Genomic DNA, 136,709 nt, shown 5'->3' with positions numbered 1-136,709 from the left:
CAGATCCTAGTTTCTTGTGGTTTTGATTTTATTAAGATAAGCCCTTTCTAAATCACCCATTATTTAAAAACACGAACTATCTCACTCCACACAGAAGCAAATATACAGAATTTAAAAGGACAATTAAGCATCTATCAAATTTTAATTCTCACAGAAAGCATCAAAGGTGAAAATTTTTGAAAAATAGCATTCTCACTTGCAAAATATATTCTGAATCTTCTTATTTTGCTTTCTAATAAAAATGTCCATTGTTGATGAATGTGCAATCCTGAAAATTGTACACTAACACGGTGCCAAGTCACATGGCTTAGTGAAGGCAAATTAACTGAGAGTTCTAGGACATTATTTTGCAAGATGCAACAGAAGCCTTAGGGTCTTTCTGAAAAGAGGGCTCTGAGTGATTGCTCAGTTTGTTTTTCAGTTTGCTACAATTATTGTTTCACTTTTGTATTCTACGAAAAGTATGTACTTACAGAAGGTGAGAAGCTCTGACCCTGAAAATTGAAGAGAAAGGAATTTCCTGGCAGAAAACCAGCCCTCGCTCAAAGTGCTTTTGCTCAGTACCACAAACCTCACTGAGAGCACACACTCTTGTCTGTTATGATTCCATTTACTATTAAAATTCTGCCTTGCAAACTTGGAATATGGTCTCTCCTGACTTTATCTGGATTGCATACCTGGACATTGTCACAAACACTCTTCTCTCTGAGATCAGAATGTTCTTTGGCACTCATCCTAGTCTATAGTTGGTCTACTTGGACATGGTACCATGTGCCTAAGACTCTACCTGGATGTCCTGGACATAGAATCACAATACCTTTGCTCCACATCCACTACACCTCACTAGTCAACAACTCACCAACATCCATGGTCATCTCTGTTTCTTTATAGAATCTTGGGGTTTTTTTTCATTTTTGTTTTTGAGAAGTTGCAGGCAAATTTAAATCACAGAAAAAGTGAAATGGCAAGATTACAGAAATAAAATGTTATGGCCATATGTAAATATCTGTTATATAAAGAGTTTATAACAGTCATAAACAATTCTTGGATCTTCAAATGACAAATTCTAAAGAGCTCTTCTGTGTCTAAAATATATCTGGCCATTCCTGCATTGAGAGATATCTTACTCTATCCTGGAACAAACCTCTGTGCTATTAAATCTGAAAACTAAAAGAGTCATTCTTATATGCATATATTTACATCCAAAAATCAGGTGAGAAGTGAGCTCAGCTCTTTCTTTTTTTATAAGTAATTATATTGAGACCATGGTATCTTTGATAATGTTTGGCAGATATGAAAAGAAGAATCAGAAATCTCACAGTTGATAGGTTAAGACCTTGGGTGGCCTCTCTGGTCACCAGTCCCAGATTCCACTGAGACATAGTTTTCCCAAATTCTCTGATCCATTGAGGTTGGCCTGCTGTGCACATCCATGATGATAAGCCCAGCGGCTTAACAAGGGCTCCAAGGGGAAAACAGATGACTCTTACCTTGGGATTTCAACGACTAACAGGGAATATACAAAAACAAATTATTAACACAGGCTTATCACAAATTTTCTGAAATGGTAGGACAGGTGTCATGTAACTATGCTGCAGAAAAGTCTGAAATTAGCAGGCTTTTTTTCTTATTCTCCATACTATGGAAGTTTTCTGTCAGAAATGTAAATATCCAACAACAAGAAAATATTAAGTTTATGAAAGCTTATAACTCCAAATGAGAACAATGTTTGACATTACACAGATCAATAACCAAAAAGGCACAAGCTGCTTTTATTTTTGTTGTGTAAGGTGTTGAAGAGTGTAATACTGAAAACTGATAAGTTCTGATGTTTTCAGTTCAGTTGTAAGAAATAGAAAATTTAACTCATCTTGTTTGAAAGTTTGAGGAAATTGATGCAGATCGCTAATTTGGGGGCAATAAACAATTGGTTTCCTAATGATTCTATTAGGAATATTGATATATATGTATTATGGGAAAGTGTAGTACTAGGTCATTTATTGAAGATCTTTCTGCTTTTTCATAGACCTTCAATATCTATATCATGATGTCTAGAAACACAAATCTTCTATCTCAGACTCCAAGTGGAAACCACGTCTGTAAAAATGCAATCCTCTCTGACTGCCATCATCTTGTCTTTGTTACCTTACCCACTTCTTGGTACACTCCTTTCATTCTCTTAGTTTAAATTTCTGCCCTAGATATGTGACATCACCTGTCCTTCTTCATGCAGACACCTGAAGCTCCCCAGTTGTTTGACTTTTTCCTAAGAATTTCTACTCATGCCTAGAATATACTTGGGGTAACCTAGGTAAAATCTTAACTGTAACCATGCCATGTTAAGCAGGTTGCTTGCTCTGTGGCTTCCATGCATCAATTTGTGACCCTTCTGAATTACAACAGTCACTGGGTCTCTCTTATTTCCTCTGAGAAGTTCCCATAAAATCTGAAGTGTTAACATTGTGTTAAATAATATTCATCTCTTGAAGGACACCTAGGTTGGCTCCATAGTCTAGCTATTGTGACTTGAGCTGCTAATAAACATTGATGTGGCTGTGTCACTATAGTATGCTGATTTTTAAGTCCTTTGGGTATAAACCAAAGAGTGAGATAGCTGGGTCATATGTTGGTTCCATTCCCATTTTTCTGAGGGATCTCCATACTGCTTTCCATAGTGGTTGCACCAATTTGCTGTCCCACCAGCAATGTATGAGTGTACCTTTTTCACCACATCCTCGCTAACATTTATTGTTGCCTGTATTCTTGATAATTACCATTCTGACAGGAATGAGATAAAATCTTACAGTAGTTTTGATTTGCATTTGCCTTTCTCTAATTGATAGAGATGTTGAACACTTTTTCATATACTTGTTGACCAATTGTATTTCTTCTTCTGTGAAGTGTCTGTTCAGTTCCTTAGCCCATTTACTGATTGGGTTAAGAAAATGTGGTATATATACTCAATGGAATATTACTCAGATTTAAAGAAGAGTGAAATTATGGAATTTGCCAGTAAATGATTGGAGCTGGAGAATATCATGCTAAGCGAAATAAGCCAATCCCACAAAACAAAAGGCCAAATGTTTTCTCTAATATGCGGATTCTAATTCACAATAAAGCCGGGGGCACTAGGGAAGAATAGTGTTACCTTAGATTAGGTAGGGGGAGTGATGGGAGGGGAGGTTAGTGGATGTGAGGATAGGAAAGTTAGAAGAATGAAACAGACATCATTACTGTATGTATACATGTGACTACATGACCCATATGATTCTGCAACATGTATACTCAGAAAAATAAGAAATTATATCCCATCTATGTATGATATATCAAGGTGCATAAATGCATTATCATGTCATCTATAACTCATTAAAACAAATTTAAAAATTTAGAAAACAAAATAATAGAGTAAATGGAAGTTGGAAAACTCTTCTCACTCTCTTACATTTCTCCCGTAACAGATCTACTGGTGGGTGAGGCCGTCCTGTTCACCTATTGATCTGTCCTTGTACCAACTATCTGGGAGAAACATGTCTATAATGAGAAAGAACCATTTCATGTCTATTTATATAGACCAATTCACTTAAACCTAAGTCTTCAACCAAAAGACTCATACACATTTGGTTGAATTAAAACTTAAGCTATCACAAGACTTTAAGTTTCCCAAGCAATTCAAAGTCTAGGCAACACTGGGGGAAAAAATGAAACCTAAATAAATCATTGCTCTTTCATTATGACTTCAGTGACTGAGATGGTGTTCTCTCCAACATCTCTTTCACCTAGATTATTTGTGAGTCAGTCATGTTAATTCCATTGGCATTAACATGTGATCACTGTTTCAAAGGGAGCATGACCCAGTCCTACTCAATGCCACATGAGATGGAACCTGCTAGAGGCTTCTCTGCAAGTATCCCTCTGGTTTAAGAAGGCAATTTTAATAAGAGCTGTCTCCTTTTCCTAAATTGGATATTGTGCTGCTGTGCTCAGTGCTCTGCTCCCAGCCTAAAAATGTCAACACAGAGAAGAGGGAAGGTCCAAGAGTAGATGGGAGAACTTCTAGACTCATATGAACAATACCCAGAGCTTATTCTTCCTCTAGCCTTTTTGTTGTGGGAGTAAACCTGTCTAAGAGATATGGTATGTTTGCTGCACTATGAGAAACAAGTCGCCTCTCTGATCTCCTGAGGTGTGTTGTCTAATTTCAGCAACCGTTTTTGAGGTTACACTGCATGCCAAGGCAAGGTGTCTTAGAGATGATAAGCACAGCTTTGCTAACTGGTATCTTCCAAAGTCTGTGACCAGATAAGATGCAGTGACTTGTAGTAGAGTTAATTTGCTTTGAGGAAAGAAGTTGATAGCCCTGTCGACACTACCTAAAGACCAAGACCATTCTGTGTGACGCAGCTTTGGCAATGGCAGGCAAAACCACACTGAAATCATCTGCCATTGTGAATCTCTTTTTTCTTCATTGCATGCTTTCTTTGGTGCTATAGACAACTGACTGTTTACAAACATGTCAACTGTTCATTCTCCAGAATCTAATGGTTTCTTGATATTTCCATGGGAGAAACTGGAGCTTTACTAGTCCAACATTTTCTCACATCACTCTATATTCTAAATTTTCAAGTGATTTATGAGATTCCTTTCTATGAATGCATCCAATTTGACATAAATATTTCCAAACATATTTGTAATTAAGGTTGTTTCAGCTTTTCTTCTAATGCTAATCAAAAATCCAGCTAAGGTATTTGATAAAATACACAAAATGTTTTTTTTTTAATCTGTAGAGTATTATTATCAAAAGAATATTTGGTGGAAGGAAAACAACAGAGTATAGGAAAGGAATTAAAAGAAAGGAGGGAGGGGGAAAAGGCATAGGAAAGTAACTGGGGGATAAAATCTACACTATTATGCTATTTCCAGGTATGCATAAACCACTGTATATGAATAAAATCAAATCATCTAATATATACAAGTTCATATACATCACATTAAGTAAGTTATAATAATAGGAGGAAGATCAGGAGAGTCCAGCAAGAAGATCATGGGTAGGGGGAGGACATGAAGGGAAGTCATTGAGATATGAGATTGATCAAATGTTAGATGTATGAGTGAATTTGGCATCATGAATCTCACTACTATGAATAATTATAATGTGCTAGAAATAAAGAATTTTTATCATAGTTCTCAAGAAGAGAAGTATTCCACTCTGCTCACTTCAGCCTTGGCACATCTGACCCCTCACACTTTTTCCAGGCCGCTTTTCCTCTCACCTCCTTGACAACCATCTGAAAGGTGAACCTTATTCCCTAGTTTTCAGGAGCTCTGGTCCTCAAGCTGCAGGAAGGGAGCCCTTGACCTTGATGCTTATCCTGGCCCTATGTGCTTCATCTTGCAGACCGTGAACCATTATCTGAATGTATTCTGTTTTCTGATTATTCCCTGGGCAAGAGAAACACTGAAAAATAAATACCAATTGCAACTTCCTTAGATCCTGAGAACTCTCATATTCTGCTTCCCCAGAAATGTGTTAACATCAACAAACCCCTGATTACAAGCTAGTAGCCCAATTAGTTTTTGTTCATAATCACTCAAAAAGAAAGTAATCATAAATATAATAGAGTGAATGTAGAATCTTGAGATAAACAACTTTATTTGTTTCAAAAATTGATGAAAATTTTAGTGTCTTCCTTACTGGACTGGTGAAGATTGCTTCAAGAAGAATGTGAGTTGCTAAGACACACAGGTTAACAACAGAAGTGATGTGTCCAATCAGTAGCATCTGAGCTGTCTCCTGCATCAGGACCCACACGGAGGATACCAGTAGAAGTCATGACAAAGGTGTCCACATTAATATTCATCAGCAAATGGATAATTTGGATGATCAGCCCCACTAAAATGAGAATCAAAAATGTATAACACACTCAGTGACACCATTTTTACAGGGGTAAAGAAGTGACATCTACAAACTCCATTATATTTTCTGAGTGGTTGTGAAATCGGCCTTTCCTACTTTCCTGAATATAGCTTTATCAGAAAGGTAACTAAATTATTCAAATTCTATTCCCTTTTCTAGAACAGCACACAAAGAGCTCACTGAGACAAGAATTCACTCATATTCATCTCCCTTAGCTGTATCAAACAAAGATATCCTTCCTTATATATAAATATATAAATGGACACATCATTTATACCATCTTTAGTATAAAAACAGGTTTAGATATTGACCAATACAAAAACTATTTTAGGGTAGAGTATTTTGCTAGCAATTTAACTTCCATTTCACTAGTTCATTAATTATTTGCTCATTGCTGATCACACATGACACAGTGCTACATTCAGACATGGAAAGGATGTTGTTTATAAAGTAGACATGCAAACCCCTGGAGCTCACTATATAATATTTACATCTCTGTACTTTAGTAACAATACAACAGAAAACCATTACTTCTGGAAATAATTAATAGGGAGCAAGAATTGCCAATTGCTTGCTACTGTCTCTTGACATTATGGTCCTCCTTTTCCTTTTTTAAATTTATATTAACAATATGTTAGAAATTATAAAAATATAGCTTCCAGTTTTTAAGGACATATCATAATTGATTATATAATCCCCTCTCAGATATCATCACATCAATTTCTATTATAAATTAACATTCCCTCAGGCAGAAGGGACATATATTCCTTGTTTACCCTCACTTATAACATATGTGCATTGTCACACTCTATAACCATAAAGAATCAAAAAGGAGTAAAAATTTTTTCATGACTATAATTCTCTTTGGATGATTTCTCTGCACACTTTTCCCTTGCTTTTGAATCTCTCTTTTCAAAAACGACTTTATCCTCTGCATTGAGATGTCTCCATTTTCAAACTCAAAACCAAATGTTCTCCCAATGGCCTCCACAGATGCCATTTGTCAGCCACATCAGTGTCTGAGGTCTGATCAAAACTCCATTGAATAAGAGGGAAAGACTTGAAACTAAAACAAACAATGGTCACACGTCAACCAACATTACTTACAACTCAGCAGCAAGGTATCGATAATTTCTGTTCAGGCCATCTAGTTCTTTCATGTCTTCTGCAGTCAACTCGAAATCAAAAACCTATCACACAAGTTAAAAGTATTTAGCATAGGTGGACTGTGTGTTGCAGATCCTGGAAATCCAATGAAATCAGATAACTGCAGAAACATTTAAAATATCTGAGAAGTTTTTTCCAAAACTTATTAAAGACATGAAGCAAAAGGCTCAAATGGTCAATAAGTATCTCATGAAAATTAAAAATAAATCACTTCTAATGCATAATGTAGTGAAACTGTACCAACTACAGACAAAGAGAGATCATTAAACAGAAGCTGTAGCAAATAAGGCTAATGTTATACCAAGATTACGGTGTCATGTACTTAAAAGACTCAGAAAAAGCTAGAGGCAACATTTTGAAATATGTAAGATGATTCAATAATTTCCAAGGATACTCTTTGATTTCTTTCTTTTTGCGGGGGAGATAGGAAGGTACCAGGGTATGAACTCAAGGGTACTGGAATACTGAGTCACATCCCCACCCCTATTTTGTATTTTATTTAAAGATAGGGTCTCACTCAATTGGTTAGCACCTTGCTTTGGCTGAGGCTTCTTTGAACTCTCCATCTTCTTGCCTCAGCCTCCTGAGCTGCTGGGATCATAGGCATGTGCCACTTGCCCAGCTACAGGTCAGTTTCTATATCACATCAGTGGAAACTTCAAACTCCAATAATGATTCTTGTTCAACAATTTTTAAGTCAGAAATTCTTAAAGTACTAATTATATCTTGTTAATTAGGTTAATAAAGTCAAAGGAGGTGGTGGAGAGAGGATCACTTTGTCTAAAACTGAGACATTTTAAGCATGAAAACAGTTTCCACAAATTCCTAACATGCCTAAATAGATACTTAAATCATATGTAATTTCCTCAAAAATGGCAAGAGTAAAATGTTTATAATTTAACAATTGATGAATGAGGTAAATGGAACTAACAGAATTCTTTGAACTTTTCTGTGCATTTGGAAATTCTCAAAATAAAAAGGGATTATCAGAATTATCACTACCATGTGAATAAATCTAACAGCATATATACAAAGGCCTTCATGGAGAAGTTTACTGAAGAGGTTTCAAGTTGGCTGATATAAAGTCAATTTCCTGGCTGCTCAGTGGCATAAAACCAGACAAGCAGTCTCTCAGCAAGGTGGGTGAACAAACGAAATAAGGGGGTGACTTTTCTGAAATTTCATATTGGACGCTCAAAATATATTGTGTACTCATTAAATTAGAGTAATAAAATCAGGAAAAAATCCCCAGCACCAGAGCTACTGCCACAGTTGGAGTTCCAAGCCAGATTGATCTCTCCATGAGCACAGAGGATAAAGGAATTAATGGAATCCATATCATATCATAAACATGGATTGGAATCTTTAATATTTTAAAGTACTTTTCTCTCCAAATTTAGTGAGAGTTCCACTGCAATATCAAGCAAACAGCAACAATCTGGGAAGAGATTGATAAAGTGCTTCTATATTCTTTATAATAGGTCAATCTACAATAGCCAAGATATTTATAAATGAGTGAAGAGATAGCAAATGTTTTGTGATGTAGGACAAAAAGACTGATTTTCCAATATAATTAAGATTATGAAAAAGAGCAAATAAGACAACCAATGACAGAAAAGTAGCTGGAAAAGTAATTCGTGTTATTGGGAAATTTAGCTAGTCATTTAAAAATTATGTGTGCATTTGGATTTTTTGTAAAGAAAAATTTAAAAAAAAACCCTGCAATTGAAATAAATATGGAGTTAAGGACTATAAGACTTTTGTAAAGTAATGTACTAAAGGACTGTTCAGTTCCCAATGTAAGAAAAATATGCCACTCATCAACCACAAAGTAAAGACGTGAAAACAACAAGAGAATTAACATTGTTCATGAAAGTATACCAAAAGGAAAAAAAAAGAAACACAAGGAGAATTTGGAGAACATATTTCAACAAATATATCTGTATCTGAAAAACAATATTCAGAATACATCAATGTGGTTAATTGTTTGCAAAAATGCTTCCCCAATAATTCACATGTCCCAGTATCTAAACTCCTATGTGAATTTGCAGCTTCTTTCACTAAGAGACTCTGTTTACTTCCCTACCCATTGAGTCTTGTATGGTCTATAATTTGCATTGGCAAATAGAACCTGGCAGAAGCAGTGATGTGCCCATTGTGAGCCTACCTAGGCATCAGAAGGCTCTGCAAGGATCCATTCACTGCCTGCGGACAGTGCTATGTGATGAGATAAAGTCTGAGTCATCAACTGGTATATGTGAAGTTCTATAGAGCAGAGCTCAGACACCCCAGACAACAAAGCAAACAGGACTAAAGCAGTGGCACCACATATTCTGCGGATTCATATGAGAATCTCTTACAAATTTTTGAAAATCCAGTGTAACTGGACGACATTCACTGAATTCAATGAATTCAGGCTAATAGTCAAGCCATAGGATTATGAGATAAACAAGTGTTTTTTGCACTAACCTCAATATTATGGGTGGTTTGTTTTGCATCTACTCTAAGTAATGATTCAAAAACGTTCTACTTGAGAATAAAAAGATGAACAAACCATCTAAATGGGTAATACATAAACTGACAGGTGGCAAGTGAAAAAACTCAAATTGAATAAATATATGAATATTAAAATAGCTTGAGTATTTGGGGAAGTGTAAAAAATAATAATTTGAGGAATAAAAGTTGCCCAATCCAAACTCTCATTTTGGAAAATTAAAAAATATACAAAGATGTTACTTGCAAGAATCACACAATACCTGGCTACTGATGCTGAAACCAAATCTCTGTGCTTTGTCCAACCTAATCCTATCCAGTTGCACTGTCTGTCCCATTGTAGAGTAAAAGAACACACTCTGAAAGCACCTGAAATCTTACATGCAGAGGACATGCTGCTGATATTGACTGGTCCCAATATGATCCTTACAAGTTTCAAAGAGGCACACATGTGAAGAACCCACATTCCCACAGACCTCCTCTCTACCTGAATGTTCTCTTTTATTTCATTCTCCTTCAAACTCTGGGCCAGAACCACAATCCCTTGCTGCAGCTGGTAGCGGAGGGCAATCAGGGCTGGGGATCGCTTGTGCTTTTTTGCCAAGGCACCAAGAACAGGATCATCCAAGAGAACTGGGGAGCTCGGGTCAACCCTGGAAGAGAAGAAATTAATGATAAAGTCCTGAGGTCAAGTAGTTAGGAGGATTTCATTTATTTCTGGGTTTTTTTTGTTTGTTTGTTTGTTGGTGTGTGTAGGTAGTGGAGAGGGTGGTGTTTAAGGGCAATTACTGAGGATGAATCAAAAAGCATTTTGCCAGAGAGGCAAATGCTTACCCCTTTTTATTTTTGACAAAGGGTCTTACTAAGTTTCTGAGGCTGGCCTCAAGTTTACAATCTTTCTGCCTCAGCTTCCCCAGACACTGCAATGACAGGCAAGCACCATTACACCCACTCACAAAACATACTGAGGTCTATTTGGACCACTCTAAGTAGGCATCCTCAAATGCAGACCCTGGTCCTGCAGCATCAGTGACTTATGGGACCTTTTCAGAAGTGCAAATTCTCTCCTGTCCCTGAGCCACTTGAGAGTGATCTTCCAAAATCTAAGTCTTATAAGACATCTGAGGTAAACTCCCTGATGTTTCATTACCATTGTTTGTCTCGTTGAGTTCCAAGAGCACCATAGGCAACTAGAACAATGTTTTTTGATTTGCAGAAGTCCAACAATTTCCTCTGGTTGTGATAAACATGACATTCTACCTGCAGTGGACAAGACAGAAAGTATCTCATTCTACAAAATGTTAATATTAATATGAAAACAAAATGCCAAAGAAAAAAAAAGCTGAATTTTTTAAAAAATTGAAACTTGGACTTTAAATTTTGCCATTAACCAAGATTGACCAATGACTCATGAGAATAAGTTTGAAAGACATTTGATAGATATTCTGCAGGTAACATTTGGGTAAAATTGTTCATCAAAACCTATAAGCCCTAGTCCATATCTCAAGGAGCTTAGAATAATTCTCCATAATTATAATATATAAGAACAAATTCTAATTAGAGCCAGTCAGGGTGGGACAAAGTGACCCAGACTTGAAAATCTCCCCTCTGCGGTCAAGAACATGAACAATGGAAACTTGGATATCTGAGGCCACCCTACTGTGAGCCAACAGTCTAGAAGGTGAAGGTGAAGGTTGGCAGGACTACAAAACTCCCAAGAGACTCCCTAGAAAACTGGAAGCCAGGGTGGGCATGCCGTCCCCCTCCTTTCTGAGAGGATTCACTCTCCCTTAAGAGTTTCATCTTTTGCCATTTTCTTATCCTTTGTAGTAAATTCATGCCTGCAAGTCTGAGCCACATGTCTGCAATTTTTCAAGTGTGATGCAAAAACCAGTAACTAAGGACCACTATTCCTGCCCCTTGATTTGTAAAAAGAATTCAAGTCTAACTCCTAACTGACTACAAATGGGACTGGAAAAACAAGTTCACTGATACAATAAGACAGTTTGGAAAACAGATCCTGGTTCAAGCATTATATGAAAAAGCACTGGGTGACTGACCATTCTGCATGAAAAGAGCTTAAGATACATGACAAAGAGCAACATGTGAACCAGAGTGGCATCCTGGAAAGGGGAAGAAGAATACAAGATATTTCAGAAAACCAATGGGAAACGTGAACACAGACTGGATTTAGATGGTATGAGAGACTTACAAATAACTTTAGGTATAGTAATGAAATGTGTTGTGTGAGATATGATCTTCATTCCTAGGAAATGTTCCCTGAGTTCTCTAAGAGTTAGCAGTCTAATCTACAATACACTTTAAAGAAATTTAGCAAAATATTACTGAGGTGTATGCAGATATATCCACAGAAATCTACATCTCACAGTGTTTCCCAAAGTCAACAATTTTAGATACAAGGTAGACTATATGAATGTCCTATATCATGCTCTCAGTTTCTGTATGTTTGAAAAATTTCATGATAAAAAATTAAGATAAATTAATACAAAATTATTTTCAATTATTAGCAATTATATTTTAAATTTATAGTGCACTATCAACATTTATAAAAGTTATGGTCTCTGTTTTCCAACCACAGACAAATAACCATGCCCAGAATAGATGTAATTAAACAGTTGATTTGATATCAGAAAGCATGGAAGAAAGAAAGATAGAAGGACTTAGGCTCAGGGCCAACTGTATATTCTGGTTAAAGTTCCTGAATGTGAATTTGATCCACCATCAGAATCACCATACACAAGTAAGTTCCTCTCAGTCCTGTTACTTTCATGAGCTCTGCTGTTTTTTCTAATTAATGCTTCTGGATCCATAAAACTGAAATAAGCCATAAAAATGATTCAGGCTCCGGACCTCCACACAAAACCTGATAATTGATCTTCTGTTTTCACTCTTTCTTTCTCACTGCCCATTCCTGTGCACTGGACCTCTTTCCTACCCACAATTCCTGCCACTACACATTCACCCATCCAGTCTCTGGTCAACTTCCATTGCTCAAGGCAAGCTCACCATATCCCTGAAGTCAGATAAAGAACAACTCTCCTCATCACCTGTACACCACCAAATTCCTACGAAACTGGGCACCAAGATCGTCCCCTCATTTTCACCAAGGATTCACCCAGCTCAGGTACAATTGAGAACCCTCCACACTCTCCAAGACAGTATTAGACTCTTCTGTTCTACAAAGACAAATGAACTGGGGGACAGAAGAAATGGACACTTGGAGGTGGTGCAGAAACAAGGAAAGAAATGAGATGGCAGTGAGGATCAGGGCTCTCACCTGGTTGCAGACAGGCTTATACTTGAGGCCTGGTTTATTCAGGATCATCTCCAGCTGCCTGCGGTTAAAGTTGGACACCCCAATGGACTTGGCCAATCCTGCGTCCTTGCACTTCTCCATGGCCTTGGGAGGAAGGGGTTGGGAAGAGGCATTTGTACAATGGACTATGTCAGTTTAAAGTCCAGACAGAACTGTTAATAGGAGCACTTTTCAACAAATGACAACAAAGCTGATGAACTGATTATTAACAAGAGAAAGATGGTAAAGATAATTGGGCACAGTACTGAGAGCCAGAAAAGGAATCCCTGTGTCCCTGGGAAATCAGACATCACTGCAGGTGGAGGCAGGTGGTGCACTTCTCACTGTCACCATTTTTCTCTGCTGTTTCCCTCTACTATATTCAAGTAATTCATTCCTCCCCACCACCCTAAGAAAAATCCTCTCTAAATTATAATGATTTCTTGTCCCACAATTTCAGGAGAAAGCATGACCTGACTGTCACCATGTGGTCCTCCTATGTGATCACTCTCTCAGGCACTCACCTCCCACACAGCACAGAGATCCACATGGTCATATATTGTTTTTCCATTTTCATCTTTTGGAAAAAGCTCTTCCCCTGGCTGGAATAGAAGTGATCATCACAGCAATCTTACCAAATTCATATGTCCATGTATAGCAATGATGCTAGGTGTATTTATGGAATGGAACATTCAAACCCATGAACCATTAGGTGCTTATCTTCCTGTATTCTCTTACATCAAATTATATATATATATATATATATATATATATATATATATATATATATATATAATTTTAAAAGATTTTTGCAGTTCTCCTCACGGAGTCTCCTACTTGCCTTATGTTACTTTTCCTGTCCCTATACATTGCCCTGTGTCAATTCCTCTCTTTCACTGGGAGGATACATGCTTGCATGCAATTAATCACAGCAATAGTGAATTTCAGTGATGACACAGGTTAAACAATATTCCTTATCTACCTGGACACATATGTGTCCATGAATATGTATGTGTATTTAAGACAGTCATTCAAGTTTCTATTCAAGATTGATTTGGTGCTGGAAGATGAAGAGACCCTATCAAATATTAATGACTATGAAGCTTGAACTGCCCCAAAGTCATATTTACCACCAATTAAAAAGGTAAAACAAAACCAAGCAAACCTCTGGTAATGCAGATATAATGGATGAATAAACAGAGATGTTTCTGAAGATTACTTCTAATCACAAATCTAAATGGTTTCGACTTTCTATAATTCATATAAATAAGGTTTATATAATTTTACATAGAAGCTTAATTCAACCATCCTTGGTAATGATGGTCCTAGGAATGGCTGGAATTGAATTGGTTTGATGATGCAAATTGCTTACCTTCATTGAAAATGGGTAATGAATCAAATACAGGTCAACATAGTCAAAATGAAATTTTTTCAGTGATCTTTCCAAAGAAGATTGCACCAGCTCTGGTCGATGAAAAGTGCACCATAGCTGCAATGGTTAAAGAAAGGAAATTGGACTGTATTAATACATGACTCATATTTGGGAAATTTTTTAACTTCATATTGAGACATTCATTTGTCTGTTGATTGAAAACTGTTGATCACAGGGAAGATATTCTCTTCAGGTCTTTGGTTTCCATTCATCTCGCCTATTCATGTGAATGGGATAATATTTTTGGTTATTATTAGCCAATCAATCAAACTATGGAAGTAAATACTCAAAAGATATTATTTTTATCAAATACTAACATTATTGAATCTCTTTATTGTGTTTCATAGAGATTGTAAACCTATTATTAGTCCATTTCATCCATTTATTTCACAAGATTTTTTTAAATTTAAAGAACTGAAGGAAAACACGTTTTGAACATTTTAATATATGGTAAAAAAATCAAGACACTTTAGCTACATATTGTTTACTCCCCCTACAAAATTATCTTTGACAAAAACAAATGTTAAAGTTGATATTCAGAATCATAAGAAATTTTGGAAAGTCATCATGGAGAAAATGAAACCATAATCTGGTCATAATTCTATCTGATTCCACAGCTAATAGGAAATCATTCTGCTGATTCCAGAAGGAGAAAAGTATAGAAAATTAAAAGTCATAATGTTTAGACTGTGAGTAGCAATTCACAACCATTCTCTATTTTGAAAATGGATATTATATGTGAATGAACATTGTACAATGTTCACATTCCACCAATAACTCATCAGCTAATTTTCATTTCTTCATATCTATTTCAATAATTTTTGCACTGTATACACAATACCTTTGAAGTACAGAATATGTCTTCTCTCTTCACAGTGCCATCTGCAATCTTGCTTCTAATGGCCAGTCCTACCTCCTCTTCTACTTGGTATGCATAAGCACAATCAATATGGCGGTACCCAGCTTCTATAGCTATTTTGGTGGCCTCTGTTGTTTTACTATTAGGAACCTACAGGAACAAACAAAAAAAAGTATTTGGAAAATCATATGATTAATGATTTCTTACCTATAGTAAGAAAGTGGGCAATTCATTAGACTGAAGGAATTTTAAATTCCAATGTTTTCTTCAGACACCCTAATTATGTGATAAGGGGCTAGTCCACAGAACTTTGAATGTCCATTTTTCTCTTCTGTAAGAATTAAAGAAATTGCCAAAGAGTTATTTTGAAAGTCATGGACAGAAGGAATGACCTCAAAAAACTCAAATTTCCCCATGTCTTGTGTTAGTGCTGTGCTTGTGGTAAAAACCTCAAATTCCCTTTTCTGGGATTTTCCTTGTTAATGGAAAAAAAATCTCTGCCACCCGCACTGTGGATAAAGTGATAATTTGCAAAATATACAAAGAACTCAAAAAGCTTAACACCAAAAACAAACCCCAATCGCTAAATGAGCATAATAACTAAACAGACACTTCTTGAAAGATGAGATACAAACAGACAACAAGTATATGAAAAAATGTTCAACATCTCGAGAAATTAGAGAAAGGCAAATTCAAACTTCATGAAGATTTCTCCTCACTCCAGTCAGAATGGCAACTATCTAGAATAGAGTAACAATAAATATTGCTGAGGATGTAGAGAAAAATCTACACCTATACATTGTTGGTGGAAATCCAAATGGATGTAACCATTCTGGAAAGCAGTATAGAGCCTCATCAAAAATCTAATAATGGAACCACCATTTGACCCTATTATACAGATTCTTCATATATATGAAAAGGAGCTAAAACCACCCTACTACCATGGTTCAGCCACATCCATGTTTATAGTAGCTCAATTCACAATAGCTAAACTATGGAACCAAACTAGGTTCCTTCAACAGACAATAGGATAAAGAAAACTTAGCAAATATAAACAAAGTAATATTACTCAGGCATAAAAAGAATCACTTCATGACATTTGCCACTAAATGGATGGAACTGGAAACACTCATGCTAAGTGAAATAAGCCAGTCCCAATAAACCAAAGATTGAATGTTCTCTTTGATATGTGGGTGCTAACAAATAACAAGGGAGCAAGAGAAAGGAAGAATAGAAGTTCAGAGAAACAATGGGGATAGAAAGGAATAGAGTAGGTAGAGGAATAAGAAAGTCAGTGGAATGAATCTGCCATAAGTTTCCTATGAAGTAAGAAGACACCACAGTGAGTCACCACATCATGTACATACACAAGATTGAGTTTCTAATTAGAAAACGATATACTCCTTGTTTGTAAAATATGTCAAAGTAGATTCTACTGTCATGCATAACTAAAAAGAACAAATAAATCATTCAGGTTAAAACCTGAATGGAACTGAGGGCACTGTGAAAGGATAAGCGTCACTCATCCAGTCAGCACTTACTGGACTGAATGTCCTGAGGAGGAGGAAGCCAATCTGGGCAATGCTTGTGAGGGAGGCAGGTGCTGTGGCTCAGCCTGTCACTGATGGACCCTCCCCTGAGACCATCCTAGATAAGGACTGATACTTTGTATGCACTCTCCAGGTATTTTCTCTGGTCTTCTGGCAACCTAAGCTGCTGCCCTGGAACAACAGATCTATGAACCTGAGGGCACAATGCATATATAAACTCCACTGTTTGTACCCTTTAGGGAAAGCCCACATCCTTGTTGTTATGCAAACATGAAAAATCAAATATTCCAGATCCAGCCAGGGTCCAGACTGATAAAACAGCAGTGAACAAACAGCAGTGTGTTATGTCACCTCCCACCCACAACCACATCTCTATATGACAGACCTAAACACTGGCGGGTACAAACTGTATACTCTGAGGATATAGACTCACAAATAAGGAATTATATTCATCTTGTAAAGGGTTATTCACATAAGCATCAGCCTTTAAAGATAAATCAATCCCCTTTTTTTGCAAAATACAATAAGAGTGACATTTACAATCATTGCATGGTCTACAAAATTTGGATGATGATTTGAAAGTTCATTTGTTAAACAATAAAAAGGCAAATCAAACATGTTCTTTTTAAAAAATTTCAGAAGTTTTTTTTTCCAGGAAATCAAAATGAAAGTGATTCTGGGTACTACTGCCCTCGATTGATTCTATCCCTGAATTTCTTGGGTATAAGGGCACTTGGAGCAGCTCTAAAGCCCTAGTGGTCCCCTTCAATGCCACGTTGCCCTACAACCAAACCAAGTCCTGTCATGGGTCTGCACAATTGTTCTCTGGATGCTTCCTTAGTCTTGCAGAAGGAAAATGTTTAAATTCAAAATTCAGGAAACTAGTCCCTTGTCACACAATAAGTGGTCAGAGGATGATGTTTGAATATGAAATTCTTTCCAGTCTAGTGAACTTGGCTCACTCCAGCTCAGAGGGTCACCTGTCAATACAACACACATGAGGGATGACCAGGAATTCACAAATACCCTTTCCCAGTTTAACTTCTCAGAATTTTATATTCTACATTCAGGAAAATTTCCCACACTTGAGAGCACGTGAAAAATTCTTGCAGCCAAGGTCAACATTTTCTGTGAGATGCCAAAGACTTCTTCACAGTGCAGAGGGAATATTCCCCATCATCAATGCTATGCTTCTTGTTTCCAGGACCTTTTGCTACACAGATGTCTCTGGAACTTGACTTTTTGGAAGGAAAAATGATTTCCTGAAGTATGGAAATAAACAGAAACCAGTACCAGTGCAAATCAAGTACTGACATTCATCTTTTTACTTAGTTGGTAAAGGGACTGACATGTGGGGAGGTGGTGGGCAGGCCCAGAATATTAATAGATGACCACATATCAGACAATGATATATAGAGTCATGTCTGTCCATTATCTTTTCTGTCCACAGAATAGCTCTCGCCTGGAGAAACAGAGAAACTAAGAGTCACATAGGAAGCAGGTCACTTGACAACCCAGATTGGATCCTGTTCATTTTATGTCTACTTTTTTTTTTGAACCCTCAACCCAGCACCCCATTGTTACCTCTGGAGGTTTATAGGTGCCAAAGCCCAGTCCAGGAATGAAGTGACCATCATTGAGCTCCACATACTGATGTCTGGAATTCATTGCCTGTGACTCCTCAGCCTAAGCAGGTTCTGCTTCTTCTTCTGCAGTCACTGGGGAATAAATAACTGGATTTCACAGCCCCAACTGCTTATATAATGGTTAACCAATTCTACTTGCTGTTTAATATTTAGCCAACATTGTATGGGAGGAGTGAGTTTAAAGCAATATTCCAGGTATGAAAAGAGAATTAGAACCTCTTCACCTATTTCATAGAGAAAAATTTCAATTAAATTACTACATGGTGATAAAAATGTTTGTGTTTAGGAAAACTACTCCTCAACAATAGTATTGTGAGTTATCATACAAGATTGGACCATTATTGACCATTTGTTAGGCTGGAAACCTCACATCCCCATTCTTTTGTAGTTTGTTTGGTTTTGGGTTTTTGTTTTTCTTTTGGTCATGATAAAGCCTCTTTTTGCTCAGACATTATTAGGAATACACCATGCACACAAACACAAAGACTGTTTTAAAAAGGATTGTGGAACATTTTTTGAAGTATCAGAAAAATAATCAAATGGTAAAAAGAACAAATGTTAGCCTTTTTAATTTTCTGATTGGTAAAGTATAATTCTCAAGAGGACTCAGTCCTGACAAGTATGCAATAAAACCTGCACTCACTGCAACGTTCTGCTCAGTGGAAGACAAATGATTACAGCCATGGAAAGTCATTTTGCAACAGGGAAAATAACCTTGAGAAAGCTATCAATAAGTAGGATGCAACTTTGAGACATTTTATATTATTTATGCCTTTGTTCAACATTATCCATAAAAGAAAAAAATGGAAAATCTTAAAAAATTATGAATTTTGGCATAGCTATGTAAACATTGATGCACTGATGAAATTGAATGTTTAATGTAATTAAAAGTCAAACATAAATGTTTATTTATTTTTTCTTTTTTTATTGTTGGTTGTTCAAAACATTACATAGTTCTTGAGAAGAGGGGAAGGGAGGGCAGGGGAGGGGGGATAGTGGAAGATAGGAAAGGCATAAATGTTTATTAATAAAATTAATTAAATATACAAATAAGGGCTTCTAATTAAGTTAAAAGAGAAATTAATGTGTCATAACCAACAACATAATATGTTCATAAAAATGCATAATAAAGGAAGGAAAAACTACAAACTCCAAGTACTCATTCTTTCTAAATAGTGAGATTTGGATTGATCTCCTACATACTTTTAAATCACCTAGACTTTCATTTTTCATCTTCATAATTTGAAAACATCTCTGCTCCTTACACAGATCCTATTTTCTTGTGATTTTCGTTTTGTTAAGATGAATCCCCTTCTCAATCATACATTATTAAAACGAACTGTCTTACCCACACACAAATGTATGCACAGAATTTAAAAGGACTGTTGAGAATTTTTCAAACTTTGACCCTCACAAAAACCACCAAAGGTTAAAATTGAAAAAAAAAATAGCCTTTTGACCTTTCTCATTGGCAAAATATTTTCTAAATCTTCTTGTTTTGCTTTGTAATAAAAACATCCATATTTGATGAGTGTGCAATCCTAAGAAGAGTGCACCAAAAAGCTGCTGTGTTATAGTGCTTGGTGAAGGATAAATGACTGATAGCTCTAGGAAATTATTTTCAAAAGTACCTGAAACTTAGGAGTCTATCTGAATAGGGGGGCTCTGAGTGACTGCTAAATCTTCTGTATGTTTTTAAGTTCCCTACAATTAAAGTTTCTCTTTTGTAATCTAAGAAAAATGTTCACTTACAACATGTAAAAAGCTCTATCCCTGAAAATTAAAAATAAAGAATTTCCTGACAGAAAACCAGCCCTCTCCCAACTGCTTTTACTCAGTGCCACAAACATCACTGAAAGCCCTCAGTCTTCTCTGCTATTTCTCCAGTTACTATTAAAATTCTTCCTATCCCCTCCGGTGAAATATGAACTTGGATTATGGTATCTCCTGACTTTACCTGGGTTGCATTTCCTGGACATTGTCACCATATCTCTTCTCTCTAAGATTAGAATGTCTGTCTGCACTGATCCTGGCCTCCAGTGGTCTACCTGGACTCACAGAACTGTGTGTCCATGACTACCTGAATGTTCTGGACACAGGGCCATAACACCTTTGCTCCACATCCACCACACCTCACTAATCAACAACCTCACCAACTTTCCATGGTGAACTCTGCTTCTTTATAGAGTCTTGTTTATTGAGAACTTGAAGGCCAATTTAAATCACAGGAAAAAAATGAAATGGTATGATTGCAGAAATAAAGTATTATGTACACACACACACACACACATGCACACACTTCACTGTTACATAAGGAGTTTATAATAGTCCATAAAAAAATTCTTAGATCTTCAAATGATAAATTCTAAAGAGCTCTTCTATGTCTAAAATACATCTGACCAATCCTCCACTGAGAGATATTTTACCACATCCTGGAACAAATCACTCTGCTATTAAATCTGAAAGCTAAAAGAGTTATTCCAATATTACATACAGATATTTTCATCCATAAATTCAGATAAGATGTAAGTCCAGGACTTTATTTGGTTATAAGCAATTGTATTGAGGCTATTACACAACTTCGATAATGTTTAGCAAATATTAGGAGAAGAATCTACCATCTAAAAGATTACAGCTAAGATCTTGGGTGGTTCCTCTGGTCACCAGTCTCTGTTTCCACTGAGACAATCTCTTCCCAAATTGTCTGAAATGTGGAGGTTGACCTGCCGTGCACATCCATGATGATCAGCCCAGCTGTTTAACAAAGGTACCAAGTGAGAAACAGATGGTTCCTACCTTATGATTTCAGTATGTAATTGAGAATGTAGGAAAACAAAATATTAGCACAGGTTTATCACAATTTTCCTGAAATGGTGAGGACAGAGATCATGTTGTAACTATGCTACAGAAAGGTCTGTTGATCAGTGGACTCTTTTCTTATTCTCCAAACTATGAAAATTTTCTGTCAAAAACTTAAATAAGCTGTTTTTAAAAATAAGGTGCTAAACATTGTAATATTGAAAATTGCTAGATTGTGATGCTTTCAGTTATAAGAAACAGAAAATTCAATTAAACTTGGTTTAAAATTTGAGAAGATTGATTTGAGTTGCTAATTTGGGGGCAACTAACAGTTTCCTAACCATTCTATTAGGAGTTTTGATATATATATGAATAATATATCATCAGGTCATTTATTTGAAATTTTTCTGCTTTTTGAGACCTTGAATAACTATATCACAAGGCCTAGAAACACCAAACTTCCATCTCAGATACCAAGTGGAAGTATCAGATCTAAAACTGTGGTCCTGAAGCCCCAGCCCTCACTCACTCGGCGCAGCGCAGATGGAAGCCACCAGCAGCCATGTGGCACTTGCTCAGCGCAAATGGAAGACGGCTCAGAACAGAGGCTTTGCTTGCAGGTCGCCAGACCGAGCTCTGGACAGGGTACAAGGTTACTCCAGCACCCCCACCTCACCAAACACTCTACACAAGAAACAGAATGCATCTGAGAAAACCTAACTGGCCATCCATCGGGCGTGGTTCTCCCGCTGTTCAGGTACCCGGTTTCCAACTCCCTCACTCTCAGTTTGATAACTCAAAGTTTTTCCACAAGCTTTTGGGGGGTGTAGCTATCAACACAGAAGAGCAACTATCTAGGCACCTGGTTTCCAACTCAGAGACTAAAAGAAGGAGGCTCCAGGTAGAAGCTTAAGCCCTCTCACACTGGCTACCTCCACCACCCTGAACACAGAGACTCAAGCTAGGAATAGACAACGCCACCTACTGGAAGAAATGAAAACTGAGTTCTGAGACTTTTATTTTTCTTTTTCTTTCTTTTTGTTTCTTGCTCTTCTCATCCAATCTCCTCTACCCTTCCCCCTCTGGTCCTCACAATCTGAACATATGTGAATCCAAGAGCTTTGCATGAAATTAGACTTTAAGAACTGAATCACCAGAAGAATATAATATAGAGGAATTGCATAGGCCCCACCTCACCCCCCCTTTTATTTTATTTTTTTCTTCTTATTTTCTTTCTCCGTCTCTTTCTTTCTTTCTTTGTTATTTTTTCTCTTCTTTTTTCTTCCTCCCTCTATCCCACTTTCAACCTCCTATCTTTTACTATTTATACTTAGGGTAAGGTTCTAAATAGAGATAAGGAGTTTGAAGTTATACATTCTTCCATAAATTACCCCTGTCTATTCATTAGAGTTCTCTAAAGTTGCTAAGTTAGAGTAATCCCACACCCTCACTCCTTTCCCCCTTAACATTCTGTCCTACACCTGACCCTCAGTTCTCTATACACCACCAGAAATGGTATGCCTCTTATGAAACTAATGACTATATTCTAAATAACAATTGAAGCCAAAATTTGTAGATATAGAGTCTAACTATAAATGTATTAATAAAGAAAGCTTGCTCATTGATTATGTATTATTGATATTAAGAACTGTTAACATTGTTTTCCTCCACAAATGAGAGATTTTGGAACTATATAAAAGCAATATAAATATATAGAGGGAAAAATATTAACACAACAGTCACACAGAGCTGGAAAGAAATGTAAGCAATATGGAAAGAAAGGACCACAAATAATGCAGGACATGTCCAAGGAATGTCAGATAAAGATTTCAGATATACATGGTTCAGATGATCTGGAGTCTTAAGAAAGACATTAGACAGCAAATGCAGACAATGAAAGTTCACTTTGACAATGAATGACATAAACAAATCAAAGAAGCAAAAGATCAACTCTACAGGGAGATAGAAGTTATACAAAAAAAAAACAAATAGAAATTCTGGAAATTAAGGAAATTATAAACCAAATTAAGAACTCAAATGAGAATATCATCAGTAGAGGAGACCAATTAGAAGTCAGAATATCAGACAACGAAGACAAAATACATCATCTCAAAAAGAGCCTAAACAACTCAGAAAAGCTTATAAGAAACCATGAGCAGAACATCCAAGAAATCTGGGATACCATAAAAACACCAAACTTAAGAATTATTTAGATAGAGGAAGGTATAGAGGTCCAAACCAAAGGAATGAGCAATCTCTTCAATGAAATAATTTTAGAAAACTTTCCAGACATGAAGAATGAATCAGAAATCCAAATCCTAGAAGCTTACAGGATGCCGAATGTACAAAACCACAAGAGACGCATGCCAAGACACATTATAATGAAAATGCAGAGCATACAGAACAAGGAGAGAATTTTAAAAGCTACAAGAGAAAGGAGGCAGATTACTTTTAGGATTAAACCAATTAGGTTAGCGGCTGATTTTTCAACACAGACGCTGAAAACTAGAAGATCCTGGAACAATGTATTTCAAATGCTGAAAGATAAGGGGTTCCAACCAAGAATCTTGTATCCAGCAAAATTAAGCTTCAGGTTTGACAATAAAATAAAACCTTCCATGATAAACAAAAGTTAAAAGAATTCTCAGCTAGAAAATCAGCACAGTGAAGCATCTTGGACAAAACAGTACACGAAGAGGAAATGAAAAACAACAACAAAAATCAACAGTGGGAAGTAGTACAGTAAGAAGAAAAACTAATCAAAGAGGAAAAACAAATCAAGTTAAATAACAAAAATAAACAAACATGGCTAGAAGTACAAACTATATCTCAATAGTAACCCTAAATGTTAGTGGCTTAAACTGACCAATCAAAAGACATAGACTAGAAGACTGAATTAAAAAAAAAAAGATCCAACAATTTGCTGCCTACAGAAGACTCATCTGACAGGAAAGACATACACAGGCTGAAGGTGAAAGTTGGGAAAAATCATACCACTCACATGGTCCTCGGAAGCAAGCAGGGGTATCCATTCTCATATCAAATAAAATAGACTTCAAGCCAAAGTTAATCAAAAGAGATAAAGAAGAAAACTACATACTGCTAAAGGGAATCATTCACCAACAAGACATAACAATCATTAATATATATGCCCCAAACAATTGTGCAACAATGTTCATCAAACAAACTTTTCTCAAGTTCAAGAGACAAATAGACCACAACACAATAATCTTGGGTGACATTAACATACCTCTCTCACCACTGGATAGATCTTCCAAACAAAAGTTGAACAAAGAAACTATAGAACTCAATAACACAATTAATAACCTAGACTTAATTGACATATAAAGAATATATCATCCATCATTAAGCAGATATACTTTTTTCTCAGCAGCACATGGATCCTTCTCAAAAACAGACCATATATTATGCCAAAAGGCAACTCTTAGCAATTATAAAGGAGTTGAGATAATACCATGCATCTTATTTGATCATAATGTAATGAAACTTGAAATCAATGATAAAAGAAGGAAGAAAAAATCCTAATCACGTGGAGAATGAACAATATGTTACTGAATGATCAATAGGTTACACAAGACATCAAGGAGAAATTAAAAATTATTACAGTTAAATGAAAACACAGGCACAACATGTCAAAATCTATGGGACACAATGAAAGCAGTTCTAACAGAAAAATTCATTGCTTGGAGTTCATTCCTCAAAAAAAAGAAAAAACCAACAAATAAATGATCTCATATTTCATCTCAAAGCCCTAGAAAAAGAAGAGCAAAACAACAACAAATGCAGTAGAAGGCAAGAAATCAATGAAGTAGAAGAGCTGAAATCAATGAAATTGAAATAAAAGAAACAATTGGAAAAATTGACAAAACTAAAAGTTGGTTCTTTGAAAAACTAAATAAGATTGACAGACCCTTAGCCATGCTAACAAAGAGAAGAAGAGAGAGAACTCAAATTACTAGCTTACAGGATGAAAAAGGCAATATCACAACAGACACTACAGAAATACAGAAGATAATTGGAAATTATTTTGAAAACTTATATTCCAATAAAATAGAAGATAGTGAAGGCATCAATAAATTTCTTAAGTCATATGATCTGCCCAGATTGAGCCAGGAAGATATACACAACTTAAACAGACCAGTATCAATTGAGGAAATAGAAGAAGCCATCAAAAGACTACCAACCAAGAAAAGCCAAGGACCAGATGGGTATACAGCAGAGTTTTACAAAACCTTTAAAGAAGAACTAATACCAATACTTTTCAAGCTATTTCAGGAAATAGAAAAAGAGGGAGCACTACCAAATTCATTCTACAAGGCCAACATCACTCTGATTCCTAAACCAGACAAAGACACTTCAAAGAAAGAAAACTACAAACCAATATCTCTAATGAACATAGATGCAAAATCCTCAATAAAATTCTGGCAAATCAGATACAAAAACATATCAAAAAGATCGTACTCCATGATCAAGTGGGTTTCATCCCCAGGATGCAAGTCTGGTTCAACATACAGAAATCAATAAATGTAATCCACCACATCAACAGACTTAAAGATAAGAACCATTTGATCATCTCGATAGATGCAGAAAATGCATTCAACAGAATGAAGCATCCCTTTATGTTCACAACACTAGAAAAACTAGGGATAACAGGAACTTACCTCAACATTGTAAAAGCTATCTACACTAAGCCTCAGGCCAGCATCATACTAAACAGAAAAAAATTGAAGGCATTCCCTCTAAAATCTGGAACAAGACAGAGATGCCCTCTCTCACCACTTCTATTCAACATAGTTCTTGAAACACTAGCCAGATCCATTAGACAGACAAAAGGGCCATATTCAAACTAAAAAGTTTTTTCTCAGCAAGAGAAATAATAAGTGAGGTAAATAGGGAGCCTACATCCTGGAAACAAATTTTTACCCCTCACACTTCAGATAGAGCACTAATCTCTAGGATATACAAAGAACTCAAAAAGTTAAACAACAAAAAAAACCAAATAACTCAATTAACAAATGGGCCAAGGACCTGAACAGACACTTCTCAGAAGAGGATATACAATCAATTAACAAATACACGAAAAAATGCTCACCATTGCTAGCAATCAGAGAAATGCAAATTAAAACTACTCTAAGCTACCATCTCACTCCAGTAATAATGGCAGCAATTATGAAGTCAAACAACAACAAGTGCTGGAGAGGATGCGCGGGAAAAAGGTACACTCATACATTGTTGGTGGGGCTGCAAATTGGTGCAGCCAATTTGGAGGGCAGTATGGAGATTCTTTGGAAAACTGGGAATGGAACCACCATTTGACCCAGCTATTCCCCTTCTTGGACTATACCCAAAAGACCTAAAAAGAGCATACTACAGGGACACAGCTACATCAATGTTCATAGCAGCACAATTCACAATAGCTAGACTGTGGAACCAACCTAGATGCCCTTCAATAGATGAATGGATAAAAAAAATGTGGCATTTATACACAATGAAATATTACTCAACACTAAAAAATAACAAGATCATGGTATTTGCAGGGAAATGGATGGCATTAGAGCAGATTAGGCTAAGTGAAGTTAACAAATGCCGAATGTCTTCTCTGATATAAGGGAGGTGACTCAAAACAGAGTAGGGAGGAAGAGCATGAGAAGAAGATTACAACTAAACAGGGAAGAGACTGGGAGGGAATGGGAGGGAGAAGGGGAATTGCACGCAAGATGGAAGGAGACCCTCATCGTTATACAAAATACATATATGATGGTGTGAGGGGAAGAAAAAAATAGAGAGAGAAAGAAATGTGTCACAGTACATTGAGAGAGGTGTTGGGAGGGGAGAGGAGGGGAGGGGAGGGGGGATAGGGAGGGCAGCAGAATACAACAGACACTAGTATTGCTGTATGTATAAACGTGGCTGTATAACCAATGTGATCCTAGAATCTGTACATGTGGAAAAATGAGAATTCATACCACATTTGAATCAAATGTATGATATGTCAAGATCATTGTATTGTCTCAAGCAACTAACAAAAAAATTAAAAATTAAAAATAAATAGATAGATAAATAAATAAATAAATAATAAAACTGTGGGCCTTTAAAGCAGCTATCACCTTGACTGTGCTACTTCACCCACTTCTTGGTACATTCTTCTCATTGTCTTAGTTTAAGTTTCTGCCCAAGATATGGTGACGTCATCTGTCATTCTTCATGCAGTCAACCAAAGCTTTCCAGTTTTCTGGCATTTTCATCTCCTAAGAATTTCTACTCATACCTAGAGTATACTTGAGGTAACTCAGATGAAATCTTGACTTTAACCTCTCCATGCTATAAGGGCCTCTTGCTCTATGGCTTCTACCACATCTCCATGCATCCAATTCCTGATCCGCCAGAGCTGCAGTCATTGGGTCTCTCTTCTTTCCTCTGTGAAGTTCCCATACAAGCTGATGTATTCACATTGCATAGAATAACAGAGTAAGTGAAAGCTGGTCAGACTTCTCTCACTTTACATTTCTCCTATAACTGACCTGCTGCTGAGTGAGGCCTGTCATTTCCCCCTATTGGTCTGTCCTTGTCCCAGCTACCTAGGAGAAACATGTCTATGACAAGTGGCAGTCGGCCATGGTGAAGAAGGAGGCCAGCTGTTAGGACACCCGCGGCGTCTGCTGAGCGCTTACTGTGCCCAGGCACTGCTGGGCACTGTGGTGATAAGCTTCGACCCGCCACGCAGCTGCATGAAACTCACCAATGCTGTGTGCTACCTACAGCCCTGCTGCCTGCTTCTGGGCACCAACAAAGACAAAAGGCCTCTTCATCGCGGTTACAGGCTGTCTGGTTCCACGGGTGGAGATGATCACTCAATGTCTGGCCATCATCATCTGGAAGCCCAGCCACTTAGACCTCGGCTGCCTGTGGCAGGAGTACGGCATCAACACAGAATGCCCACTGTCATGGTGGGGGACCATCTGGACACACATCTTCCTGGGCATCACCTGTGCCTTGAAGACCATCCAGACCCTCACTGGAGTCTCCAAGCTAGAGGATGTGAAGAGTAATCAGGGAAGTGACTGCAAGTCTAAGAAGAATATGGTCCCTGACTTCTATTGTTGACAAATTATCTTTGGATCATGCATGTGAATTCCATTGGCATTAGCATGTGGTCACTGTGGGGAAAGGGCTGTGACCGAGTCCTAGTCAATGCCAGATGTAAAGGATCCTTCTGGGGGCTTCTGTGTAAGTAACCCTCTGTTCTGAGAAGGTTATTTTAGAAAGAGGTGCCTCCTCTTCCTAATCTGAATATTGCTGTTGCTGGGAGGTGGAGTGTGGGGGGTCTGCTTCCAGCCTGAAAATGATGTCAATACACAGAATAAGGAAGCGCCAGGAGCAGATGGGAGAATATCTAGACTCATGTGGACAATATCCAGAGCTTGTTCTTTCTCTGTTTTATTTTATTTTTTTTTGTTGTTGTTTGTTTGTTTTGTTTTGTTTTGTTTTTTGTTTTTTGTGATGAGAGAAACATGACAATGAGGGTTAAGCCAATGTTATTTTTATTAGGTTTTATGCCTTGTTGTAGCCAAATAAAAGCAACCACTGAAAATAACAAATTTCCCCCCTGAAACCCCTTCTCCACCTACATTTGGCCTGCATCCAAGAGCATTCCAAATTTTTGAAAGCTGCTGAATGCCCCTGGAGAGCTTAAGCCTCATTGGTTTCTAAGGGCTGACCACAGTGTGCTCAGAAGCTGCCACAATGTCGCAAAGGGCCTCAATTTTCTCCTCCACTCTTGCACAGTAACGTTCTGTTTTTCATGCACTGGGAAAGGCTACTGGTGGTTATTTTGTTTATTCTCTTTAAAAATATTTAAAAAGTCAGATTTCATCTTTTTTTCTATGGCACACAAAGACTTTGTGACAAACAATTTCTAAGGTACTTACAAATGGCTCCCCTTTTGTTAGGAGCCATTTATATGTACCCTAGAATTTATTTTCTGTTTGTTTCATGTGCCATGAAATCTGGTGTTTGCTGGACTATGAGTAACAACCCACCTCTCTGATCTGCCTAGGGCTGTCATCTAATTTCAGCAATTATCTAGGAGGTTGTGCTGCTTGCCTAGTTGGGGGGAAGAAGCAAGTTGTTTTAGAGATGATAAGTGCAGACTTGTTTCTCTGATATCTTACAAAGTTTGTGACTAGATAAGATGTAGTGAATTTCAGTACAGTTCCTTCGCTTTGAGGAAAGAAATTGATAGGTCTGTTGACACCACCTACGGAACAAGACCACACCGTGCAAAGTAGGTTTTGGCAATGGCAGGCACCCACTCTAAACTTGTCTACCATTCTGAATTTCATTTTTCTTCATTGTGTGCTTTCTTTGTTGCTTTCAACAACTGAGTGTTCATAGAACATGTACAGTGTTAATTCACCAGAGTCTAATAGATTCCTGCTGTTTCCATGGGAGAAACTGGAGCTTTTCTAGTCCAACATTTTCTCACATCACTCTATATTCTAAATTCCCAAGTGATTTATGAAATTCCTTCCTATAAATGTACCCTAACAGACATGAATATTTCCAAACATATTCTAATTAAAATTGTTTCAGCTTTTCTTTTTAATGCTATTCATGACTCCAGGTTTGGTATTGGATAAAGGATGCAAAAAGTTTCTTTTTGTCTGCAGAATATAATTATCAAAAGAACATTTGGTGAAAGAAAACCATCAGAGTAGAGGAAGGGAATCAAGAGGAAAAAGGGAAGGGAAAAGAGAAGACATGGCAAGTCACTGGAGAATGAAACCTACCCTATCATGCTATTTCCATGTATGAATATACCACAGTAGATCAATCAATCAAATCATCCATAAATATACATGTACATTTATATCACATAAAATAAATAATAATAATGGAAGGAAGATGAGGAGAGAGCAAGCAGATCAGGGGGAGGGGGAGGGCCAAAAAGGGAAAGTTACTGAGATATGAGATGGATCAGATGTTATGTGCATGCATATATTTGGAATCATGAATCCTGCTACTATATATAATTATATGCACCAAAAAGGAAAAAAGAAAAACCTTTTGCCCGTTAGTCCCAAACAGAGAAGTGCTCCACTCTTCCTTCTTCAACCTTTGCACAACTGAATCCTCATGCTAATTCCAGGTCTTATCCCCTCTCACGTCCTTGACAACCCTCTGAAAGGAAAACCTCACTCCCAGTTTCAGGAAGCTCTTGTCCTTAAGCTGCAGGAAGGGAGCCTTGGCCTGTTGCTCCTCCTTGCCACGTCTGCTTCATCTTGCAGATTAAGAACCATGACCTAAATGCAGTGTGTTATCTTGTTACTCCATGAGCTAGAGAAACACTGAATACTAAATATCAATTACTAATTTCCCTAGAGCCTGAGACGCCCCCCCCCCATCTATTTCCACCCCAGAAATGTATTAGCATCCCCAAACACCTGCTTACAGGCTGGTAGCCAAATTAGTTTTTGTTCATAATGAGTCAAAAAGAAACTAGTCGTAAATGTAACAAAGAAAGTGAATGTAAGAATCTTAAGGAAAAGAAGTTTATTTTGTTTTCAGAAATTGATAAAAATGTAATTACTGGACTGGTGAACTTTGCTGTAGCAGAATGTGAGTTGCTAAGAAGCATGGATTAACAACAGAAGCAATGTGTCCAATCATCAGCATCTGAGCCACCTCTGGAATCACAATTGAAGTCAGGGATGCCAGTAGAAGTCAGGACAAAGGTGTCCAGATTAATATTCATCAGCAAATGGGAAATTCGGGTGGTCAGACATACTAAAATGAAAAATAAAAATGTGTGACATAGACTCAGTGACTCTATTTCTACAAAGGAAAAGAAGTGACACTAAGGAGCTCCATTATATTTCTTGGGTGGTTGTAGAATCAGCCATATCTACTCTCATGAATATAGCTTTAGGAAATGGTTTTATAGTTATAACTAATTATTCAAATTCTATTTCCTTCCTGAGAACAGAACACAAAAATCTCACAAAGATAAGAATTCACTCATATTCATCTTCTTTAGCTCTATCAGTCAATCTACCAAAGTAATCCTTTCTTATTTCATATTCTCAGTGAAAGCAGAAACAGATTGTACCACGTTTATTTACTTACATTATGAAGGATGACACATCCATTTATGCCATGTTTAGTATAAGGACAAGTTCAGATACTGATCAATATGAAAGCTATTTTAGGTGTACAGTATATTGCTAGCCATCTCACTTCCATTTCACTAATTCATTAATTTTTTTGCTCACTGCCCATCACACATGACATGGTGCTAGATTCAGATATGGAAAGTATGTTGTTTGTAAGACAGACCTGCAAACCCCTGGAGCTCACCATATGATATTTACATCTCTATACTTTAGTAACAATGGAACAGAAAATCATTACTTCTTGAAATACTTAATAGGTAACAACAATTTCCAACTGCTTTTTACTGTCTCTTGATGTTATGTTCCTACTTCATCCTTCATTTTATCTATATTGACAAAAAGATTAGTAATGATAACAATAAACCAACCAATATTTAAGCACATGTAACCATGGATTATCTAATCCCCTTTCAAACACCACCACATTAATTTCTATTATGAATTAACATTCCCACAGGCAGAAGGAACATAATATATTTCTTGTTGACCATCACTTATAATGTATGTCCAATGCCAGATTCTAAAACCCTAATGCATCAAAAGGTGTAAAGATTTTTTCATGACTATTAATCTCTTCAACAAGGATGTTTGCTCTGCACATTCTTCCATTGTTGAATCTCTCTTCTCGAAACTACTTTATCCACTGAGTTTAGATGTCTACATTTTTTAATTCACAGCCAAATATTCTCCTCAATGGAAGCCATTTGATAATCAAATACAGTGTCTAGGTTCTGATCAAATCTGTACTGAAAAGGAGGGAAAGACTTGAAATAACAACCAAAGGACACATGAATACTAAAGTTACTTACAACTTCAAAGATAGATATCGAAAATTTCTGTTCAGGCCATCTAGGTCTTTCATGTCTTCTGCAGTCAACTCGAAATCAAAAACCTATCACACAGTAGAAAGTTTTTAGCCTATGTAGACTGCATATTACAAATCTTGGAAATCCAATGAAATCATGTTGTTGCAGAAACATTTAAAATATCTAAGAAGTTTCCAAAAGTTACTAAAGACATAAAAAGAACACTCAAATGGTCTGTGAATATCAGGTGACAAATAGAGATCACTTTTGACATAAAGATATAGAAACTGTACGACTACAGACAAAAAGAAATTGCAAAAAGAAACTGAGCAAAATAAAGCTAATGTTATTCCAAGATTATAGTGTCATACATTTTTTAAAAACCCAGAAAACTCTAGAGGCCACGTTTTGAACTATGTAAGATAATTCAATGATTTTTCAAGGATACAGTTTGTTTTCTATATTCCATCAATGGACAGATTAAAAACTTCAACAATGACTTTTGTTCAACATTTTTATGTCAATAATTGTTAAGGTAATAATAATATCCTGCTCAAAAAAAAGTGACCTAGCTCCAAGAATCACTTTGTCTAAATTTTAGGCATTTAAAACATGGAAAATTTTCAGGAATTGGTAACATACTGAAACAAATGGATAATTAAATCTTTGGTAATTTCCTTAAAAATGTCAACAGAGTAAAATTTAACAATTGAGGAATTGGATGAGTAGCATTCTCTGCATTCTTCTGTGAACTCTTCTGCACACTTGGAAATTCTTAAAATGAAAATGGATATTTTATTCAAAGATTATCAAAATTATCACTCCTATATGAATAAATGTAATGGAATTTACACAAATGCCTTCATAGGTAAGTTTGGTGCAGTATGTTTAAAGACTAGCTAAATATTGGAAATTCATATCACAATCATAGATTAGAATCTTTAAATTTCAAAAAGTAGTTTCTTTCCAATTAATTAAGAGCTCCAATGAAATATAAAGCAAACAAGGACAATCTGCATCAACAATGATAAAGTGATTCTTTTTAATAGAAAAGTAGTCAGAAATGTAAATCCTCTTGTTGGGGTGTTTAGCTAGGCATTTAAAAATTATGTGTGTATTTGGATTTTTATTTCATAATTTTAAAAAAACTGCAGTTGAATTAAATGTGGAATTTAAGAGTTATAAAAGTTTTGTAAAGAAATGTAATATAATACTGTTGAGTTCCCAATATAAGAAAAAACATGACATTCATCAACCACAAAATGAAGGCATAAACACAAAAATAAGACAAGGAATTCTCTTCATGAAAATATAGCAAAAGGAGCATGGAAGTCAAAGTGGAATTGGGGAGAACATATTTCAACAAATATATCTAAATCTGAAAAATATATCCAGAGAATATAAAAATGGTCAATTGTTTGCAAAAAAAAAATGTTACCCCCAGTAATTCACATCTCCCAGTATCCAAACTCTTTCTTATGTGAAATTGCAGCTTCTTTCACTAAGAGACCATGTATGTTTCCCTATCTCGAGAATATTGCCTGGTCTCTAACTAGGTGACCATTAGAACTTGGTGAAAGCAGCTATGTGCCCATTCTGACGTGAGGCATGAGAAGGCTCTACAATGATCCATTCACTACCTGGGGACAGGGCTATGTGATGAGATGAAGCCTGAGTCATCAACTGGTGGATGTGAACTTCTATGGAGGGGAGTTCAGACACCCCAGAGAAGAGAACCAGGAGGACTGAAGCAGAGGGAGCACATTGTTCTGGAAATGCATAGGAGAGTTCATTACAAAATCCAAGCAGCTAGGGTAGTTGAAAGACATTCACTGAGTTCAGGCTGAGCCAAGGCAAACAGGCAAATCATAGAATTATGAGGTAACAAAAGCTCTTTGTATTGACCTCAATATTGAGGAAGCTTTCTTTGCAACTACTCCAAGTAATGATTTGATAAAATTCTCCTACTTGTAAATGAAAAGAAAAGCAAGCTATTCAATGAGCAACTCATAAACTGACAGTCAACAGTGAAAAATTCAAATTGAATAAATATATGAATATTAAAATATATCAAGTATTTGGAGAAATGTAAGATAAAATTATAATTTATGGAATAAAAATCACCCATTCCAAATTCTCATTTCAGAATATTAAAAAAACAAAAAACAAAGATGTCACTTGCACAGGTTTACATATGCATGGCTAGAAATACTGAAAACCTGTGCTTTATCCAATCCTAATTTATTTTGCTATACTGCCTGTTGCATTGTAGAGTAAGAAAACACACTTCTGAAAGCACCTGAAATCTGACATATGGAGGACATGCTGAGGATATTGACTTGGTACAAAAACATTCTTGGAGTATTCAAAGAAGCACACATGTAAAGGAGTCTGTGTAACAACCCCAGTGCCCACAGCCCTTCTCTATACCTGAATGTTCTCTTTGATCCTCTTCTCATTGAGACTCTTGACCAAAACTACAACCCCACGCTGCAGCTGGTAGCGGAGGGCAATCAGGGCTGGGGATCGCTTGTGCTTTTTTGCCAAGGCACCAAGAACTGGATCATCCAAGAGAACTGGGGAGCTCGGGTCAACCCTGGAAGGAAAGACAGGAGACTATGGCATCTTCCTCCCATAGTCTCCTCAGGTCTGTTGAGCCCACTCTAAACAGGGATCCTCAAATGCTGTCCCTGGACCAGCAGCATCAGTATCTTATGGGATCTTCCCAGAAATGTAAATGTTCCGCTCTTCCAGGGTCAGTTGAGAGTGACCTTTTGAACTCTGAGTCTTGTAGACTATAGATAGCTCATCATTAATGGTATTTGAGGTCTACTCCCTGAGGTTCTCATTACCAATCTTTGTATCGTTGAGTTCCAAGAGCACCATAGGCAACCAGAACAATGTCTTTGGATTGGCAGAAGTCCAGCAGTTTCCTCTGGTTGAGATAAACATGACATTCTACCTGCAGTGGACAAGATAGAAAGTATCTGATTCTAATAAACACTAATGTTAATATGAATCCAAAATGTCAAAGAAAAAGAAGCTGAATTTAAAAAATGGAAACTTGAGCCAAAATCAAGAGATATCCTCAAAGATTTATAAGGATAAGTTTGAAGGACCTTTGGTAGGCATTCTTCAGGTGACATCTGGTTAAATTTGTTCATCAAAAAAATTGTGCTGCAAATGGATAATTATGAAGGTAATGCACTCCATTTATTATTATGTATGTAAGAAATAAATAAATCAATAAGAACTAAAAAAAATAAAACAAGAAATACATTTAACAACAACAAAAACAAAAAACGCCAATAAAACCAGATTCCAGAATTTAGGAAGCTTAGAATTCCACCTAACCATCTGTAAGAACAAGTTCCAAATAGTACAAGTCAGTGTAGGGGAATGTTATAGTCTGAATTTAATCAATACAGGTCATAGGTTATAGGCTATAGATTAGAAATTACAGGTTAATGAAATATTAATTAGTAAAATAATAGGATTATAATATAAGTGTTATAGAATTAGTAATGTTAAGTTACTCCAGTCTGCCATAGTTATAAGATTAAAAAAAAGTAACAATACAACAATATAATCCCACCGAAAGACGTAGGATTTAAGTTGCTAACAATAAGATATAGATAATGAAAGGTGATAAGTATAAGCTCAGAGGTCTGATATAGTTACAGATAGTTACAGATAAATATAGAGATGGAAATAGGTTACTAGAACGGTATTAAGTATAAGAAATAACTATAGACAAGTATAAGTAAGTAGGGACTCCATCTTCTTACTTCCCGTGAGGAACTTGTTACACAGGCCATTCTCAAGGTGTTTTGTTTTTTTTTAATTATTTTGGGGTAGACCCATACACATGAGGATATAGACCCCATAAAGGAGGATATTGTTTTCTGGTTTTGCTCTGCTAACTGCATTTACAGCCCCTTGTATTCTGCTTGCTTGCAACTTGCAAAATTCCATAGGAAAGTTCCTGGGTCATGATTTTCTTCTCTGTTTTCTTCCTTAAATACTTTGGTCACAAACAACTTGTGGCTGATGTTCTTTCAGAGAGCTACTTGGTCTCTGACAAAAGCAGTCCCTGGTCAGGTAAAATTGGCAAAATAAAATTCTTTGATTTGTTTCAAATTCAGACTTCGTGTAGTTTCTGAGTTGTCTACCCATTAAAAGAAAGTGACTCACACTTAAAAATCTCTCTCTGCAGAGCAAGAACATGCACAATGGAGACTTGAAAATCTGAGGCAATGCTATTGTCATCAAAAGCAAGAAGTGAACCTGAGCAAGACTGAAGTCTTCCATGCAACACCCAATAAAACTGGAAGGCAGGATGGGCATACCCTCCCTCTCTCCTCTCAGAGGATTTGCTCTGTCTCTTGAGAGTGTCCTCTTTTCCCCTTTCTTATACTTTCTAATAAACTCATGGCCTGCTACTCTGAGCAACATGTCTGAAATTGTACTAGCATGATGCAAAAACCAGTAACCGAGGACCACTCTGGCTGCCTTGGCTCTTCTGCAGGCCCTTGATCTATAAGAAGACTAACTCCTAACTAATAGAAAATGGGAATGAATGTAAAAACATGTTAACCGATATAATATGACAGTTTGAAAAAGATCCTGGTTCAAAATGTCATGTGGAAAAACACTGGATGAACATTCTGTGTGAAAAGATCTTAAGAAACACGACAGAAAGCAACATGTGAACCACAGTTGCATCCAGAAAAAGAAGAAGAACTATATACTATATTTCAGAAAAGCAATGGGAAATTTGAATAAAGACTGGACATAGATGCTGTGAGAGACTTTAAATTCCTTTAGATAGAGTAATGGAATTGAGCTGATATGAGAGAACATCTTCATTCCTAGGAGGTGTTCCCTGAGGTCTCTAAAAGTGAATATGCTCTAGTCTACAATTTACATTGAAGTGATGTAGAAAGTGTCACACATAAGTATGCAGATGTAGACACATAAATCAATATCTTGCAGTGAAACCAAAAGTCAACAATTTTAGATAAAGCATGGAAAATATGGATGCCCACTATCATCCTCTAACTTTTTCTGTATATTTGAAAATATTCATGATAAAAAATATAGGGGTAAAACTAATACTAATTTTTCTCAATTTTTAACACATATTTGAAATTTATCATGCTCTATCAACATATATGAAATTCATGATTTTTATAAGCTCTGTTTTCCAATCAAAGACAATAATTCCAACAGTGAATGTTGTCAAAAAGTAAGTTAGAGCACAGAACTATGCACAGAATAGATGTGATTGCACAGTTGATTTTATATCTGAAAACATCAAGAAAAGCTAGAAAAAGGGGCTCAAGCACAAGACCAACTGTACAATCAGCTAAAAGTTCCTGAATGTGGGTCTCATTCATCATCAATTATCACCATAAGCAACTAACTTTCTGGAATCCTTTAACTTTCACAAGCCCTACTTTACTCTTTCCTGTTAAATGTTCCTCTGAGTCCAGAAAGCTGAAGTAAGAGATAAAAAGGACGAAAGAACCCAACCTCCACACCAATCTGACCACTGATCTCCTATTTTCAGTCTTTTCCCTTGCTCACTGCCCATTCCTATGTACTGGCCTTCTTTCCTACACAAAATTCCCTCCGCAGAACATTCACCCATGCGGTCTCAGTCATCCTTCATTGCTCAAGGAAAAGCTCACCTTGCCCCTGAAGTCTGATAAACAACCCCTCTCCTTCTTGGTCACCTTTACATCACCTGATTTCCCCATAAACTGAGCACTAAGATCTTCCCCTCATTTTCACTAAGGAGGATTCACCCAGCAGAGACACAATTGAGACTCTTCCATACACTCCAGCACAGTAGCACTAGTCTTAGACTCTTCTGTTCCACAAAGGCAAATGAACTGGGGGACAGGACCAATGGACAGCTTGCAGTGATATAGAAACAAAGAAATGTTCTAAGAGATGGCAGTGAGGCTCAGGGCTCTCACCTGGTTGCAGACAGGCTTATACTTGAGGCCTGGTTTATTCAGGATCATCTCCAGCTGCCTGCGGTTAAAGTTGGACACCCCGATGGACTTGGCCAATCCTGCGTCCTTGCACTTCTCCATGGCCTTGGGAGGAAGGGGTTGGGAAGAGGCATATGGACAGTCAACTATGTCACTATGAAGGCAAGACAGAACTGGTAAGAGGATCACTGTCCAGGAATGACAACAAAGCTGATGAATTGATTGTGGAGAGGGGAAAATGGTAAAGATTATATGGGAAGGTGTTGAGAGCCAGTAAAAGAATTCCTGTGTCCTCTTAGGGCATCAGACATGACTGCATGTGGAGGCAGGAGCTGCACGTCCTCAGTGTCATTAGTTTCCCTCTGTCACATTCCAGTAATACGTTCCTTCCCACCATATAATAAACAAACAAACCAAAAACTCTTTTAAACAATGATTTCTAGACCCAAATTTTCAGGAGAAAGCATGACCTTAATGTCACCTTGTGGGCTTCCTATGAGGTCACTCCTTCAGGAACTCACCTCCCATGTGGCACAGAGATCCACTGAGTCATATATAATTTTTCCATTTTCATCTTGTGGAAAAAGCTCTTCCCCTGGCTGCAATAGAAGTGATCATCACAGCAGTCTTACCGAATTCCACACACAGCAAGGCTACTAGATATATCTAGGGGATGGGTCACTAAACCTTCCTGAAATACATGGAGCAGTACTCTATATTCATCTATTTAAAAGCTATTTAAATGTGGAGGTGTAAGGAATACCTTTATATGCTTAGCTTCCTGAATAATTTTACTTGGAATTTTCTATATGTTCAATTATATATATGTGTATGTGTATATAAATATATGTGTGTGTACATATATATAATTGTGTGTGTGTGTGTGTGTGTGTGTGTAATTTAATAAGATTTTTTTCAGTCATCTTAATGGGGTCTCCTAGTCGGATTATGTTATTTTTCTTGTCCCTACACATGGCCCTGGGGAAAGGCCTGTCTTTCACTGGGAAAGTCCATAGACACATGGGATTGATCTCCAGAAATAATGGATTTCAGAGATGACACAGGTTAAACAGTATTCCTCATCTACCTGGACACATGTGGGTCCAAGAATATGTAGGTGTACCTAAGATGGTTTCAAGTTTCTATTTAAGATTGGATTGATGCTGGAAGAGGAAGAGACTCTATCAAATACTAATGACCATGAAACCTGAACTGCCCCAAAGTCCCATTTACAACCAGTGGAAAAGGCGAGGACAAAACCCAAGCAAACCTCTAGTAACGCAGACATAATGGATGAATAAACAGGGAGGTTTCTGAAGATCCCTTCTAACAATAAATCTGAATCTTTAGGACTTTCTATAATTCGTATAAATTAAGTTTGAATAAATTTATAATAGAAGCTTCATTCAACCATCTATGGTAATAATGGTCATGCTGACGGCTGAAATTAAATAAGTTCCATGATGCAAGTTTCCTACCTTCAACTCCATTGGGGAATGAATAAGATAGAGGTCAACATAGTCAAAATTAAGTTTTTTCAGTGATTTTTCCAAACAAGATTGGACGAGCTCTGGTCGAAGAAAAGTTAACCATAGCTGCAGAGGTTAATAAAAGGAAATTGGACTGGATTAACATGTTGCCCATACTTGAAAGATTGAAACATTGAAACATTTGAAACATTGAAACATTTCACATTGAAACTCTCTTTTTTATTTTGCTTAGATACTGTGGATCACAGGGATGAGGTTCTCCTCAGGACTTGGGTTTCCATTCATCTGACTTATTTATGTAAACTGGATTATATATTTTGTTTTTTATTAGCCGATCAATTGAACTATGGAAGGAATACTCAAGCAATATAATTCCATCACATAACAATAATGAATTTCTGAATTGAGTTTCAAAGAATTTACAAACTGTTACTCTATCTCATCTATCCACTTCAAAAGATAAGAATTAATATTTTTCTATGTATAAAACTGAAAGGAAACACACTTTGACCATTTTAATATATGCAAGACAGGAATCAACACATGTTAGCTACTCCTTGTTTACTACCCATAGACTGACTGACATTGTTCTCTAAAAAATCACAAATGTAAAATGTTGATATTTAGAATGATGAGAAGATTTAGCAAGTTTCCCAGGATATAATGAAACTATAATTCTTTCTAATACTACAACCAATACTAAATCATAGTGCTCATTGGAGAATCAGGAAAGTAAAGGAACTTTAATATCAAAATTAGAGACTATGAGTAGCAATTCATAATCTTTCTCTATTATGATACTGGGTATTGTATGTGAACAAATATTGTATTAATGGTCACTTCCATCAAGAATTGATCACCTAACATAATTTTCAATTCTTCATATCACACTTCAGTAATTTTTACACTACATACACAATACCTTTGAAGTATAGAATATGTCTTCTCTCTTCACAGTGCCATCTGCAATCTTGCTTCTAACGGCCAATCCTACCTCCTCTTCTACTTCGTAAAAATAAGCACAATCAATATGGCGGAACCCAGCTTCTATAGCTATTTTGGTGGCCTCTGTGGTCTTACTCTTGGGAACCTAGAGGAACAAACAACACCAGAAATGACTTTGAGAATCATATTGTGAGTAGTTACTCATAACAAAATGGACAATTCTCTAAACAAGAAGTGTTTATATTGCAATGTTTTCTTCAGACAACTTAATTGTGTGATAAGGGACTTTGAATACCCAATTTTCTCTTCTGTAAGGCTGAATGAAATTGACAAAAAGCAATACTGAATGTCATGGGCAGAAGCAGAAACTTCACAAAACTCAACTTTGCCTGTGTATTGTGTTAGTTCTGTATTTGGAATAATGACCCCCAAATCTACTTTGTCTGGGCATTTCCTAGAAGACAAGAATCTGGCATCCAGCAAGCCTTTTCAGACACAGAAATCTGAGTACACTGGCAGCCAAGGACCCCAGGAGCAACTCAAGCTCAGTGATTTTCTACAAGAAATCATAGGACACAGCACACAGGTATAGTCATGTTATCGTTTATGTGACAAAGTCACTAAGGAATATTAATAAAGGAAAAAAGGATATGGAATGAGTATAGAAGACATACTGTGCAAGGTACTTATAAAACATCTCCCAATGAAGACACCAAAATATACTAAATTTCACCTACAGTGAATTTTGAAATCACATGGAAAATATTTTGTACAAGAAAAGCTGTTGAGATCATTTCCTAAGGTTTTCGGTGGGGCTGTTTAAATGGATATGCTCTGCTAAGACATCTCACAGTTCCAGTCTACCAGAGAATTATATATATATATATATATATATATATATATATATATATATATATATATATAAAATTCTAAATATATTATAATATATATATATATTTCTAAAGAAAAGAGGATAGTAAAACACCATGACCCTGCATGTTCCTTTTCAAAAAAAACATGGTCTAACTATGGAATAATGAGGTTAAGCTTGGTCCTGTACATTCATACACATATTACCTTGAAGGACTCTGATTTTCTCTCATACATGTGGAAATGAGGCAAGCTAATATTACCTGTGGAATGATGCTTTTTGCATGTATGCCTGGACAGTGGCTCTATGGGATGTTGATCAGATAACCAAATTAAGCAAGTTAATGCTGACGATGTCACTGCTTCCTGCAGCCCAACATATAAAACCCCTCTCTTGAGCCCACAGAGTGGGAGAAAATCTTTGCCACTTGCACTGCAGATAACACATTATTTTGCAGAATATACAAGGAGTTTGAATATCTTAACCCCCCCAAAAAAAATCAATAAAGAGATAAAGGAAGTGACAGACACTTCCCAAAAGAAGAGATCAAACAGTCAAAAAATACAAGAAGAAATGCTCAAAATCTTTAGTAATTAGGGAAATGGAAACACAAACCACATTGAGATTTCACCTCACTAAAGTCAGAATGGCAGCTATCAAGAATACAGGAAAAAACAACTGTTGGTGAGAATTTAGGGGGAAAGATACACTCATTCGTTTCTGGTAGAACTGCAAATTGGTATAACCACTCTCGAAAGCAGTATGGAAATTCCTCAAAAAACTAAGAATGGATCAACCATTTGACCCAGTTATACAACTACTCAATATGTATATCCAGAGGAGTTAAAATCAGCATACTACAGCAAAATCAGAATACAACTGCTAAACTATGAAACCAGACTAGATGCCCTTCAACAGATGAATGGACAAAGAAAATGTAGTTTCTATACACAGTGGAATATTACATAGCCATAAAGAAGAATGACTTTATGATATTTGCCAGTAAATGGATGGATCTGGAAAGTATAATGCTAAATGAAATAAGCCCATCTCAAAAAAGCAAAGGTCAAATGTTCTCTGTGATATGTGGATGCTAATACACAATAAGGAGGAAAGGATAGGGAAGAATAAAAGTTCAGAGGATTAGACAACAGGGAAAGCAGAGAAGGGAGGTAGGATAGGAATTCACAATAGCTAAGTTATTAAACCAGCCTAGGTCAACAGACTAGTGGCTAAGAAAATGTGGCATATATACACAATAGAGTTTTATTCAGCCATAAAGAATGAAATTATGTCATTTGAATGTACATGGATGGAACTAAAGAAACTCATGCTAAATGAAATAAGTCAGAATGAGAAAGTCAAGGGTAAAGTGTTTTCTCTCATTTGCAGGAGCTAGGGAAAGGTGGGGTATGGCTGGGGTTGTGGCTCAGTGGCAAAGTGCTTGCCTAGCATGTGTGAGGCACTGGGTTCGATTCTCAGCACCACATAAAAATAAACAAAGGTCCATTGACAACTAAAAATATTTTAAAAAGAAAAAGGTGGGGGAAGGAATAATAAAAAAGGGAATTTCACAAAAATAGAAGGAAGACCAATGGAGTAAAGGAAGGGGATTGAGAAGAATAGAGGAAAGAAGGACATGGGGAAGTATGGGGAATGAAATCTAGCAAATTATGCCATGTCCATGTTCCACAGGGAATCATTATGTATGTATACATATAGAATGCATTATATATATAATTATAATACACTAATTAAAATAATAATTATAATACTAGAAGAGAGATCAGTAGAGTAGAGCAAGTGGATCAGGAAAAAGGAGGTGGGAAGGGTAAGGGAAGTTACCAGGGAATGAAATTAATTAAATTATGTGCATGTAAGAATATGGCAGAATGAATCCCACTATTATGTATAATTGTAATGCACTAATAAAAATAAATAATGAAATAAAAGTAAGAATCCATGAGTTCATATAGATACAAAAATAAACATGATAAGAAAAAAAAAGAAAATGGGATAAAACTGACATAATTTTTCTAAGTTCACATATCAAGATACCGCAATGAATCTCCACATCATGTGCATCACAAGACTGAGATCCTAATTAGATTAATATATACTCCATATTTGTATAAATATGTTGAAATAGACTCTGCTGCATGTATAACTAAAAGGCACAAATAAAACATTCAGGTTGAAACCCCTCTGTCTGTGGTGACTGGGATAGAACTGAAGGCACTATGGAAAGGATAAGTGTTGCTCATCCAGCCAATGAGCACAGGACAAGATGTCCTGAGGAGGAGGAAGCCCTGCTTAGCAAAGCAATGTGAGGGAGGCAGGTGCTGTGGTTCAGCCTGTCACTGCTGGACCCTCCCCATGGGCATTTTTCAATAAGGACTTCTGCCTTGTATGCAGTCTCCAGGTATTTTCTCTGGTCTTTTGGCAAACTATCCTATTGCCCTAGAAAAACAGGACTATGAACATGACTGCAGAATACATAAATAGACTCCACTGTTTGTACCCTTTGAGGAAAACCATCATCCTTGTGTGTTGTGGAAAAAATCCAAGTAACCAGATGCCCTCTAGGGGCCAGATTGATAATATGTTCTTGAACAAAGAGCAATGTGCTGTGTCACCTCTGGCCAACAACCATCTCTCTATATGACAGACAGAACTAAACACTGGCTGGGGGGAAAAATGTATATTCTAAGGATGTAGACTTACAAATATGAAATAATACTCATTCTGTAGGGGTTATTCACACAAGCATCAACCGTTAAAGCTAACTCTCTAACATTTCTAGAAGATATAAAAAGAGTAAAGTTGACAATTATTGCATGGTCTGCAAAATTTGGACAGTGATTTGAAAGTTCATTTATTAGAGAATAGAAAGGTAGATTAAACACATTCTTTTCTGTTTTAAAAATTTCAAAAGTTTTTTTTTTTCCATGCAATCAAAAAAAATGCCATACTGCATCCTACCACCACCCTCTGCTGATACTAGCCCTGAATTTCTTATGTGTAAGGGCACTTGGAGCAGGGCTGAAGCCCTGGTGAAACCATTCATGCCCCTTTTCCCTACAATGTAACCAAGTCCTGCCACAGGTCTTACAATTGCTCTCTGGATGTTTCCTTAAGTCTTACAGAAGGAAAAAGTTTAAATTCAAACTTCAGGGAATTGATCTCTTGTCACACAATTAAGTGGTCAGAGAATGATATTGGAATACAAAACTGTTCCAGTCTAGTGAACTTAGCTTGCTCTACTTCAGAGGGTCATCTACCAAAACAAAACATGTGAACAATGACCAACAATTCACAAATACCCTTGTTAAGTCCCAGTTTGACTTATCCAGGATGTTATACATTCAGGTAAATTTCCCACAGTTGAGAGCACATGAAAAATTCTACTAAGCCAAGGTCCAACATTTTCTGTGTAAAGCCAAAGGCTATCTCACAGTGGAAAGGAAGTATTCCCCATCAATGATTCTATGCTTCTCATCTCAAGTGCCTTTTGCTGCACAAATGTCTCTGGATCTTGTCTGTTTAGAAGATTGAAAAAAAATACCAAAGTATAGAAATAAACAGAAACCAGTACCTGTGAAAACCAAGTGCTGACATTCATGTTTCTACTAAATTGTTTCAATACACTGACATTTGGTTGGTGGGAGGACATGAGTGCCTGGAATACTCAATGGGTGACCCCATCATCAGACAGTGAAGTAGAGCAATGTCTGAGCACTGTCTCTCCTGCACATGGAATAGCTCTCGCCTGGAGAAATAGAGAACCACTTTAGCCCCCTCCCACTGAGTGTTATATACAAACCAAGTAAATTGACAACCCAGATTGGATTCCATTCATCCTGTGTTTACTTTCTTTTGAACCCTCAACCCAACCCCTTACTGTTACCTCTTCAGGTTTATAGGTGCCAAAGCCCAGCCTAGGAATGAAGTGACCATCATTGAGCTCCACATACTGATGTTTGGAATTCATTGCCTGTGACTCCTCAACCTGAGTAGGTTCTGTTCTTTCTTCTGCCTTCTAGTGCACAAAATAATTGGATTTCACAACTCCATCTGTTTATCTAATGGTTGACCAATTTAGTTGCTGTCTAATGATTAGACAATATTTTATAGGAGGAGTGGGGTTAAAGCAATATTTCACATGTGAGAAGACAATTAGAACCAGTTCATAATTTAATATGGAAAATATCTTAAGCAATTTGCTACACAATGATAAAAAAGTGTTTGTTCTTAGTAAATTTTATGATTACCAAATTTTCATGAATAATTTAATTTTAAGAGATTGATAGCTTATTGACCAATTTTTAAGCTAAAAACCTCAGATCCCTCTTCTTTTGTAAGGTTTTGGTATTGGAATTTGTTGTTGTTGTTGTTCATGATGACACCATTCTTGATCGTACACTATTAGAAATGATGAACTACCATACACCATGCTCACAAACACAAAAAGCATTTTTTAAAAAGGATTATTAGTATTTTGGGGGGTATCAGAAAAACAATCAAAAGTTAAAATGAACAAAAGTTACCCTTTTTAATTTTCTCAGAGTTAAAATATTTTCCATAATTAGACAACCATGTCCCAAAAGGATGCAGACCTGACAAATGCACTCACTGTGACATTCTTCTCAGTGGAAGACAAATTATTACAGCCACAGAAAGTTATTTTGCAATAGGCAATCAGAGACTAAAGTTTATTATAACTTTTACCTTTAAGGTAACTTTGAGAAAACTATCAAGAAGTAAGATGCAAAATTAAGACATTTTATATTTTTATGGACTTGTTCAACATTATTGATAAAAGTAAAAAATGGATCTGTATATGTGGTAAAAATGGGAGTTCATAACCCACTTGAATCAAATGTATGAAATATGATATGTCAAGAGCTTTGTAATGTTTTGAACAACCAATAAAAACAATTTTTTTAAAAAGTAAAAAAATGGAAAAATCTTAAATTATTGCAAATTTTAGAATAGTGTAGACATTGATGCACTGATGAAATGGAATATTTGAAGCAATTAAAAGTCAAACATGAATGTTTATTATTAAAAAATATTAAATAAAAGTATAAGGGCTTTTAATTAAGTTACAAGACACGGGAATATATTATAATCCACAACATATTATGTTCCTAAAAGATTCATGAGATAAAAGAAAAGACTATGAACTGTATTGATTCTTTCTGAATAATGAGACTAGGATTGAACTCTACATAGTTTTTAATCACCTAGATTTTTTATTCATTTTATAATTTGAAAAAAGTGTTTATTATATACATTGAAAATCTCTGCACACTACACAGATATTATTTTCTTGTGGTTTTGATTTTGTTAAGATGAAGCCCTCTCTCAATCACACAGTATTTGAAGCAATGAACTCTCTTACCCAACACACACACACACAAACACACACACACACACACACACACACACACGGAATTTTAAAGGACTGCTGAGTTTAAATTTTGACACCCTCTCACAAAAATAATCAAATTAAAATTGAAAAAAAAATTAGACTTTTTATCTTTCTCATTGACAAAATATTTTATTTTGCCTTCAATGAAAATGTGCATTGCTGATAAATGTGTAATCATAAGAAGTGTGTGCCAAAAAAGGTCGTAAGTCACACTGCTTGGTGAAGGAAAAATGAATGACAGCTTTAAAAAATTATTTCACAATATGCTACTGAACCCTTAGGGTGCTTCTGAAATGTGGGACTCTGAGTGATTGCTAAATCTTCTGTATGTATTTTAGTTCCCTACAATAAATATTTCATTTTTGTAGTCTAAGAAAAGTGTTTGCTTAGACAAGGTGACAAGTTCTGACTATGAAAATTAAACAGAAAGGAATTCCTGCCAGATATCCAGACCTGTAAACTCTCTCTCAAACTTCTTTTACTCAGTGCCGCAAACATCACTGAGAGCCCTAAGTCTTCTCTGCTGTTTCTCCATTTACTATTAAAATTCTGCCTACTCTTCCTGTGAATACAAACTTGGGTTATGGTGTCTCCACACTTTACCTTGGTTGCATTTCCTGGACATTGTCTCCATCTCTTATCTCTCTGAGATAAGAATGTCTGCACTGATCCTGGCTCCAGATAGTCTACTTGCACATGGTAACATGATCTCTCCCTGCATGTCCTGGACACAAGGCCAGCACACCTTTGCTCCACAACCAGAATCCTCACTAGCCAACAACCTTACCAAAATTCCATGGAGAACTCTGCTTCTTTATAGAGTCTTGGGGTTCATTAAAAAATCGAAGACTAATTTAAAACACAGAAAAAGTGAAATGATCAGATGACAACAGGAATAAAAATAGTATGGCCATATATAAACATTCATATCACATCCCACAGATTCTCAGATGATAAATTCTAATGAGAACTTCAGTGTCTAAAATGTATCCAAACAATCCTCCATTGAGAGAAATTTTTCCATATCCTGTAACAAATGATGGTGCTATTAAATCTGAGAGCTAAGAGAGTTAGTTATTCCCACATTATATACAAAAATTTGCATCCATACATTCAGGTAAGATGTAAGCCCAGCTCTTTATTTTGTTATAAGCAATTATATTGAGATTATTGCAACTTTGATAACATTGGGCAAATATTAGAAGAATCTACCATCTTAAAGATTAGAGCTAAGACCAGTCCCTGTTTGTTTCCACTGAGACACACTCTTCCCAAATTGTGTGATCCCTTGTGGTTGGCATGCTGTTTTCATTGATGATGATCAGCCCAGCTGTTTAACAAGGGCTCCAAGTGGAAAAGAGATGGCTCCTACCATAGGATTTCAATATCTAATGGGGAATATAGAAAAGCAAAATATCAAAAGAGGCTTATCACAATTTGCCTGAAATGGTAAGGACTATTTCTACTTCTCCAGATTATGGAAATTTTGTGTTAGAAATTTAAATATCCAGGTGAAGGAATCAACATGGCCGCGGGCGGGGATGCAGCACTTCCATTATCTCCTCAGCCATGGGGACAGAGAGACACATCAGAACATTTCAATTCTGCCTGCTGAGAAGCTCCCAGCAGTGAGACCTAGGCAGGGAGTTTGGGATTTTTGGAGGTGACAGTTTGTCCTGGTAAGGGTAAATCTTGGCCACCCTACACGTGGAGGTGTGGGTCACCGCTGTCTGGTGACCTGCCGCAGATGGAGGCGTTTCAGCATGGCCGGAGACTGTGAGTGGCATAGAGAAATGAAGAGTTGGATCCCTTGAAGTGCTTGCTAACCAAGCCCCCATGAAACAGCAGACCGAGAACTGAAACTGAGACAGGGACAGACCAGAGACAGGCCAGACCCACCCCTGCCATCCCACAACCGGGCAAGGAGTTTGGATCCCATTATACTAGAGAGCTGACGTCACCAGAGTTCGGTGGACAGGATCCCTTCCCAGCGGAATCGGCTTTAGCAGGTGTGTGACTCCAATCCCCACCAGATGCATACAGCTGGGAAACCTCAAAAATCTCGCCCCAGAGCTCCGTGGGCATGACTGTAGGGGCCAAAGGAAGCAGAGGGGAATTCTGACCTCCAACTCCCCCTACCACCAGCCAAGGCCCTCTTCGCCAGCTCCTAGGGGCGTGGCCACCGAAGGAAACCAGGTAAAATAAGCTGATGGTTCCCAGATCACCGGCTCCACAACTTTGGGGTCTGGGTGAATGGCAAACAGAGAGAGTGCTCAGTCGTCCAGGAGAACAGGGCACTCAGGGGGCTGCAAGTGTAACTAGATCTGAGGAGAATGCCTCCGGTGAGCGGGGCCTGGCTGGCCGGCAGGAGGAAGGGGGAGAAGGGGCCAGAGAAGAGAAATGGCCCTGGGCTAGCAGGATTGGAGAGCCACCCAGTAGGGGAAAAGGAGCCACCTTATAGAGATTGCTTCCGGCATATAGAGGGCAGAAGCTTGGCTCGGAGGACACAGCTCCACCTACTGGAAGAGAAGAAAATAGAACTCTAAGACTGCATTTATCATTTTTTTTCTTTTTTCCCTTTTCAATTTTTATTGATCTTTCCATTCTCCTGTATTCTACCTATTTCTCTCTCCCTCTGTCTCTTTAAGGACTTCTTCCTTCCTCTTCCCCCTAAATTTCATCCCAAGCATTATGACTTTCATTACGTGTAATTTTCTAAATGCAAATAGGTGAATGTTCCAAGGCTGTCTATAGTGCTCCTACTTTCCTAGCTATTACCAAATACCCTAATCCATTCGCCTGTTAATATTCCACTTCAGTAGAGCAATCTTCCAAAGTAGCCAAGACATACTAACCTTCGTACCATCATAGCACCCAACCTAAACATGAAGTCCTAAGACCAAACAACAGATCCCTAAATGCCAACAGAATCCGTAAGCCCTTTAGGAAATGAATGAATCTGCTTTAAAATACCACAAAGCCCAACATCTCTAGACATAGTCTCTCACCACAAAGGAGAGACCACAGAGATACACAAAACCAAAACAAATTTATAGGAGAAAACAGAAACACAGCAATCAAACAGAGTTGGAAAGTAACATGAACTCCATGAAAAAAACAAGGGAGAAAAGGATTACAAACAATGCAGGACAACATAAATTTACAAGAGAACCTAGAGGCATCAGAAAAATGGACAGATAAAAAACTCAAGGCATACTTGACTCAGAAGGAATGGAATCTTAAAGAAGTCATTAGAAAGCAAGTCCAAACAATGAAAGAATACTTTGAAAATGAATTACATAAATAGATTCAAGAAGTAAAAAATCAACTCTACCAGGAGATAGAGATTAAAAAAAAATCAAACAGTAATCCTACAAGTGCAGGAAACCATAAACCAAATCAAAAACTCAAATGAGAATATTACAAATAGACTAGATCAAGTAGAAGTCAGAACATCGGATAATGAGGACAAAGTATATCAACTCAAAAAGAGCATATCAACTCAAAAAGAGCATAGTCAATGCAGAAAGCCTGGTAAGAAACCATGAGCAAAACATCCAAGAGATATAGGATGTCATAAAAAAAACAAACGTAAAAGTCATTGGGATTGAGGAAGGTATAGAGGTCCAAACCAAAGGAATGAGCAATCTGTTCAATGAAATAATTTTAGAAAACTTTCCAGACATGAAAGATGGAATGGATTGCCAAATCCTGGAAGCCTACAGGACCCCAAACATACAAAACCATAAAACACCAACTCCAAGACACATTATTATGAAGATATCTAACATAGAGAACAAGGAGAGAATATTAAAAGCTACAAGAGAAAGGAGGCAGATTACATTTAGGGGTAAACCAATTAGGTTAACAGCTAATTTTTCATCACATACGTTGAAAGCGAGAAGATCCTGGAACAATGTATTTCAAACGCTGAAAAATAATGGATTCCAACCAAGAATATTGTATCCAGCAAAATTAACCTTCAGGTTTGACAAAGAACTTAAATATTTCATGATAAACAAAAGTTAAAAGAATTTGCAGCCAGAAAACCAGCACTGCAAAGCATTTTGAGAAGAACACTACAAGAAGAGGAAATGAAAAACAGCACCCAAAACCAACAGTGGGAGGTAACTCAGTAAAAGGGGGGGGAGGGAAATAATCAAAGAGGGAAATGAGCCAAATTAAAATAAATAAATAAACAAACAAACAAACAAACATAACTGGAAGTACAAACCATATATCAATAGTACCCCTAAATGTTAATGGCTTAAACTCACCAACTAAGAGACATAAGCTAGTAACTTGGATTAAAAAAACAAATCCAACAATATGCTGCCTTCAGGAGACTCATATGATAGGAAAAGACATACACAGACTGAGGGTGAAAGGTTGGAAAAAATCATACCACTCACATGGTCCTCGGAAGCAAGCAGGAGTGGCCATACTCATATCAAATAAAATCAACTTCAAACCTAAGTTAATCAAAAGGGATAAAGAAGGACACTATATACTGTTGAAAGGAACCATTCACCAACAAGACATAACAATTATCAATATGTATGCACCAAATAATGGTGCTGCAACATACATAAAACAAACTCTCCTCAAGTTCAAGAATCAAATAGACCACAACACAATAATTATGGGTGACTTCAACACACCTCTCTCAACATTGGACAGATTCTCCAAACAAAAGTTGAATAAAGAAACTATAGAACTCAATAACAGAATCAACAACCTAGACTTAACCAACATATACAGGATATATCAACCATAATCGAGTGGATATATGTTTTTCTCAGTAGCACATGGATCCTTCTCAAAGATAGACCATATATTATGCCATAGGGCAACCCTTAGTAAATATAAAGGTGTGGAGATAATACCATGCATCTCATCTGATCATAATGGAATGAAACTGGAAATCAATGATAAAAGAAGGAAGGAAAAATTCTGTATCACCTGGAAAATGAACAATATGTTACTGAATGATCAATGGGTTACAGAAGACATCAAGGAGGAAATCAAAAATTCTTAGAGATAAATGAAAATACAACATATTGGAATCTATGGGACACAATGAAAGCAGTTTTAAGAGGGAAATTCATTGCCTCGAGTTAATTTCTCAAAAAAAGAAAAAAACAACAAATAAATGAGCTCACACTTCATCTTAAACCCTAGAAAAGGAAGAGCAAAACAACACAAATGTAGCAGAAGGCAAGAAATAATTAAAATCAGACTGGAAATCAACGAAATTGAAACAAAAGAAACTATTGAAAAAATTGAAAAAACTAAAAGTTGGTTCTTCAAAAAACTAAACAAGATTGACAGGCTCTTAGCCATGCTAAAGAAGAGAAGAAGAGAGAGAACTCAAATTACTAACATACAGGATGAAAAAGGCAATGTCACAACAGACACTACAGAAATACAGAAGATAATTAGAAATTATTTTGAAACCCTATATTCCAATAAAATAGAAGAGAGTGAAGACAACAATAAATTTCTTAAGTCATATGATTTGCCCAGATTGAGTCAGGAGGATACACATAATTTAAACACAATAACAATGGAGGAAATAGAAGAAGCCATTAAAAGACTACCAACTAAGAAAAGCCCAGGACCAGATGGGTATACAGCGGAGATTTACAAAACCTTTAAGAAATAATTAATACCAATACTTGAATCTAATGTATGAAATATGATATGTCAAGAGCTTTGTAATGTTTTGAACAACTAATAAAAAAAAGAAATTTAAATATCCAACAAAAACAAAATATTAAATTTATGAAGGCTGATTACCATAAGTGAGAGCCATAATGTGAAATTATGCAGATCAATATCAAATAAGGCAAAAGTTTCTTTTAATGTTGTATTAAATGCTGAAAATTGTAATATTGGAGAAAATGCTAGGTTAGGATGCTTTCAGTTGTAAGGAACAAAATTCAACTAAACTAGTTTTAAAATTTGAGGTAATTGTTGTAGGTTGCTAATTTGTTGCAACTTATACTTGGTTTCCTAATTATTATATTTTGAATATTGAAATATTATACATGTATTATAGGAAAATACAGCACTAGGATATTTTTTCAGATCTTTCTACTTTTTGATACAGACCCTTAATATCTATATGATGAGGCCTAGAAACTCCAAACTTCCAACTCAGATAACAAGTGAAAAGCATGCCTCAAAAAATGTGGTCTTTTAAGACTGCTATCTTCTTGACACTGTTATGTTACCCACTTCTTGGTACACTCCTTTCTTTCTCTTAGTTTAAATTTCTACCCAACATATGTTGATTTTCCCAATCATTTTTTTATTTGTTCTAATTAGTTATATGTGACAGTAGAATGTATTCTACACATCACACACACATGGAGTATTACTTCTCATTCTTCTGGTGGTACATAATGAAAAATCACACTGGTTGTGTAAACATATATGCACATAGGGTAATAATGTCCAATTCATTCTACTATCTTTCCAACTCCTATGCCCCCACCCTGCCTTCATTCCTCCATCTGCCTAATACACAGTACTTCTATTCTTCCCTAGCCATCCCCCCTTACTAAGAATTAGCTTCCCCATATCAGAGAAAACATTCAGCCTTTGTGTTTGGGGGATTGGCTTATTTTGCTTTGCATGATATTCTCTAGCTACAAAGGGGAATGAAGGGAAGGGAGACGGGGTCAGAATAGGAAAGACAGTGGCATAAATCTGATTAACTTTCCTATGTTCATATATGGATACACCACAGTGCATCTCCACATCATGAACAACCACAAGACTGGGCTCCTAATTAGAATAAGATATACTCCATGTTTGTATTAATGTGTCAAAATACACTCTACTGTTATGTACAACTAAAAAGAATAAATAAAAACAATGCAAGTTACAACCCCTCTCTCCCTGGTGAGGGCACTGTGGAAAGGATAAGTGTCACTCATCTCACCAGCGATCACAGGACAAAACATCATAGAGAAGAGGAAGCTCTGCTTGGCAAAGCAATGTGAGGGAGGGAGGTGCTGTCTGTTCAGGTCTGTCATTGATGAACCCTCCCCATAAGCATTTCTCAATAAAGACTTACGCCTTGTGTGCGTTCTCCAGGTATTTTCTCTGGTCTTTTGGCAACCTATCCCACTGCATTGCAACAACTGGACTATGAAAATAGCTGCAGAATACATAAATGAACTCCACAGGTCATACCTTTTAGGGACATCAACCAACATTGTGTGTTATAAAAAAGTGAAAAATCAATCTTCTCAGATACCAACCAGGGGCCATAATGATAATATGCTCTTGAACAAAAAGCAATGTGCTATGTCAACTCTGGCTCGAATCTGTATCTATATATGATAGAACTAAACACTGGCTGGGAAAAAAAGTGTATACTCAAAGGATGTAATCTTACAAATAAGAAATTATGCTCATCATGTATTATTCACATAAACATCAGCCCTTAAAGTTAGGTCTCTTTCTTTTGTGGAAGATATAACAAGAGTGAAATTTATAAGTATTGTGAAAGCAGTCTTGAAAATCAGGATTGGTTCCCCATTCCAATGGTGTTGAAGATTGAACATCCAAGAAACACTGAGGCAAGAGCAAAAAGTTTTATTTCAAGGATTGAACAGAAAGAGACAAGACTACTCTGAGGAGGAGGAGATCCAATGCTTATGCTCTGGGAGGGGGGTGCCTTGCCCCTTTCTTCTCATGCCCCATTCTCCCATCCTTCCCAAAAGGTGAAATGGCCAAGGACAGGAAAGTAGCGACCCAGGGTGTACTCATTAAAAACTCCTTGCTGGAAGGAACATTTCTCTGCAGGCAAGTAACCTTAGCAACAGGTTGGAGGAGGGGAAAGTGCTCTGCAGGTATTAGCATTTTCTTTGGGATCAGCCCCCATCTTCCTGACTCAATCATTCATTATCTACACTGAAGGTTCTGCTGCCCCAGTCTAAATACTCTCTATGATTTGGCAAACCCTTAATGCTATGAGGGCAAATGAACAATGACTGCTCTGGCTGCTTGGGGCTGAGAGGGTTTGATGTGAGGCAAGAAGTTTTGGTTTCCCTTTTAGGAATGTTTTGGTTCAGTTGAGGGGTCCCTAGTAAAAGTCTGGTTTGGAAAGAACAGGTTGTAAAGTGGTCTGTGATATCAATGTTTCTATGAGATAAATGAGAAAACGTGAGTACTGGAATGAGATAAATACAAAATAAATGTTGCAGCATCTGGAACATGTCAATGAACATCGTGATGATAGAAACCAGTCATTTTCACTAGGAGGTACAAGAACCAAGAAGTTGTTTCCATGACAAGAACATGGAAATAGGCATCGCCTATATTGGGGAATGTAAATCTTTAGGGATATTAGTAACATTGCCAGAGTCACCAGTAATGTAAACACAACACTTAGTTTTTATAAGTCACAGATGCCCCCACAAGATGAAGTTAAGATATCTAATGTCATCTGATTTTTGTAAAATACCTTTTTATTGGCATAATCTCCATATTTAGTAGAGATCCTTTTATTTCTATCACTTAGGGCTAGATAATAATACTAGCAAACTGGTCAAGATTGTCTACATAGGAGGCTAGGAAGATTTGTAAGCTTTAAATTGACAAAAAAAAATTGCTTCTGATTCTGACAATCTCTTTTGATAGATATCAAGCACTTCAGTCTAAGAATCCCTCTTTTGTGCACTCTATTCTTACTTACTCTTGGTGGGGTTAGCACAAGTACATCGTGATGATAGAAACCAGTCATTTTCACCAGGAGGTACAAGCGCTAAGAAGTGGTTTCCATGACAAGACCATGGAAATAGGGCATGGCCTATATTGGGGAATGTAAATTTTTATGGATATTAGTAACATTGCCAGAGTCACAGTAATGTAAACACAACACTTAGTTGTACATCTTAAGTGTACATCTTAAGTTACATTAAAAGAACTATTGTCTTTTTTAAATGCTCAGGTATGGCTGTACTTGTTTATAATTTGTTTTGCTAGGTATTTAAGGACAAGCTGGTCAAATTGACCTTGCTCCTATCTATTGTTAAGAACCAGCTGAATTCCCTCAGGGGTCACTCTTGGGAAATTGTGACCTCTTTGCTCCTCTAGTACCATCTCCTAAGATAGGTCATGGTCTTCTTGACCACATGGCTTCCCTTGGAAGCATCAGGGATTATTTTCAATGACCCTTCTTCTCTTTGCAGCATGTGCACTCATCAGTTTTCTGTTCTCCAGAGTCTCATTGATCCCCCTCATCAGGAGGTCATGTGGCCCAGAGTTGCAAAGCCCTTAAAGAAGTCCCATTATTCCCTGGGTTCAAGCCAACCCAGGGGGTAAAAGCCAAATATTGGCTATTTTTTTCTTGACCCTTTTACCTCTTAATTTTAGTCATCAAGTTTTGGTCTGAAACATCCATCAAGCCAGTTTCATCAGCCTTAAAGAGTACTCAGTTTTACCTTTAATGTCTACAACTTTAGGTTATTTACCTCTTCCATTTAATTGGGGTCAGTATTAGTACCGGAAGTGAGCCATAAATCCTCTCTGTCCTATAGATGATGACCATTTTCTCAAATTAACTCAGTCTGTTATATTCAAAGTTGTAAGGCACCAACAGACAATAATTATTAAGTTTACAAGAAAAATACTAGAGTAAAAACATACTGAGTTTGTATGATAGTTATGAACTAAAAACCATAATTTTTATAATCTCAAATCTTCAAGCTTTAGTTTGAAGAACAGCAGCCTGGTAAAATGCTCTTCTAAATTGTTTTGAAGTCTTCTATACTTGGAAGATGTGAATACATCTAGTATACAAAGAAGCCAGTAACAGCACCACAATTACATTGACGTTCTTATATTAACCAAGTTTAGCTTTTAAAGAGAAATTCAGAATCTGTAGTGTAGGGTCATACTCTAAAAAAGTCATTGTTTAGTCAACTTTTAAGCCAAAAGTTTAATCCTCCATGTGTTAAAGTAATAAGAATTTCTTAAAATATTAATGTGCTCTTTTCTACCAAGATAATTTCTTGGGTCTGTTACATTTTATTATTTAGAGAAACTAGTCTTGAAGGAATTAGGGTTTGTACAGCTCTGATTAAACAATAACTATTACTTTAGAATATTGTGTTACATTTCAGATTCCAATTTTTTTAAACTAAACTTGATCAATAGAAGAACTTAAATGTAATTGTGGTGTTGTTACTGACTTCTTTGTATACTAGATATATTCATATCTTCCAAGTATACAAGTCTTTAAATATAAGATTTAAAAGAAGGTGTTCCTCAAACTAAAGTTTGAAGTAAAGATTTGAGATTATAAAAATCATATTTCTTGGTTCATAGCTATCATATAAATTAAATATGTTTTTGCTCTTTTTAATTTAACTTTGTATTTTCCTTATAAACTTTATAACTGTTATCTATTAATGCCTTACAAAAGTACAACTTTCAATATAACAATCTAATTTAATTTGAGATATTAGAGCATCACTAATAGGACATGTCATTATCTCATTGCTCAGCTTATTAATAATGACAAGAATTGAGTAATACAATTAATGGGATCCGAGCCTTTTTTCACTGTGCTACCCTTTTCAGTTCAACAACAACATTGGCTTGACAATCCTCACATGCTCGGCAGGTTGGTTTTGCTAATTTTCCCCACCAAATAGAAAAACATTATCCTTATAATAAGCTTATTCAGTTAACTACTATAACCTCATTTATTTTCCTAAAATTCATATGTGCTCAGCTGATACCTGAGGCAGTCACAGTACTTACTGATGGCTCCAGTACAAATAAGGCTAGTCACTATAGTCTTGCTCATAAAAAAGTGGTGAAGACTCCTTACACTTCTCCACAATGAGCAGAGCTTCAAGCTCCCATTTATGCCTTATTTCATCTTGCTAATGAGCCAGTTAATATCTACAGTGATTGTATCTATACAGTGGGAGTTGTGATGTACATTGAAATAGCCACCATTGAACATACACAGTCAGAAGAGTTATTTCATTTATTCCATAGGCTACAAAATAACAATTCAAGTGTGTAAGTATCCTTGTTTTATTGGACACATCAGAGATTACTCATAACTTCCAGGCACTTTAACAACAGGCAATGCTACAGCTGATCGCCTTGTTGCAGCCTGTCAACAGTTGTCTCCTTGTGACTGTGCTCAAGCCTCTCATACTTTACATCACCAGAATGTTCTCAGCTTACACAAGAATTTTCACATTGCCTGAGAACCAGCTTAGCAAACTGTTCATCAATGTCCTCACTGTGTAGTCCACACTTCAGTTTTACCTTCTGAGGCTAATCACCAAGTTTTTTGACCAAACCAATTGTGACAGATGGATGTAACTCACATCCCTAAATTTGGCAAACGGTGCTATGTCCATGTTACTAATGACACTTGTTCTTGCTTCATTTTTGACACTGCTATAACAGGAGAAAATACTCACCAAATAATTTCCACTGTTTGGCTGCTTTGGCAGTACTGGGCTCCCCTCTACAAATTAAAAAGCATAAAACCCCAGCTTCTATCAGTTCTTCTTTTTGACAGTTTTGTAATCAATATCATATTGATCACCAAACTAGTATTCCTTACAATCCCCAAGGCCAGGCCATTGTAGAGTGGGCTCACTTTTCCCTTAAGTTACAATTACAAAAACAAAAAGGGGGAGATAGAACCCCACAAAATTGTTTCAGTCATGCTCTCTTTGTTTCAAATTTTTTGAATTGTGATGCTGAGCATCACACTGCTGCTGAGTGACACATGGCTCTCACTGCAGTGGACCCATCAGGCCAAGTCTGGGGGAGAGACTTACCAACAGGATAATGGAATGGACCAGATTTGGTGATGATTTGGAGTAGAGACCATGCTGATGTCTTCCCAGAAGGTGCAGCTCATCATGTCTATATACCTGAGCATGCTGTTTACCATTATCATGGAGAATCTCAAGCTGAAGTTCAAACAACTAAAGAGCCTGACACATACGGCTGAGCAGATAGACCACTAGCAGGGAGGTACTAAATGTCCAGCCTCCATGTTTGTGAAAGACAGCATATGGGGAAGCCAGGGAGCCACCATTAATGGCCCCTGGGATTTAAAAATATATGTCAGTTACAAAAATGAAACTTCCAATGACATAACAATATTTCCCACAGAGGATCCACCAATACTTTACTGCTCTAATTATACTACAACAATATTGGGTGCCTATTCTAAATGGGTTGACAGTGCCAATATTTTGCCAGAGTGACAAAATGTCTCTGGCAGTGGTGGATATATTCTGGATTGGTCTCGAAGAGTTGATAAGAGACATCCACATCAGAAATTGATCACCCTTTGGGGACTTGTTAGTAATATTTTGACCTTCAGCAGTGGTAGCATGCAAAGAGATCTGTGGAGTTTGGTAGCTTCCTGAGATTTCATCAATTATACCAGCAGCTCCCTAACTAATCTTGTATACAAGAGCTGTAAAGTGCTCCCTTCTATGGCCTGGGGCCTGTGAACAGACTCCTTGTGTTTTAATTTCTAGGAATATAAAAATAAATAGGACAGGAGAAGAGTACTTGTCAAAAAAGTACTTGTCAATAAGAAAATCACCAAAGTTGCAATCTGACTAATTGCATTACTAAGTATAATAGAAGACAGGGAGTGTTTAGGATCAGCCAACCTTCATTTGTTTTAATCCCAGCTAACATTTCAGAGCCCTGTTATTCTGATGCTGGGACCTCAAGTCCTACAACAAATTCACATCCAGTTGAATAGACGCCAGTGTTGTCTTCATCTCATCACATTTGAAATAGTTACTTTGATACATGTTTAGGTCTCTGCTGTGACATCACCATAGCCTTATCCAAAAGAATTCAAAATGCAAATTTTCTTAAATAGTTGGCTTGAAATACTCCCAAAGCCTTACAAAATCAGGTAGATATGGATAACAATATAGAAACTAAATTAAATGCCCTGGAAGCTATGGTAAATAAATATAGAAATTGAGCTTGCTGCTCTTAAATTCAGACAGTGGCTTCACTGCCATGCTAGCTATAAATTTGTTTATGTTACAACATCAAGATATAATGTTTCTCAATGGGATTGGAAAAAGTAAAAAATCAATTAGTGGACATTTGGCAGAGAAATAATGACAGTCTAGACCTTATAGAGTTACATCATCACATCCAGGATATTCAGAAGAGCAGGAATGATCTTGTGGATCCTGCATGGCTTGCTAAACAAATGCTTGATGACTTAAATGGTTTAAATCCCTGAAATATGTTAAAACATACAATGCTGTACCATTTTGCTATATCTGCTGCCAAAGCAAGGACCAATGTGGAATTATGTGTTTGCTATTAATACTATTTTGTGTTATAACAATAGGATAAGATCCCACATCTTCCAAGAAGAAATCCAACAGTTCCAAATAATAGTTCATCACTTGAACTTTAAAAATAAAAAATGGGGAGATGTCAGAATTGGTGATTTGAATCAAACTTTCTGTCCTATAGCAGGAGTAGTATCTGCACTTGGAACTTCCTGTGCAAAGGTGCAGGTCAAGACTATCCAGGTGCTTTGATAACACCCTGCTTAAGGGAAGTTCTGTGCTAGGCACAGGACTATCAGTCTTGACCCTGAGTCCAGACAAAGCTGCCAAGGATAGAGAATTATGAATGCAAGCTGATAATTATAATTGGTTACTCATTAGTCTTTGACATTCAATCCTGCATGCTTTGAAGAAAATTTTCACAGAAAAATTTTTTGATGATAAAACACATATAATAATTGAGCTGAGCTAGCTCTGGGACCTTATTTCTCCATCAGAGAATAATGTTTCACCTGATCCCATCTTTCTCTCTATGTATATCTCCCTTTTTTAATCCCCTACTGCATGCTGCCCCACTTTTCCTGGATTATTGGCTGTGCAAGTCATGGCACATCCCAATTCAATTATTATTTTTTTAAAAAACATCAGTTTATATAAAATTTATACTTTTGGAATGCATAATTCTTAGCTATAGTTTTGATATCCAAAAAACTATCAAAGGTCAAAATCTTTTATCTGAGACAATGCCTTCTCACCTGTAGGCATTTTCTGATTTGTTTTTCATCCTAGGTTAGTACATCTGCTCTAATACTTCATTAAACAGAGAACCTTGAAACCTCTATCCTGTTCCCCATAAAGACCGTAGTAACATACATTCCCATTCTCAGTGTGCAAGAAGCACCCCTTGTCCACATCCTTGCCAGTGTTTATCATGGCTTGTTTGAAATTTTAAATAATAATCTTTCTAAGTGGGGTTCAAGATTGACTTCCGTATATGTCTTTGATTTGAATTTCCCTGATGGCTGAGCATTTTTAAATATACTTGCTGGCCACTTGTTTAATCTTCTTTGTAGTTCCTGATAAATTCTAGATATTACTCCTTTGTCATAGGTATAGTTGGGAGTATTTGTCTCCCTGTCTGAAGGTTGTCTCTTGGCTTTGCTGATTATTTCCTATACTATTTAGAAGTGTCTTAGTTTGATATAACAGCATTTGAATGTTTTTGCTTTTAAAATTATGTTTTTGCCATGTGATCAAGCTGTCCAACAACTGAATACAATTCTAGAGTAGATGGAGTATCATAAAACACTGAAAAGGAATAATTAATCCCAAACTCCTTAATTATTCCATGAAATAGAAAAGGAGGGAAACCCTTTCAAAATCATTCTATGAAGCTAGTATCACACTAATACCCATACCAGGCAGAGACACACCAAGAAAAAAAATTTAGACTCATATTCCTGATGAGCATTGATGAAAACATTCTTAATAAAATTCTGGCAAATCACATACAAAAACATATTTAAAAAATAGTGCACCATGATCAAGTGGGATGCAAGTTTGTTTCAACATACAGAAATCAAAAGATATAATTCATCACATCAATAGACTTAAGAATCATGATTATATCAATTGATGCAGAGAAAGCATTTGATAAAATACAGCACACCTTCATGTTCAAAACCCAACAAAACCTAAAGATAGTAGGATCATACCTCAACATTGTAGAAGCTTCTATGCTAAACCCATGGCCAATATCTTTCTAAATGGAGGAAAAATTGGAAGCATTCCCTCTAAAAACTGGAACCATACAGGGATGCCATCTTTCACCATTTCTATTCTACATAGTCCTTGAAACTCTAGGAAGAGAAATTATACAACAGAAAGAAATTAAAGGGATATGAAAAGAAGAACTCAAACTATCATTATGTGCTGACAACATAATTCTATATTTAAAGGGTCCAAAAAATTCCACCAGAAAACTTCCAGAACAATAATAAATGAATTCAGCAAATTAGAAGGATATAAAATTAATACCCATAAATTAAATGCATTTCTATACATCAGTGATGAATCTTCTGAAAGAGAAATTATGAAAACTACCCCATTCACAAGAGCCTCAAAAAATAAAATAAAATACTTGGGAATCAATTTAACAAGAGCTGAAAGACCTCTACAATGAAAACTATAGAACACTAAAGAAAGAAATTGAAGAAAACCTTAGAAGGTGGAAAAATCTCACATGCTCTTAGACAGACAAAATTAGTACTATCAAAATGGATCTACTACCCAAAGTGCTATACTAATTCAATGTGATTCCAATTAAAATCCCAATGTCATTTCTTATAGAAATAGAAAAAGCAATCATGAAATTCATTTGGAATTATAAGGACCCCGAATAATCAAAGCAATCCTTAGAAAGAAAAGTGAAGCAGGAGGTGTCACAATACCAGACCTTAATCTATACTACACAACTATAGTAACAAAAACAGCATGGTATTAGCACCAAAACAGATATGTAGACCAAAGGTACAGAATAGAAGACTCAGAGACAAACCCACATAAATATAGTTATCTCTTACTAGACAAAGGAGCCAAAACCTACATTGAAGAAAAGATAATCTCTTAAACAAATGATGCTGTGAGAACTGGAAATTTATATATAGTAAAATGAAAATAAACCCTTATTTCTCACCATGCACAAAACTCACTCAAAGAGGATCAAGGACCTAGGAATTAGATCAGAGACCCTGCACCTAATACATGAAAAAATAGGCCCAAATCTTTATCACTTTGCATTAGGCCCTGAATTCATTAACAAGACTCCTAAAGCACAAGAAATAAAATCAAGAATCAATTCATGGGATGGATTCAAACTAAAAAGCTTCTTCTCAGCAAAAGAACAATCAATGAGGTGAAAATAGAGCCTATATTTTGGAAGCAAATTTTTAGCACACACACATTGAATAGAGCACTGATCTCCCGGACATATAAAGAACTCAAAAAATTTAACACCAAAGAAAGAAACAACCCAAACAATCAATGGACTGAGGATCTGAACAGACACTTCATAGAAGAAGATATATAATTGATCAACAAATATTTGAAAAAATGTTCAACTTTCTAGTAATAAGAGAAATGCAAATCAAAACTACTCTAAAAGTTCATCTCATACCATTCAGAATGGCAGTTATCAAGAAGACAAACAAGTATAAAAAATTTTTGAGCTATTTGTATATCCTGGAGAGTAATACCCTATTTGAGGAACAGGTGGTAAAGATTTTCTCTCATTCTGTAGGAGTTCTCTTCACATTTATGATTGTTTCTTTTGCTGTGAAGAAGTCTTTTAGTTGATACCATCTCATTTATTGATTTGTAATTTTACTTCCTGTGCTTTAGGAGTCTTGTTGAGGGCGTCGATTCTGAAGCCAACATGGTGCAGATTTGGATCTACTTTTTCTTCTAGTAGGTGCAAGGCCTCTGGTCTAATGCCTAGGTCCTTGATCCATGTTGACTTGAATTTTGTGCAGGGTGAGAGATTGGGGTGCATTTTTATTCTACTACATATGGATTTCCAGTTTTTCTATCACCTTTCATTTAAGAAGCTATCTTACTCCATTGTATGTTTAGGGTGCCATTGCTAGTATGAAATAACTGCATTCATGCGGGTATGTCTCTGAGTCTTCTATTCTGTATGATTGGTCTTCATATCTGTTTTGGTGCTGATACCATGCCATTTTTGTTACTACAACTCTGTAGTAAAATTTAAAGTCTGGTATTGTGATGCCTCCTGTTTCACTTTACTTGATAAGAATTTTCTTTGACTCTCCTGGGCCTCTTATTTTCCCAAATGAATTTCATGACTGATTATTCTACTTTGATGAAGAATATCACTGGAATTTTAATAGAAATTGCATTATATCTGTATGGTGCTTTTGGAAATATGGCCATTTTGACAATATTTATTCTGCCTATCCAAGATCATGGGAGATCTTTCTATCTTCTGAAGTTTTCTTCGATTTCTTTCTTTAGTGTTCTGTACTATTTATTGTACAGGTCTTTCACCCCATTTGTTAGATTAATTCCCAAATATTTTATTTTTTGATATTAATGTGATTCAAAGAGTTTTCCTTATTTCTTTTGAGCTGGTTCATCATTGGTTTATAGGAACACAAATGATTATGGGTATTATATTATAATTTTATGATCTACTACTTTGCTGAATTTTTTTGAATTTTATAGGCTTTCTAGTAGAGCTTTTTTTGGGTCTTCTAAATATAGAACCATATCATTGTCAAATGAGATAGTTTGAACTCTAGGTATTTGTATCCCTTTAATTTATTTCTTTTGTCTAATTGTTCTGTCTAGAATTTCAAGGACAATGTTGAATAGGAGTGGTGAAAGAGAGCATTCCTCTCTTGACCCTGTTTCTAGAGGGAAGACATTCAATTTTTCTCCATTTAGAATGATTTAGGCCTTGGGTTTAGCATCTGTAGATTTTACACTGTTGAGGTATGTTCCTGTTATCCTTAATTTTTCTAGTGTTTTGAGCATAAATAAATGCCATATTTCATCAAGTGCTTTTTCTGCACTCTTGAGACAATCATGTGATTCTTGTCTTTAATTCTACCAATGTGATGGATTACATTTCTTGATTTCCTTATGTTGAACCATTCTTGTATCTCTGAAATGAACCCCACTTGATCATAGTATACTATCTTCTAAATATGCAATTTTTCCATCATTTTAGTAAGAATTTTTGCATCTATGGTCATCAGGGATATTGGTCTAAAATTTTTGTTCTTTGAGGTGTCTTCGTCTGCTTTTTAATCAAATGATGCTATCTTCATACAATGAGTTTGGAAGGGTTCCCTCCTTGCCTGTGACATCTTTGTCTCACTTCTTAGAAGACTGTAATTACATTGGGTCTGCTCAAAGGATCCAGGAAAATCTTTGCTGTCATAGTCCCTAAATTAATCCCCTCTGAGAAGTTTCTTGTGCCATGTCATGTAACATAGTCTCAGGTCCCATGAATTTGCAAATGGAATAATTGGGGACAATGGTTTACCTGTTATATTGGCTATATGCTTAGTCTGGGCATCCACACCTTAGTTTCCCAATCTTTCTGATAGGAGTAATTGTATCAACAGGCCCTAGATACATGAAACTCTGGACTTTCATCTCAGATATGAAGGAAACCACATCTCTATAAAAATATGTTCCCTCAAAATACATGTCACCTTGAACCTATTTTATTTTCCACTTCTTGTTATACATCCTTTCTTCTCTCAGTTTGAATTTCTACCTAGGCTACATTGACATCACCTTTCTTTCTTCATGCAGATAGCTCACACTGTCCAGGCTACTGACACTCTCAACTCTCAAAGGGGTGTACTCATGCCTGGGACACACTCTGGTGACTTCTTCCATGTTTACTATTTGTACTGCTTCTTCTGGGAAATTGTGACTGTGACGTGTTGTATGTGAAGCAATCCTGTGACTCTGGTTTCTCCCAAACCACCACTCATCAAGGTCCCTGTTCATCAAGCATGGCCAACACAGGTGTATTGTGTTTCCTCTTCCCATTCTTTCATCCCACATAGAAGTTTCCATATTAAAATCAGTTTGAATCATCAGTTACATGAACATTGATTACAGCCCAACTTCTCTCTAAACATCTCTTGTATGGATTTGCTACTAGGTGTGGCTTCCTGTCACTTTCTCCTCTTGGTCTGTCCTTTTACCAACCATATAGCACCAATATGTCTGCTCCAGAGCAAACTTTTCACTTTTATTTACATGTACCACTTCATCCAAAGGTGACATTTCAGGCATGGTGGCACAGGCTGGAATCCCAGTGACTCTGGAAACTCATATGAAGAAAGTCATCACTTTCTCACTGCTATTGCAACACTCGAGAAGGTTCTCCATCCCCACCCCCCCACTGTCTATTGTACTCCACTTGATTGGTTAGGTAACTCAGGTTAATTCCATTGCTCTTGGGGGGTCATTGTGGGAGGACTTAGTTGTGACTTATTCCTGATCAATGCCATGTGAAATTATTTGTTCTGAGGGTCTAGGGAAGTTTCCTCTCATTCTAAGAAGAATAATTTTTTAAAAATTAGCCCCCTGTCTTTGGAGTTGATATATCCTGCTCTGCTGTAGGGTCAGAAATTGCTGAGGTTGTCCTCACCCAGCCTGAGAGTGAGAGTAGTTTACAGAAGAAGAAGAAGAAAGACCCAGGAAAAGATGGGAGGACATCTGGACCCTCAGTGGATGAATCTAGAGCTTCCCCTTCTTTGGGGCTTCTTGTCTTGGTAGTGACACATTTCAATCAGGTTTAAACTCTTTGAGATAGTTTTTTTTTCAATTTAAACTAGCTTTAATCTAATCAAACAATTTTCAAAGTTAATGATTTCCTTTTCACAATCTCCACCCTTGTATATTGACACAGTTCAGGAATTTGCACAGTCTGTTAAAACTACAGAGTCACTCCACCTCACCCCCGCCCAGAGCATGTGCCCAATGGATTCTAGGAGCTAATACAGTACCAATAGCATTTAAAAAAAATAATAATGCAGAAAAAAAGTCATGTTAAAAATGGCCCCAGTTTTCACTTCACTCATGGAGAAGCCACATAAGACAGTTTCTTAGATATCACTCATTCCGTGAATCAAGAGTGTAGGAGCTGCATTTGACTTGAAATTCCATGGGTTATGAATTCCATCAAATATCATAATTAAAAATCCACATGGATTCCCTTAAAGACCTCTGGCTTTGTTTTTTGCCCAATTTTACATCCAGGGTAAAGCAGTGTTTCAACTCCCCTACAGAAATGTATTAGTCCTTTCTCTGCTTCCCCCAACTCCCCTGTTTTCTAAAGCATCCAGTTCTAATCCTTGACCCATGTAACCCCTCAGCCCCCCTATTCCTAATAGCCTTCTCAGTGAGGTCATGGGTATGCTTTTTCTGGTATATGTGGTAAACTCACCCTAGAGAATTCAAAACAGTATATTCTCCTAGAGAAAATGTTGAAGTTAGGACACAATTTTCTTTTCTTTTTTTATTATTATTTCATTTTATTGGTAGTATTGGCATCAAACCCAGGAGCACTCTGCCATGTATTTGCATCCCCAGCACCCTCCCCACTTTTTAAGGATTTCATTTTGAGACTGAGTCTCACTAAATTGCCCAGACTGGCCTTGAACTTGCCAATTCTCCTGCCCCAGCCTCCTGATTAGCTGCAATTCTAGGCATACACCATTATACCTGGCTGACAGATCATTATCAAAAATTATATTGATAATTTTGCTGAGCTCATATTTTCAGTTCTCTGCAATTGGACAAGTCTCTTTTAGGGCAAATGAGTGAAGTAAAAATAGAAGTAATTATTTTCTTAAGGCAGATGAATGGCTATTTCTTAGGACTAAAGGATGCACTCTCTTTTTTCCTCACCCTCTTCTCATTCCTGCTTTTCTAATTCCACCCTTCTCTCCTTCTCCATGCCCATCTTCTCCTCCCTCTCCTGTAGGTCTCAACATTCCTCAAGTCTCTGAGATCTGTTTGTTGCTCAACTCAGTGGGAAACACTCTGGGGAAACTTTGAATCCTTACCAACTGTAAGAGCCCACACTGGTTGTGCCAAAGCCACGTATGGAGCCAGTGATTTCCCTAGTAAACTCAGGAGGCTGGAGGTTTCACATCTGAACCTTGGAGAAAATATTGTGGACAGGGAGAGAAAAATAGGGTGCTCAGTATGTTGCTGAGTGAATTGTGGGAAAGAGCCACACTGTCCTCATTGACACTAGGCACATGATCTAAGGATAAGAGCTGTGCCTAAGGCTAAACAGCTTGTTTGTGACACTTCTCATTCCCCTTAGAACATTCAGTCTGCATCAAACTCTGCCCCACCTTGGATTTAATATCCACATGATGCAGGAACTGGGCATTAATGTGCAGTCTGTGCATAAAGAGGGAGCTTGGGTGTTATGTATGCTGGGGTAAGAGTAGGGACTTGGGTATAAATTCAGAGATCTTAATACATCCCAAGAGGATCATCCCGTAAACCCTCTCTTTTATGGGTTCAGAGTATGCTGTAATTAATACCCATTCTCCTCATTCAGTGCTATTCATCACATATTTTTATTTTTCAAACTCTGAAGAATATTGACCTTGAGATATTGACATTGCTACCAGAGTTTCCTCCTTCTAGGCAGGATGGCAAGGATTTCTGAATTTGGTAGAGGTGGTTTGGAAGCAGGATCCACGATTTCTGGTTATTTCTTCCTTTTTCTCATATTAAAATAAAACAAATGCTTCACAATAAGGATGTTTGGGTTTTTGGAAAATGAAAATAATCCTCACAAATTCCAGAAGTTTAGAAAATAAAAAACAATTGTGCGTTTTCTCTGATGACTTCCCTAACCAAATGTATGGGTTGTTATGTGTGTTTCATTTATTTATAAACTTAAAGTCATCATCACCATATAGATTGTATGTCTTTCTTTTATTAACATAATTACTTATTCAATGATTCTACTATACTTTGCTTGTTCTAAAAATATTCACCTTTATAACTTGTTTAATTTCCTAATCATTAAAGCAAATTAGAGCATTTATATTAGTTGATTGTGTCACTCATTCTTTCATTCTTCCTACAAAACTTACCGTACATCTTTTGTATTTCAGATGATTTTTATGGATAAATAATCCAGGGGTAATTGTGCAGTCACAGAAGAATAACATACTAAGAGGTATCATATCCTCAGGTTCCAGGGATTTGGGCATGGGATAATTAAGGACCATGATTTAGTATATCACACTAGCTATGTGATTATTCTGAGACAGCCAAGCCTGAGTTCCCTAATCATCCTGATAGAAATAATTATATCAATAGGCCCTAGATACTTGAATCTATAAACTTTCATCTCAGAAAGGAAGGAGAAAACTACATCTATAAATATATGTTCTTTCAAGGCTGTTGTCCCTCTCAACCCCCATAGGATTCTACTCATGCCTAGGACACACTTCTGGTGACCACTACCATTTTTACTACCATTATGGTTTAGATATGTGGTATCCCCCAAAAGCTGATGTGTGAACAATGCAAGAAAGCTTAGAGGTGAAATGATGGGATTGTGAGCACCTTAACCTAATCAGTGCATTAATCCCCTGATAGGTATTAACTGGTGGTAACTGCAGGCAGGTCGGTGTGGCTAGATGAGTTGGGTCATTAGGCCATGCCTTTGGGGTATATATATTCTCTGTCTCACTCCCTCTCTTTACTTCCTAATATGATGTTCTGAGCCACTTTCCTCTACTGCATTTTTCCACCATGATGTTCTGTCTCACCTTTACTCCCAAGGAATAGAGCCAGCTGTCTGTGGATGCAGACCTCTGAAACCATGAACCCCCAAAATAAACTCTTCCTCCTTAAAATTATTCTTGTCAGGTCTTTTGGTTAGAACAGTGAAAATGCTGATTAAAACAACTACTTAAAACACATTGCACACTAAGTAATTCTGTGACTCTTTCCTTTCTTTCCCATGCCTCTATTCAGACTCCAGTTTCAAGAGTTCCATCATTGGTGTCTATTATTTCCTCTTCCCATTCTTTCACCCCCATATAAGTTTACATATTCAAATTATGCTAAGTCATTAATTAAATGTGCATTGCTAGGATTTCCTTCTCCCTCCCCCACCCCTTTCTCTCCACATTTCACCTAGATTTGCTGCTGGGTGAGGTTTTAGTATTAAATAGGAAAATAACTTTACATTATTTTTTAAAGGCAACAAAAATTTAGCCCCTTTTCTTCCTGATATGTGAGCAGAGTTCCAGTGAACGTGAGTTTGACAAACAGCATGGATTAGAAATGATGTGTCCAACCACCAGAGATGTCTCCCACATCACTATTGATTAGCAGGGGTTAAAGTCAAAGTGATGACAAAGGCCTCCATGTCAACATTCATCAAAATGTGGATAATTGGGATGTCCATAAAATCTACAATGAGAAAAAAATATGCATAATATCAGCTCAGTGACTCGTTTTCTAGAATGGTAAAGAGATTTCCAAAAGCACCCATTCAGTCATGTTTGATAATTTTGTTTCCTTAGAGCAAGGTTGTAAGCTATGCCTTTCTTAATTTCATGAGCATGACATTGTATTAATGATTTTCTGGAAATCATAATTAAATTGTTCAAATTCTATTTTCTCACCTGGAATTTAATACCGAGAATACACCAAGGCAAAAATCTAAACATATTTTTATCCCCATTCACATCTGTTGGAACAGGAAAGTAGTTTCTCATCCCATCTTATTTCCAGTTCTCAATGAAACTTCCTGTTATCAATTTTCTCAAAGAAAAATGACTCTTCCTTGTTGAACAAGGTCAATTGCAGACATTGGTCAACATGAGAACATTATTTCAGGCTGTGTAAATTACTGCCAGCAACTTCACTTCCATTGTGCTAATTCACTAATTATTTACTTATTGCCCTTCACACTCAGCATGTTCTGTTAAATTCAGAAATGGAAAGAATTTCATTTATAACATAGATTTCCAAATCCTAAGAGTTTACCATATAATTTGGAGATGTGTAGACTTTACAAACAAGGTAAAATATAGAAATCATTATTTATTATAATACTTAAGTAGCAATTATTATTCATTGCTTGCCACTTCCTCAATCTCTGATCTCTACATAGGAAAATAACTTTATATTATAACTCATCATAACTCATAATTCATAACTCATAACTCATCATCTTTCTCTGTACTAATAAAAATATTAGTAATGACATATCTACAAATTTTGGAGTACATACAATTTTAAATTATGCTAATCTCTTTCATACAGTATCACATTTGTTTCTAATATGAATTAAATTCTCACAGGAAGGAGGAATCTATTCTCCTGCTCACCTTCATAATATATTTTCTTTATCAGATTTTGTAACCTCAGATCATGAAGGAAGGGTAAAGATCATTTGTTAGCTGTATATTCCCTTTACTAAGGAGGTTTCACCCCATGCTGTCCTTCAGTTTCAGTCTCTATTCTCTTAACACTTCTTTATCCTCTGCATTGAGATTTCTGTATTTCAGAATATCAAAGCCCACTGTTTCTATTTATCCACTGGTGACAGCTATTCTGTAGACAAAAGCAGTTTCTGGGTTCTGAGCAAATATGCAGTGGAGAGGAAGAGAGGGACTTGAAACTATCAGTCATTAAATGAAAGACTGATGAACAATTTTATATGGAGGAGATGAGACTTTCTAACTGGGAACATGGGGTTGATAGAAATGCTTTTAACCTGATAAGAAATTAAGAGATATGGGAGAAGACGATAGAAAACTGCTTTTAAAAATACTTAATAACACTATATTGGTGATAACCAAAGTGTATATCCACTACAAAGTCATAGGATAGAGAGACCTACTTACAGGTGTACATTCAGCAACGATATTGCTTTATCTGAATCATTCCATGTAATATGAAATGCCCAGGTGCATGTGTGGAAGTCCATGCTGACCCTGGTTCCACTCATAGAACAGAGCTCTGACAAGAATCTGAGACAAGAATTCATAAAAGCTCTTGTCTCATCCCTGAATCAAACTGACCTCTATTCTCCATGTATTGAGGTAATTTTCAACAATGATGTTTTATTCATCCCCAGAAATAAAATGAGGCATTACATTTATGAAAGTTACTTACACATCCACAACAGGGTAGTATCGGAACATTCCTATTGAGGTCATCTAAGATTTTCATGTCTTCTGGAGTCAATTGAAATTCAAAAACCTATCACAAAAGTAGATTTTCATTATTGTTACATTGCATATTGTCAATCTGAGAAATATAAATTAATCCAACTGAATGGTGCAGAGGCAATTTTTAGAACAGATGAGAAGGTCTGGTGAGGTTGTTTGCTAGGCAAGCACTTGCCTGTGATGCACAGTGTCCTGGGTCTGATCATGAACACAGCTAAATAAATGAATACAATTAATGAGAAGTTACAAAAAGTTATTAAAGATATCAATAAAAACACTTCAGCTGTTAAAGAACACCATGTGAAAAAGAGAAATCCAAGTCTTTATATAATACACTGAAATCACTTTATACTACAGATGAAATATCTTAAAAGAAGATTAAATTAAGTTCTGAACAATATGATTTAGTAAGATTTGTGGATACAGCTGGATTTCTAAATCCTATTAGTAGTCAGAATAAAAAGATTTTTCCTATAATTGAAGTCGTAAATTGTGCAAAACAAATGATGTTATCTTCATCAAATAGTATCAAAGCTAGATTGAAATTTATCTCATTGTCTAAATTAGTGTTAGATTAAGACAAAAAAAGGGAAAAAAAGATGATCACTGCCAGGCATATTGGCACACACCTGTAATCCCAGGGATTCAGGAGAATTGCAAGTTCAATGTCAGCCTCAGTAACTTAGCAAGGCCCTAAGCATCCTAGTCAGACCCTGTCTCAAATTAAAATATAAAAAACCAATGGAGATGTGGCTCAGTGGCTAAGTGACCCTGGGTTCAATCCTCATTAAGAAAGAAAGAGAGAGAGAGAGAGACAAATAAATAAATAAATAAATAATTGCTAGCATGTTGAAAGTAATGGCTCCAAAGATCTATAGTAATACTCTAAAATGGGATACACAGAAGGAGATGTCAAAAATATAGGTAAGAGATGTTCATTAGATTATTCTTTGAACTTTCCTGTACACTGGGAAATTTTCAAAAGTAGAAGAAAAACTTATTAGAAAAAAGTCAAAATCATTGGTTTTCTGTTATTCAGACATAGACTGGAAGATTGGATTAAAAAAATAAAGACCCAACAATACACTGTCTGCAAGAGACTCACCTCCTAGGAAAAACATCCATAGACTGAAGGATGGGAAAAACCATATCACTCATGTGAATCACAAAAACAAGATGGGTTTCCATTCTCAAATCAGATAAGTGGACTTTAAGCCAAAATTCATCAGAAGTGACAAAGAAAGACATTTCATACTGCTGAAGGGAACTATACGTCAACAAGACATAATAATCCTAAATATCTATGGCCCAAACAATGGAGCATCTACATACATCAAACAAATTCTTCACAATTTGAAGAATCAAACAGATCGCAGCACAATAATATTGAGTGACTTTAACTTTCTTCTCTGACCACCTAATTGGTTTTCCAAACAAAAACTAAGTAAAAGATATAGAACTAAAAATTCAATCAATAATTTAGACTTAACAGACAATATTTCATCCATCAATATTTCATTCATCAAAGTGAATACACTTTTTTTCATGAGCACATGCATCCTTCTCTACAACAAACCATATATTATGCCACAAACCAATTCTTAGCAAATACAAAACAATAGAGACACTACCCTGCATTTTATCAGATCATAATGGAATTAAATTACAATTCAATGATAAACTAAAAAACAAAAGCTACTTCAACACCAGGAGACTTAAAAATATGCTATTAAATTATGAATGGATAGCAGATGAAATTTAAAAAAATTAGAGGTAAATTAGAACACCGTTAAAACATATCAAAACCTCTGGGACACTAAGAAAGTAGTGCTAAGAGGAAAGTTCATTGCATTGAGCTCATTCATTAAAAGAACAGAAAATCAATTAATGAATGAGCTAACATTACATCTCAAAGCTCTATGAAAAAATAAGAACAAATCAACACCAAAAGCATCAGAATAGAGGCAATATTTAAAACCAGAACTGAAATTAAAACAAAATAAACAATTCAAAAAATTGGAAAAACAAAAAGTTGGTTCTTTGAAAAAAATAATAAAATTGATAAACCATTAACCATGTTAATGAAAAGAAAGAGAGAAAAAAAACTCAAATTACTAAATTCATAATAAGAACGGAAATATCACACTGACACTACTGTAATAAAGAAAATAATAAAAAATTATTTGGAAAACTTATACTCCAATAAAATAAAAAAATCTTGAAGACATAAACAAATTTCCAGAGTCTTATGATCTACCCAAACTGAATCAGGAGGATATACACAATTTAAAGAGATCAATTCAAGCAATGAAATAGAGTATACAATCAAAAGCCTCCCAACCAAGGAAAGCCCAGGAACACACTGATTCACAACCACATTCTGCAAGATTTTCAAAGAACTAATACCAATACTCCTCTAATTATTCCATGAAATAGTAAAAGAGGAAACCCTTCCAAATTCATTCTATGAATCTAGTATCACTGTGAGAGCAAAACTGGACAAAGTCACATAAAGGAAAGAAAACTTCAGACCAAAATCCCTGTTGAACTTAGATGCAAAACTTCTCAATAAAGTTCTGGCAAATCAAATACAAAAACATATTAAAAATATAGTGGACCACAATCAAGTGGGGTTCATCCCAGGGATGCAGGGTTGGTTCAATATACAGACATCAATAAATGTAATTCATCACATCAATAGACTGAAAGATAAGAATCACATGATCTCTCAATAGATGCATAAAGCATTTGACAAAATACAGCACACCTTCATGTTCAAAACACTAAAAACACTAGAGATAATAGGAACATAGCTCAATATTGTAAAAGCTATCTATGCTAAGCCCAAGGCCAACATCATTCTAAATGGAGAAAAATTGAAAGCATTCCCTCTAAAAACTAGAACAAAACAGGGATGCTCTCTTTCACCACTTCTATTCAACATCCTTGAAACTCTAGCCAGAGCAATTACAGAGATTAAAGAAATTAAAGGGATATGAATAGGAAAAAATAACTCAAATTATCACTATTTGCTGATGACATAATTCTATACCTAGAGGATCCAAAAAATCCACCAGTAAACTTCTAGAACTAATACATGAATTCAGCAAAGTATCAGGATATAAAATCAACACTCATAAATCAAATGCATTTCTGTGCATCAGTGAAGAATCCTCTGAAACGGAAATGAGGAAAGCTATCCCATTCACAATAGTATAAAAGATAATAATAAAATACTTGGGAGTCAATTTAATGAAAGACCTCTGCAATGAAAACTACAGAATATTAAGAAAGAAATTAAAGAAGACCTTAGAAGATGAAAAGATCTCCCTTGTTCTTGGATAGGCAGAATTAATATTGTCAAAATGACCATACTACCAAAAGTGTTACACCGATTTAATGCAATTCCAATCAAAATCCCAATGACATTCCTCATAGAAATAGGAAAAGCAATCATGAAATTCATTTGGGAAAATAAGAGACCCAGAATAGCCAAAGCAATCCTTAGCAATAAAAGTGAAGTAAGGAGGCATCACAATACCAGATCTTAAACTATACTACAGGGCTGTAGAAACAAAATCAGCATGGTATTGGCATCAAAACAGACATGTTGACCAATTTTACAGAATAGAGGACACAGAAACAAATCCACATAAATACAGTTATCTCATACAAGACAAAGGTGCCAAAAACATACAATAGAGAAAAGGATATTCTTCAACAAATGGTGTTGGGAAAACTGGAATCCATATGTAGCAAAATGAAATTAAACCTCTATCTCTCATGATGCATGAAACTCAACTCCAAAGTGGATCAAGGACTTAAGCACTAGAACAGAAATCCTATATCTAATAGAAGGAAAAGTAAGCCTAAATCTTTACCATGTCAGCTTAGGAACCAAATTCCTTAACTAGACTTTTAAAGCGCAAGAAGTCAAATCAAGAATCTATAAATGGGATGGATTCAGACTAAAAAGCTTCTTCCCAGCAATAGAAACATTCAATCATTGTGAAGAGAGAACCTACAGAATTGGAGAAAAATTTTTACACATGCACCTCAGACAGAGCATTAAACTCCAGGATATATACAGAACTCAAAAAACTAACAATAAAAATTAAAGCAAATAACCCAATCAATAAATGGGCTAAGGAGCTGACCAGACACTTCACAGAAGAAATACAATTGACAAACAAACTAAGAAAAAATGTTCAATATCTCTGCAAATAAGAACTACTCTAAAATTTCATCTCACTCCAGTCAGAATGGCAATCATCAAGAATACAACTACCGATAAACATTGGTGAAGTTTTGGGGGAAATGGTACACTCATACATTGCTGGTGGGACTGGAAATTAGTGTAACCATTATGGAAAGCAGCATGGAGATTCCTCAGAAAACTTGGAGGCACTTAACATTTTACAAAACAAAACATGTAACCCACTTATCCCACTCCTCAATTTATACCCAAAGGACTTAAAATCTGCTTACTACAGTGACAAAGCCACATCAATGTTTATAGCAGCACAATTCACAATAGCCTACCTATGGAACCAACCTAGATGCCCTTCAACAGATGAATGTGGATAAACAAAATGAGGTACATATGCACAATGGAATATTATTTGGCCATAAAGAAGATGAAATTATGACATTATCCAGAAAATGAATGGAGCTGAAGAATATCATGCTAAGCAAAATAAGCCAATCACAAAGAACCAAAAACCAAATGTTTTCTTTGGTATACAGATGCTTATTCACAGTAAGCAGGACAGGGTGGCTAGGGAAGAATACACATACTTTGGATTAGCAGAGGGGAGTGAAGGGAGGGGAGTGGGCATGGGGTAAGAAAGGACAGTAAAATGAAATCAGACATTATTACCCTATGTGCATATATAATTACATGACCAGTGTAAACTGTACATCATGTACCACCAGAAGAATGAGAAGGTATACTCCATTTACATATGATGTGTCAAAATGCATTCTACAATCCCGTATAACTAATTAGAGCAAATTTTTAAGAATTGTGTTTGCAGGTAATTGAATGGAAATTCAGGATATCATGCTAAGTGAAATTAGCCAAACTCAGAAACTCAAAGGTTGAATGTTATCTCTTATGTGCAGAAGCTAGAGTAAAATAAAGAAAAGGGGGAGGGAATAATAAGATTCCATAAAGAACCAACAAAAACAAATTAATAGATAGGGGAAAGGAAATCTAGTAGAGTAAAGGAAATGGGAGATGGGAGGGAAAAGGGGGAGATCATGAACTGAAATTGATTTCTATGCATGTATGCATATGTGAAGATGAACCCAACTACTATTTATCACCATGAAGCTCTAATAAAAAAAATTCCTTGGTGAAAAAGAAAACAAGGATATTTAGTAATCTTGATTTATGTTAAATTCATAGCCTTTCAGAGATTAACTTTCTGCATTATACTATGATATTTGGGAGGATTTCTTTATTTCTACCATATCAGCTGATGATGTTGAATAAATTTTAAGCAAATGTTAAAGGTAATTCCCTATTATCTATATTGTATGATTTAGCTACTTCTATCATTCTCATGAAAGAAAACACTGAACCCTGAGTCAAACTTATTTAATTTAGTATAAAGTTCTCCAGCTCCAGTCATTTACTTGAAAATGACATAGTTCCAAGCTTAAAAATAAATCATCCTGAACTAGAGGAACGTCCCTGTCCTGCACATGCATCAGATAATATATATGAGACTGCGAATATATGAGAGAGCCCAGTACAAAGCAGAAGAAATATTCAGGGGAGCCAAGGGTAATTGTTTCCCGTAAGCTAAATGAATATTGTTTAACTTCCATGTTGCAGAAGGTTGCTATGCAGATATAGTTAATAGTATAATAGTGATCTCTTGAAAATAAAAAGATAACATATTTCAATGGATAAAGACCAATGGGCACTTGATTAAAGAGAAAATTAAAAGTGAATAAATTTATAAATATTAAACTATGACTAATCAAGGAAATATAAATAAAATCATAAAAATTAGATTGAAAATCACCTAATTCAGCAACTTCATTTAAAAAAAAATGTAATTTGCACAGGATTGCACAGAACACTGCTGACTTAATATTGAAACCCGAGCCTCTATTTTCCATCCAATCCTAATAATCTCCAGTCATGTTGTCTTCCTATTGCCATTGCAGGATGAAGAAAATGGTAGAAATATATCACACATGCATCAACAAAAACAGAGAAGCTAGCTCATCATAAATATGTTGAGAGTTTAAAAGCACACATGCAAAGGATACTGCATAGGAACCCTGAAACCCAGAGCCCCTCAACACCTGCATGTTCTCTTTGATCCTCTTCTCATTGAAACTCTTGACCAGGACCACAACCCCACGCTGCAGCTGATAGCAGAGGGCAATCAAGGCTGGAGTTTGGTTGTGCTTTTTTGCCAAGGCACCAAGAACTGGATCATCCAAAAGAACAGGGGTGTTCTGGTCAGTCCTGGAAGAAAAGGCAGAGATACCGGAGTCCTGAGTCTGAGTATTTACTTTGTTAGGAGGCTCTAAAATAGACCAAGCTCTGTTTAGACTACTCTAGACCAGGGATCCTCAAATATAATCCCTGGACTGGCAACATCAGTGTCATAGGGGATCGACTCACAAATGCCAAGTTCTCCCCTCTCCTTGAGCCCTTCCATGGGTAACCCTACAAAACAAACTGAACATGGCGGCATGCACCTGTGATCCTAGCAACTTGGAAGACTACGTATGGTCCTTACCCGTCTTTGGATGAGCTGACCTCAGGGCATCAGCCTCCTGTCTTAAGTTGGTCCTATTGAAATTGGATCTTACCCGTCATTGACTACCGGTCCAGTATACAGCCACGCCTGTGGAGAGGTCTTTGTACCAGCTGGGGGGGGGGTGAGGTTCTTTGCCTCACCTCTGCTGGCCCCCAAATTTTAGCTGAATGATCATGACAAGCAGAAGGGAGGAAGATACACAAGCCAATTGACGGCTGTTGTTGGGAAAATTGTACCACCGATGACATCATCAGCAAAAATACCCCAACACTACCACAAGTTGCTGCACCAACAGATAGTTCACAATGCATACAAGTGAGTTCACAATGCATACAAGTGACACATAGTCTAGGCAAGTTCTGCAAGCAGTTCAGTGATGGGTATTGCAGAAGCTGTAGATTAGTTTTATCTTTGTCTTCACTGGCACTGGGATGAAGATAGGAATTCTGGCAATAATGGCTAAAGAAAAAAATTATGTAACATTCCAGAAGGCACTAAAAGAAAACAATTTTCTTAACAATTTACATTGTCTTCACTGGCACTGGGATGAAGATTGGAATTCTGGCAATAATGGCTAAAGAAAAAATTGTGTAACATTCCAGAAGGCACTAAAAGAAAACAATTCTCTTAACAATTTACATTATATTGAAAAGAATTATTAAATATAATGAAAAGGAAAGGTGAAAGTAAACAAACAGATCTGTTAACCACCTTTTTTTTGTTCACATATTAAAACAATCCTCAACAGTTATTTACCCAATTTAAATTAAACCATTTAAATCCCGTGAATAAAAAAAAATATTTGGATCCATTTTTTCATGAGCGCTCATCATATATGATATATGGACATATGTACATTCAAACATATAACACAAAACACAAGTGTGCACACATAATATAATACATACAACACATAACATAATAGTAAAGGCCTCATAACTTTTTACAGGTGAAATCTCCAATGAAATGTTTAAAAACTCTATAGTAAAAAAAAAAAAAATAGAACTGATCAGCAAAACATTAACCTAGGTCTGTATGAGCTCAAAAAACAAAATAGAACTTGATGATATGGGAAAGGGCAATAATAAAATAGATATTGAAAAAAAGCATCCTGGTTCTGTCGCAGATGTAAGGAAAGCCAAATTGGAGTTTTGGATATCAGCTGTTATGGATTTGAGCCAAATTATCTTCTTTTTGGTCTGTAGAAATCACTTTAGTTAATCTCTCTGGAATCCAAATCGGCTGCTGTTTTCCCTGTGGAAACACACAAACAGGCCCCCAACTCCAGAAAATCACTGGGTCAGGACTTTAGTTAATCTCTCCGGAATCCAAATCGGCTGCTGTTCTTCCTGTGGAAACACACAAACAGGCCCCCGACTCCAGACAATCACTGGGTCAGGACCTTGGTTAATCTCTCTGGAATCCAAATCGGCTGCTGTTCTTCCTGTGGAAACACACAAACAGACCCCCGACTCCAGACAATTACTGGGTCAGGACCTTTCCATTGTCCTGTTAGAATATCTTTCCAAAGTACCTTGGGCTTATGTACATCTTTTGGACACATATGCCTTTCTGCAGCACTAAGTCCTGATGAATCCAAATTTAAAGAGTTTAGAGTAAAAAGGGTTATTTTAAGTTTATCTTTGGGGAATATATAACCCTTCCCAATTCCGTCTTTTTGCTTTAATAAGTACATTTTAATAGTTTGATGAGCTCTTTCAACTATGCCTTGTCCCTGTGGATTGTATGGGATTCCTGTTATATGAGTAATGCCAAATGATGAGCAAAATTGTTTTAAAAAGGTAGAAGTATAATCAGGGGCATTATCTGTTTTTAACTGTTTTGGAATGCCCACAGTGGCAAAATTTTGTAAGCAATGAGCTAAGACATCTTTAGTTTTTTCTCCAGAATGAAGGGAGCCCATCAAAAATCCAGAAGAAGTATCAACTGTATTTTGTAACATGCAAATATTTTAATTTTCCAAATTCTGGCAAGTGTGTGACGTCCAACTGCCAAATATGGTTAGGTATCAATCCTCTAGGATTGACTCCAAGATTAACTTGTGGTAAAAAGATCACACAATTTTGACATTGTTTTATTATTTGTCTAGCTTGTTCCTTAGTTATTTTAAAACGCTTTTGTAAAGTATTAGCAATGACATGGAACCTTTTATGAAAATTTATAGCTTCTTCTTCTATAAAGGGGAAATCCTACCAGCATCTTCAAGGGATACTATAGCATTAACTATATACTGACTATCAGAAAATAAATTAAATACAGAATCTTTAAACATCACAAAAGCTTGTAATACTGCATTAAGCTCTACCTTTTGAGCTGATTGTTTGGGTACTAAAGATGTAAAAGTTTGATCAGGTGTAACTATTGCTGCTGTACCATTATTTGACCCATCAGTGAATATATTTGGAGCATTCATGATAGGTGTTTTTCTTGTCATTTTTGGAAAAATTACAGGATGCAATGACCAAAAAGACAATAAAGGATTAGATGGTAAGTGCTTATCAAATGAAACATTAGATTTGCACATGATTATTGCCCAAGTATTTAACTCATTAGCTAATTCATCAATTGGATTCATAATATATGGAGTAATAATTTTATTGGGAGAAATTCCAAACACTCCCTTTGCTGTTCTTATTCCTTTGAGTATTAATTGTCCTACAGCCTCAGGATACCTAGTAAGAATAGTGTTAGGAGAATAAGATAAATGTATCCATAATAATGGACCTTCTTGCCAAAATACTCCTGTAGGAATATTTTTTGTTGGTAGTACAATAAATAATAAAGGCAAACTTATATCAATTCTATCCAAATGCATATTTTCCATATATGTTTCAATGATTTTTAATGCCTTTCTTGCTTCAGGTGTTAACATTCGGGGTGAATTTGGATCTGATGGACCTTTGAGGATATCAAATAAAGGTCCCAATTCTCCCGTTGGAATACCTAGATAAGGCCTTATCCAATTTATGTCTCCTAATAACTTTTGAAAGTCATTAAGTGATTTGAGTTGATCTACTCATATTTGAATTTTTGGTGGACGGACCATGGTTGAGGATAATAGAACTCCTAAATAATTAATTGGAAAATTTAATTGTACTTTATCTGTTGCTATCTCTAGATTATAATTTTTTAATAAATTTGTAAGTGTGGCATAACATTCTAGCAATGTGTTTTTAGCTTTGTGTGCTAATAATACATCATCCATATAGTGAAATATTTGTAGTTCAGGATTTTGATTTCTAAGTGGCTAGATTACTTTGTTAACATAAATTTGACACATAGTTGGGCTGTTAGCCATCCCTTGAGGGAGTACTTTCCATTCATATCTCTGATCAGGACCTTCATGATTCAGTGTAGGGATAGTAAATGCAAAACGTGGACTATCCTCAGGATGAATTGGAATTGAAAAAAAACAATCTTTAATATCTATAACTAAAACATACCAAGTTTTTGGCAAAGCAGACAATTGAGGAATCCCCGATTGAGCAGGTCCCATAATGACCATTTCATTATTAATGGCTCTTAAATCTTGCAATAATCTCCATTTACTAGATTTCTTTTTGATGACAAAAATGGGAGTATTATGGGGAGATACAGAAGGTTGTATATGTCCTTCTGCTAATAGTTTTTTGACCAGATCATGGGCTACTTGTATCTTTTCTTTAGTCAAGGCCACTGAGGAACCCATACTGGTCTTTCTGATTTCCATGTAATTGTTATTGTATCAATGGCCCTTTGTGAAAATCCAACCCATGTCTGTCTGTTCCTTGATCTATTTGTATTGGTGCTGCTATACCTTGTTCTTGTTTTTCTAATCTTTTTCCTTTCCTAAAACCTTGTCTAGCCATAATAGTGGGTGCATTTTGATTGATATTATTTGTTAATGTCAATCCTAATTGATCTAAGACATCTCGTCCCCATAAATTTATGGGAAGATGATCCAATACATATGCCTGTACAGTTCCTTCACATCCTTCAGGATCCTTCCAATCTAATACCATTGCACTTCTATGGGGATTAGTCGCCACTCCTAGACCTCGAAGCATTTGAGTGGCTTGTTGTAATGGCCAATGTTTTGGCCATTCTTGACGAGAGATGATGCTAAGGTCTGCACCTGTATCCAGTAGCCCATTAAATTCATGTCCTTGAATATTTAGTTTTAGCATGGGGCGAGAATCTAAATGAAAGAAAGCATTGCCGAATCTACACCTGTGGAGCCTAATCCCTTGGAACCTCTTTCTACAGCATGACTGGAAAATTTATCATGTAGGCTTGGTATTATTAGTAACTGCTATTCTATCTCCTGGTGAAATTACTGATATACCCTTTGGAGAACTGGCTATCATTATTATTTCACCTTCATAATCGGGATCAATTACCCCAGGACTTATCAAAAGTCCTTTTAGAGTAGAAGAGTTGTGTCCCAATAATAAGCCTACTGTTCCTTTGGGAAGAGGTCCTTTCATGCCTGTGGGAATGATTTGAACTCCTATCTCTGGAGTTAGTACTGATCTGGCGGAGGCGTAGATGTCCAACCCTGTGCTCCCTCTGGTTTGTATGATGAGGGATCTGATGGACAATGTGTCCTGTATATTTGTGGTTTTTGGCCCCGGAGCATTGGGGCGCCCTGTCCATTTTTGGCAATGGAGCCCAATGCCTATGTCCACGATATTGTGGATAAACACCTTGTCCTTGTTCGTTTTTTGATAATGGAGTACCATCTATGGTGGTTTGAGAACGGCATTCATTAGCCCAATGTCTCCCTCTATGGCATCGTGGGCAAATACCCGGTATTCTACTCCTTTGATACCTAGTTTTGTTAAACCCTCCTCCTACAGGGAAATTCCTTTTAAAATGTCCTGTTTGTTGACAATTGTAGCATGTTCTTGGCCTGGTATATAAAGCCTGTTTTACTGCAGCTGCCACAATTTGCCCTTGTTCATTAATGTCTCTGGCATCTAAAGCCTGTTTTACTGCAGCTGCCATGACGTGCTCTTGTTCATTAATGTCTCTACATAATTTAATATATGTGTTTAAATCTTCATGTTTCCATGGTCTAATGATATCTCTGCACCAACGATTCGCTTGTTCATAAGCCAGTTGTTTTATTAATGGCATTGCTTGTTCTGTATTCCCCAAAATTCTGGTAGCTGTTTGAATAAGCCTATCTACAATTTCAGCATAAGGTTCATTAGCTCCTTGTATTACCTTAGATAATTGACTTTGTAAACCTCCATGTCCTTGTAAAGTTTTCCATGCCCCAATCACCTCTGCAGCAATTTGTGAGTATACGCCAGGATCATATGCAATTTGTTGCTGCTGATCCTCATAAGGTCCCTTTCCTAACAACATATCTAGATTTCTCTGAGGATAACCAGCTGCTGCATTTCGCCTAGCCATCTCCTTGCAAAATTCCTCATTGGCAACCTTCCATAACAGGTATTGACCTCCATTTTGCACAGCTTTACACATATTAGCCCAATCTGCTGGCGTCATGTTCAAGTTGTTAATGGATTCGACCAAGCTTACAGTGAAGGGTGCTTGAGGACCATAGGTTGTTATAGCCTCTTTAAGCTCCTTCACTGCTTTGAAATTTAAACCCTGGTAAATTCTCTGCCTTCCTACCTCAAATACAGGGCATGTTAATACTTGAGATCCTGTCTCAGGATCCCAACTATCAACTGTGGGGGTTGGGAGCCTCCTAGCATATGGAGGTGGTGCTGTTGATTGGACACTTATGCCCTCTGGTGATAGAATGCTGTTAGTAGCAATCTCCTGTAGAGGTGGTGCTGTTAGTTGGACACTTACGCTCTCTGATAGAAAGGTGTTATTAGCAGTCTCCTGTTGTAACGTTTCCCCTGATGGCTTTTTCTGCTTTACACTTTCTTCCTCTGTCTGACTAGTTCGAAAGACCTTCTCTTTTACTTGAATCTTTTCCTCTTTCTGACTAACTTGAGAGACCTTCTCTTTTACTTGAATCAATATGCCTTCTCCTTCCTCTACCTTTGTCTAAATTGAAGGCTTTGGACTAAGCAAACCAGATACAAACATCCACAATGGCAATGTGCCAACTGGCAGAGTCCCTGGGTTGTTCTTTTCTATTCTTTTTAAATCTTCACCATGATGGTTCCATTGTGATATATTTAACAACTCCTCCTTAAAAAGCCATGGGCTACATTTTTGTATTGTATCAATGTATGCCCTGACTGTTCTTGATTTTACTGAGATGCCTCCTTCCGCTAACAATTTACTTAACAGTCTTTCGGTTTGTTTTTTACTAATTGCTGATCCCGTATTTCTACTATAATACAACCCAACAAAATAACACCAAACAAAACAGAGACAGAATGAAATAAAAATGGAACAACACAAAATCATTACAGCCTTTCTATCCTCCTGACATGTGCATCTGTCCTTTCTCCCTATCTGTTCCTCAGACGCAAATAGTTTTTCCTCATATGTGAGCAGTTTTTCTTCCATCTCACTCATCTCCAGGGACAGGCAACTTAAAACAAAAATGAAGCAAAACAAAAGAGGAAACATAGAATGGATACCCATCCTCTTGCCCTGCCCTCAGGGGCAAGCAGTTTACTTACCCTCAGTCGCTCCCCGTGCAAGCCACCAAATGCCGCAGTCTGGCTGGGCACAATTCAGGAGCCACTTGTCAAAAGAAACTAACTTTATTTTTAGAACTACAAACACCAAACAAAACAGCTCCTCAGGAAAAAGCCTCAGAGCCCAACTGCCACCACTGGCTTCCCACAAGCCTCTCACACCCACACCAGCCTCTCCACCTCCCACAATCCCCCTGCTCTTGAGGCCGATTGGCTGGGTTGCATGGGCGGAACCAAAGAAGTCCCCCAATGAGCAGCTCCGTGGAGGAGCCAATCAGCTAGATGTTGCTGGGGCCGCTGTAAGCCAATCATCAGCTGGCAGTCTGAAGGGCAGGGAAACAGCCCAATGAACATCACCGCAGAGGAGTCAATCAGCTAGATGTTGCTGGGGCCTCTGTGAGCCAATCATCAGCCAGCAGCTGGAAGTTTGCTGGCAGCTGGAAGTTTGCTGGGGCCCCTTTGGCGGTGGCTCTCAACAGACATGCATAATTCCAGATCTGGATTGGGGAAAGAATTCTTCCAACCTTGAACACCAAATCATGCCAAAAACAAAAATTTGGTCAAAGATTCATGAGGGCATGTCTGAAAGACAAAGTACCATGGGTAGGGTTCTCTCTAGTGATAGCTGAATAGATTTCTGCTTAAAAGCAATAATGAACAAAATAGGATCATTTCTAACACATATTGTAAATAAAGATGTTAGGGCCATAGTAATATATATAGAGAGAAAACAAAAATACTTGCCCCTACAGATGCTTATTATTACAATAAATCTACACAATGTAAATAATTAAAGGCAAGCTATTAAGGATTCCACTATTTTAAAGGAAAAAGTTGCAGTTCATCTTTAAAAAAACATTTTATTAAAATCCTAATTTTTTTTATTTTTTTCACATGTTTATGGACCTTTATTTTATTCACGTATTTATATGTGATGCTGAGAATCAAACCCAGTGCCTCACACATGCTAGTCAAGCGCTCTACCACTGAGCCACAACCCCAGCCCTACAGTTTATCCTGATTTGATATGTTGAAATTTTGTACAAAAAGTGTCAGGTATAAAGAATAGTTAAAAATGAAAATAATTGTTCACAAACCCCTATATAACAAATGAATTTAGACAAAAATGATCAATAGATATTCAATTAGTGTGTCATATCTGTCATGGAACACAATTTCCACTGTTGACAATTTTCATTCAACAGGTCTTTACAAATTCAAGAGGGGAAACACACATTTATCAAAAAGGAAATCTAGCTACCACTAGCTGAGCCAAAAAATCACAATTAGCATCACCCACAGTGGGGCGATCTGTCATTACGTGCTTCCTCCTGGGCTGAACATGATGGTGACATTTTCTTGCCAGAAATGGTTAACACCAGTGTAATAAAGCATTTGGACCTAACTTCTAATTTATAAAACTTGTAATAGAGAAACAAACTATCATTATAAGAATATAATCTAACAAATCTGAAATATTTGTCCAATCCTGTCCAGATATCCTGGGGAAAATGAATTGGTGGTAATTCTAGGTTAAAAAGAGCTTGAACAACAGAAAAGAGCTTGACAAAGATTACGTGTGAACCACAATGATATCCTGATTTAAAAAGTATACAAGACATTTTGGGGAAGCCATGGGAAATGTGAAGGTGGTCCAGATATTATATGGTATCAGGGATTAATTGATAATTTCCATAGATCTAATAATGCAATGGTGACTATGACAGAGAGGATCTTTATTCCTAGAAGATGTTTTCTGAGGTCTGTAGGAGTGAACACTTGTGCATAGGACGTATTATCAAGACATTCAGCGAAATATTCCATGCGTGTGTACAGCTGTAACCTCATCACCTACCTACACGTGACAATGTGGCAAATCTCAACAATTTTGGATATAGTTGAATACAGATGTTCTGAGTCATCCTTTCAAATGTTCTAAAGGCTTAAGAGTGGGCATTGCCAAAAATGAAGGTGAGGTTAGTATTAAAATCACATAAGCTTTTAGCATTTACATCTGGACATCACAAGGTTCATATCATTATATACCAAATTCATGAATTTTTTAAGCTATATTTTTCAATCAAAGACCCATACTCCGTGACTGGAATTTGTTAAAAACAATAACTTAGAGCACAGAACCAGGAACAGAATAGATGTGCTTAAATAGCTGATTTGATGTCAGAAAGAAAGAAGGAGAAACTAAATGTGGTCAGGCACAGGGTCAGGTCTATGTTCTGCTCAAAATCCCTCAGGGTTGATTTCATCCACTATTAGTATCCCCACAACTGCTCCTTCTAAGCCAAATGATGTAAATTACACATCTGAATACCCTAGGAAAGAAACTTTTCCATTGCTCTGCCTTTATTTCCGGTGTCCTTGGTACTGCCCCACTCCATGTTTTCATGCCATTTCTTTCTATACATGGTGCTCTCCACAGCCCTTCTGTCTACACTGTGGTTGGTCATCCTTCATAGCTCAGGCTAAGACCACCACTCCAAGTCTGAATAACTTATACCTCCCTTCACCTTTACCTCTCTTGACTTCATAAACACAGCTTCTCCCAAGATGTTCCCAGCGTTTCGCTAAGGTATTGTCAAGGAGAGTCCTAACTAAGAATCCTGTAAGCCCATACAGAAAGAGGCTCTGTCTGCAGAATCTTCTAGTCCACAAAGGTACCACGCACAGGACAGGCTGGCCAATGGAAGCCCGGCAGTAGCACAGGAAGAACAGAAGGAGAGAAGCCGGAGGGTGCTCACCTGGTTGCAGACAGGCTTGTATTTGAGCCCTGGTCATCTCCAGGTGCTGGCAGTTAAAATTAGACACCCCAATGGACTTTGTCAACCCTGCATCCTTACACTTCTCCATGGCCTGGGGAGGAAGTTGTCATGAAGAATAGCTCTTGAAGTTGTTGACAAATATGCCAGAAAGTATTGCTAAGAGGAAAACTGTGAAGAAATACCAACAAAGCCACTGGTATTGATGTCTAGATGAGGAAAGTTTGCCAAGAAAATGGGAGAAAAACATAATGACACAAGAGAGAATCCCTGTGTCCTCCTTAGAAAATGGGAGAGATTACTGACTATGGACAGAAAGAGATGCCCATCCCCACTCTCCTCACTCCTTCCCCATTTCTCCCTATTACTCTCCAGTAATGCCTTCCTCCCAACCACTGCATCAGAACAGCCCTCATGAAGGCCGTGGATGTGGAAGTCCAGCGGTGTATATCCCATTGTCAGAGGTGCAGGTCAGACCTGACTCTTCCTCTACCAATTTGCTCCTCCGCACTCTCTCCTCCAAGTACTCACCTCCCATGTGTCACAGAGATCCACTGCTTCAGATATTGCTTTTCCTTGTTCATCTTTGGGTAATAATGACATCCCACACTGGAATAGAAGCCAAATAATTTTAGAGATTTCACCAAATTGTGTTGCAACAATTAACTATCCTGCCAGGTACTTTTGGTGGGAGTGTGTGCATGGGACATTAAGTTTTCATAAGGTAGGTGGAGCTATATTGTAGATCCTGGTATTTGTAAAATATTTTGCATTTGAAGTGGTAAGGAATGTCCTTTGGAGACAGGTTTTCCCTTAATCCTTTAGATCTTTCATGTGTATAATAAATACTATTTCCCAGGTCCTGGTGGGGGTTTCATAGAACTTCTGTTAATTTTTTTTTAGCCCCTATACTTTCCTCTGGAAAACACTTCTCCTTCATTGGGAAAGGCCATAAGTAATAACATAGCCTCGATATCCAGTGATAAATGGCTTGTGTTCATGACCCAAGTGAAAAGATCAGAAATCCTTATGCCCCTGGACATATGATGGTCCAGGAGCATGCATATGAACCAAGTAGGGTCAGTGTCCTTTTGGGGTTTTTTTTGAGATTAATATGGGTGTCAGAAATCCAAAGTAACTCTCAAGTGTTACCTTCAATGTGTCTTAAACTGTCCCAAGGCATTATTTTTTACCAATGAAAAATGATGAGATGAAAATGAAGCCCATGTGTTGGAATGCAGGGATAAGGGAAGGTGGAAAGGAAACAAGTTACACCCAAACCCCTTACCTGCAAAGGTAAAGGGAAATGAATGAGAAAGAGGTCAACATAGTCTAGCTGAAGTTTTTTCAGTGACTGTTCCAAGGATGGTCGGACTAAATCTGGCTTATGAAAAGTGGACCAAAGCTGCAGAGGTTAAAGAATGAAATTTGGAATTAATACTCTAGCCAGTTTTGTTGACAAAGTTTTCTCATCTAGACATCAATACCAGTGGGTTTGTTGGTATTTCTTTACAGTTTTCCTTTTAGCAATTCTTTATGGCATATTTGTTGACAAATGCATGAGTTTTGTTTTACCTAATGCAGAGACATTTTTCTTCTGGTTGGAAACTGATGACCATCAGGGAAATATAACTGTCTTCTTCCCTTTGTTTCTTTTCATCTGTCTTGAACATATAAACCTTACTATTTGGCTATTGTCCATATACCTACTGAACAAGGAATGAAGTGATCCAAGAGATAAAGTTCTTTCTCAAATAACAATGCCCATTATCTAAATTATGTTTGATTGAGTTACAAAATAGTAAACAAACATTCTAAATATCTTACTTATTCTAACAGATGGGGAATAATTTGTATCCTTTTTATTTATAGAGTTGAGGAAACTGTTTAGAACATGCATGTATCTATGCATTGAAAATGGTGATCTCAAGAAAGATAGTCTCTAAAAGACTTGGGTTTCCATCAATCAGACCTATTCATGTAAACTGGATTGTATTTTTGTCTATTATTAGTCAATCAATTGAAATATGGAAGAAATTATAAATGACATAAAATTTTTATCAGATAATAGCATTATTTAATCTCTGATTTATGTTCATAGATATTACAAAGCTATTGTTAGTCTAACTCATGCATTCACTTCATAAAATAAGAATTAATATTTTTTATTTAAAGAACTGAAGGAAAACACATTTTGAACATCTTAATAGACAAGATACTTTAGCTATATCTTGTTTACTACAAATAGAAAGGTCCTACATTGTTATTTTATAATGACAAATGAAATGTTGATATTCAGAATGATGAAAAAAAATTTAAAAGTCAATCAGAATATAATGAGTCCATAATCTGATCATAATTCTGATTCCATAAGCAATACAAAATCATACTGCTGATTGAAGAGTCAGAAATTTAAAGAACTTTAAATCATAAATTTGTAGACTCTGAGTAGGAATACATAATATTTCTCTGCTTTTTAAAAAATTTGTTTTTAATTGTTGATGGACTTTTATTTTATTCATTTATTATATGCTGTTCTGAGAATCAAACCCAGTGCCTCACACATGTGAGGCAAGCTCTCTACCACTGAGCCACAACCTCAGCCCCCTTTCTCTGCTTTTGATACTGTATTTTTATGTGAATAAACTTTGTACAAATCATCACTTTCCACAACAACTGATCACCCAATGTAATTTTCAGTTCTTTATATCACATTGCAATAATTTTTACAGTGTATACACAATTCCTTTGAAGTATAGAATATGTCTTCTCTCTTCACAGTGCCATCTGCAATCTTGCTTCTAATGGCCAGTCCTACCTCCTCTTCTACTTGGTATGCATAAACACAATCAATATGGCGGAAACCAGCTTCTATAGCTAGTTTAGTGGCCTCTATTGTCTTACTATTAGGAACCTAGAAGAACAAACAAAAGTATTTGAGAATCATATTATGAGAAGTAACTCATAGTGAGTAAAGTGGAGAATTTATTAGAAGGAAGTTATTTTATAGTCCAATGTGTTCTTCATACTACTTAATTATGTGATAAGGAGATAGTCCCTGAACTTTGAATGCCCATTTTTCTAATATGTAAGATTTAAGGAAATAGCTAAAGATTGATTTTTAATGTCATATGCAGAAAGAGTATCCTCCCAAATCTCAAATTTTGCCCATGTCTTGTGTTAGTGCTTCATTTGTAGTAATGACCTCAAATCTACTTTGTCTGGTATTCTCCTAGTTAATGACAAAAAAATCTATGCCACCCACACTGCAGATAAAATGATAATTTGAAAAATATACAATGCACTCAAAAGGTTTCACAATAATAACAAAAATCAACGAATGAGCAAAGGAGCTAAACTTTTCAAAAGAAGAGGTACAGTCAACATGTACATGAAAAAATATTCAGCATCTCTAGTAATTAGAGAACTTAAAATTAAAACTACACTGAGATTTCACCTAATTACAACAAAAATGGCGACTCTCTAGAATACAGGAACAATAAATGTTGGTGAAGATGTAGGAGAAAAGGTACACCCATACGTTACTGGTAGAACTTCAAACCAGTGCTTCCATTCTGGAAAGCAGTATGGAGATTCCTCAAAAAATAAGATTGGAAGCATGTATGGCTTCTTGGTATATATGCAAATGAGTGTAAAGAAAACAAAGGAGACAGAAGCAAGGTGCAGAGGCAGAATGGCAGAAAGTCTCCTGCCAGTTTTATTTATATCAATAGGTTACTTTGGGTCACTGGCATCAGTAGTACATTATTGTCCATGTGTCACTAGGAAAGTTACAGAGTTAGCAACATTATGCAGCTTATTAGTCAATTACATGCTGTAGTTTTAATGTGCAATGTTAGCGGCTTTGTGTAGCTCTCAAGACAGTCCATTGTTACTGTTTTGTGGACAGATTCTGACACAGCAGAGCTTGGTAAAATACTGTGGTTGTCTAACAAGAGAGTTTCTTTGTACCTGAGGTCAAGGTCTAGGTTGATAAGACGCCACCACAGAACTGCTCATTAAGGGCATTGCTACAAAAGCTAGGCATCTGTGTCTTTGCACAGAAACTTTCCTAGCAGCTAGGCATTCTGTGGCTTTGCAGAGAAAATTTCCCAGCTGCTAGGCATCCTGTACTTTTGTACAGAAACTTTCCCAGCCACCAAGCATGCTACAGTCATGAAGTCATCAGAAACCCTAATCACAAGCACACAACACTTACAAAGGAGCTCAAATTAGAATGCTGCAATGTTGCAGCCACATTAGTGTTTGTAGTAGCTAAATTAACAATAGCTAAACTATGGAACCAAACTAGGTGCCCTTTACAGATGAATGGATAAAGAAAATGTGGTATATCTGCACAAAGGAATATTATTCAGACATAAATAGGAATGAATTTATGACACATGTCAGTAAATGGATGGATCTGGAAACTATCATGCTAAGTAAAATAAGCAGTTCCAATAAACCAAAGGTCAAATGTTCTGATATTTGGATGCTAACACATACAGGGGGGAAAGGAAAGGAAGAATAGAACTTCAGAGGATTACACAATGGAGAATGGGGGAAAGGAATGGGAAAATCAGTGGATGAATCTGACTTAACTTTACTATATTCATATGTGAATATATCAAAATGAATCTCTACATCATGTACATCCACAAGCCTGGGATCCTAATTAGGAAAAGATACACTCTATGTTTGTATAAGCATGTCAAAATAGACTCTGCTGTCATTTATACCTAACTAAAGAAGAACAAATTAAAAAATCAAATTAAAACCTTTCTCTTTTTTGTGACAGGCATAGAACTGAGGGCACTGTGGAAAGGATAAGTGTCACTCATCCCACCAGGTTTCACAGACAAAATGTCCTGAGGAGGAGGAAGCCCTGCTTGGCAAAGAAGTGTGAGGGAGGGAGGTGCTGTGGCTCAGCCTGTCACTGCTGGACCCTGTCCATAGGCATTTCTCAATAAGGACATTTTTCTAGAATGCACTCTGCAGGTATTTTTTCTGATCTTTTGGCAACCAATGCCACTGCCCCGACACAACTGGACTATGAACATGGCTACAGAATACACAAATAAACTCCACTGTGTCTTTACTATTTAGGGACTTTTAGTATCCTTGTGCATTATAATAATGTAAAAAATCGAAGTTTCCAGATTTCAGCCAAGGGTAGGATCAATAAAAGGCTCTTTTTTTTTTATTGGTCGTTCATAACATTACATAGTTCTTAATACATCATATTACACAGTTTGATTCACGTGGATTATGAACTCCCCCTTTTACCCCATATACAAATTGCTGTATCATATCAGTTTCCCTTCCGTTGCTTGACATATTGCCTTTCTAGTGTCTGATGTATTCTGCTGTCTGTCCTATTCTCTACTATCCCCCCTCCCCTCCCCTCCCCTCCCCTTTTCTCTCTTTACCCCTTCTACTGTAAATCATTTCTTCCATTTGTATTATCTTGTCTTGCCCCTCCTTTCCTCTTATATGACATTTTGTATAACCCTGAGGATCGCCTTCCATTTCCATGCAATTTCCCTTCTCACTCCCTTTCCCTCCCACCTCTCATCCCTGTTTAATGTAAATCTTCTTCTCAAGCTCTTCGTCCCTACCCTGTCCTTGTTTACTCCCCTTATATCAAAGGAGTCATTTGGTATTTGTTTTTTAAAGATTGACTAGCTTCACTTAGCATAATCTGCTCTAATGCCATCCATTTTCCTCCAAATTCTATGATTTTGTCATTTTTTAATGCAGAATAATACTCCATAGTATATAAATGCCACATTTTTTTTCTCCATTCATCTATTGAATGGCATCTAGGCTGGTTCCACAGTCTTGCTATCGTGAATTGAGCTGCTATGAACATCGATGTAGCAGTGTCCCTGTAGCATGCTCTTGTTAGGGCTTTAGGGAATAGACCGAGAAGGGGAATAGCTGGGTCAAATGGTGGTTCCATTCCCAGCTTTCCAAGAAATCTCCATACTGCTTTCCAAATTGGCTGCACCAATTTGCAGTCCCACCAGCAATGAACAAGAGTGCCCTTTTCCCCACATCCTCTCCAGCACTTATTGTTGTTTGACTTCCTAATGGCTGCCATTCTTACTGGAGTGAGATGGTATCTTAGGGTAGTTTTGATTTGCATTTCTCTGACTGCTAGCGATGGTGAGCATTTTTTCATGTACTTGTTGATTGATTGTATGTCCTCCTCTGAGAAGTGTCTGTTCAGGTCCTTGGCCCATTTATTGATTGGGTTATTTGTTATCTTATTGTCTAATTTTTTGAGTTCTTTGTATATTCTGGTTATTAGGGCTCTATCTGAAGTGTGTGGAGTAAAGATTTGTTCCCAGGATGTAGGCTCCCTGTTTATCTCTCTTATTGTTTCTTTTGCTGAGAAAAAACTTTTTAGTTTGAGTAAGTCCCATTTGTTGATTCTATTTGTTAACTCTAGCGCTATGGGTGTCCTATTGAGGAATTTGGAGCCCGACCCCACAGCATGTAGGTCGTAGCCAACTTTTTCTTCTATCAGATGCCATGTCTCTGATTTAATATCAAGCTCCTTGATCCATTTTGAGTTAACTTTTGTGCACGGCGAGAGATAGGGATTCAGATTCATTTTGGTGCAAATGGATTTCCAGTTTTCCCAGCACCATTTGTTGAAGATGCTATCTTTCCTCCATTGCATGCTTTGAGCCCCTTTATCAAAAATAAGATAGTTGTAGTTTTGTGGATTGGTTACTGTGTCCTCAATTCTGTACCATTGGTCCACCCGCCTGTTTTGGTACCAGTACCATGCTGTTTTTGTTACTATTGCTCTGTAGTATAGTTTGAAGTCTGGTATCGCTATACCGCCTGATTCACACTTCCTGCTTAGTATTGTTTTTGCTATTCTGGGTCTTTTATTATTCCATATGAATTTCATGATTCTTTTATCGATTTCTACAAGATATGCTGTTGGGATTTTGATTGGCATTGCATTGAACTTATATAGGACTTTTGGTAATATCGCCATTTTGATGATGTTAGTTCTGCCTATCCATGAGCAGGGTATATTTTTCCATCTTCTAAGGTCTTCTTCTATGTCTTTCTTTAGTGTTCTGTAATTTTCATTGTATAAATCTTTCACCTCTTTTGTTAGGTTGATTCCCAAGTATTTTATTTTTTGGGGGGATATTGTGAATGGAGTAGTTGTCCTCATTTCCGTTTCGGAGGATTTGTCGCTGATATACAGGAATGCCTTTGATTTATGCGTGTTGATCTTATATCCTGACACTTTGCTGAATTCATTTATTAGCTCTAATAGCTTCTTTGTAGACCCTTTTGGGTCTGCTAGGTATAGAATCATATCATCTGCAAATAGTGATAATTTAAGTTCTTCTTTTCCTATTTTTATGCCTTTAATTTCTTTCGTCTGCCTTATTGCTCTGGCCAGTGTTTCGAGGACTATGTTGAACAGAAGTGGTGAGAGAGGGCATCCCTGTCTTGTACCAGATCTTAGAGGGAATGCCTTCAATTTTTCTCCATTCAGAATGATGCTGGCCTGTGGCTTATCATAGATTGCTTTTACAATGTTGAGGTATGATCCAGTTATCCCTAATTTTTCTAGCGTTTTGAACATAAAGGGATGCTGTACTTTGTCGAATGCTTTTTCCGCATCTATCGAGATGATCATATGGTTCTTATTTTTAAGTCTATTGATGTGGTGGATAACATTTATTGATTTCCGTATATTGAACCAACCTTGCATACCAGGGATGAATCCTACTTGATCATGGTGTATAATTTTTTTGATATGTATTTGAATCCGATTTGCCAGAATTTTATTGAGGATTTTTGCATCAAGGTTCATTAGAGATATTGGTCTGTAGTTTTCTTTCTTTGAAGTGTCTTTGTCTGGTTTCGGAATCAGGGTGATGTTGGCCTCGTAGAATGAATTTGGAAGAACTCCCTCTTTTTCTATTTCCTGAAATAGCTTGAAAAGTATTGGTGTTAGTTCCTCTTTAAAGGTTTTGTAAAACTCTGCTGTATACCCATCCGGTCCTGGGCTTTTCTTAGTTGGTAGTCTTTTGATGGTTTCTTCTATTTCCTCTATTGTTATTGGTCTGTTTAGGTTGTCTATATCCTCCTGGCTCAATCTGGGCAGATCATAAGACTCAAGGAATTTATCTATGCCTTCACTATCTTCTATTTTATTGGAGTATAAGGATTCAAAGTAATTTCTGATTATCTTCTGTATTTCTGTAGTGTCTGTTGTGATATTGCCTTTTTCATCCCGTATGCTAGTAATTTGGGTTCTCTCTCTTCTTCTCTTCGTTAGCATGGCTAAGGGTCTGTCAATTTTATTTATTTTTTCAAAGAACCAGCTTTTAGTTTTGTCAATTTTTTCAATTGTTTCTTTTGTTTCAATTTCATTAATTTCAGCTCTGATTTTAATTATTTCTTGCCTTCTACTTCTTTTGCTGTTGTTTTGCTCTTCTTTTTCTAGGATTTTGAGATGAAGTATGAGATCATTTATTTGTTGTTTTTTTCTTTTTTTGAGGAATGAACTCCAAGCAATGAATTTTCCTCTTAGAACTGCTTTCAATGTGTCCCAAAGATTCCGATATGTTGTGTCTGTGTTTTCATTTAACTCTAGGAATTTTTTAATTTCCTCCTTGATGTCTTCTAATACCCATTGATCACTCAGCAACCTATTGTTCTTTCTCCAGGTGATGCTTGATTTTTCCTTTCTTCTTTTATCATTGATTTTCAGTTTCATTCCATTATGATCAGACAAGATGCATGGTATTATCTCTACCTCTTTGTATTGTCTAAGAGTTGCCCTGTGACATAGTATATGGTCTATTTTTGAGAAGGTTCCATGTGCTGCTGAGAAAAAAGTGTAGCAACTTGATGTTGGGTGGTATAGTCTATATATGTCAATTAAGTCTAGGTTGTTAATTGTGTTATTGAGTTCTATAGTTTCCTTCTTTAACTTTTGTTTGGAAGATCTGTCCAGTGGTGAGAGAGGTGTGTTGAAGTCTCCCATGATTATTGTATGGTGGTCTATTAGACTCTTGAACTTGAGAAGAGTTTGCTTGATGAACACGGCTGCACCATTATTTGGGGCATATATATTTATGATTGTTATGTCTTGTTGGTGTATGGTTCCCTTGAGCAGTATGAAGTGTCCTTCTTTATCCCTTTTGATTAGCTTTGGCTTGAAATCTATTTTATTAGATATGAGTATGGACACTCCTGCTTGTTTCCGTGGTCCATATGAGTGATATGATTTTTCCCAACCTTTCACCTTCAGTCTATGTACATCTTTTCCTATCAAATGCATCTCCTGTAGACAGCATATTGTTGGGTCTTGTTTTGTGATCCATTCTACTAGCCTGTGTCTCTTAATTGGTGAGTTTAAGCCATTAACATTAAGGGTTATTATTGAGATATGGTTTGTTCTTCTATCCATATTTGTTTATTGATGTTACTAAACCTGATTTGTTATCCTCTTTGACTACTTTCCCCCCTTTACTGTCCAACCTCCCATTGTTGGTTATCAATGTTATTTTCCATTTCCTCTTCCTGTAATGTTTTGCCAAGGATTTTTTGAAGAGATGGTTTTCTAGCTGCGAATTCTTTTAACTTTTGTTTATCATGGAAGGTTTTAATTTCATCTTCTAACCTGAAGCTTAATTTCGCCGGATACACGATTCTTGGTTGGAATCCATTTTCTTTAAGCGTTTGAAATATGTTATTCCAGGATCTTCTAGCTTTTAGAATCTGTGTTGAGAGATCAGCTGTTATCCTGATTGGTTTACCCCTAAATGTAATCTGCTTCCTTTCCCTTGTAGCTTTTAAAATTCTCTCCTTATTCTGTATGTTGGACATCTTCATTATAATGTGTCTAGGTGTGGATCTCTTATGATTTTGCACATTCGGCGTCCTGTAGGCTTCTAGGATTTGGGATTCTGTCTCATTCTTCAAGTCTGGGAAGTTTTCTTGTATTATTTCACTGAATAGATTGCTTAATCCTTTGGTTTGGAGCTCTGTGCCTTCCTGTATCCCAATGACTCTTAAGTTTGGTCTTTTGATATTATCCCATAGCTCTTGAATGTGCTGCTCATGGTTTCTTAGTAGACTTGCTGAGCTATCTATGTTCTTTTCAAGTTGAAATACTCTGTCTTCATTGTCTGATGTTCTATCTTCTAAGTGATCCACTCTGCTGGTAATATTCTCAATTGAGTTTTTAAATTGGTTTATTGTTTCCTGCATTTCTAGTATTTCTATTTGTTTGTTTTTTATTACCTCTATCTCCCTGTGAAATTGATCTTTTACTTCCTGGATTTGTTTGTCGATGTGATCTTTCATTGTATGATTTTGCTGTCTCATGTCTTCCTTGAGACTCCAGATCATCTGAAGCATGTATGTCCTGAGCTCTCTATCTGACATTCCATCTGTTGCAGCTATTACCTCTTCTAAAGTTGAGTTGACCTGCATTGCCTGTGGTCCTTTCTTTCCTTGTCGTTTCATACCGCTGGCGTTTCTTTCTGCTTGGTGAAATTGTTGTGTCTTTGATATTTTCCCTCTATTTATTTATATTGCTCTTGTATAGTTGGAAAATCACTCTTGCAGGGCAGGTAGTGGTTGTGATCCTCCTCCAATTAGTGTGAACCATCTACCATGCTGGCAGGCCCTAGGTCTGCTTTGCTGGTCGGTCAAAGGTCCACCTACTCAGCAGGCGCCAGGGGCACCTGTGTCACTCCGTAGGTTGCTGGGCCTAACCTCCCGATGGGTTGCAGGTTCGCCTCGTTTGCAGGCTCTGGGGGAGGGGCCGGTTCCGCCCCTCAGCAGGCTTTGGGCCCGCTCTGCTGTTCTTCACAGTCTCCCGCCTACCTGCAGACACTGGGGGAGGGGACGGGCCTAGCCCTCAGCCGTCCGCCGGACCTGTCCTAGTGGGTCCGGTCCGCGTTCCCTGCAGGCGCGTGTATCTGCTGTCACTTGGCTGGTTGCTGGGCCTGACCCGCCCGCCCGTGGCTTGCAGGTTCGCCTCGCTTGCAGGTTCGCCTCGCTTGCAGGCACTGGGGGAGGGGCCGGTTCCGCCCCTCAGCAGGCTTTGGGCCCGCTCTGCTGTTGTTCCCAGTCCCCCGCCTACCTGCAGACACTGGGGGGAGGGGACGGGCCTTGCCCTCAGCTGTCCACCGGACCTGTCCTAGTGGTTCCGGTCCGCGTTCCCTGCAGGCGCGTGTATCTGCTGTCACTTTGCTGGTTGCTGGGCCTGACCCGCCCGCTCGTGGCTTGCAGGTTCGCCTCGCTTACAGGCACTGGGGGAGGGGCCGGTTCCGCCCCTCAGCAGGCTTTGGGCCCGCTCTGCTGTTGTTCACAGTCCCCCGCCTACCTGCAGACACTGGGGGAGGGGATGGGCCTTGCCCTCAGCTGTCCACCGGACCTGTCCTAGTGGGTCCGGTCTGCGTTCCCCGCAGGCGCGTGTATCTGCTGTCTCTTGGCTGGTTGCTGGGCCTGACCCGCCCGCCCGTGGCTTGCCAATAAAAGGCTCTTGAACAAAGAGCAATGTGCCTACGTGACCTCTGGCTCTCTGACTGTATCTCTACACAACAGAACTAAACACTTGCTGGAAATACATACACACACACACACACACACACACATGTTTATATATATTCAAAGGATATAGACTTACAAATAAGAAATTATATTCTTCTTCTAAAGGATTATTCACATAAGCATCAGCCCTTAAAGCTAAATCAGTCTCTTTTGTGCAAAATATAATGAGTGGAAATGGCATTTACTCCATAGTCTACAAAATTTGGAAGATGATTTGAAAGTATATTTGTTGAATATTAAAAAGGCAAATCAAACTGCTCTTTTCTGATTTAAAATTATCAGAAATTTCTCTTTCCAAGAAATCAAAATGAATGTGATTCTGTTCCTATTGCCCTCTGCTGATTCTACCCCTGAATTTCTCAGGTATAAGGGCACTTGGAGTAACACTTGCACCCTTCATGAGACTTTGCCCTACAATCTACCAAGTCCTGGCATGGGTCTTCACAATTGTTCTCTGGATGTTTCCTTAACTCTCGCAGAAGCAAAAAGCTCAAATTCAAACTTCACAGAACTTGATCCCTGTCAAATAATTGAGTGGTCACAGGGTGATATTTGAATACAAAATTCTTTCAAGTCTAGTGAACTTAGATCACTCCACTTCAGAGGGTCATCTGTCAATATAACACACATGAATGATGACCAATGATTTACAAATATCCTTGTTAGGTCCCAGTTTGACTTATCAGGATGTTATATTATACATTCATGTAAATTTCCCACAGTTGAGAGCACATGGAAAATTCTACTCAGCTCAGGTCCACCATTTTCTGTGAGAGGCTGAAGGCTACCTCAGAACAGAAAGGAAGGAATCCTCATCATTTATCTGTGCTTCTCATCTTCTGTACATTTTGCCACACAGATGTCTCTGGATCTTGCTTTTTTGGAAGGAAAAAAGATTTCCTGAAGTATGGAAATAAACAGAGACCAGTACCAGTGCAAACCAAGTGCTGACATTCATCTTTTACTAAATTGGTTGAATAGACTGAAATCAGACAATGATGTAGAGCAATGTCTGACCATTGTCTCTCCTGTGCATGGAATAGCTCTAGCTTGAAGAAAGAGAGGACATGTGAGTCCTTCAGAGTCACATAAGGAACCACTAACTTGACAACCTAGATTGGATTCCATTTATCTTGTGTCTACTTTCTTATGAACCCTCAACACAACCCCTTACTGTTACCTCTTGAGGTTTATAGGTGCCAAAGCCCCACCCAGGGCTGGGGTGTTTAGAATTCATTTTTTTCACTTCTTTACCAACTCTCTAGGACAAACATGCCTATAATGGGAAGTAATCATTCTGCTTCTGTTTACATGGACCAATGTGAGAGAGGTAGGTGCTGTCTGTTCAGCCTGTCACTGCAGGACCCTCGCTGTAAGCATTTCTCAATAAGGACTTTTGCCTATATGGAGTCTCCAGGTATTTTCTCTGGTCTTTTGGTAACCTATCCCACTGCCCTGGCACAACAGGACTATGAACATGACTGAAGAATGCCTAGATAAACTGCAATGTTCATGCCATTTAGGAACCTTCATGATCTTTGTGTGTTATTAAAAACTGAAAAATCAAAGTTCCCAAATGCCAACCAGGGGCCAGATTGATAACAGGCTCTTGAACAAAGAGCAATGTGCTGTGTAACCTCTGGCCCACACCTGTAACTATATATGACGGATCTAAACACTGGCTGGAAAAATATGTATAGGGTGAGGATATAGATTTACAAATAAGAAAATGTACTCATGTTGTAAGGGATTAATCACATTAGTGTGAGCCCTTAAAGTTAATTCACACTCTTTTGTGGAAGATATAATAAGAGTGAAAATGACAATATTTCATGGTCTACAAAGGTTGGATAATGATTTGGAAGTTCATTTGTTAAAGAATAAAAAGGCAAATCAAACACATTCTTTTCTCTTCTTAAATTTTTCAGAAGATTGCTTTTTCCATGAAATCAAACTGAATGTGATCCTGTGTCCTACCCACCCTCTGCTGATACTAGCCCTGAATTTCCTAAGTGTCAGGGCACGTGAAGTTCAGCTGAAGCCCTAGTGGTCCACTTTATGCCACTTTGCCCTACAATGTAAACATGTCCTCTCATGTCTCTGGATGTTTCCTTAAGTCATGCAGAAGAAAAATACTATATCCAAAGACTAATCGCTTATCACACAATTAAGTGTCCAGAGTACAAAATTAGTTCCACTCTAGTGAACTTAGCTCACTCCTCTTCAGATTGTAATTTGTCAATACAGCACACATAAATGATGACCAATAATTGGAAATATCTTTCTTATGTGCCACTTGACTTCTCAAGATGTTATATTATGCATTCAGCTAAATTCCCTGCAGTTGAGAGCACATGAAAAAAATCTATTCAGCCAAGGTGCAGCATTTTCTGTGAGATGCTGAAGACTTCTTCACAGTGGAAGGAAGTTATCAGCATCATTTATTCTGTGCTTCTCATCTCAAGTACCTTTTGCTACACAGATTATTGTGAACCTTGCTTTCTTGGAAGGAAAAAAAAATTGCAAAGTAAAGAAATAGAGAAACCAGACCCAGTGAAAACCAATTGCTAAAATCCATCATTCTAGCAAATTGGTAAATACTCAGTAGGGGACCACACCATCAGTGATGTACAGCAATGTCTGATCATTGTCTCTCCCACACATGGAATAGCTCTCACCTGGAGAAACAGAGAACCATATAAGCCCCCCAGAGTCACATAGGAAGCAAGTACCTTGACAACCCAGATTGGATTCCATTCATCCTATGTCTACTTTCTTTGGAACCCGTACTGCAATACCCTACTGTTACCTCTTGAGATTTATAGGTGCCAGAGCCCCATCCAGAAATGAAGTGACCATCATTGAGCTCCACATACTGATGTTTGGAATTCATTGACTTTCACTACTCAGCCTAAGTTCTGCTTCTTTTTCTGCATTCACAGGGCAATAAATAATAGGATTCACATCCCTAACTGCCTGTCTAATGGTTATCCAATTCTACTTGCTGTCCATAATTTCATATGGAAAATTTTTAAATGATCTACTACACAGAAATAAAAGCAAGTTTGCTTTTAATAAATTTTCTCCTTACAATATAATCATGCATTATGGTAAGAGATGGAACCATATTGACCATTTGTTAGCCTGGAAACCTCTCATCCCTCCTCTTTTTTATTTTTATTGGTTCTGGTTTGGGAATCTTTTTTCTCATGATGAAGCCCCTTCTTGATCCTAATTATGAGATATGATGAATGAATCATGCACCATACACACAAATAATTTTTATAAAAGCATTATGGAACAATTATTGAAGCCTCATAAAATTAACCAAATGTTAAAAGGAGAAAGAGGTAGCCTCTTTAATTTTCTCACTGTTAAAATGTTTTCCATAATTTTTCTACCACATCCCAAGAGGATGCAATCCTGACAAGTGTGCATTAACATCTGCACTCACTGTGACATTCTGCTCAGTGGAAGACAAATGATTACAGTCACAGGAAGCCAGTATGCACTAGGTAACCAGAGACTAAAGTTCATTGTATACCTTTAACCTGTTAGGTAAGTTTGAGAAAACCATTAATATGCATGATGCAAAATGTAGACGCTTTCTGTGATTTATGACCTTTTTCAACATTTTCCCAAAAAGAAAAAAAAAACGGAATAATATTAAATTAAAATAAATTTTGGAATAGTTGTATAAATATTGATGCACTGATGAAGAGAAATATTTGAAGAAATTAAAAATCAAATATGAATGTTCATTAATATAAATTATGAAATATAGGAAAAAGGACTCTTAATTAAGTTAAAAGAGCATGGAATGTAATCAACAACATAATAAGTGTATAAAATATGCATGATAAAAAAGGAAAAACTACAAACTATAAGTACTCATTCTCTTTGAGTAGTGAGAATAGGCTGGATCTCCTACATGCATTTTAATGACCTGACTTTTTCTGTCATGATCATAATTTGAAAACAGTGACTTATTGTGTATATTGAAAAGCTCTGCCTTTAACACAGATCCTAGTTTCTTGTGGTTTTGATTTTATTAAGATAAGCCCTTTCTCAATCACCCATTATTTGAAAAAAACAAACTATCTTACTCCACACAGAAGCAAATATACAAAATTTAAAAGGACAATTGAGCATCTATCAAATTTTGATCCTCACAGAAAGCATCAAAGGTGAAAATTTTTAAAAAATAGCATTCTCATTTGCAAAATATATTCTGAATCTTCCTATTTTGCTTTCTTATAAAAATGTCCATTGTTGATGAATGTGCAATCCTGAAAAGGGTGCACTAAAAAGGTGCCAAGTCACATTGCTTAGTGAAGGCAAATTAACTGAGAGCTCTAGGACATTATTTTGCAAGATGCAACAGAAGCCGTAGGGTCTTTCTGAAATGAGGGCTCTGAGTGATTGCTCAGTTTGTTTTTCAGTTTGCTACACTTATGGTTTCACTTTTGTATTCTATGAAAATTATTTACTTATAGAAGGTGAGAAGCTCTGACCCTGAAAATTGAAGAGAAAGGAATTTCCTGGCAGAAAACCAGCCCTCGCTCAAAGTGCTTTTGCTCAGTACCGCAAACCTCACTGAGAGCACCCACTCTTGACTGTTATGATTCCATTTACTATTAAAATTCTGCCTTGCAAACTTGGAATATGGTCTCTCCTGACTTTATCTGGATTGCGTACCTGGACATTGTCACAAGCACTCTTCTCTCTGAGAACAGAATGTTCTTTGGCACTCATCCTAGTCTATAGTTGGTCTACTTGGACATGGTACCATGTGCCTAAGACTCTACCTGGATGTCCTGGACATAGAATCACAATACCTTTGCTCCACATCCACCGCACCTCGCTAGTCACCAACATCCGTGGTCAACTCTGTTTCTTTATAGAATCTTGATTTTTTTTTTCATTTTTGTTTTTGAGAAGTTGCAGGCAATTTTAAGTCACAGAAAAAGTGAAATGACAAGATTACAGAAATAAAATGTTATGGCCATATGTAAATATCTGTTATATAAAGAGTTTATAACAGTCATAAACAATTCTTGGATCTTCAAATGACAAATTCTAAAGAGCTCTTCTGTGTCTAAAATATATCTGGCCAATCCTGCATTGAGAGATATTTTACTCTATCCTGGAACAAACCTCTATGCTATTAAATCTGAGAACTAAAAGAGTTATTCCTCTATCATATGCATATATTTGCATCAAAAAATCAGGTGAGAAGTGAGCTCAGCTCTTTCTTTTTTATAAGTAATTACATTGAGACTATGGTATCTTTTATAATGTTTGGCAGATATGAAAAGAAGAATCAGAAATCTCACAGTTGATAGGTAAGACCTTGGGTGGCCTCTCTGGTCACCAGTCCCAGATTCCACTGAGACATAGTTTTCCCAAATTCTCTGATCCATTGAGGTTGGCCTGCTGTGCACATCCATGATGATAAGCCCAGCTGCTTAACAAGGGCTCCAAGGGGAAAACAGATGACTCCTACCTTGGGATTTCAATGTCTAACAGAGAATATACAAAAACAAATTATTAACTCAGGCTTATCCCAATTTTTCTGAAATGGGTAGGACAGGTGTCAGGTTGTAACTATGCTGCAGAAAAGTCTGAAAGTAGCAGGCTTTTTTTCTTATTCTCCATACTATGGAAGTTTTCTGTCAGAAATGTAAATATCCAACAACAAGAAAATATTAAGTATATGAAAGCTTTGAAAAGACCCCCGTTTCCCTGTCCAAGGAGAATCACACAAAACACTGGCTGCAAAAAGCAAGAGGGATTTATTGGGGGACACAGGCGCCTGCGGGTGCCCAGCAGAACCTCAGCCGGAGCTTTGGTGAGCTGGCACACCGGGCTTGGGGATACAGAGATTTTTATAGGGTAAAGGGGCTGTTTTCGCGCGGGGGAAACAATAGGTTTCTTATTGGTTAATTTTAAACCCAGCATATAGATTACCTAAAGGGCAAAGTTGTTTTTCACTGTATGTTACTAAAAAAGAACCACATAAAAGCTACATATTTGCACTCCGGTCTTCCTGCTCCTGCTCATTCAGGCATGCCTAGGGACCTGGTCCTTTGTCCTTTCCCAACCGGTTACACCTAACTAATTATCTGAAAAATACCTCTGGTGCCTGCGTAGGTTTGTGACATGCCTTGGTGGTTTTGCAACTAGGCCTGATGTTGTTGGGCTGGGGTCTTTCATTCCCCCCTTTGTCTGGAAACTTGGGAACCAATCATGGTTCCCTCAGTTGTGGGCCTATTTGGGCAGACTCTACATCTTGGTAAACAGTAATCCTCAGGGGACAGTCTTTAACTTTTCAAACTTACTTAAAATTGGCCTCCTAGATCCAACCTGACCTGATTTACTTATCTATTCTGGCTTTGTTTACCCTAATTTTAGAAACTTTATTGCCGTAAGGAGAAGGAGTGAAAAGGGGCGATGGCTCGTTCTGGCTGCTTCAGGCTGAAAAGGGGTGTCGAACATGAGGGGGCTCGATGACAGGGGGAACGACGACATGGGGGGACATGAGTTCCCTTTTCAGTTCCATTTGAGGTCTGGTTGGGGAAAAACAGGTTGTCATCTGGGGATGGGTACCTCTATGAGAGAAACAAAAACCATGAGTACTGAATAAGTGTTGCAGCAGCTGGAACGTGTCACTGTACATAAGTTCCCTCCAGTTACCAGGATTGTAAACATATCATTTAACTTTTAGGGTTACAGATGTCCTTTCCCTTAAGACACAGTTTAATAATTTAATATTATCTGATCTTGCAAAATCCTTTTACTAGTATGACCTGTGTCTAATAGAGAAATCTAATTCTGTTACTTAGGGCTGGATAACCATACTAGCAAACACCAAGCCTACCTGTGTAGGTCAGAAATATCTGTGGGCCTTAAACTAAAAACTATTCTGGCTGTTCCTTTTGATAGTTATCAGGCATTCCTACCTAAGAATCTCTTTTGCAGCCTCCAGTTTACTTATTGTTGGAGGCTACATTTAACTATTATTATTATTTAAGATGTCCAGGAACAGCTATGTTTTGGCTTTGACTGTCTTTGCTAAGTGTTTAAGATGAAGCAAGTCAAACTGACTTCTGTTTCTATAAGAGTCAGCTGAATTTCTCTGGGAGTCCTCGGGAACTTCACAGCAGCTTCTCAGTTCTGCTAGTGCCATTTGCGCAAGGATGGGTCCAGGCCTTGCTTGACCACGTGGCTTCCCTCGGAAGCATCAGGGATGTCTCCCTTTTCTGATGACCCTCCTCTTCACAGCAAATGCACTGATTGGCTTCTGTCCTCCACTGGTCTCATTAATCTCCCTGATCAGGAGGTTATGTGGCCTAGAGTTGCAGAGCTCTTTGGAGAAGTCCCCTATCCCCTGATTCAGACTGACTCAGAGGGCAAGAGCCAAATATTGGTTTTCTTGGCCCTTTTTAATTTAACTTTAATTTTAAAACTTAATCTTAAACATCCAGCAAATAAACTTTAACAGCCTTGTATTAAGAGTACTGGGCCTTAATGTCTATCTCTTTCCTGTAGGTGCTAACTCATTATCTTAAATTAACCCAAGTTGTGAGTTCTTAAAGCAGTATCTCTTTAAAACATTAACAGGCAATCCTTAGACCATCTAAAAGCAAACTACAAAACAAAACTAACTAGGATAAAAACATATTTAGTTTATGTAATAGCTACCTTGAATTCTGTCAGAGTTATACATTATAATCCCCTGTTTGAGGTCCTGGCAATCGTGACAAAAACCAACTCTTGGACACAACCTTAAATGCACTGAAATCTGGCCTACTTCTTTCATAGTCACTTTCACATGAGATGGGACATAGAGCCTTATCTCAAGTAAGGTGGGGCTCTTTATAAATCTTAAATACTATAGTTCTGAAGCTGATCTTTGCTTTTTAGACATCATTTTACAAAGCCTACATAAATTGTTGCTCAAATTTACATGAACATTAGCTAACACAACATAGTATCACATCTAAAACATGAATTAAAGAAAGGCTGAAAGCTTTTAACTTTTTGTAGAGAAGTAGCAAAGTACTTTTGTATTTTGAAATAAAACCTTTACATAGATTAAGCTCTCATTAACTTAAAAATACATTTAAACTGTATCTCAGTGTAAAAAGTAACATAGAACTTTACATATTTTACTGATACCAAGTCCAGTTATAGAACACAAATAATAAAGCTTTTACCTCACAAACTTGTGTACCTGGAAGACATGAACACATTAAAATTACCATAATTACGTTGATGATTTTATGTTAACCATGTTTAGCTTTTAAAGAAATGACTAAGGGGGATATGGCAGGGCTTAGATAAATGGCAGGCAACCTGTCTATTGGCAAGTTTTTTCAGATATCATCACCAGCACCTGAAGAAGATCAGAGCGAATAAAAACAGAATAAAGATAAAAATTAGAGCAAAAATCAATTTCTGGCAGAAGTTCATGCCTGGTAGTGAGCTTCAGCACTGAGTGAACTGTTCTCTTGAAGATGTTGGGGGTCCATCGGTCATCAGAGGCTGGTAGTGCCTAAGCAGAAGCTGGTTGGAAGTTTAATTTGAGACTTTCTGCAATCGGATTTGAAGGAACTTCATTATGCAGAGCAAAAGAGTACAAGAAAAGTATTGAAAAATAACAGTTGTTGTTTAACCATAGTTGTGTAACTTAAATTTACATAAACCTCCTTTATTTTTTTTTTCACTTAAACCTTTTTGATTACTTAGTCACATAGACTTTCCTATCTAGAAACACAATTCTTAGAACCTTTCAGTTTTTCAGTTTTTTTTTTCCATCTGTTATCCTCCTTTTGTTCACATTTTGAAACAATACTTGTAAATTTTTGAATTTAAGCAGATTATTTCATAGACATCAACATTTTATTAGAACCTTTTTGAACATCTAGAAAAACTTATAAGCTTAATTTTAAAAACATCTTTACTTTCATTTGTTTACCCAATTTAAATTGAACCATTTGAATCACGTGAATCAAAGATATTTGGATCCATTTTTAAATTTTTTTTTTTTCATGAGCGCTCCTCATTTGTCAATTTGTCATATCACTGCAGGATATATGGACATACACACATACAGACATACCGACATACAACACATAACAAGAGTGTGCACACATAATAGTGAAGGCCTTGTAGCTTTTCGCAGATGAGATCTCCATTGCAATGTTTCAAAAACTCCAGTTGATCAAAAATAGAACTTATCAGAAAAACATTAACTTGTCTGTAGGAACAAAATCATGAGCTCAAAAAATATAGAATCTAAGAAAAGGCAAAAAAAGTCCTAGAAAAATTGACCGGCCAGTAATTAGTAAATGCCATACAATTTACTCTTTGGTTTAATCTGGTTTGAGTTCGGGTAAAAGGACACTTTTACTCTTTTTTTTTTTTTCCTTGGGCCTGAGCTCCAAGCTGCTTCTGTTTGCATATCAGCTTAAACCCTGGCTGAGGTCTGGAAGGAACTGGGAATACCGGAATTCTGAGCAGAAACTTTATGCCTAAGGTATTTTAACCATAAGTCACAATTTATCTTTTTACACTAGAAAAATTTGCTCACACAAAACTGAAAATAGGATCTTTCTTGATAATATAAAAGACACCATCAGAAGGAGTTTCTTCAGGATCATTAAGCTACTTTCTTTGTTCTGAAGTTTTTAAAGTAATATTAAGTTACATTAAATCGCCTGAAAAATTTTAAAAGAGAACCACACACCACCATGTATATCAAAATTAAGCTTTGAAAATTTCCAAGACTGTTGCTAATTAATGTCATTTCAATAAGCCAGACCAACGTTTTAATTTAACACTTTTTTAAAATTTTACACAGAGAGAAACAGATACCAAATCATAATTTACTATCTTTACTTAAATCAATGCACTGTATACCTAGTGAAATCTCCTTAGGCTACCCAATTCAAAAACTGATAAAAAAATAAAACTGAATGATTGGGAGTCACTTGCCAACTTGGAAGTAGAGTTTTTTTAATTTTCTATTCTAAGTATTTAAGTTCTCTGGCATGAATTATCTGAAATCACAAACTAAACAATTACCTAACCCTAACTTTTAACTGCAAGATAGTGCAATACTTTAGAAACCCATTCAGATACCAGATTGTTACAATAAAAAAATTAATTTTTGTTAGACACACATTTAACTTAGATTATCCCCAAGAAACAATCTATAATAACCTTAAAACAGACCAGATAAGGAAAAAAAATCTCTCCTAGGTTTTGAACTTCCATTTAATCATGACTTTTATTAGTGGCTAAAACAGACTATTGAAAGTTACCTATGTACCTTAGAGAACCTGGGCAGATTTTACTAATTATCTCATGTCTTTCTTAGTCCTACAACCTGAATTGCTAACATTTCTGACCTGCGAAGGAAGGGAAGCATCCAGGAGGAATGGATGCGGGGTTGGGAGTGTTGCATGGCCCATACGGAGGCAAATGTGATTGGGGCTTTCCCTCAGTGCCATTCATCTACCGATCACCCTAGATACCCCTGGGGGCTGTCGGAAGGGGGCTCAAGAGAAAGGAACCTTAAGAATTCGTCTGAGAGTAGCCCAGACCGGAATTCCTCAGTTGTTCCAAACTCTTTCCTCCACCTCCACGCATCCAAGGCAGATCAGGATTCCGGACACTGTGTACTCACGCCAATTGCTCTCCAGGCCCAGACAGAAAAGTTGGAAACGGCTTTGGCAGAACCCAAGATGCCTGCTCTGTACTGAACAGGTGATTGAGAGCTGCTTAGGCCGAGAAACCTCTCACCCGAGTCTTGAAGAGTGGCGGCTGCACTAATTGCATTTAAGTAGCCGACGGGTGCCCACCTTATCCTCCAGAAAGAAAGAGAGAGAAAGATGCACCTCAAACAGACATGGGGTGCATGCACTTACCTCGGTGTAGAATCTCAGTCTGGGACAGAATTTATGACTGAACGTTTGGCTCCCATCCCCGAAGCCAATTAATGTCAATTTAATAATGAGGACAGGGTTTTGAGAAAAGTTAAAGCGAGATATCAAAGTTCTTAGATCCCCAGCAGGCATTTCTTAATCGCAGCGGGTGCACTCAGGCCAACTACAGGAAGAAAAGAAAACACTGCTTCCCTAATCTTGCTCACAATTTAGGTTAAAATCTAGCTAAAGTTATCTTCACACCTCTAAGGCAGATTGGAATTTGGGACTCTGCATCGGTCAAACTAAAACAATGCCATCACACTTAACAGAGACACAGACAAAAAGACACACACAAAGACATAGATTCCCTTTTCAGATTGTCAAAAAAATGAAAGTGGGTGCTGGCCCCAAGCCGACTGGGGCCTTCCCTTCAGACAAGCGAATTGGGGGAGCATCCCCCTCAGATTGGGTCTGACAATACCAGATTGGGAGATTCTCTTGCCAATGGTCGAGGGTGAGACCCAAAGGGATCCTAATTGATTGCCCCATGTTAGTTTCAGATGAAGGGATTGAATACAGAGACAGAAACAATAACACAATAACCACAATAACACTGAAATCAGACCAAAGAGAAAGAGCGCTGCGCAAATTCAAAACAAATGGCTTAGGCGGAGCAGAAGCCCCGCCGCTGCCTACAAAACCTAATGGCTTAGGCGAAGCACAAGCTTCGCCGCTGCCTACAAAGACCAAATGGCTTAGGTGAAGCACAAGCTTCGCCGCTGCCTACAAAGTGATCCCTGGGACGTCTCCCAGGGTGGCAGGGGAGAAGTCTGAGTTCGTCAACTCCTTCTCAAGCTGCCCAAAATACAAAGCGACTACGCGTAATCGTACAAATGCAGCGCATAGAAACAAAGTATCAGCCAAAAGTTGCAAACATTACAGACATAAAAGTGACACCAGACGACACAACAGACACGACATGAGCTGGCCAGCTTACCTCCCAGTGATACCAGGTAGTCCTTGGGCAGGGATCCGGACGGGATGAGGGAGGGGCTGATGTTTATCTCGGTGGGACCTCCAAATGAAAAGACCCCCGTTTCCCTGTCCAAGGAGAATCACACAAAACACTGGCTGCAAAAAGCAAGAGGGATTTATTGGGGGACACAGGCGCCTGCGGGTGCCCAGCAGAACCTCAGCCGGAGCTTTGGTGAGCTGGCACACCGGGCTTGGGGATACAGAGATTTTTATAGGGTAAAGGGGCTGTTTTCGAGCGGGGGAAACAATAGGTTTCTTATTGGTTAATTTTAAACCCAGCATATAGATTACCTAAAGGGCAAAGTTGTTTTTCACTGTATGTTACTAAAAAAGAACCACATAAAAGCTACATATTTGCACTCCGGTCTTCCTGCTCCTGCTCATTCAGGCATGCCTAGGGACCTGGTCCTTTGTCCTTTCCCAACCGGTTACACCTAACTAATTATCTGAAAAATACCTCTGGTGCCTGCGTAGGTTTGTGACATGCCTTGGTGGTTTTGCAACTAGGCCTGATGTTGTTGGGCTGGGGTCTTTCAGCTTATGACTCCAGATAAGAACAATGTTTGACATTACACAGATCAATAACCAAAAAGGCACAAGCTGCTTTTATTTTTGTTGCATAAGCTGTTGAAGAGTGTGATACTGAAAATTGCTGAGTTCTGATGTTTTCAGCTCTGTTGTAAGAAATAGAAAATTTAACTCAACTTGTTTGAAAGTTTGAGGAAATTGATGCAGATCGCTAATTTGGGGGCAATAAACAATTGGTTTCCTAATGATTCTATTAGGAATATTGGTATAATATATATGTATTATGGGAAAGTGTAGTACTAGGTCATTTATTGGAGATCTTTCTGCTTTTTCAGAGAGACTTTCAATATCTATATCATGATGTCTAGAAACACAAATCTTCTATCTCAGACTCCAAGTGGAAACCACGTCTGTAAAAATGCAATCCTCTCTGGCTGCCATCATCTTGACTTTGTTACCTTACCCACTTCTTGTACACTCCTTTCATTCTCTTAGTTTAAATTTCTGCCCTAGATATGTGACATCACCTGTCCTTCTTCATGCAGACACCAGAAGCTCCCCAGTTGTTTGGCTTTTTCCTAAGAATTTCTACTCATGCCTAGAATATACTTGGGGTAACCTAGGTAAAATCTTAACTGTAACCATGCCATGTTAAGCAGGTTGCTTGCTCTGTAGCTTCTACTATGTTTCCATGCATCAATTTTGACCCAACGGAATTACAACAGTCTTCGGGGCTCTCTTCTTTCCTCTGAGAAGTTCTCATACAATCTGAAGTGTTAACATTGAGCTAAATAATATTCATCTATTGAAGGATACCTAGGTTGGCCCATAGTCTAGCTATTGTGATTTGAGCTGCTATAAACATTGATGTGGCTGTGTCACTATAGTATACTGATTTTTAAGTCTTTTAGATATAAACCAAAGAGTGGAATAGCTGGGTCATATGGTGGTTCCATTCCCATTTTTCTGAGGGATCTCCATACTGCTTTTCATACTGGTTGCACCAATTTGCTGTCCCACCAGCAATGTATAAGTGTACCTTTTTCACCACATACTCACTAACATTTATTGTGGCCTGTACTCTTGATAATTGCCATTCTGACAGGAATGAGATAAAATCTTACAGTAGTTTTGATTTGCATTTGCCTTTCTCTAATTTCTAGAGATGTTCAATAGTTTTTCATATATTTGTTGACCAATTGTATTTCTTCTTCTGTGAAGTGTCTGTTCAGTTCCTTAGCCTGTTTATTGATTGGGTTAAAAAATGTGGTATATATACTCAATGAAATATTATTTAAATATTTTAATAATATTTAAAGAAGAGTGAAATCATGGCATTTGCAAGTAAATTATTGGAGCTGGAGAATATCATGCTAATCGAAATAAGCTAATCCCACAAAACAAAAGGCGGAATGTTTTCTCTAATATGCAGATTCTAATTCACAATAAAGCTGGGGGCACTATGGAAGAATAGCATTACCTTAGATTAGGTAGGGGGAGTGATGGGAGGGGAGGTTAGGGAATGTGAGGATAGGAAAGTTAGAAGAATGAAACAGACATCATTACTGTATGTATACATGTGAATACATGACCAATATGATTCTGCAACATGTATACTCAGGAAAAATAATAAATTATATTCCATCTATGTATGATATATCAAAGTGCATAAATGCATTCTAATGTCATCTATAACTCATTAAAACAAATTTAAAAATTTAGAAAACAAAATAATAGAGTAAATGAAAGTTGGAAAACTCTTCTCACTCTCTTATATTTCTCCTTTACCAGATCTACTGCTGGCCTGTCCTGTTCACCTATTGATCTGTCCTTGTACTAACTATCTGGGAGAAACATATCTATAATGAGAAATAATCATGTCATATCTATTTATATAGACCAATTCACTTAAACCTAAGTCTTCAACCAAAAGACTCATACACATTGGGTTTAATTAAAACTTAAGCTATCACAAGATTTTAAGTTTCCCAAGCAATTCAAAGTCTAGGCAACTCTGGTAAAAAAATGAAACCTAAATAAATCATTGCTCTTTCAATATGACTTCAGTAACTGAGATTGTGTTCTTTCCAACATCACTTTCACCCAGATTATTTGTGAGTCAGTCATGTTAATTCCATTGGCATTAACATGTGATCATTGTTTCAAAGGGAGCGTGACCCAGTCCTAGTCAATGCCACATGAGATGGAACCTGCTAGAGGCTTCTCTGCAAGTATCCCTCTGGTTTAAGAAGGCAATTTTAATAAGAGCTGTCTCCTTTTCCTAAATTGGATATTGTGCTGCTGTGCTCGGTGCTCTGCTCCCAGCCTAAAGATGTCAACACAGAGAAGAGGGAAGGTCTAAGAGTGGATGGGAGAACTTCTAGACTCATGTGAAAAATACCCAGAGCTTATTCTTCTTCTGGCCTTTTTGTTGTGGGAGTAAACCTGTCTAAGAGATAAGGTATGTTTGCTGCACTATGAGAAACAAGTCGCCTCTCTGATCTGCAGAGGTGTGTTGTCTAATTTCAGCAACCGTTTTTGAGGTTACACTGCATGACAAGGCAAGGTGTCTTAGAGATGATAAGCACAGCTTTGCTAACTGGTATCTTCCAAAGTCTGTGACCAGATAAGATGCAGTGACTTGTAGTAGAGTTAATTTGCTTTGAGGAAAGAAGTTGATAGCCCTGTCGACACTACCTAAAGACCAAGACCATTCTGTGTGACACAGCTTTGGCAATGGCAGGCAAAACCACACTGAAATCGTCTGCCATTGTGAATCTCTTTTTTCTTCATTGCATGCTTTCTTTGGTGCAATAGACAACTGACTGTTTACAAACGTGTCAACTGTTCATTCCCCAGAATCTAATGGTTTCTTGATGTTTCCATGGGAGAAACTGGAGCTTTACTCGACCAACATTTTCTCACATCACTCTATATTCTAAATTTTCAAGTGATTTATGAGATTCCTTTCTATGAATGCATCCAATTTGACATAAATATCTCCAAACATATTGTAATTAAGGTTGTTTCAGCTTTTCTTTTAATGCTAATAAAAAATCCAGCTAAGGTATTTGATAAAGTACGCAAAATGTTTTTTTTTTTTTAATCTGTAGAGTATTATTATCAAAAGAACATTTGGTGGAAGGAAAACAACAGAGTAGAGGAAAGGAATTAAGAGAAAGGAGGAAGAGGGAAAAGGCATAGGAAAGTAACTGGGGGATAAAATCTACCCTATTATGCTATTTCCAGGTATGTATAAACCACAGTATATGAATAAAATCAAATCATCTAATATATACAAGTTCATATACATCACATTAAGTAAGTTATAATTATAGGAGAAAGATCCGGAGAGTAGAGCAAGAAGATCATGGGGAGGAGGAGGACATGAAGGGAAGTCATTGAGATATGAGATTGATCAAATGTTAGATGTATGAGTGAATGTGGCATCATGAATCTCACTACTATGAATAATTATAATGTGCTAGAAACAAAGAATTTTTATCATAGTTCTCAAGAAGAGAAGTGTTCCACTCTGCTCACTTCAACCTTGGCACATCTGACCCCTCACACTTTTTCCAGGCCGATTGCCTCTCACCTCCTTGACAACCATCTGAAAGGTGAACCTTATTCCCTAGTTTTCAGGAGCTCTGGTCCTCAAGCTGCAGGAAGGGAGCCCTTGACCTTGATGCTTATCCTGGCCCTATGTGCTTCATCTTGCAGACCGTGAACCATTATCTGAATGTATTCTGTTTTCTGATTATTCCCTGGGCTAGAGAAACACTGAAAAAAAAAATACCAATTGCTACTTCCTTAGATCCTGAGAATTCCTATATTCTGCTTCCCCAGAAATGTGTTAACATCACCAAACCCCTGCTTACAAGCTAGTAGCCCAGTTAGTTTTTGTTCATAATCACTCAAAAAGAAAGTAATCATAAATATAATGGAGTGAATGTAGAATCTTGAGATAAACAACTTTATTTGTTTCAAAAATTGATGAAAATTTTAGTGTCTTCCTTACTGGACTGGTGAAGATTGCTTCAAGAAGAATGTGAGTTGCTAAGACACACAGGTTAACAACAGAAGTGATGTGTCCAATGAGTAGCATCTGAGCTGTCTCCTGCATCAGGACCCACACGGAGGATACCAGTAGAAGTCATGACAAAGGTGTCCACGTTAATATTCATCAGCAAATGGATAATTCAGATGATCAGCCCCACTAAAATGAGAATCAAAAATGTATATCACACTCAGTGACACCATTTTTACAGGGGTAAAGAAGTGACATCTACAAACTCCATTATATTTTCTGAGTGGTTGTGAAATCGCCCTTTCCTACTTTCCTGAATATAGCTTTATCAGAAAGGTAACTAAATTATTCAAATTCTATTCCCTTTTCTAGAACAGCACACAAAGAACTCACTGAGACAAGAATTCACTCATATTCATCTCCCTTAGCTGTATCAAACAAAGATATCTTTCCTTATATATAAATATATAAATGGACACATCATTTATACCATCTTTAGTATAAAAACAGGTTTAGATATTGACCAATACAAAAACTATTTTAGGGTAGAGTATTTTGCTAGCAATTTAACTTCCATTTCACTAATTCATTAATTATTTTCTCACTGCTGATCACACATGACACGGTGCTACATGCAGACATGGACAGGATGTTGTTTATAAAGTAGACATGCAAACCCCTGGAGCTCACTATATAATATTTACATCTCTGTACTTTAGTAACAATACAACAGAAAACCATTACTTCCAGAAATATTTAATAGGGAGCAAGTATTGCCAATTGCTTGCTACTGTCTCTTGGCATTATGGTCCTCCTTTTACTTTTTTTTAATTTATATTAAAAATATATTAGAAATTATAAAAATATAGCTTCGAGTTTTTAAGGACATATCATAATTGATTACATAATCCCCTCTCACATGTCATCACATCAATTTCGATTATAAATTAACATTCCCTCAGGCAGAAGGGACATATATTCCTTGTTTACCCTCACTTATAACATATGTGCATTGTCACACTCTATAAAGATTCAAGAAGGAGTAAAAATTTTTTCATGACTATAATTCTCTTCGGATGATTTCTCTGCACACTTTTCCCTAGCTTTTGAATCTCTCTTCTCAAAAACGACTTTATCCTCTGCATTGAGATGTCTCCATTTTCAAACTAAAAACCAAATGTTCTCCCAACAGCCTCCACAGATGCCATTTGTCAGCCACATCAGTGTCTGAAGTCTGATCAAAACTCCATTGAATAAGAGGGAAAGACTTGAAACTAAAACAAACAATGGCCACACGTCAACCAACATTACTTACAACTCAGCAGCAAGATATCGATAATTTCTGTTCAGGCCATCTAGTTCTTTCATGTCTTCTGCAGTCAACTCGAAATCAAAAACCTATCACACAAGTAAAAAGTATTTAGCATAGGTGGACTGTGTGTTGCCAATCCTGGAAATCCAATGAAATCAGATAACTGCAGAAACATTTAAAATATCTGAGAAGTTTTTTCCAAAACTTATTAAAGACATGAAGCAAAAGGCTCAAATAGTCAAAAAGTATCAGATGAAAATTAAAAAGAAATCACTTCTAATGCATAATGTAGTGAAACTGTAACAACTACAGACAAAGAGAGATCATTAAGCAGAAGCTGTAGCAAATAAAGCTAATGTTATACCAAGATTACGGTGTCATGTACTTAAAAGACTCAGAAAAAGCTAGAGGCAACATTTTGAAATATGTAAGATGATTCAATAATTTCCAAGGATACTCTTTGATTTCTTTCTTTTTTTGGGGGGGGAGATAGGAAGGTACCAGGGTATGAACTCAAGGGTACTGGAATACTGAGTCACATCCCCACCCCTATTTTGTATTTTATTTAAAGATAGGGTCTCACTCAATTGGTTAGCACCTTGCTTTGGCTGAGGCTTCTTTGAACTCTCCATCTTCTTGCCTCAGCCTCCTGACCTGCAGGGACCATAGGCATGTGCCACTTGCCCAGCTACAGGTCAGTTTCTATATGGCATCAGTGGAAACTTCAAACTCCAATAATGATTTTTGTTCAACAATTTTTAAGTCAGAAATTCTTAAAGTACTAATTATATCCTGTTAATTAGGTTAATAGAGTCAAAGGAGGTGGTGGAAAGAGGATCACTTTGTCTAAAACTGAGACATTTTGAGCATGAAAACAGTTTCCACAAATTCCTAACATGCCTAAATAGATACTTAAATCATATGTAATTTCCTCAAAAATGGCAAGAGTAAAATGTTTATAATTTAACAATTGATGAATGAGGTAAATGGAACTAACAGAATTCTTTGAACTTTTCTGTGCATTTGGAAATTCTCAAAATGAAAAGGGATTATCAGAATTATCACTACCATGTGAATAAATCTAACAGAATATATACAAAGGCCTTCATGGAGAAGTTTACTGAAGAGGTTTCAAGTTGGCTGATATAAAGTCAATTTCCTGGCTGCTCAGTGGCATAAAACCAGACAAGCAGTTTCTCAGCAAGGTGGGTGAACAAACAAAATAAGGGGGTGACTTTTCTGGAATTTCATATTGGACCTCAAAACATATTGTGTACTATTAAGTTAGACTAATCGAATCAGGAAGAAATCCCCAGCACCACAGCTACTGCCACAGCTGGAGCTACCAGCCAGATTGATCTCTACATGAGCACAGAGGATAAAGGAATTAATGGAATCCATATTTTTATCCTTGTCTGGGAAAGAAATCACATCTCTCAAGGTGGTGTGTGAAGGACGAAAGAAGGAATCATTTTGCAGCAGTAGTGCAGGGAGCTGGCAGTTGAGGGACCTGATTCCTGGCAAATCCAAGTCCGGCCTAAATACAGGCCTAGCAAACCCACATGCACAAGATAAAGTAAGCCTAAGTAACCAGGAGAAAATCTATTGTGGAGAGAGCTTTACACAGGGGACAACTGGTTGTGAAAACCCTCCTAGCTCGCCCCTCCCACTGAGATCTTGCTTGCTTCCAGGACCAGCTGGGAGAGACTCACCTGGCTAGGAATTGGAAAGGGTGGGAGATGGAGAGATTGAGTTTGGAGACTAAACCCAAGACCAGGAACCATGCAGTCCCCAGGTGATATAGTGGATTAAAATTTGACTCTTCCACAACATGAGTGGAGCCCAAGTGGAGATCACTGGAGTGCAGTCTTTCATCATGGACCAGAAAATGCTAGGCCCTATACGGAGGGTGATTTGTAATCTCCAGGCCAATTCCATGCAGTGAAGAGTCTGGAGCCTAGCTAAGCATAAGCCCTGCCTCTAATGTTCCACCTCTAAGAATCCCTATATCACCCTAGCAACACCACCATGAGGGTGAAGCAAATATAATTATCCAAACAACCCCACCTAACTGCTGAGAAAGGAAGCTGAGAATCCTTTGAACTCCAACAGAAATAATTTTTGAGATTTTTTTTCCTTCTTTTTTTCCTTTTTTCATTTTTCTGTTCAAATGTGACCTTAATGTTTCCTGGACATTTGTATATATTCATATTTGTTTTTTTCTAATATATAGCATTTTTAGAACCCATTATTTTTCAAGAATCAGGTTTTATGAGGACTAGGATGCTTGATTAGTATATTTCAGTTTTGTTTTGTATTATTTTATTTTTATTTTTCATTATTAATTTTTCAAATTTTTAATTTTTTTTCTTTCTCACTTATCTGTTTCCCTTGACTATCATTCTTCATTTTCCTCTGCTAATGGCCAATCTCTATTGTTCTCTCTTTTGCACTTCTTTTAATTTTTTATTCTATCTTCTCTCCTCTTTCCTCATAATCATCACATCCTGCATCACCTCTGTTCTCTCCCTTTCCACCCTTTGAAATTGTAAAGACTGTAGCAAACTTACTGTTTTTATCATATGCAATAATTATGCATTTATTTGTCTTTACATTGACAATATTGTAGATGTTAAAACAATAAATATTTGGATTAATGCTGTATATCATTTAATTGCTTGTTGTTATTCTTTCTCTCTACCTAAATGGTTAAGTACTGGCAATCTTCAGGGACACTATATGTCTACAGAATAGAAATTGTACTATCTCAGATCCATACCATTATATGTGTAGACACACAAAAAACATGAAAAGGCAAGGTAAGATACTGCCCCAAACAAAGGAAGATACACCAGTAACAAAATCCATCAAAACCAGAAATATTTTTTTTAAGAGAGAGCGCGCATTTGTTTTTCAGTTTTGGGTGGACACAACACTTTATTTTATTTTTATGTGGTGTTGAGGATCGAACCCAGAGCCCGTGCATGCCAGGAGATCGAGTTACTGCTTGAGCCACATCCCCAGCATAAAACCAGAAATCTTAAAGAAGGAGTTTAAAATGTGTATAGTTGAACTGATCTAACAAGTAAAGTATGATGGAAGCAGTGAAATCACAGAAAAAAAATACAAGTGAAAGATCACTCCAATAAAGAGACAAAAATTCAAAAAAAAAAAGATCAAGGAGAAATTCTTGAAATGAATGAATCAATAAACCAAATTAAAAATTCAACAGGGAACATTACCAACAGATTAGACCACTTAGAAAATAGTTTCAGGCAATGAAGACTAAATATGTAATCTTAAAAATAAAGTTAGTCATGGAGAAAAGATGTTAAGAGACTGTGGACAGAATTCCCAAGAAATATGAGATAACCTAAAAAATCCAAAATTAAGATTCACTGGTATAGATGAAGGCTCAGAGATACACAATTTTTTCAATGAAATAATTTCAGAAAATTTCCCAAACCTAAAGAATGAGAATCGAAATCTATACAGGAGCCTTACAAGACCCCAAATATACAAAATTACAACAGACCCACACAAAGGCACATTAATATAAATATACCTGAAATACAGAATAAAAATTTTAAAGGCTTCCACAGAAAAAGAACAGGTCATGTTTAGAGAAACATAAATCTGGATCTCAGTTGATTTCCCAACCTAGACCCTGACAGCTACGGGTCATACAATAATAGATATCAAGCTTTGAGAGAAAATGGACAACAACTAAGAGTACTATAACCAGGAAAATTAAGCTGCAGATTTGACAGTGAAATAAAAATCTTCCATTAGAATTCTGATGCAATATGTTAAAAAACTAGCTAAATATTGGAAACTCATATCAATTTAGTGAGAGTCCAATGCAAAATCAAGCAAACAGCAACAATCTGGGAAGAGATTGATAAAGTGCTTCTAAATTCTTTATAATAGGTCAATCTACAATAGCCAAGATATTTATAAATGAGTGAAGAGATAGTAAATGTTTTGTGATGTAGGACAGAAAGACTGATTTTCCATGATAATTAAGATTATGAAAAAGAGCAAATAAGACAACCAATGACAGAAAAGTAGCTGGAAAAGTAATTCCTGTTACTGGGAAATTTAGCTAGTCATTTTAAAATTATGTGTGCATTTGGATTTTATGTAAAAAGATTTTTTTAAAAAAAACCCTGTAATTGAAATAAATATGGAGTTAAGGAGTATAAGACTTTTGTAAAGTAATGTACTTAAAGGACTGTTCAGTTCCAATGTAAGAAAAATATGCCAGTCATCAACCACAAAGTAAAGACATGAAAACAACAAGAGAATTAACATTGCTCATGAAAATATACCAAAAGGAAAAAAAAGAAACACAAGGAGAATTTGGAGAACATATTTCAACAAATACATCTGTATCTGAAAAACAATATTCAGAATACATCAATGTGGTTAATTGTTTGCAAAAATGCTTCCCCAATAATTCACATGTCCCAGTATCTAAACTCCTATGTGAATTTGCAGCTTCTTTCACTAAGAGACTCTGTTTACTTCCCCACCCATTGAGTCTTGTATGGTCTATAATTTGCATTGGCAAATAGAACCTGGCAGAAGCAGTGATGTGCCCATTGTGAGCCTACCTAGGCATCAGAAGGCTCTGCGAGGATCCATTCACTGCCTGGGGACAGTGCTATGTGATGAGATAAAGTCTGTGTCATCAAATGGTATATGTGAATTTCTATGGATCTGAGCTCAGACACCCCAGACAACAAAGCAAGCAGGACTGAAGCAGTGGCACCACATGTTCTGCGGATTCATATGAGAATCTCTTACAAATTTTTTTAAATCCAGTGTAACTGGACGACATTCACTGAATTCACTGAATTCAGGCTAATAGTCAAACCATAGGATTATGAGATAAACAAGTGTTCTTTGCACTAACCTCAATATTATGGGTGGTTTGTTTTGCATCTACTCTAAGTAATGATTCAAAAAAGTTCTCCTACTTGAGAATAAAAACATGAACAACCCATCTAAATGGGTAATACATAAACTGACAGGTGACAAGTGAAAAAACTCAAATTGAATAAATATATGAATATTAAAATAGATTGAGTATTTGGGGAAGTGTAAGAAATAATAATTTGAGGAATAAAAGTTGCCCAATCCAAACTCTCATTTCAGAAAATTAAAAAATTTACAAAGATGTCACTTGCAAGAGTTACACAATGCATGGCTACTGATGCTGAAACCAAATCTCTGTGCTTTGTCCAACCTAATGCTATCCAGTTGCACTGTGTATCCCGTTGTAGAGTAAAAGAACACACTCTGAAAGCACCTGAAATCTTACATGCAGAGGACATGCTGCTGATATTGACTGGTCCCAATAAGATCCTTACAAGTTTCAAAGAAGCACACATGTGAAGAACCCACATTCCCACAGCCCTCCTCTCTACCTGAATGTTCTCTTTTATTTCATTCTCCTTCAAACTCTGGGCCAGAACCACAATCCCTTGCTGCAGCTGGTAGCGGAGGGCAATCAGGGCTGGGGATCGCTTGTGCTTTTTTGCCAAGGCACCAAGAACTGGATCATCCAAGAGAACTGGAGAGCTCGGGTCAACCCTGGAAGAGAAGAAATTAATGATAAAGTCCTGAGGTCAAGTAGTTAGGAGGTTTTCATTTATTTCTGAGGTTTTGTTTGTTTGTTTGTTTGTTTGTTGGTGTGTGTATGTGTATGTAGTGGAGAGGGCGGTGTTTAAGGGCAATTACTGAGGTTGAATCAAAAAACATTTTGCCAGAGAGGCAAATGCTTACCCCTTTTTATTTTTGTTTTTTTTTTTTTTGTTTTTTTTTTTTTTATTGTTGGTCATTCAAAACATTACATAGTTCCTCATACATCATATTTCACAGTTTGATTCAAATGAGTTATGAACTCCCAATTTTATCCCGTATACAGATTGCTGTATCACATCAGTTACCCTTCCATTGATTGACATATTGCCTTTCTAGTGTCTGATGTATTCTGCTGTCTGTATTATTCTCTACTATCCCCCCTCCCCTCCCCTCCCCTCCCCTTTTCTCTCTCTACCCCTTCTACTGTAAATCACTTCTTCCATTTGAATTATCTTGTCTTACCCCTCCTTTCCTCTTATATGTCATTTTGTATAACCCTGAGGATCGCCTTCCATTTCCATGCGATTCCCCTTCTCGTTTCCTTTCCCTCCCACCTCTCAACCCTGTTAATGAAAATCTTCGTCTCAAGCTCTTCGTCCCTACCCTGTCCTTGTTTCCTCCCCTTATATCAGAGGAGTCATTTGGTATTTGTTTTTTAAAGATTGACTAGCTTCACTTAGCATAATCTGCTCTAATGCCATCCATTTCCCTCCAAATTCTATGATTTTATCATTTTTAAATGCAGAGTAATACTCCATTGTGTATAAATGCCACATTTTTTTAATCCATTCATCTATTGAAGGGCATCTAGGCTGATTCCACAATCTTGCTATTGTGAATTGTGCTGCTATGAACATCGATGTAGCAGTGTCCCTGTAGCATGCTCTTATTAGGTCTTTAGGGAATAGACCGAGAAGGGGAATAGCTGGATCAAATGGTGGTTCCATTCCCAGCTTTCCAATAAATCTCCATACTGCTTTCCAAATTGGCTGCACCAATTTGCAGTCCCACCAGCAATGAACAAGAGTGCCCTTTTCCCCACATCCTCTCCAGCACTTATTGTTGTTTGACTTCCTAATGGCTGCCAATCTTACTGGAGTGAGATGGTATCTTAGGGTAGTTTTGATTTGCATTTCTCTGACTGCTAGCGATGGTGAGCATTTTTTCATGTACTTATTGATTGATTGTATGTCCTCTTCTGAGAAGTGTCTGTTCAGGTCCTTTGCCCATTTATTGATTGGGTTACTTGTTGTCTTATTGTCTAATTTTTTGAGTTCTTTGTATATTCTGGTTATTAGGGCTCTATCTGAAGTGTGTGGAGTAAAGATTTGTTCCCAGGATGTAGGCTCCCTGTTTATCTCTCTTATTGTTTCTTTTGCTGAGAAAAAACTTTTTAGTTTGAGTAAGTCCCATTTGTTGATTCTAGTTGTTAACTCTTGCGCTATGGGTGTCCTATTGAGGAATTTGGAGCCTGCTCCCACAGTATGTAGATCATAACCAACTTTTTCTTCTATCAGATGCCGTGTCTCTGATTTAATATCAAGCTCCTTGATCCATTTTGAGTTAACTTTTGTGCAAGGCGAGAGATAGGGATTCAGATTCATTTTGATGCAAATGGATTTCCAGTTTTCCCAGCACCATTTGTTGAAGATGCTATCCTTCCTCCATTGCATGCTTTTAGCCCCTTTATCAAATATAAGATAGTTGTAGTTTTGTGGATTGGTTACTGTGTCCTCTATTCTATACCATTGGTCCACCCGCCTGTTTTGGTACCAGTACCATGCTGTTTTCGTTACTATTGCTCTGTAGTATAGTTTGAAGTCTGGTATCGCTATACCGCCTGATTCACACTTCCTGCTTAGTATTGTTTTTGCTATTCTGGGTCTTTTATTATTCCATATGAATTTCATGATTCTTTTATCTATTTCTACAAGAAATGCAGCTGGGATTTTGATTGGCATTGCATTGAACTTATAGAGAACTTTTGGTAATATCGCCATTTTGATGATGTTGGATCTGCCTATCCATGAGCAGGGTATATTTTTCCATCTTCTAAGGTCTTCTTCTATGTCTTTCTTTAGGGTTTTGTAATTTTCATTGTATAAATCTTTCACCTCTTTTGTTAGGTTGATTCCCAAGTATTTTATTTTTTGGGGGGATATTGTGAATGGAGTAGTTGTCCTCATTTCCGTTTCAGAGGATTTGTCGCTGATATACAGGAATGCCTTTGATTTATGCGTGTTGATTTTATATCCTGCCACTTTGCTGAATTCATTTATTAGCTCTAATAGCTTCTCTGTAGACCCTTTTGGGTCTGCTAGGTATAGAATCATATCATCTGCAAATAGTGATAATTTAAGTTCTTCTTTTCCAATTTTTATCCCTTTAATTTCTTTCGTCTGTCTAATTGCTCTTGCCAGTGTTTCGAGGACTATGTTGAACAGAAGTGGTGAGAGAGGGCATCCCTGTCTTGTACCAGATCTTAGAGGGAATGCCTTCAATTTTTCTCCATTCAGAATGATGCTGGCCTGTGGCTTATCATATATTGCTTTTACAATGTTGAGGTATGATCCTGTTATCCCTAGTTTTTCTAGAGTTTTGAACATAAAGGGATGCTGTACTTTGTCGAATGCTTTTTCTGCGTCTATCGAGACTATCATATGGTTCTTATTTTTTAGTCTATTGATGTGGTGGATAACATTTATTGATTTCCGTATATTGAACCAGCCTTGCATCCCATGGATGAATCCTACTTGATCATGGTGTATAATTTTTTTGATATGTATTTGAATCCGGTTCGCCAGAATTTTATTGAGAATTTTTGACATATATAGACTTTACCACCCAACATCAAGTAGTTACACTTTTTTTTCAGCAGCACATGGAACCTTCTCAAAAATAGACCATATATTATGTCACAGGGCAACTCTTAGACAATATAAAGGGGTAGAGATAATACCATGCATCTTATCTGATCATAATGGAATGAAACTGAAAATCAATGATAAAAGAAGAAAGGAAAAATCAAGCATCACTTGGAGAATGAACAACGGGTTGCTGAGTGACATATGGGTTATTGAAGACATCAAGGAGGAAATTAAAAAATTCCTAGAGTTAAATGAAAACACGGACACAACATATCGGAATCTATGGGACACATTGAAAGCAGTCCTAAGAGGAAAATTCATTGCTTGGAGTTCATTCCTCAAAAAAAGAAAAAACCAACAAATAAATGATCTCATACTTCATCTCAAAATCCTAGAAAAAGAGGAGCAAAACAACAGCAAAAGAAGTAGAAGGCAAGAAATAATCAAAATCAGAGCTGAAATTAATGAAATTGAAACAAAAGAAACAATTGAAAAAATTGACAAAACTAAAAGCTGGTTCTTTGAAAAAATAAATAAAATTGACAGACCCTTAGCCATGCTAACGAAGAGAAGAAGAGAGAGAACCCAGATTACTAGCATACGGGATGAAAAAGGCAATATCACAACAGACACTTCAGAAATACAGAAGATAATCAGAGACTATTTTGAAGCCTTATACTCCAATAAAATAGAAGATAGTGAAGGCATAGATAAATTCCTTAAGTCTTACAATCTGCCCAGATTGAACCAGGAGGATATAGACAACCTAAACAGACCAATAACAATAGAAGAAATAGAAGAAACCATCAAAAGACTACCAACTAAGAAAAGCCCAGGACCGGATGGGTATACAGCAGAGTTTTACAAAACCTTTAAAGAGGAACTAACACCAATACTTTTCAAGCTATTTCAGGAAATAGAAAAAGAGGGAGAACTTCCAAATTCATTCTACGAGGCCAACATCACCCTGATTCCGAAACCAGACAAAGACACTTCAAAGAAAGAAAACTACAGACCAATATCTCTAATGAACCTTGACGCAAAAATTCCCTTTTTATTTTTGACACAGGGTCTTACTAAGTTTCTGAGGCTGGCCTCAAGTTTACAATCTTTCTGCCTCAGCTTCCCGAGACACTGTAATGACAGGCAAGCACCATTACACCCACTCACAAGACATACTGAGGTCTATTTGGACCACTCTAAGTAGGCATCCTCAAATGCAGACCCTGGTCCTGCAGCATCAGTGACTTATGGGACCTTTTCAGAAGTGCAAATTCTCTCCTGTCCCTGAGCCACTTGAGGGTGATCTTCCAAAATCTAAGTCTTATAGGACATTTGAGGTAAACTCCCTGATGTTTCATTACCATGGTTTCCCTCGTTGAGTTCCAAGAGCACTATAGGCAACTAGAACAATGTTTTTTGATTTGCAGAAGTCAAACAGTTTCCTCTGGTTGTGATAAACATGACATTCTACCTGCAGTGGACAAGACAGAAAGTATCTCATTCTACAAAATGTTAATGTTAATATGAAAACAAAATGCCAAAGAAAAAAGCTGAATTTTTTAAAAACTTAAAACTTGGACTTTAAATTTTGCCATTAACCAAGATTGACCAATGACTCATGAGAATAAGTTTGAAAGACACTTGATAGATATTCTGCAGGTAACATTTGGGTAAAATTGTTCATCAAAACATATAAAACCCTAGTCCATACCTCAAGGAGCTTAGAATAGTTCTCCCTAACCAAAATCTGTAAGAACAAGTTCCAATTAGAACCAGTCAGGGTGGGACAAAGTGACCCAGACTTGAAAATCTCCCCTCTGCAGTCAAGAACATGAACAATGGAAACTTGTATATCTGAGGCCACCCTACTGTGAGCCTACAGTCTAGAGGTGAAGGTGAAGGTTGGCAGGACTACAAAACTCCCAAGAGACTCCCTAGAAAACTGGAAGCCAGGGTGGGCATGCCGTCCCCCTCCTTTCTGAGAGGATTCACTCTCCCTTAAGAGTTTCATCTTTTGCCATTTTCTTATCCTTGTAGTAAATTCATGCCTGCAAGTCTGAGCCACATGTCTGCAATTTTTCTAGTGTGATGCAAAAACCAGTAACTAAGGACCACTATTCCTGCCCCTTGATTTGTAAAAAGAATTCAAGTCTAACTCCTAACTGACTACAAATGTGACTGGAAAAACAAGTTCACTGATACAATAAGACAGTTTGGAAAACAAATCCTGGTTCAAGCATTATATGAAAAAGCACTGGGTGACTGACCATTCTGCATGAAAAGAGCTTAAGAAACATGACAAAGAGCAAGCAACATGTGAACCAGAGTGGCATCCTGGAAAGGGGAAGAAGAATACAAGATATTTCAGAAAACCAATGGGAAACGTGAACACAGACTGGATTTAGATGGTATGAGAGACTTACAAATAACTTTAGGTATAGTAATGAAATGTGTTGTGTGAGATATGATCTTCATTCCTAGGAAATGTTCCCTGAGTTCTCTAAGAGTTAGTAGTCTAGTCTACAATACACTTTAAAGAAATTTAGCAAAATATTACTCAGGTGTATGCAGATATATCCACAAAAATCTACATCTCACAGTGTTTCCCAAAGTCAACAATTTTAGATACAAGGTAGAATATATGAATTTCCTATATCATGCTCTCAATTTCTGTATGTTTGAAAAATTTCATGATAAAAAAAATTAAGATAAATTAATACAAAATTATTTTCAATTATTAGCAATTATATTTTAAATTTATAGTGCACTATCAACATTTATAAAAGTTATGGTCTCTGTTTCCAATGAAAGACAAATAACCATGCTCGGAATAGATGTGATTAAATAGTTGATTTGATATCAGAAAGCATGGAAGAAAGAAAGATAGAAGGGCTCAAGCTCAAGGCCAACTGTATATTCTGGTTAAAGTTCCTGAATGTGAATTTGATCCACCATCAGAATCACCATACACAAGTAAATTCCTCTCAGTCCTGTTACTTTCATGAGCTCTGCTGTTTTTCCTAATTAATGCTTCTGGATCCATAAAACTGAAATAAGCCATAAAAAGGATTCAGGCACCCGACCTCCACAGGAAACCTGATCATTGATCTTCTGTTTTCACTCTTTCTTTCTCACTGCCCATTCCTGTGCACTGGACCTCTTTCCTACACACAATTCCTGCCACTACACATTCACCCATCCAGTCTCTGGTCATCTTCCATTGCTCAAGAACAAGCTCACAATGTCCCTGAAGTCAGATAAAGAACAACTCTCCTCAACACCTGTACATCACCAAATTCCTACAAAAACTGGGCACAAAGATTAGTCCCCTCATTTTTACTAAGGATTCACCAGCACAAGTACAATTGAGAACCCTCCACACCCTCCAAGACAGTCTTAGACTCTTCTGTTCTACAAAGACAAATGAACTGGGGGACAGAAGAAATGGACACTTGGCAGTAGTGCAGAAACCGGGAAAGAAATGAGACAGCAGTGAGGATCAGGGCTCTCACCTGGTTGCAGACAGGCTTATACTTGAGTCCTGGTTTATTCAGGATCATCTCCAGCTGCCTGCGGTTAAAGTTGGACACCCCAATGGACTTGGCCAATCCTTTGTCCTTGCACTTCTCCATGGCCTTGGGAGGAAGGGGTTGGGAAGAGGCATTTGTACAATGGACTATGTCAGTATAAAGTCCAGACAGAACTGTTAATAGGAGCACTTTTCAACAAATGACAACAAAGCTGATGAACTGATTATTAACAAGAGAAAGATGGTAAAGATAATTGGGCACAGTACTGAGAGCCAGAAAAGGAATCCCTGTGTCCTTGGGAAATCAGACATCACTGCAGGTGGAGGCAGGTGGTGCACTTCTCACTGTCACCATTTTTCTCTGCTGTTTCCCTCTACTATATTCGAGTAATGCATTCCTCCCCACCACCCTAAGAAAAATCCTCTCTAAAATATAATGATTTCTTGTCCCACAATTTCAGGAGAAAGCATGACCTGACTGTCACCCTGTGAGCCTCCTATGTGATCACTCTCTCAGGCACTCACCTCCCACACAGCACAGAGATCCACATGGTCATATATTGTTTTTCCATTTTTATCTTTTGGAGAAAGCTCTTCCCCTGGCTGGAATAGAAGTGATCATCACAGCAATCTTGCCAAATTCATATGTCCATGTATAGCAATGATGCTAGGTGTATTTATGAAATGGAACATTCAAACCCATGAAATAAGTGGAGTATCACTCTATATTCATCTGTTTACAAAGTGTTTGCATGTGGATGTAAGGAATACCATTAGGTGCTTATCTTCCTGTATTCTCTTACATCAAATTATCTATATGCTTAAATATATATATATATATATATATATATATATATATATATATATATATAATTTTAAAAGATTTTTGCAGTTCTTCTCATGGAGTCTCCTACTTGGCTTATGTTACTTTTCCTGTCCCTATACATTGCCCTGTGTCAATTCCTCTCTTTCACTGGGAGGGTACATGCTTGCATGCAATTAATCACACCAATAGTGAATTTCAGTGATGAAACAGGTTAAATAATATTCCTTATCTACCTGGACACATGTGTGTCCATGAATATGTATGTGTATCTAAGACGGTCATTCAAGTTTCTATTCAAGATTGATTTGATGCTGGAAGATGAAGAGACCCTATCAAATATTAATGACTATGAAACTGGAACTGCCCCAAAGTCACATTTACCACCAGTGGAAAAGGTAAAACAAAACTAAGCAAACCTCTAGTAATGCAGATATAATGGATGAATAAACAGAGATGTTTCTGAAGTAAACATTCTCATGTTTCTGATTACTTCTAATAACAAATCTAAATGGTTTCGACTTTCTATAATTCATATAAATTAGGTTTATATAATTTTACATAGAAGCTTAATTCAACCATCCTTGGTAATGATGGTCCTAGGAATGGATGGAATTGAATTGATTTGTTGATGCAAATTGATTACCTTCATTGAAAATGGGTAATGAATCAAATACAGGTCAACATAGTCAAAATGAAGTTTTTTCAGTGATCTTTCCAAAGAACATTGCACAAGCTCTGGTCGATGAAAAGTGCACCATAGCTGCAATGGTTAAAGAAAGGAAATTGGATTGTATTAATACGTGACTCATATTTGGGAAATTTTTTAACTTCATATTGAGACATTCATTTGTCTGTTGATTGGAAACTGTTGATCACAATGAAGATATTCTCTTCAGGTCTTGGGTTTCCATTCATCTTGCCTATTCATGTGAATGGGATAATATTTTTGGTTATTATTAGCCAATCAATCAAACTATGGAAGTAAATACTCAAAAGATATTATTTTTATCAAATACTAACATTATTGAATCTCTATTGTGTTTCATAGAGATTGTAAACCTATTATTACTCCATTTCATCCATTAATTTCACAAGAATTTTTTCAATTTAAAGAACTGAAGGGAAACACGTTTTGAACATTTTAATATACGGTAAACAAAATTCAAGACACTTTAGCTACATATTCTTTACTCCCCCTACAAAATTATCTTTTACAAAACAAATGTTAAAATTGATATTCAGAATCTTAAGAAATTTTAGAAAGTCATCATGGAGACAACAAAACCATAATCTGGTCATAATTCTATCTGATTCCACAGCTAATACGAAATCATTCTGCTGATTCCAGAATCAGAAAAGTATAGAAAATTAAAAGTCATAATTTGTAGACTGTGAGTAGCAATTCATAACCATTCTCTATTTTGAAAATGGATATTATATGTGAATGAACATTGGACAATATTCACATTCCACCAATAACTCATCAGCTAATTTTCATTTCTTCATATCTATTTCAATAATTTTTCACTGTATACACAATACCTTTGAAGTATAGAATATGTCTTTTCTCTTCACAGTGCCATCTGCAATCTTGCTTCTAATGGCCAGTCCTACCTCCTCTTCTACTTGATATACATAAGCACAATCAATATGGCAGACACCAGCTTCTATAGCTATTTTGGTGGCCTCTATGGTCTTACTACTAGGAACCTAGAGGAACGACCAAAAGAAGTACTTGGAGAACCATAGTATGAGAGATAACTTATAGCGAGCAAGAGAACAGGTCAATAGACTGGAAGAATTTTATATCCCAGTGTTTTCGTAAGACTACTGATTTATGGGATAAGGTGCTAGCACCCTGAACTTTGAATGTCCATTTTTCTCTTCTGAAAGAATTAAAGAAATTGCCAAACAGTTATTTTGAAAGTCATGGGCAGAAGGAGTGACCTCAAAAAACTCAAATTTTCCCATGTCTTGTGTTAGTGCTGTGCTTGTGGTAAAAACCTCAAATTCCCTTTTCTGGGATTTTCCTTGTTAATGGCAAAAAAGTCTCTGCCACCCACACTGTGGATAAAGTGATAATTTGCAAAATGTACAAAGAACTCAAAAAGCTTAACACCAAAAACAAACCCCAATTGATAAATGAGCAAAATAACTAAACAGACACTTCTTGAAAGATGAGATACAAACAGACAACAAGTATATGAAAAAATGTTCAACATCTCTAGCAATTAGAGAAAGGCAAATTCAAACTTCATTAAGATTTCTCCTCATTCCAGTCAGAATGGCAACCATCTAGAATACAGTAACAATAAATATTGCTGAGGATGTAGAGAAAATCTACACCTATACATTGTTGGTGGAACTCCAAATTGATGTAACCATTCTGGAAAGCAGTATAAAGACTCCTCAAAAAACTAAGAATGGAACCACCATTTGATTCTATTATACAGCTTCTTCATATATATGAAAAGGAGCTAAAACCACCCTACTACCATGGTTCAGCCACATCCATGTTTATAGTAGCTCAACTCACAATAGCTAAACTATGGAACCAAACTAGGTTCCTTCAACAGACAATAAGATAAAGAAAACTTAGTAAATATAAACAAAGAAATATTACTCAGGCTTAAAAAAGAATCACTTAATGACATTTGCTACTAAATGGATGGAACTGGAAACACTCATGCTAAGTGAAATAAGCCAGTCCCAATAAACTAAAGATTGAATGTTCTTTTTGATATGTGAGTGCAACAACAAGGGAGGAAGAGAAAGGAAGAATAGAAGTTCAGAGAAACAAGGGGAATGGAAAGGAATACAGTAGGTAGGTGAATAAGAAAGTCAGTGGAATGAATCTGCCATAAGTTTCCGATGAAGGATGAAGACACCACAGTGAGTCAGCACATCATGTACATACACAAGATTGAGTTTCTAATTAGAAAACGATATACCTTGTTTGTAAAATATGTCAAAATAGACTCTACTGTCATGTATAACTAAAAAGAAGAAATAAATCATTCAGGTTAAAACCACTGTCTTCATGGTGACTGGGATTGAACTGAGGGCACTGTGAAAGGATAAGCATCACTCATCCAGTCAGCACTTACTGGACTGAATGTCCTGAGGAGGAGGAAGCCCATCTGGGCAATGCATGTGAGGGAGGCAGGTGCTGTGGCTCAGCCTGTCACTGCTGGACCCTCCCCTGAGACCATCCTAGATAAGGACTGATACTTTGTATGCACTCTCCAGGTATTTTCTCTGGTCTTCTGGCAACCTAAGCTGCTGCCCTGGAACAACAGAACTATGAACCTGAGGGCACAATGCATATATAAACTTCACTGTTTGTACCCTTTAGGGAAAGCCCACATCCTTGTTGTTATGCAAGCATGAGAAATCAAATATTCCAGATCCAACCAGGGGCCAGACTGATAATAGGCTCTTGAACAAACAGCAATGTTTGTCACCTCCCACCCACAACCACATCTCTATAAGACAGAACTAAACACTGGCGGGTACAAACTGTATACTCTAAGGATATAGACTCACAAATAAGGAATTATACTCATCTTGTAAAGGGTTATTCACATAAGCATCAGGCTTTAAAGATACATCAATCCATTTTTTTGCAAAATACAATAAGAGTGACATTTAAAACCATTGCATGGTCTACAAAATTTGGACAATGATTTGAAAGTTCATTTGTTACACAATAAAAAGGCAAATCAAACATGTTCTTTTTAAAAAATTTCAGAAGTTTTTTTCCAGGAAATCAAAATGAAAGTGATTCTGGGTACTACTGCCCTCGATTGATTCTATCCCTGAATTTCTTGGGTATAAGGGCACTTGGAGCAGGGCTAAAGCCCTACTGGTCCCCTTAAATGCCACGTTGCCCTACAACCTAACCAAGTCCTGTCATGGGTCTGCACAATTGTTCTCTGGATGCTTCCTTAGTCTTGCAGAAGGAAAATGTTTAAATTCAAAATTCAGGAAACTAGTCCCTTGTCACACAATAAGTGGTCAGAGGATGATGTTTGAATATGAAATTCTTTCCAGTCTAGTGAACTTGGTTCACTCCAGCTCAGAGGGTCACCTGTCAATACAACACACATGAGGGATGACCAGGAATTCACAAATACCCTTTCCCAGTTTAACTTCTCAGAATTTTATATTCTACATTCAGGTAAATTTCCCACACTTGAGAGCACGTGAAAAATTCTTGCAGCCAAGGTCAACATTTTCTGTGACATGCCAAAGACTTCTTCACAGTGCAGAGGGAATAATCCCCATCATCAATGCTATGCTTCTTGTTTCCAGGACCTTTTGCTACACAGATGTCTCTGGAACTTGACTTTTTGGAAGGAAAAATGATTTCCTGAAGTATGGAAATAAATAGAAACCAGTACCAGTGCAAATCAAGTACTGACATTCATCTTTTTACCTAGTTGGTAAAGCAACTGAAATGTGGGGAGGTGGTGGGCGGGCCCAGCATATTAATAGATGACCACCTATCAGACGATGATATATAGAGTCATGTCTGTCCATTATCTTTTCTGTCCACAGAATAGCTCTCGCCTGGAGAAACAGAGAAACTAAGAGTCACATAGGAAGCAGGTCACTTGACAACCCAGATTGGATCCTGTTCATTTTGTCTACTTTTTTTTTGAACCCTCAACCCAACACCCCATTGTTACCTCTTGAGGTTTATAGGTGCCAAAGCCCAGTCCAGGAATGAAGTGACCATCATTGAACTCCACATACTGATGTCTGGAATTCATTGCCTGTGACTCCTCAGCCTAAGCAGGTTCTGCTCCTTCTTCTGCAGTCACTGGGGAATAAATAATGGGATTTCACAGCCCCAACTGCTTATATAATGGTTAACCAATTCTACTTGCTGTTTAATATTTAGCCAACATTGTATGGGAGGAGTGAGTTTAAAGCAATATTCCAGGTATGAAAAGAAAATTAGAACCTCTTCACCTATTTCATACAGAAAAATTTCAATTAAATTACTACTTGGTGATAAAAAATATGTTTGTGTTTAGGAAAACTACTCCTCAATAATACTATTGTGTGTTATCATACAAGACTGGACCATTATTGACCATTTGTTAGGCTGGAAACCTCACATCCCCATTCTTTTGTAGTTTGTTTGGTTTTCGGTTTTTGTTTTTCTTTTGGTCATGATAAAGCCTTTTTTTGCTCAGACATTATTAAGAATACACCATGCAAACAAAGACTGTTTTAAAAAGGATTGTGGAGCATTTTTGGAGTATCAGAAAAATAATCAAATGTTAAAATGAACGAATGTTAGCCTTTTTAATTTTCTGATTGGTAAAGTATAATTCTCAAGAGGACTCAGTCCTGACAAGTATGCAATAAAATCTGCACTCACTGCAACGTTTTGCTCAGTGGAAGACAAATGATTACAGCCATGGAAAGTCATTTTACAACAGGCAAAATAACATCTTTGAAAGCTATCATTAAGTAGGATGCAACTTTGAGACATTTTATATTATTTATGACTTTGTTCAACATTATCCATAAAAGAAAAAAATGGAAAATCTTAAATAATTATGAATTTTGGCATAGTTATGTAAACTTTGATGCACTGATGAAATTGAATGTTTAATGTAATTAAAAGTCAAACATAAATGTTTATTAATAAAATTTATTAAATATACAAATAAGGGTTTCTCATTAAGTTAAAAGAGAAATTAATGTGTCATAATCAACAACATAATATGTTCATAAAAATGCATAATAAAGGAAGGAAAAACTACAAACTCCAAGTACTCATTCTTTCTAAATAGTGAGACTTGAATTGATCTCCTACATACTTTTAAATCACCTAGACTCTCATTTTTCATCTTCATAATTTGAAAAAATTTGAAAAATTTTATTTATATAAATAGAAATCTCTGCTCCTTACACAGATCCTATTTTCTTGTGATTTTCGTTTTGTTAAGATGAATCCCCTTCTGAATCATACATTATTAAAATGAACTGTCTTACCCACACACAAACATATGCACAGAATTTAAAAGGACTCTTGAGAATTTTTCAAACTTTGACCCACGCAAAAAGCACCAAAGGTTAAAATTGAAAAAAAAAAATAGCCTTTTGACCTTTCTCACTGGCAAAATATTTTCTAAATTTTCTTCTTTTGCTTTGTAATA

At 36.9% G+C, this 136,709-nt stretch overlaps 3 protein-coding genes and 1 pseudogene across 3 annotated transcripts; all 4 read right to left on the bottom strand.

The window, feature by feature from the left end:
* Positions 1-5,686: 5,686 nt before the first annotated feature.
* LOC144257040 (aldo-keto reductase family 1 member C3-like) lies at positions 5,687-18,438 on the bottom strand. Its single transcript, XM_077802983.1, has 9 exons — positions 18,316-18,438; positions 15,164-15,331; positions 14,263-14,379; positions 13,415-13,492; positions 12,873-12,995; positions 10,725-10,834; positions 10,062-10,227; positions 7,022-7,104; positions 5,687-5,890 (listed from the first exon to the last, which is right to left on the bottom strand). The coding sequence occupies exons 1-9, from the start codon at positions 18,397-18,399 to the stop codon at positions 5,848-5,850; spliced, it is 972 nt and encodes a 323-aa protein (XP_077659109.1). The 5' UTR covers positions 18,400-18,438; the 3' UTR covers positions 5,687-5,847.
* A 12,353-nt stretch (positions 18,439-30,791) lies between these two features.
* Positions 30,792-45,503, bottom strand: LOC144257041 (aldo-keto reductase family 1 member C23-like protein). Its single transcript, XM_077802984.1, has 9 exons — positions 45,391-45,503; positions 40,590-40,757; positions 39,656-39,772; positions 38,699-38,776; positions 38,160-38,282; positions 35,028-35,137; positions 34,606-34,771; positions 32,179-32,261; positions 30,792-30,983 (listed from the first exon to the last, which is right to left on the bottom strand). The coding sequence occupies exons 1-9, from the start codon at positions 45,472-45,474 to the stop codon at positions 30,941-30,943; spliced, it is 972 nt and encodes a 323-aa protein (XP_077659110.1). The 5' UTR covers positions 45,475-45,503; the 3' UTR covers positions 30,792-30,940.
* Positions 45,504-70,155: 24,652 nt separating this feature from the next.
* On the bottom strand, positions 70,156-106,351 carry LOC144257010 (estradiol 17 beta-dehydrogenase 5-like; annotated as a pseudogene).
* Positions 106,352-116,472: 10,121 nt separating this feature from the next.
* Positions 116,473-135,308, bottom strand: LOC144256848 (aldo-keto reductase family 1 member C1-like). Its single transcript, XM_077802489.1, has 9 exons — positions 135,225-135,308; positions 132,076-132,243; positions 131,177-131,293; positions 130,233-130,310; positions 129,691-129,813; positions 127,540-127,649; positions 123,092-123,257; positions 117,663-117,745; positions 116,473-116,536 (listed from the first exon to the last, which is right to left on the bottom strand). Exons 1-9 carry the CDS (start codon positions 135,306-135,308, stop codon positions 116,494-116,496), a joined length of 972 nt encoding a protein of 323 aa, XP_077658615.1. The 3' UTR covers positions 116,473-116,493.
* Positions 135,309-136,709: the final 1,401 nt, after the last annotated feature.

The sequence above is a fragment of the Urocitellus parryii genome, chromosome 9, assembly GCF_045843805.1.
Source record: "Urocitellus parryii isolate mUroPar1 chromosome 9, mUroPar1.hap1, whole genome shotgun sequence".
Classification (NCBI taxonomy): Eukaryota; Metazoa; Chordata; class Mammalia; order Rodentia; family Sciuridae; genus Urocitellus; species Urocitellus parryii.
The sequence above is the reverse complement of the archived record's forward strand: the minus strand, read 5'-3'. Positions and strand labels throughout refer to the sequence as shown.

Excerpts from the sequence above, each read along its gene's own strand:
- LOC144257041 (XM_077802984.1), bottom strand. The coding sequence starts at position 45,474 with ATGAATTCCAAACATCAGTATGTGGAGCTCAATGATGGTCACTTCATT. Across the intron at positions 34,772-35,027 it reads ACTCAACGATACAAAGATTG|GGTTGACCCGAGCTCCCCAG; the intron begins GTAATGAGAACC and ends CTTTCCTTCCAG. Across the intron at positions 30,984-32,178 it reads CGATATCTATCTTTGAAGTT|TATGTCTGACCACCCGAATT; the intron begins GTAAGTAACTTT and ends TTTTCATTTTAG.
- LOC144257040 (XM_077802983.1), bottom strand. The coding sequence starts at position 18,399 with ATGAATTCCAGACATCAGTATGTGGAGCTCAATGATGGTCACTTCATT. Across the intron at positions 15,332-18,315 it reads GCACCTATAAACCTCCAGAG|GTTCCTAATAGTAAAACAAC; the intron begins GTAACAATGGGG and ends TTGTTCCTGTAG. Across the intron at positions 10,228-10,724 it reads ACTCAACGAGACAAACAATG|GGTTGACCCGAGCTCCCCAG; the intron begins GTAATGAAACAT and ends CTTCTCTTCCAG.
- LOC144256848 (XM_077802489.1), bottom strand. The coding sequence starts at position 135,308 with ATGAATTCCAGACATCAGTATGTGGAGTTCAATGATGGTCACTTCATT. Across the intron at positions 130,311-131,176 it reads ATTACCCATTTTCAATGAAG|CCAGGGGAAGAGCTTTCTCC; the intron begins GTAATCAATTTG and ends CTTCTATTCCAG. Across the intron at positions 129,814-130,232 it reads ATCTCTGTGCTGTGTGGGAG|GCCATGGAGAAGTGCAAGGA; the intron begins GTGAGTGCCTGA and ends CTTCCTCCCAAG.